General features: G+C 43.3%; 5 protein-coding genes across 6 annotated transcripts; all 5 read right to left on the reverse strand.

Annotated features, from left to right (window-relative positions):
* Positions 1-19,989: 19,989 nt before the first annotated feature.
* On the reverse strand, positions 19,990-30,547 carry LOC121559408 (B-cell receptor CD22-like). Of its 2 annotated transcripts, XM_041872634.1 has the most exons (10): positions 30,500-30,547; positions 26,615-26,756; positions 24,188-24,517; positions 23,540-23,857; positions 23,189-23,452; positions 22,765-23,049; positions 22,450-22,531; positions 20,983-21,001; positions 20,690-20,755; positions 19,990-20,515 (listed from the first exon to the last, which is right to left on the reverse strand). In XM_041872634.1, exons 2-10 carry the CDS (start codon positions 26,664-26,666, stop codon positions 20,459-20,461), a joined length of 1,473 nt encoding a protein of 490 aa, XP_041728568.1. In that variant the 5' UTR covers positions 26,667-26,756; positions 30,500-30,547; the 3' UTR covers positions 19,990-20,458. The 2 variants fall into 2 exon arrangements, with proteins under 2 accessions (XP_041728568.1, XP_041728567.1); XM_041872633.1 differs by having other exon boundaries at positions 19,990-20,755.
* Positions 30,548-33,925: 3,378 nt separating this feature from the next.
* LOC121559415 (pleckstrin homology-like domain family B member 3) lies at positions 33,926-58,797 on the reverse strand. Its single transcript, XM_045215689.1, has 15 exons — positions 58,309-58,797; positions 49,509-49,657; positions 49,143-49,253; positions 48,778-48,909; positions 48,310-48,438; positions 46,339-46,521; positions 44,905-45,015; positions 43,272-43,373; positions 43,050-43,137; positions 42,109-42,274; positions 41,682-41,769; positions 40,255-40,404; positions 39,506-39,713; positions 35,219-35,304; positions 33,926-35,029 (listed from the first exon to the last, which is right to left on the reverse strand). The coding sequence occupies exons 2-15, from the start codon at positions 49,653-49,655 to the stop codon at positions 34,895-34,897; spliced, it is 1,836 nt and encodes a 611-aa protein (XP_045071624.1). The 5' UTR covers positions 49,656-49,657; positions 58,309-58,797; the 3' UTR covers positions 33,926-34,894.
* A 5,288-nt stretch (positions 58,798-64,085) lies between these two features.
* LOC121566207 (persulfide dioxygenase ETHE1, mitochondrial) lies at positions 64,086-68,941 on the reverse strand. Its single transcript, XM_041876366.2, has 7 exons — positions 68,358-68,941; positions 66,995-67,139; positions 66,599-66,747; positions 65,989-66,118; positions 65,316-65,405; positions 64,833-64,949; positions 64,086-64,492 (listed from the first exon to the last, which is right to left on the reverse strand). Exons 1-7 carry the CDS (start codon positions 68,547-68,549, stop codon positions 64,446-64,448), a joined length of 870 nt encoding a protein of 289 aa, XP_041732300.1. The 5' UTR covers positions 68,550-68,941; the 3' UTR covers positions 64,086-64,445.
* Positions 68,942-79,495: 10,554 nt separating this feature from the next.
* LOC121561621 (D(2) dopamine receptor A-like) lies at positions 79,496-87,237 on the reverse strand (the record flags this gene model as incomplete). Its single annotated transcript, XM_041874169.2, has 7 exons — positions 79,496-79,808; positions 80,059-80,422; positions 80,806-80,889; positions 81,102-81,316; positions 85,305-85,441; positions 86,313-86,422; positions 86,944-87,237. Coding segments are annotated over 7 exons (1,401 nt in total), but the record flags the coding sequence as incomplete, so codon positions are not given.
* Positions 87,238-105,428: 18,191 nt separating this feature from the next.
* On the reverse strand, positions 105,429-113,880 carry LOC123484912 (DNA repair protein XRCC1-like; the record flags this gene model as incomplete). The annotated part of the gene is given in 7 exon segments (XM_045215688.1): positions 105,429-106,294; positions 107,305-107,380; positions 107,645-107,735; positions 108,023-108,159; positions 108,467-108,506; positions 113,530-113,638; positions 113,796-113,880. Coding segments are annotated over 7 exon segments (646 nt in total), but the record flags the coding sequence as incomplete, so codon positions are not given.
* Positions 113,881-121,114: the final 7,234 nt, after the last annotated feature.

Consider the following 121,114-nt stretch of genomic DNA (forward strand, 5'->3'; position numbering starts at 1 on the left):
TTTTACCAAAAAGTTATATTTTGGTTTCATCTGACCATATGACATTCTCCCAATCCTCTTCTGGATCATCCAAATGCACTCTAGCAAACTTCAGACTGGCCTGGACATGTACTGGCTTAAGCAGGGGGACACGTCTGGTACTGCAGGATTTGAGTCTCTGGCGGCGTAGTGTGTTACTGATGGTAGGCTTTGTTACTTTGGTACTTTGGTCCCAGCTCTCTGCAGGTCATTCACTAGGTGTGGTTCTGTGATTTTTGCTCACCGTTCTTGTGATCATTTTGACCCCACGGGGTGAGATCTTGCGTGGAGCCCCAGATCGAGAGAGATTATCAGTGGTCTTGTATGTCTTCCATTTCCTAATAATTGCTCCCACAGTTGATTTCTTCAAACCAAGCTGCTTACCTATTGCAGATTCAGTCTTCCCAGCCTGGTGCAGGTCTACAATTTTGTTTCTGGTGTCCTTTGACAGCTCTTTGGTCTTGACCATAGTGGAGTTTGGAGTGTGACTGTTTGAGGTTGTGGACAGGTGTATTTTATACTGATAACAAGTTCAAACAGGTGCCATTAATACAGGTAACGAGTGGAGGACAGAGGAGCCTCTTAAAGAAGAAGTTACAGGTCTGTGAGAGCCAGAAATCTTGCTTGTTTGTAGGTGACCAAATACTTATTTTCCACCATAATTTGCAAATAAATTCATTAAAAATCCTACAATGTGATTTTCTGGATTTTTTTCTTCTCAATTTGTCTGTCATAGTTGACGTGTACCTATGATGAAAATTACAGGCCTCTCTCATCTTTTTAAGTGGGAGAACTTGCACAATTGGTGGCTGACTAAATACTTTTTTCCCCCACTGTACATCAATGTAATGTGTGCTTATTTGGCTGTCAAAACAGAAATGCTTCACTGTTAAGTAATTGCCCATATTACAGGATGTGCTATTGTGTAGATGCTATGCAACTGACACCATGTCTTAATATTTGTTCAACATTGCAATGTGCATCATTACTGACTTCTGACTTTACATAATTACTGAATAATGCTGAAATTACTGACTGCTTTTAACCTGTATTCAGCTTTAAACATTGTAAATACATTTTCAATTACAAATACAATAAAAACAATAATACAACATGTTGAAGTGATTCATAATCATCACACACATTTTATAAGTTCATAAATACACATTTTCTGTAACAAGTTACAAATTCATAGAGGAACAACTCTGGGAAAAACAACAACAAATATTACACTCTTAAACTGCTGAGAGGTGAAATTGAATTCATTGAAAATGTATGTAAGGAATGACACTAATCTATAATAACACAGTTAAAAAGTCAGAATAAAAGAACATATACAGTGGGGAAAAAAAGTATTTAGTCAGCCACCAATTGTGCAAGTTCTCCCACTTAAAAAGATGAGAGAGGCCTGTCATTTTCATCATAGGTACACGTCAACTATGACAGACAAATTGAGATTTTTTTTCTCCAGAAAATCACATTGTAGGATTTTTTATGAATTTATTTGCAAATTATGGTGGAAAATAAGTATTTGGTCACCTACAAACAAGCAAGATTTCTGGCTCTCACAGACCTGTAACTTCTTCTTTAAGAGGCTCCTCTGTCCTCCACTCGTTACCTGTATTAATGGCACCTGTTTGAACTTGTTATCAGTATAAAAGACACCTGTCCACAACCTCAAACAGTCACACTCCAAACTCCACTATGGTCAAGACCAAAGAGCTGTCAAAGGACACCAGAAACAAAATTGTAGACCTGCACCAGGCTGGGAAGACTGAATCTGCAATAGGTAAGCAGCTTGATTTGAAGAAATCAACTGTGGGAGCAATTATTAGGAAATGGAAGACATACAAGACCACTGATAATCTCCCTCGATCTGGGGCTCCACGCAAGATCTCACCCCGTGGGGTCAAAATGATCACAAGAACGGTGAGCAAAAATCCCAGAACCACACGGGGGGACCTAGTGAATGACCTGCAGAGAGCTGGGACCAAAGTAACAAAGCCTACCATCAGTAACACACTACTCCGCCAGGGACTCAAATCCTGCATTGCCAGACGTGTCCCCTGCTTAAGCCAGTACATGTCCAGGCCCGTGTGAAGTTTGCTAGAGTGCATTTGGATGATCCAGAAGAGGATTGGGAGAATGTCATATGGTCAGATGAAACCAAAATATAACTTTTTGGTAAAAACTCAACTCATCGTGTTTGGAGGACAAAGAATGCTGAGTTGCATCCAAAGAACACCATACCTATTGTGAAGCATGGGGGTGGAAACTTCATGCTTTGGGGCTGTTTTTCTGCAAAGGGACCAGGACGACTGATCCGTGTAAAGGAAAGAATGAATGGGGCCATGTATCGTGAGATTTTGAGTGAAAACCTCCTTCCATCAGCAAGGGCATTGAAGATGAAACGTGGCTGGGTCTTTCAGCATGACAATGATCCCAAACACACCTCCCGGGCAACGAAGGAGTGGCTTCGTAAGAAGCATTTCAAGGTCCTGGAGTGGCCTAGCCAGTCTCCAGATCTCAACCCCATAGAAAATCTTTGGAGGGAGTTGAAAGTCTGTGTTGCCCAGCGACAGCCCCAAAACATCACTGCTCTAGAGGAGATCTGCATGGAGGAATGGGCCAAAATACCAGCAACAGTGTGTGAAAACCTTGTGAAGACTTACAGAAAACGTTTGACCTGTGTCATTGCCAACAAAGGGTATATAACAAAGTATTGAGAAACTTTTTGTTATTGACCAAATACTTATTTTCCACCATAATTTGCAAATAAATTCATAAAAAATCCTACAATGTGATTTTCTGGAGAAAAAAAAAATCATTTTGTCTGTCATAGTTGACGTGTACCTATGATGGAAATTACAGGCCTCTCTCATCTTTTTAAGTGGGAGAACTTGCACAATTGGTGGCTGACTAAATACTTTTTTTCCCCACTGTACACTGCCTAGTGAAAGTCTACGCACCCCTTGCAGTCTTCACATTTTGCTGCCTTAAAATTAAATTTTTAAATGTATTACATTTGATTGTTTTCCTACCAATGTACACAACTTACTCCACATTTTAAAAGTGAAAGAAGAATTTTAGAACATTTTCCAAATTAATGAATAAAAATAAATAAAACAGAGCTGTCTTAATTACTTATGTCTTCACACCCCAGAGAAAATACTTGGTGGAAGCACCTTTAGCAGTCATTAGAGCTGTGAATCATTTTGAATTAGATTCTACCAACTTTGCACACCTCATAGGGCAACATACACACATTGTTTTTGTCAAAATTGCCCAAGCCCAGTAAATTTGGTTGGGAGTCATTGATGGACAGCAATATTCAAACCATGGGCTGGATTCAATGCATATCGCTGAAGTACCACGGAAGATCCGCTTTAAATTTTCATTTCTGATTGAGACGACATTTGCAGCATTTAACGTGAATGCAGTCTCCGCGAACGCGGGAACATAGCCTTTAAATTTCAATCGAGCTATAACACGGATCTTCTGGCGACAGTACAGGTGCATCAAAGCTGGGACCGAGAGACTGAAATCAGCTTCTTGATTTGATTTCAATTTGATATGACTTCGGCGATAAGGATTAAATCCAGCCCCTTGTCTCAGATTTTCAAGCAGATTTAAGTCAGGACTGAGACTGGACCATTCAGAAACACTCAACAGCTATTGGAAAGCCATTCTTGTGTGTCTTTGGCATTAAAATATGTGTAATTGACACACTGAAAAAGAAAACTCTATCCCAGTGTTTGGTATTCAGAAGACTGAGGCAGGGTTTCCTCTAACTTTTTATCTGGGCTTTGCTCCTTTCATATTTATTTTGATCCTGACAAACTCCCCAAACCCTGCCGGGGACAGGCATACCAATAATACGATGTTGCCATCACAAACAGGAGGATCAACAACATTGCATTCACTCCACATTACTGGCCTGTATGACAAAGTGAAAAGAAGAAAGCCTGTGTTAAAAAATCCACTCCAAATCATCCATTCTGTTTGCAACAAGGCTGTTAATTAATACTGCAAGACAACACAGCAAAGAAATACATTTTTTGACCTAAATTAAAAACCACAGGCTAAATCCAGTACTAAACAAAACAGTGAAACCCTCTGTATTTTCAAGTATTGTGGCTTGTACTGACTTAAATCTGCTTGAAAATCAGAGACATGGTTTGAATTTTGCTGTTCATCAATGACTCCCCAACCAAATTTCCTGAGCTTGAGCTATTTTGACAAAAATGGGTATGTGTTAATCTAAGAGTTGTGCAAAGTTAGTAGAATCTTATTCAAAATGATTCACAGCTGTAATGGCGGCCAAAGGTCCTTCCACCAAATATTACCTCTGGGGTATGAAGACATAAGCAATCAAGACATCTTTGATTTTATGTTTTATTAATTTGGAAAAAATATATATATAATTGTTATTTCACTTTGAAAATGTGCAGTTGGTTGTGTAGCTCAGCAGGACAAAATCTAATGTATTCCGTTATTGGATTAATTTTAAGCAAGCAAAATGGGAGACTATTACATTTACATTTTAGTCATTTAGCAGACGCTCTTATCCAGAGCGACTTACAGTTAGTGAGTGCATACATTGACTATGCAAGGGATGTGCAGACTTTCACTAGCAACTGTAAATAACACAAGTTCTTTAAAAACATTTAGTGAAGTTAAAAACTTGTTTCAATTATACAAGTATGCAGATACTAAAACTCAGTCTCTGGAAAATACACTACATGACCAAAAGTATGTGGACACCTGCTCATTGAACATCTCATTCCAAAATCATGGGCATTAATATGGAGTTGGTCAAACCCTTTGCTGCTATAACAGACTCCACTCTATAACAGACTTTCCACTAGATGTTGGAACATTGCTGCGGAGACTTGTTTCCATTCAGCCACAAGAGCATTAGTGAGGTTGGGCACTGATGTTGGGCGATTAGGCCTGTCTCACAGTCAGCGTTCCAATTCATCCCAAAGGTGTTAGATGGGGTTGAGGTCATGGCTCTGTACAGGCCAGTCAAGTTCTTCCACACCGATCTCGACAAAGCATTTCTGTATGGACCTCACTTTGTGCACGGGGGCATTGTCATGCTGAAACAGGAAAAGGCCTTCCCCAAACTGTTGCCACAAAGATGGAAGCACAGAATCATCTAGAATGTCATTGTATGCTGTAGCATAAAGATTTCCCATCACTGGAACTAACGGGCCTAGCCCGAACCATGAAAAACAGCCCCAGACCATTATTCCTCCTCCACCAAACTTTACAGTTGGCATTATGCATTCGGGCAGGTAGCGTTCTTCTGGCATCCGCCAAAACCAGATTTGTCCGTCGGACTGCCAGATGGTGAAGCGTGATTCATCACTCCAGAGAACGCGTTTCCACTGCTCCAGAGTCCAATGGCGGCGAGCTTTACACCACTCCAGGCGACGCTTGGCATTGTGCATGGTGATCTTAGGCTTGTGTGCTGATGCTCGGCTATGGAAACCCATTTCATGAAGCTACTGACGAACAGTTCTTGTGCTGACATTGCTTCCAGAGGCAGTTTGGAACTCAGTAGTGAGTGTTGCAACCGAGGACAGGCGATTTTTACACGCTACGCTCTTCTGCGGCCTACCACTTTGCGGCTGAGCCGTTGTTGCTCCTAGACTTTTCCACTTCACAATAACAGCACTTACAGTTGACTGGGGCAGCTCTAGCAGGCCATTCTACTGCCAATGATTTTATACACCTGTCAGCAACGGGTGTAGCTGAAATAGCCAAATCCACTAATTTGAAGGGGTGTCCACATACCTTTGTATATATTGTGTATATAGAAATGAAAATCCAACTGATGAACAGACACTGTAGAATAACTGGTGTTTAAAAAAAGGTGGACATAGTGGTTCTTCAGTATGGAAGATGACGATGATGTCTCTGCAGTGCATTATGGGGGATTTTTCACAACCTTGTACTAGCTTATCTGCATATAAGCTTTACTCCCTCTATACAGCAGCTTACTATGCCTTCACACTCTCCTCCTCCTCCTCTTCCTCGTCCTTCCTATCTGACTCAGGTTGTCCCTAATTTGCCTCAGATACAACCTGACCACGACATATGTTCCCATACGTTACCTCCTCTTCACCATTAGAGGAATCTTTCTGCTCAGAAAGCAGTGTCACCTCGTCCACTGGAGTTTCTACTGTGTTGTGCTGCTCAGATTGTCCCAGTTGGGACTCCTGGACACTGAAGGCAGAACTGGCCTCCTTCTTCCCAGCCCCTCCCTCGATACTACCTGTGGAGTGCAGGCGGATCACGGTATACTCTGCCGTCTTGGAGGCGACTCCCCTGATCTCTCCCTCCCCCTGCTCGGCCACCTTGGCCTGGAGTTTGGACAAGTTCAAGTTGCCGTAGTGGAGGAGGTCTGTGTCGTCAATTTCCCTGTCCACTGTCCTGTTGGGCCCCAGGGCCTCCTCCAGCATGGCTTTATTGGCATAGACATTGTCCTCCTCCTGAGAGAGGGTCTGAGGGGAAAGCATCATGTTAAAGGGGTTTATATGTTTACTGGCAGAATTGTTTTTATGTGTCTCCTATTAGCTGTAACTTCCTGGTATCCACACAAAACACAATGCAAAATAATCATATGAGCAAATCAACCACTGGATAGGAAAGGGCTAGTTGTAAGTTGGTTGTTTAACATGAGATCCAGACAATATGGTTGCAAAAGACTCGATTACAGTAATGTACCACTCTAGCCTAAACTGACTTGAGTTCCTCTTCATGCACACTGCAGATTTTTGCATATTCAAAACAATTTTTCAACCAGCCAAGCTACCTCCAATCTTTCACTGCAACAAAAATACCAGTGCTGAAATGTGTGCGGCATCTAGGATACAGTGCATTCGGAAAGCATTCAGATCCCTTCACTTTTTCCAAATGTTGTTACATTACAGCCTTATTCTAAAATTTATTTATTTTTTATATCCTCATCAATCTACACACAATACCCCTTAATGACAAAGCAAAAACAGGTTTTTGACACAGTTTTGCAAATTTATGAAAAAAAGAAAACTGAAATATCACATTTATATAGGTATTCAGACCCTTTACTCAAACTCCAAGCCTTTTACTGAGGAGTGGCTTCCGTCTGGCCACTCTACCATAAAGGCCTGATTGGTGTCCTTCTGTGCTGCAGAGATGGTTGTCCTTCTGGAAGGTTCTCTCATCTCCACAGAGGAACTCTATAGCTCTGTCAGAGTGACCATCGGGTTCTTGGTCACCTCCCTGACCAAGGCCCTTCTCCCCCGATTGCTCAGTTTGGCCGGGCAGCCAGCTCTAGGAAGAGTCTTGGTGGTTCCAAACTTCTTCCATTTAAGAATGATGGGCAGCCAGCTCTAGGAAGAGTATTGGTGGTTCCAAACTTCTTCCATTTAAGAATGATGGAAGCCATTGTGTTCTTGGGGACCTTCAATGCTGCAGACATTTTTTGGTACCCTTCCCCAGATCTGTTCCTCGACACAATCCTGTCTCGGAGCTCTACAGACAGTTGCTTCGACCTCATGGCTTGGTTTTTGCGTTGACATGCACTATCAACTGTGGGACCTTATATAGACAGGTGTGTGCCTTTCCAAATCATGTCCAATCAATATAATTTACCACAGGTGGACTCCAATGAAGTTGTAGAAACATCTCAAGGATGATCAATGGAAACAGGATGCACCTGAGCTCAATTTCGAGTCTCATAGCAAAGGGTCTGAATACTTATGGAAATAAGGTATTTCTGTTTCTACTTTGTCATTATGGGGTACTGTGTGTAGATTGCAGATTAATATTATTGTTTAATCAATTTTAGAATAAGGCTGTAACGTGACAAAATGTGGAAAAAGTAAAGGGGTCTGAATACTTTCCGAAGGCACTGTATGTAATAGGGTGTTCATGCACACACTTCTGTGAAATATGAATATCAACGCCTTTCCACATTGTTAGACTGTAAGCACATACACATGGGCAATGTCGAAATGTTAGTGTAGTTCCTTACCTCATCAGTCACTATGAATTCTGATGTGTCCTTCTGTGTTTTGTTTGGTGACTGTCTGGTTCTCCTATGCCTTAGAGCAAAACAACAGAGATGATAAGATAATGACGTCAAATACCAGTCCAGACAAAAGTCGGACCAATCCAGACAAAAATCTATCCAAAGGTCTTTTACATTATCATGCCTGCCCTGGCCCCTGTGTCAGTCACTTACTTGCAGATGAGAAGCAGTGGGATACATAGGAGCATCATCACTCCTGCCCCCACAGCAGCCCCAATCAACAGAGAGAGAGGGTGGAAACCTGCACAATCACAACATAGAGCAAACAGATGAGGTGCAAAACAAGCGCCACCATTCATTCTTTGTCTTAAAAATCCTTCTTATTTGGCAATGTGAGAGCTTAGGACTGTAAGGGTATATCTGCAAAAAGATGATTCTGAGATAATTGGCTTTAAAGTTCCGAACCCTCATTGGTTTGAATGGTGTCAGCAATTTCTATCTTATATTATTTTGAACTTAACAACATGAATATGGGTATTTTTACTATATACATAGAGAACATTGAACAGAACAAGGCTATGTCAATAACTCAATTTTGACAAAAATACAGATAGAACCTTATAGTCCTAAGCTCCTGAATGGTTAGTGGGACCGGGGAACTGTTAGGAACTAATTCTGGCGTAGAGCAGGACAAATGTCTCCTAACTGTACCTTCATATGTTTTCATTGATGTTAAGTTAAATGAGAAGCTGTCAAAACCATCAGAGTTGGTGCTGAGGCAGACCAGACTCGGTATTTCCTCCTCCTGTGATTGGCGGATGGTGAGGGAGGTCCTCAGGCCTGCTCTACCCATTGGCTCCTCCCTGATGATGGTGTTAGTGGAGTGATTGACAGACTCTCCAGCCAATTGCCACACCAGTGTGGGAGCAGGGTTTCCATGGCTATCACAGGAACATCTGATCTGAGATGTAGCTGAAATCCTGATGCAGCGAGAGGTGTTCAGGATCTCTGAAGCAACTAAATCGAACAGACAGGGAGGACACGATTGTTCTTAATAGTTCATTCACATTAATGAGTGATTGCGATTCATAACCAGTAGAATAAATACTATACAGTACATACATGTTACATCGATACTGATGGCTTCAGAGTTCTGCAGTCCATGGACATTCTGAGCCTCACAGTAGTACTGTTCATTTGAAAGCCTGGTCACATTGAAGATGTTGAGGTCCTCTTCAGACCCTACAATGTCCTTCTCCCATCCCTCAACTCTGTACCAGGTGTAGTTATTCACTGCTGGGTTGGCATTGCTGCTGCAAGTCAGAGTCACAGAGCTGCCCTCTGCTACTGAGCTAGAGGGACTGACTGATACTGAGGTGTTCTTGGGGGGATCTGGAAGAAAACAGTGCTGTGTTATCATAAAACATTATTGAGCATTATGCACTTCTCAACAGTGGTGTTAGTCTATCCATACTTCCCATACGACATATCTGTAATTCTATACAATAAAGCCAGCTGTTGGCCAGATTCATTTGCCATACATAAGCCAGATCCTCTCCACAATAAGGGCCAGACCTGGGTCGGCATGTGGATGTGGCCCAGTTACCACTTTGAATTACACCAGAATTGGGCCGCATCTACCTTGATAGGCTAGGTCTGGCTTTTTAATGGCAATGATCTGGCTTAGTTATGGCAATCAAACCTGGCCCACTTTTGGACCATAATTCCAAGTGTTAACTAGGCCACATACACACACTGGCGGATTGTAAATGTGGGCCTGATATGGGCCATAATCATTTCGCTTTCTGGGTTTGTCTTTGGTAACCCTTCAGTTGAGATAAAACATAATCTGTACCTGGAGCGGTGGGCGGGTAGGGGGGTTGATTTGTAGAAATCTTGACTAGGAAATGCCAATGGCAATACAGAACAAACAGCCATGCATAAACATATTCACACTGCCATACAAACTGCACAACAGACTTCAGTGATGGAGGGCCATTGACACACACACACACACACAGTAAAGATTCATGGTTGTCACGCAACAGGACAATGGTTCACTGTCATTGGACCAGACAGTCTGGGCACTGGCGTGAACCCATGACTCAGACGTTGGCCACACACCAGGTGTGGCTGGTCACAGCAGCTGGATGTGTGTGCCTCAACACAGAGTTATATTCAACCAGTCATAAATAGACTGTTTATGGCATCTTGGTAACACAGCATCTTGGTAACACTTTACAATAAGGTTATGGATTAGCATCAACTATATTAGTGAAAGGTTCTACATGTACCATTTCAAAATGATGGCTAAGATATGACATGTTCCTTTACCATTAGTAAATGTTTAACAAATGCATTGACACAATTTAGCAATACATTATTTGATGCCAATTAATGTAGCCTTATGGTAAAGTGTTGGCAGCATCTTGATGTTTCTGTTTCTGTTCCTACACTAGGAGCTATACTGTATTATACCCAGGGATGGAAATTAAACTAGCCTGCTAACCCGTCGCTAGTACTTTTCAGACTGGGCTAGTGGAAAATGTGCCCGACTAGCCTGCCAGCTAGTGACATTTTGTATTTTCAAATATTGCATGGCACATATTTTGGACCCAGGCTAGTAAAAATTGCAGTCTACTATCCTGGCTGGCCAGTACCCAAAATCCTTAAGTTCCATCCCTGATCATACCATTGCAAAAGTATCATGTATATAACTTACACTGAATATCCAGCTGAACAACTGTGGCTTTTTCCGTACCAAGTGCATGCAGTGCTTCACAGCAGTACTCCCCACTATCACTTGCTTTACTGTCTAAGGTAAAGCTCTCTCCAGATCCTAAAATGATAGCCTCAGTCCCATTGATTTTGTACCAGGTATAGTTATTCACTGCTGGATTGGCATTGCTGTTGCAGGTCAGAGTCACAGAGCTGCCCTCTACCACTGAACCAGAGGGACTGACTGACACTGAGGTGTTCTTGGGAGGGTCTGGGGGAAAGAAACAATAGATATTGTATGTCAAGAGTCAATTTAGTGTGTGTTATGATACTAGCTATAGTTGAAAATATTGTTCATATTTGGTTTCATTTTGTACATACACATCCCATCTAGTTGAATGACAGATGAGTTCTCGGTTCCATGGTCATTGCTGGCTTCACAGTAGAAATAACTGTCATCTGCTGGTACCTGGACAGATAGCATTCTTCTAGCCCCCACTGTTGTGACCTGTTCTCCAACAACTCTGTACCAGTTGTAGCGCCCCACTGCTGGGTTGGCATTGCTGCTGCAGGTCAGACTCACAGAGCTGCCCTCTACCACTGAACTAGAGGGACTGACTGACACTGAGGTGTTCTTGGGAGAGTCTGGGGGAGAGTGCACACAAAGTTGACCAATTCTATAGAAATAATTAACTTACAATGGATGAATCAAACTTACCATGCATGAATCAACTTACAAAGAACAGTGACTGTCAGATACGTTTTGGATGATTTATCACTCTTGCCAGCTTGTCGTTTGTACAGCGCAGTGCAGAAGATCTTCTCTCCATGGTGGACATGTGAAGCGGTGAAGTTCAGGAGAGAAGTTATGACTTGATTCGGAGTCTCCTGCAAATCCTCCACACTGTCACTCAGTGTGGGGGTCCAGGTCAGAGTTGGGGGGAGTGAGGGACATGGGGCTGCAGCAGAGCAGATCAAACTCACTGAGGTCCCCTCCATCACATACACTGTTGCTGGGCTTAGAGTGGGTTTGGATGGATATTCTGAGGGAGTAAAAAAATTACGTTTATTACATGATCAGTGCATTAAATACAGCCAGTTCAAACCTGCAACTTAAATGAACACAACACAGCACACACAACACAGAGGTAGCATATTCTAATGATACTCTACCTTTTACATCAACCGTGACACGTCCTGGAAAATTAAATTTCAGAGCGTCACATTCAAGTCTGAAGTAAAAGTAGTCATTGAAATAAGATGTGAAGTCATTCAGGATTGTGGTGCATTCCTTCTGCTGCAAGTTCCCAGTTAGATTCCCTTGAATGGTATTTAAGCCTGACCCTGTGAGACTAGAATCAAACACGTGTACTCCTCTCCATCCTTTCCTCCATATTCCTTTACATGAAGCTGTGAGGGACGACTCATATCCAGATCCCAGTGTAAATGAGCAGGGAATGGCCACACAAGATCCACTCAGAGACTCTATATGCGGAGGCATCAGAGCTGCAAAGTCTAGGCACAGAACACCTGAAACACATACAACAAAATATTAGACTGGGGTGTTAGCTGGTAATGAAGGATTGCAGGAATCACATACATCTTTAAATCAATGACTAACTTTAAAGGATGGTTTAACTTTTTGAAATGTTGGTTATTTTCAGCTTCACTAGGGTGTTGTTGTTTCCTCCAAACCATTAAAACATTTGTTGGCTAGTTATTTACAGATGTGCAGAATAATCTGGCTAGCATTTTGGGGGGATGTAGCAATGCTAGTAGAAATTGATTGTTTGAACTATCCCTTTAAAGGCCCAGTGCAGCCGTTTTATCTCAATATCAAATTATTTCTGGGTAACAATAAAGTAACTTACTGTAATAGGTTTCCATTAAAATGGTAAAAAAACAAACAAATTGGGTTTTGTTTTGCAAAAAAAAAAATATCAGGCAAGAATTTAGTTAGGGAAGGGCACAAAAACGGTGCATTAACCACAATGTGGATCAATCCACCTGAGCAGACGAGGGATATGTCACCTTAAACCTAGCTGTTATTGGCAGAGAGGTTTGGAATGGTCATTTTTACAGTTAGTTTCATCAGCTGTTGTATAAATATGATACAAAACACAGGAAAACTAAATTTTGACTGCACTGGGCTTTTAAGAAGGATCAGAACACTAACCACGTTTCCATCCACAGTTTTTATGCTAGTAAAGTCATACCGTATAAAATAAAATCATGACAGCAGTAGCTAGGTTTCCATCCAATTGGCGACAGCTTTTCATGCGAATATTCAAAAATCCGATAAAGAAAATATGCACATTTTCCCACCAGTGGTGTGTTTCCACCAAACGGGTAAAAATCTGTGCATGATGACATAGTGCACACAAAATGTACTTTTCCACTTAAGTATTATGTCCCAAATAAAAATCAATAGTTCATAGTGTTTCCATCACATTTCAATAGATATTTTCTTTATGCGGATTTTAGAAAATTCACATGAAAATCTGTTGCCAATTGGATGGAAACCTAGCTACAGCTAAATAAAATATAAATGGTAAAGTGCAATGGGAGATGCAAGAAAGCAGTGCATCAGACCCAGCCTTTCCCACAGCAACCCACCTTGTAGCAGAAAACCAATGAGGATGAATCTTTCAGCTCCTGTCATATACATGATTCTCTGTATCAGAAAGGGCCAGCTGAGCTCACCTGATATGAAACACTGTCTGGACAGACAGACAGACATACACATTCAATACAGAGGAAGCACACACACTTCATTACTTTGTCTTAATTTTTTGTTGTTGATAAAACCAACAGTGAAAATACCTTTTAATTAAAGTTAAACATATAAAAAATGTTAGTTTTGATATGTCATTAATAGAATGATTCCACACAGACTTTGATTGTAGGGAACCGAAACCACATTGACCCTATTCACCACAAGACTGGGAGTTTTCTTGCTTTTTTCTTTGACCTGTTGGCTACACTACAATAATTTGTATCAGAATTAGATTTGAATCATAGTAATATGAACATATTTCTCACGTAATAAATATAGAATACAAAATTATTCAATTATACCCTAAAGCCAATGAAGCTGTGTTGATTCTGAGTAGGTCTAAATACCTAAATTAAGCATAATAAAGTCAAACAGGTGTAGATCCATTTCCATTGAAAATACAGACCCATAAAAATTAATTAAGTGTAAAGAGCTATGACCTGATTAGGCTGATATTTGTGCAAATGTAGATGCAGCCTACACCTGACACACTAAAGGAAATGTAGCCTAGTTGCCCTTGACAATATCTAGAATTCGATTTTAATTAGATGCAATCAATATAAGAAATGTGTTCCAAATCCAACACAATCCGAAAATATCAACACGTGGGGACACATGAACATAAACTTTAAAATGTTGCACTCCACATTGCAAAACCGTGACAGTCGAATTAATTAAACATAACATAAATAGTACAAACAGAAATAGTGCCAGCGACCTCTTACCAGTATTCACGCGTTGGTCATCTGTTGAAATCCAATGCACACTTCAGACTTTATAAATGACACCTGAAGTGGTGTTCTGTTGTCTAGCTGCTTGTTACTGTAGACAGTCAGAAGTGGCGCTGCTGTTTGCAAGACACGGAATAATCCTTCACTGAATAAGCGTCAACTCCCAAGCGCTAGCCTTCCTCTGTAATAGCAAATGATCATCAGATTTTTTTAAAACTCACATTTACCGGTGAGATATATCAAGCTTCACAAGGAGGGCAACATCCTCTGATTCCTTTAAATGCATGCAGATATATAATCCAGCGACTAGCCCCTTGCAATATTTGTCTTTATTTCTCTTTTTTATTTATTTTTTATTTAAAAGGAATATAAAAGAGTAGTATTTACAAGCCAACAGTAATTCGACCAGAGATTTAAATCCACAAATGTAATGAAATAGTCAAGTTTCAAGTTTATTTTTACAAGGAGTTCCAGGTTAATGGGGCAATAACTGTGCAAGAAATCTGTGGCTGATGGAAATTACACATTTGACATGTTGCATAACTTGTTTCATTCCATAGTTACTACTCAATGGGCTACCATTCAAAGAAGGTGTAAAAGACAGACTTTAATGTGGATATCATAAATGTACAATTCAACAGTCTTAGAAACAGAGAAATTACATGAATTCGATGACGAATTGATATTAATTTTACTCTACACAATATATAAACTCTTCAGTGTTGAGTATATAATATATATATACACTGCTCAAAAAAATAAAGGGAACACTAAAATAACACATCCTAGATCTGACTGAATGAAATAATCTTATTAAATACTTTTTTCTTTACATAGTTGAATGTGCTGACAACAAAATCACACAAAAATTATCAATGGAAATCAAATTTATCAACCATGGAGGTCTGGATTTGGAGTCACCCTCAAAATTAAAGTGGAAAACCACACTACAGGCTGATCCAACTTTGATGTAATGTCCTTAAAACAAGTCAAAATGAGGCTCAGTAGTGTGTGTGGCCTCCACGTGCCTGTATGACCTCCCTACAACGCCTGGGCATGCTCCTGATGAGGTGGCGGATGGTCTCCTGAGGGATCTCCTCCCAGACCTGGACTAAAGCATCCGCCAACTCCTGGACAGTCTGTGGTGCAACGTGGCGTTGGTGGATGGAGCGAGACATGATGTCCCAGATGTGCTCAATTGGATTCAGGTCTGGGGAACGAGCGGGCCAGTCCATAGCATCAATGCCTTCCTCTTGCAGGAACTGCTGACACACTCCAGCCACATGAGGTCTAGCATTGTCTTGCATTAGGAGGAACCCAGGGCCAACAGCACCAGCATATGGTCTCACAAGGGGTCTGAGGATCTCATCTCAGTACCTAATGGCAGTCAGGCTACCTCTGGCGAGCACATGGAGGGCTGTGCGGCCCCCCAAAGAAATGCCACCCCACACCATGACTGACCCACCGCCAAACCAGTCATGCTGGAGGATGTTGCAGGCAGCAGAATGTTCTCCACGGCGTCTCCAGACTCTGTCACGTCTGTCACATGTGTTCAGTGTGAACCTGCTTTCATCTGTGAAGAGCACAGGGCACCAGTGGCGAATTTGCCAATCTTGGTGTTCTCTGGCAAATGCCAAACGTCCTGCACGGTGTGGGCTGTAAGCACAACCCCCACCTGTGGACGTCGGGCCCTCATACCACCCTCATGGAGTCTGTTTCTGACCGTTTGAGCAGACACATGCACATTTGTGGCCTGCTGGAGGTCATTTTGCAGGGCTCTGGCAGTGCTCCTCCTGCTCCTCCTTGCACAAAGGCGGAGGTAGCAGTCCTGCTGCTGGGTTGTTGCCCTCCTACGGCCTCCTCCACGTCTCCTGATGTACTGGCCTGTCTCCTGGTAGCGCCTCCATGCTCTGGACACTACGCTGACAGACACAGCAAACCTTCTCGCCACAGCTCGCATTGATGTGCCATCCTGGATGAGCTGCACTACCTGAGCCACTTGTGTGGGTTGTAGACTCCGTCTCATGCTACCACTAGAGTGAAAGCACCGCCAACATTCAAAAGTGACCAAAACATCAGCCAGGAAGCATAGGAACTGAGAAGTGGTCTGTGGTCACCACCTGCAAAACCCGTCCTTTATTGGGGGTGTCTTGCTAATTGCCTATAATTTCCACCTGTTGTCTATTCCATTTGCACAACAGCATGTGAAATGTATTGTCAATCAGTATTGCTTCCTAAGTGGACAGTTTGATTTCACAGAAGTGTGATTGACTTGGAGTTACATTGTGTTGTTTAAGTGTTCCCTTTATTTTTTTGAGCAGTGTATAATAGAAATGCCAATTAGCAAACACTTTTATCCAAAGCGACTTAAGGACCATTCGAAAAATTCTGGGGGGAAGGGGAGGTCCAATATAGGAGAAGAGGGTGCAACTTATTTTTTTGCTTTGGGGAGGGTTGTGTGGTTCTTTTATTGGGCACAGGGAGGGTTGTGCGTTTTTTCCAGGCTTGCTGCCGGGCCGTAGCATTTAAATTTGAATATTTCCCCCCTTAACACATGGGATGGTAATCAATAAATTCAGCACACGCCAGTCTGCGCATTTCTGACTCCCTGATAAAAAGAAATCACACCCACAACGCTGATTGAATGGACTGGACTCGACATTTCTGACAGTAGCCTCCTAAACTCTTCAGTGCGAGTGCCAGAGCGTTGTAGTTACATTGGCAGGCTAGCCTACGTGGACATGATATGCATTGAATAATAACCATTTGGCTGGCAAGTGTCTTCACTGACATTTTCAAACTCTCCCTGTCTGTAATCCCTACAACAGGGTTCTTCAATTCCGGTCCTGGAGGGCCAAAACACCTCTGTTTTTCATCCTCTCCTTCTAATCAGGGGCTAATTCAGACCTGGGACACCAGGTGAGTGCAATTAACTACCAGGTAGAAATAAAAAACTGAAGTGTTTCGGCCCTCCAGGACCGGAATTGAAGAACCCTGCCCTACAAGAACGCCAAGGTAACCTGTCTAAATGACTATCGCCCTGACGCACTCACATCTGTAGCCATGAAATGCTTTGAATGGCTGGTCATGCCTCACATCAACACCATCACCCCAGACACCATGGACCCACTCCAATTCGCATACCGCATCAACAGATCCACAGATGACGCAATCTCTATTGCACTCCACGCTGCCCTCTCCCACCTGGATAAGAGGAACACCTACAGTATGTGAGAATGCTGTTTATTGACTACAGCTCAGCGTTCAACACTATAGTGCCCTCCAAGCTCATCACTAAGCTCAGGACCCTGGAACTGAACACCTCCCTCTGCAACTGGATCCTGGACACCATCCCAACCGTGAAGCATGGAGGTGGAAACATCATTCTTTGGGGATGCTTTTCTGCAAAGGGGACAGGACGACTGCACCGTATTGAGGGGAGGATGGATGGGGCCATGTATCGCAAGAGCTTGGCCAACAACCTCCTTCCATCAGTAAGAGCATTGAAGATGGGTCGTGGCTGGGTCTTCCAGCATGACAACGACCCAAAACACACAGCCAGGGCAACTAAGGAGTGGCTCCGTAAGAAGCATCTCAAGGTCCTGGAGTGGCCTAGCCAGTCTCCAGACCTGAACCCAATAGAAAATCTTTGGAGGGAGCTGAAAGTCCGTATTGCCCAGCGACAGCCCCGAAACCTGAAGGATCTGGAGAAGGTCTGTATGGAGGAGTGGGCCAAAATCCCTGCTGCAGTGTGTGCAAACCTGGTCAAGGCCTACAGGAAACGTATGATCTCTGTAATTGCAAACAAAGGTTTCTGTACCAAATAATAAGTTCTGCTTTTCTGATGTATCAAATACTTATGTCATGCAATAAAATGCAAATTAATTACTTAAAAATCATACAATGTGATTTTCTGGATTTTTGTTTTAGATTCCGTCTCTCACAGTTGAAGTGTACCTATGATAAAAAATTACAGACCTCTACATGCTTTGTAAGTAGGAAAACCTGCTAAATCGGCAGTGTATCAAATACTTGTTCTCCCCAGTATGTACATACAGTATAGGTATGTGGACACCTGTGATCGAACATCTCATTACAAAATCATGGACATTAATATGGAGTTGGTCCCCCCTTTGCTGCTATAACAGACTCTACTCTTCTGGGACTTCCTTCCATTCAGCCACAAGAGCATTAGTGAGGTCAGGCACTGATGTTGGGCGATTAGGCCTGGCTCGCAGTCGGTGTTCCAATTTATCCAAAGGTGTTTGATGGGGTTGAGGTCAGGGCTCTGTGCAGGCCAGTCAAGTACTTCCACACCGATCTCTACAAACCATTTCTGTATGGACCTCGCTTTGTGCACGGGGGCATTTTCATGCTGAAACAGGAAAGGGCCTTCCCCAAACTGTTGCCACACATTTGGGAGCACAGAATCGTCTAGAATGTAATTGTATGCTGTAGCGTTAAGATTTTCCTTTACTGGAACTTAGGGGCCTAGCCCGAACCATGAAAAACAGTCCCAGACCATTATTCCTCCCCCACCAAACTTTACAGTTGGCACTATGCATTCGGGCAGGTAGCGTTCTCCTGTCATCTGCCAAACTCAGATTCATCCGTCGGACTGCCAGATGGTGAAGCGTCATTCATCACTCCAGGCAACGCGTTTCCACTGCTCCAGAGTCCAATGGCGGCGAGCTTTACACCACTCCAGCCGATGCTTGGCATTGTGCATGGTGATCTTAGGCTTGTGTGCGGCTGCTCGGCCATGGAAACCCATTTCATGAAGCTCCCGACGAACAGTTATTGTGCTGACATTGCTTCCAGAGGCAGTTTGGAGCTCAACAGTGAGTGTTGCAACCGAAGACAGATGATTTTAACGCGTTACGTGCTTCAGCACTCTGGGGTCCCATTCTGTGAGCTTGAGTGGTACCGCGGCTGAGCCGTTGTTGCTCCTAGACTTTTCCACTTCACAATAACAGCACTTACAGTTGACTGGGGCAGCTCTAGCAGGGCAGAAATTTGATGAACTGACTTGCTGGAAAGGTGGCATCCTGTGATGGTGCCACATTGAAAGTCACTGAGCTCTTCAGTACGGGCCATCCTACTGCCAATGTTTGTCTATGGATATTGCATGGCTGTGTGCTCGATTTTATACACCTGTCAACAACGGGTGAGGTTGAAATAGCCGAATCCACTAATTTGAAGGGGTGTCCACATACTACATCAATTAATTGGTTCCCCTGCACATCGACTCGGTACTGGTACCCCGTGTATATAGCCAAGTGATTAATACTCATTGTGTATTTATTCCTCATGTTATTATTTTTCTCTATTGTTGGGAAGAGCCAGTAAGTAAGCATTTCACTATTAGTCTACACCTGTTGTTTACGAAGCATGTGACAAATTAATTTGATTTGATTCGATTTTAGCACATAACCAACCACGATTTACATGATAAATTTGAACAAAAGTGAGGCGAGTTAGAACAGAAGTCACGCACCTGCCACTTGGGTGTCGCTCCGAGCTCAAAAACGCAACAAGCTCAATTCCCCTCCCCCACTAAACCATTCACATCATCAGACAGTATCCATGTGTTTTGCCCCCTGATCATAGTTATGAGGTCGACATACTTTGAAACTGTTACTGAGTTAATTCAATGACGGGGAGGGTAAAGCAAAGGGGAGGGTCACGTGAAAATATTTTTAATGTTTTTATTGACACCCCCTCTCCCCCAGCAATTTCTGAACAGTTCGTTACAGTCATGTGTGCATACATTTTACATATGGTTGGACCCGGGAACCGAATCCACTATCCTGGTGCCATGCTCTACCAACTGAGCTACAGAGGACCACAAGTGAAGAACCATCTAGTACATTTAACCAATTAATCATCATCAAGAAATTAATACATGTGATATAATTATAGAATGAATATAAAAATGTGCAATAAAACCTGAAATACAGATGAACTGAAATAAACATAAAGGGTGGAAATGGATGGTTAAACTAAAATATTTGGAGATGACAAAGTGAAAAGCTTGATTTATGTTTGTTATTTACATTTGTCTGATAGATGAAAAAGGTTCTGATGAGGTATATTACCACAGTCCCTATATTCACTTCTCTCAGGTAGAGCCGAAACCGTGAATCCAGAGCTACGATCATGGTGTTACTGTCGCTCTCCCCTCTGCAGCATTCACATATCACTGCCACTGGTCTCCCTCTGTGCTCCTCTGCTACCATGCTCTTTCCTCTGACACACACACAAACACACAAACACGTGCATGCTCGCACACATGGACACACACACACACGTTATGTGTGGTCAAATAAATGCTACTTATATACACATTTCCAAAAGTGTTAGAACTACAGTGATTTTTTTTAGTGTGCAAATGACTAATACTAGCCTAAAGAGTGCTCTCACCTGTAAGACTTCATAAGTAGAGGTCACGTTGGAGATCTCTAGTGTGGTGTATGTGTCATCTACTGACTGTTGGCAGACACGGGGACATGTCACACAATAAGTACCTCATACATAATACAGTATTTAATAGCGAAAGCACAATACATAGAAAACATAAACACTATTAACATGTTATTTCTAGGTAATTACAATACTTTACCTATTACTATCTTCAAAACAAAATAAATGACCAAGTATTACCATGTAATTCCAAAATAATTTCTGTACTGCAAGATAAAGTGCTACCGACATACCTTCAGTCCTCTGGATAATCTGATAGTGAATAGAGATGATGACAAAGATTAGAACGGAAATATTGAAACTGATATATTACCATATACAGTGCCTTCAGAAAGTATTCAGACCCCTTGACTTTTTCCACAGTTTGTTACGTTACAGCCTTATTCTAAAATTGATTAAGTAAAACAATTTCCTCAGCAATCTACACACAATACCCCATAATGACAAAGCGAAAAGAGGTTTGTGGAATTCTTTGCACATTTATTAAAAACAAAAAACAGAAATACCTTATTTACATAAGTATTCAGACCCTTTGCTATATGACTCGAAATTGAGCTCAGGTCCATATCCTGTTTCCACTGATCATCCTTGAGATGTTTCTGCATTGAAGGTCCCCAAGAACACGGTGGCCTCCATCATTTTTAAATGGAAGAAGTTTGGAACTACCAAGACTCTTCCTAGAGCTGGCCGCTGGCCAAACTGAGCAATCGGGAGAGAAGGGCCTTGGTCAGGGAGGTGACCAAGAACCTGATGGTCACTCTGACAGAGCTACAGAGTTCCTCTGTGGAGATGGTAGAACCTTCCAGAAGGACAACCATCTCTGCAGCACTCCATCAATCAGGCTTTTATGGTAGAGTGGCCAGACGGAAGCCACTACTCAGTAAATGGCACATGACAGCCCGCTAGGAGTTTGCCAAAAGACACCTAAAGACTCTCAGACCATGAGAAACAAGATTCTCTGGTCTGATGAAACCAAGATTGAACTCTTTTGCCTGAATGCCAAGCGTCACATCTGGAGAAAACCTGGCACCATCCCTACGGTGAAGCATGGTGGTGGCAGCATCATGCTGAGGGGATGTTTTTCAGCGGCAGGGACTGGGAGACTAGTCAGGATCGAGGTAAAGATTAACGGAGCAAAGTACAGAGAGATTGTTGATGAAAACCTGCTCCAGAGCGCTCAGGATCTCAGACTGGGGTGAAGGTTCACCTTCCAACAGGACAACGACCCTAAGCACACAGTCAAGATGTCATACCCAAGAAGACTCGAGGTTGTAATCGCTGCCAAAGGTGCTTCAACAAAGTACTGAGTAAAGGGTCTGAATACTTATGTAAATGTGATATTTCAGTTTTTCTATTTTTATACATTTCCTAAAATCTATAAAAAACTGTTTTTGCTTTGTCATTATAGGGTATTGTGTGTAGATTGATGAGGGGTAAAAACAATTTAATCAATTTTAGAATAAGGCTGTAATGTAACAAAATGTGGAAAAAGTCAAGGGGTCTGAATGCTTTCCGAATGCACTGTATATTACCATATGGATATATTAATCTCTCGATGACAGACTACCAATAACCAAATTATGCTAGATTTTAGTTCTGGGTTAACCAAGATTATATATATTACTATTTCTGAAAAATGTCCATGAAATAATGAAATACAAGATTTTACTTGCTTAGCAATTACAGTAGGTCCATTTTACCTGATATATCTATAGACTCCGAAGATGACTGTTAGAATCCACAGGACAATGACCACTCCACAGATTATGGATGGAACTGATACTTGAGTTACAAGACATGTTTGAGTTACTTTGTTAGTTTCCAAATCCACAGTCTCTATACTTTCTGTATGTGTACCAAATGTCTTTATAACGGACTTATACAGGTAAAATAATCGTTAAATTGTAAAATTGCTTAAAATGTAAATAATTTCATTTAAATTAATTAAACAATTTAATTATACACAACAATCTGTTTAATCTAGTATATTCTCATTGTTACAGCACTAGGCCTACCTGTAGGTGTGGAGGGGCAGTGGTGCAGATACACAAAGATGCTGGCCATTTCTTTGCCATAGCTATTCTGTGCTTCACAACAGAACAGTCCACTCTCACTGATATCCTGCAGAACCAGAGACCGAGATCTAGACTCCATCGGGACCATCTTGCTCTCATTGACTCTGTACCAGGTGTAGGTCTTCACTGCTGGGTTGGCATTGCTGCTGCAGGTCAGAGTCACAGAGCTTCCCTCTACGACTAGACTAGAGGGACTGACTGATACTGAGGTGTTCCTGGGTTTATCTATAAAAAGTAAAAGACAATGTTTAAAAAATGTGAACTTAGTGGGTGCCACCATTTCACCCTGACCCATTGCTAGCAGTGGATGCATCTGGTTCATGCTAGAATACATGTAGTTGTTTTTATTTTATTTTATACTTACATGGCACACCTAGTTGAACAACAGCAGACTTCTGCAATCCAAGCTCATTTCTGGCCTCACAGTAGAACTGGGTGTTGTCTTGCGACACTTGGACATTTAGCACTCTTGTAGCCTTCACTGGTGCCACCTGATCTTCATTAACTCTGTACCAGGTGTAGCTCTTCACTGCTGGGTAGGCATTGCTGCTGCAGGTCAGAGTCACAGAGCTTCCCTCTACCACTGAACCAGAGGGACGGACCAACACTGAGGTGTTCCTGGGAGGGTCTGGGGGAAAGAAAAACATAACGATTTACTATCAACACAAACTGGCCTAACTTATTCCATTATAACCAGAAGAACAATTGAACATACATTGAACAGTGATTGGGAGGCTTTTCTCAGATGATACATCACTGTTGCCATCAAGTCGTTTGTAGAGAGCAGTGCAGGACATTGTCTGTCCATGATGAAGGTATGATGCAGTGAATGTCAGAGTAGAAGTCATGACTTCAGTTTGGTCCCAGTTTGGTCCCTTCTCTTGTTTCTCCACACTGTCACCCAGTCTGGGGGTCCATGTCAGAGTTGGAGGGAGAAAGGGACAGGGGCTTGCAGCAGAGCAGATCAAACTCACTGATTCCCCCTCATTCACAATCACTGTAACTGGGGTTAGAGTGGGTTGGGGAGGAGAGTCTTCAGGAGATAAAAATGTAATATAGTTTATAACGCAAGCAGACATAGGCTACATCAATTTAATACTGTAACTGACATGGCACAAAGAAATGGCATATTCTAATGCATGAACATTAATTAAGTATATTAAATGGCATATTAAGTAGGATTTGTGTCATTTTTACTAAAGTAGTATTCCTGAATTTAGTGACAAGAAATTAGACACTCTTTCTCCACCTAATTGATCATTTCTCCACTCAATGAACCACCTGCATAAACATGTGATCACAGTAACTAACCTCAACCACCAGAAATAAAAACACAGAACTGTTGTAAATAGTAATAATGTACCTTTAACATCAATATTGATGCTTTGAGGAAACTCAAATGGTAGACTTTTGTCACATTCAAGGTTTAAGAAATATTGGGATAGGTAGGAACGGGGATAAGGGTAAGGAAGGTTCAAGATAGTGGTGCAGTCCTTCTGCAGCAAGTCATCTCTTGTGGGTGCCATTAACCCTGGTTTCACGAATACTCTGTTCCATGTTCCTTTACATGGACGAGTGAGGGATGACTCATATTTAGACTTCAATGTAAATCTACATGGAATTAGCACACAAGATCCACTCAGAGCCTGAATACCGCTGGGAATCAAGACTTTCCCATTTTGGCACAGAGCACCTGAAATACACAACAGAATGTTTAGACTGAGAATTAATAGCAAAAACACAATGGTTATGGCTTGTATCTAGGATACAGTAACACATTAAGCCATATAGAAAATAACATATCTAAACCCTTTAACCCTATTCTCAACCGGCTGGTAGAGCATGTTTTGGCAATGGATTTTAGAAGTGGATATGAAAAAAATCTTAATTTGAACTTGATTGGTCAACTAAATTAACACTTTATTATGCATCAATAAACATAATTGATATCCTTCTGGGTTAATGCAGTTCAGTATTGTGGCACTCTAACTTTGCCCATTCAGAAAACCGTAAGAAACTCAAAATCAGTCACCAAAGATATGGCATAAAAGGTACAAATTCAGTTAGTTGAGGGATTCATATTTCACAATTCCTGTTAGTAGAGACCTTGAAGAGTAGCAATATGAAAATAAATAGTTAAAATGTCAAAAGGCTTAAAAGCAAGAATTTTGAAAACATGTACTCAACCAGGCTTGATGTCAGTAAAAAGTATGGTGGACTAAGAATAGGATACACACATTTGTATTAAAAATACTTATTTTGGTGAAAGAATATGATTGAATTGTTGACAACACACTATATTAGCCAACATAAATTGCTTAAACCACATTTCATGATCCATGGGGTCAATTAACAGTGCTGAGAGATTAACCCACATTTCGTTTTTATTCCGGTTATTAAACAACTAATTGACCGACGTTGGTTCAATTACTTGAATTCCTTTAGTTCGTTTTTTTTTTAGGCCAACGCACCGTTTCTCTGGAGAGAAATCAAATCATTCACAAGATAAATCAATTGTAGAACTATGTGGGACGCTGGGCTGAAGGTAGTAGTAGTTTTCATTAAACAAATATTCAACATAGTTTAGCTCAGAAACGTGGTAATTAACTACAATGACCATAATTCATGGTGCCAGTTCTTTTCCGTCTTGACAGAGAGGAAGAAGTGAAGCGAGAAGTTTCATTCTTGACAAAATCTGTCCAAAATAATCCCAATGCTTTTCTATTGTTTTATTTGGACCTAAATTTGATGCCTGCTTTCTCGCCTTCAGAACAACGACTCCCATTTTTAGAGCGGAGACATGATCATCTCGTCATTATTTGCAGATCTCTGGACAGATACACTTTACGCATGCAAGGTTAGGTAGATACACAAAGACCCCCAAAAACACAATGACGAGGGACAGAGAGTTCTTACTTAGGCAGGCTAGCTAAATAGGATGACTAAAGACAGTACAATATGGGGAGCACAGATAACTGGCTGACTGACTGTTACTGCCAGAGCAGAGATGAGATGATGACTTTTGAGAATAAAAAAATTATATAGTCATCAAATAAAAACTATGTAATATACACAACTTAAATATTATATTTTTTCAGGGTAATTTCCTATTTTTCTATTGATGTCTACCCAATGTGGACCTGACAGAGACAATGGAATATTTTCTATGTTTTGGCAATTGAATGTTCACTATTTTGGGCTTTGGAATTACCATCAAAGATCTTTGTAATGTCATTATTTCAAAATGCATTTAATGTAAAAAAAAAAAAAAAAAGAATGGAAACCGTAATCGAACAGAAACCGAACTGACCTCAAAAAGCACTAATCATTCACACTATCAATGTATCAATATTCAGACTTAAGCTCGCCTATAAAATAATGCCTATAATAGTAATACAAAACTGCACTTTGTCTATTATCTCAAAATGTAGTCTGAACATGTGGGAAACATGGTGGAAGAACCTGGATCATTTGAAATTTAAGAAAACCATTTTGAGGGAAATTGCACTATACACCACCTGAAAATACATTCATTTCAATGTAATTGGACATACAACATTACCATATTGATGTCAGTCCTCATTTGACAATGCTTACCTACCTATAAAAGCCATTGAAGCAGACTTAAAGTAATTTTTGTAACATTGGTAAGATTAGTAAAAATGCTATGCAAATTGCCATTCTAATATGGCATTGAAGAGACAGTTAAGGGTTACAAAATAGCACATTTTATCTAAGGTTACAAATAAGTCAAACCTGAAACTCAAAATCAACCCAAAACCTCACAAACCTCTCAGCAGACAGCCAATGAGAACCAACGACCCTGCACCTGCACCACTCATGACTCTCTGAAAGTGACTGACAGCTCTGGTGGAAATCCCCGGATGAAGTGAAACAGGAAAGATGGCAGAACTGCACAATGTTCAGCAAACCTGAGGAAATTTAAGAAATTACATTTCTACACTTATTATAGTATAACATCTATAACACAGAGATCCTTTAAATTGTATATGATCTAATAATCATATTATTCATTATTAAAAGTGGAACATGAAATCGTATGACCTTTTAAATTTATTAGTATTTTCTTCTGACATGCGAGAACATTTTCATAAATTGATAGAATGTTTGGGAATGACGTATAGTAAGGAATTATTGAAAATTCTATAGCAATATAGAGTGGGAAAGCATCAGTGCGTTTGGACAATTAATAGACATTGCAGTAAATAAAACCTAATAAAAACATCTGTCTTCTCTAGGACCAGAGTCTACACAGACCGGTGTGCCATAGCCAATCAGAGCTACAGTAAGCCTATATACAAATAAGCCATTTGCCACACAGGCCTGCCATCATTCACTTTGAACTGGACTGCGTGTTTACAGACAGTAGCAACAGCACAACTTTAGATCATCGCCAAAAGCCACAAAATACACCTGTAAATATGTAAATACCACAGGAGTCCTCTTACATTTGGGAACTTCACAGTCCAATTGATCAAACAACCATGAAAAGGGAGGCTCTCTCTCCCTCAGTTGCTTATGCACATTAACAACAACAAGATCAACAACTAATGCTAACCAGAGCAAGATTAGCTAAAATCTAACAAGGGAACATTAGATAAACCCTCTCAATCTTTTTCAGCTACTTGGACTTCAACATTGCACTGTAAACGATGGGGAGTATTAGCCTGCTCGTCCTTCTGCAGCTTGCCTGCCAATGCATGCTTGTCCCAACCCACACGAAAGGCTGTAATTTCATAAAGTAGATGACTAAACTGTTGACTCGTTTATACTCGCTTGTGTGTCCTATTCAGCACGCAGGCCTTATGTTTGGCACATGCGCTAACATATTAGCCACATTATGACTGACTTGTGATCATTGCCCTTGCTAGTTTGATTATAATGACATTCCCAGCCTTGGTTACCGTCATCCGTTTTAGTTCAAAATATTGAGTCATTGAAACAGAAACGGTGCATTCCAGATGGGTGGAAATAATAGCCTAAAGAGTGCCCTCACCTGTAGTGTGGCGTATGTGTCATATGCTGCCTGGCCCTTTGTTGGCAATAAGTGCCTCACATAATACAATATTTAACAGCAACAGCACAATGAAATCAAGAACAAGAAGATTATTTAACAATATTAACATGGTTATTTCTAAGTAATTACAATAAGTTACCTATTACTGTCATTAAAACATGTACAATGCTGACCTTCTAGGCAGAGTTGCAAAGAAAAGCCATATCTCAGACTGGCCAATAAAAAGAAAAGATTAAGATGGGCAGTCTGAGATATGGCTTTTTCTTTGCAACTCTGCCTAGAAGGTCAGCATCCCGGAGTCGCCTCTTCACTGTTGACGTTGAGACTGGTGTTTTGCGGGTACAATTTAATGAAGCTGCCAGTTGAGGACCTGTGAGGCGTCTGTTTCTCAAACTAGACACTCTAATGTATTTGTCCTCTTGCTCAGTTGTGCACCGGGGCCTCCCACTCCTCTTTCTATTCTGGTTAGAGACATTTTGCGTTGTTCTGTGAAGGGAGTAGTACACAGCGTTGTACGGGATCTTCAGTTTCTTGGCAATTTCTCGCAAGGAATAGCCTTCATTTCTCAGAACAAGAATAGATTGACGAGTTTCAGAAGAAAGTTATTTGTTTCTGGCCATTTTGATCCTGTAATCAAACCCACAATTGCTGATGCTCCAGATACTCAACTAGTCTCAAGAAGGCCAGTTTTATTGCTTCTTTAATCAGCACAACAGTTTTCAGCTATGCTAACATAATTGCAAAAGGGTTTTCTAATGATAAATTAGCCTTTTAAAATGATAAACTTGGATTTGCAAACACAATGTGCCATTGGAACACAGTACTGACGGTTGCTGATAATGGGCCTCTGTACGCCTATGTAGATATTCCTTTAAAATTCAGCCGTTTCCAGCTACAATAACCATTTACAACATTAACAATGTCTACACTGTATTTCTGATCAATTTGATGTTCTTTTAATGGACCAAAAAAATGCTTTTCTTTGGAAAACAAGGACATTTCTAAGTGACCCCAAACTTTTGAACGGTAGTATATATATATATAACAATTTGAAAAAACAAATTTTTACATGAAATACAACGTCTTAGGTAAGAACGTAAGTTAACCTCTACGGGATCGGTGTCCCGTATACGGGACGGTTCAGCTAACGTGCTGCTAATGTGACTAGCATGACTGTTGTAAGTAACAGCAAACTTTCCAGGACATAGACATGCCTTATATGGGCAGAGAGCTTAAATTATTGTTAATATAACTGCACTGTCCAATTTACAGCCAACAATGTACCAGGCCAGCTGTGATTTACAACCTTACAGCAATATGTTTTGGAGTACCAAAAAATGTATTGGTGAATTATATTAATCATGCATTGAACAGCATCCATCTATTCTGCCAACAATGCCTTATTGTATGTCATGGAATTTGGAGTCAAATAGAACCTCTTATAAAGTTGGTTTTGAAGCATGAAATGGGAATTGTATATTTTGGACTACTATTACCATTGCCTGTTTGTTTCATATCTGCAAAGTTGTTTAAACGCTGTCAGTTCCACTTTAATAATAATTACATGATGATTTATTCATTACTAATGATAATTTTAAAACAAATAGTTATAATATGTAATTATATGATCTATTTGGCACTGCATCGCAGTGCTAGCTGTGCCACTAGAGATCCTGGTTCGAATCCAGGCTCTGTCGTAGCCGGCCGTGACCGGGAGACCCATGGGGCGCCGCACAATTGGCCCAGCGTCGTCCAGGGTAGGGGAGGGAATGGCCGGCAGGGTTGTGGGTTTGTTTCCCACGGGGGGCCAGTATGAATTTTTTTTTTTAAATAACGTATGCACTCACTAACTGTATGTCGCTCTGGATAAGAGCGTCTGCTAAATGACTAAAATGTAATGTAAAATATAAACAGTATAACCACATCCATCATTGTTATCACATCCTTTGTTTGAGCGCAATAACAACACAGACAGGCAAAGGTAATGAATGATCCAGTAAGGATCGTCAGATATAGTGAGGGGTATGTCAAAGGTTTTGATAGTATCTTGTTCTAAAGCATCCGTTTAAAGGGTTTATGAAGAAATCATCAAGTATTAATGCATCTACTGCTTAGGCAGTAAGTTAGTACCTGTTTACAGAGGAGAGTGTAGGTTTCCCATTGCTAATAATAACCATGTAATAGTAATACTCATGCTCTAATAAGGAATGCACATAGTTTAAATTAAAACAATACTGATGATTTATCAAATGTATAAATTGTATGTGTATATATTTAAGCAATAAGGCCCAAGGAGGTGTGGTATATGGCCAATATACCACGGCTAAGGGCTGTTCTTATGCATGACGCAACGCGGAGTGCCTGGATACAGCCCTTAGCCATGGTATATTGGCCATACACCACAAACCCACAAGGTGCCTTACTGCCATTATAAACTGGTGACCAACATAATTAGACCAGTAAATAGTACTTTTTTGTCATACCCATGGTATACAATCTGATATACCACGTCTTTCAGCCAATAAACATTCAGGACTCGAACCACCCAGTTTATAAAATATAACATCACATAACGTCACATTATTAACAGAGGCTAGTGAAATACTACAATAGTTAAAGATAAGTTAAAATAAGTACCAGATGAGCAGCAGTGCTTTCTGGCCTCTTGCTGCCACTCCAGTGGCTGTTGTAACTGCAGTGCACCACTTCCTTTGATACACACACCCTTCCCGAAACAGATGAGGAACTAAATGCAACAATATCTTCTTCTTAATTTGGAAACTGAGATACATTTTGATATAGTTATATTTCAACAAATAATAATTTGGAGGGTCCTTATATTTGTCCTGTTACACACAAGTGTGTAATGGAAATGCGTTTTCTTGCATATCCCAACTCCCCCTGAGACACATGCAGAGGAGGGGTCACCATTGCAATTAGGGCTAAGTGCCTTGCACAAAGGCACAGCGACATATTTCTTACCTTGACGGCGCTGGTACTCGCCCAATGCTCTAACCTCGAGGCTACCTGCCGCCCAAATATACCAGCTGCCCTCTTCATGTTACAACAGTTGGGGGCAAAGGAAACATTGTTCCCATTCAATTCCCATAAATTTGAAACGGTCAATACCAGAATTATTAGATCTGAAATATTTATCTACAATTATGGGTGCCAGTTTGCATTGCTCAATAGCTGTCTTGCAAGAAAGAAAAGTTAAAAGAATAAAAAATAAAAGCATAATTAAAAAGTGCCCGTTTTCAAGTAGACATTGAAGCAATGTAAATCAGTAGGGAAGGTTGTTTTCACAAAAAGAGTAAACAAAAGTGTATGAATAACCTTTAATAGTGATAATAATAACAATAATTCATATTTATATGTAGAAGCATATAGTATTCCTGTGTTGATATTGTCAAACAAACAATACATTTTGTAAACTGAATGCTCAGTCAGTGTTTTTAGTGATTTGAAAAGAAGAAGAAGAAAAAATGTTTGTCTATCAGTATACTGTGTCAATGTTGGCAGTGACTCTAAGCTGTCCAATGGTTGCTCCATCTTACATGTCCACATTGTCATATTCCCAAGGCTGTCCCTCCTTCGTCCTCTAAAATGATCTTGTTCCACGCAGAACCTGTAACAGTCCACAGATAGGTCAGACAGACACAGGACGGGGGGCCGGGGTCAGGGATTTAAATCCACAATTGTAATGAAATGGTCAAGTCTTTTTACAACACGTTCCAAGATAATGGGGCAATAACTTTGCAAGAAATCGGTGGCTGATGGAGATTACACGTTTGAAAAATTCATGTTGCATAAATTGTCTACCACAGATCCTGTATGCCAGGGGTAGGTAACTACATTCAGCCACAGGGCAATTTTTGTCAGAGCGGATGGTCAGGGGTGCCGGGACACAATTATAATAATTTGTACACTTAAAATTGACCACAAGTAAGCCCCAAAATAGATTTAATTTGAAAATATCATGATAATTTCCTACCTTGATAACATTGATCACATCTTTATTTTTATTTGTAGGAATACTTGGGAACAGATTTCCTAAATTAAAATCAATTCGAGCGGAATTCCTGGTGCTTTTACAGTATTTTTTAAAAACCAAAAAAGTATACCGGAAAGCCAAAAGAAATCACTGATCCCTGCTGTATGCACTTTCTCAGGTACAGCAAAAGCCCTGAATCCAGAGCTACGATCATGGTGTTACTGTCGCTCTCCCCTCTGCAGCGTTCACATATCACTGCCACTGGGCTCTCTCTGTGCTCCTCTGCTGCCACGTTTCCTCTGACACACACACGAACGCACGAGCGCACACACTTACACACACAAACACACACGTTATATGTGGTCAAATAAATGCTTCTTATATACACATTTCCAAAAGTGTGAAAACTATCATGATTTTATGTATGCCAATCATCATAAATAATAGCCTGAAGAGTGCTCTCACCTGTTTGACCTCATAAGTATAGGTCACATTGGAGATCTGTAGTGTGGCGTATGTGTCATATGCTGCCTGGCACTTTGTTGGCAATAAGTGCCTCACATAATACAATATTTAACAGCAACAGCACAATGAAATCAAGAACAAGAAGATAATTTAACAATATTAAAAGGGTTATTTCTAGGTAATTACAATAAGTTACCTATTACTGTCATTAAAACATGTACAAACAATTATTACCATGTCATTTCTAGGTAATTGCAAAGTAATTTCTGTACAGTAAGATAAAGTGCTACTGACATACCTTCAGTCCTCTGGATAGTCTGCTAGTATATGAAATATTGAAACTCATATATGACCACACAGAGCTGCCCTCGACCACTAGACCAGAGGGACTGACTGACACTGAGGAGTTCTTGGGGTGGTCTGTAAAAATGTAGACAATGTTTGAAAATAGTAAATTCATTGGGTGCCACCATTGCACCCTGACACCATGGCTACACCGGCCCTGTGGGTGAGTCCGCGTGCACCATCCTGTGCATGTTGATTTTGTCTATCCCCACCAGAGATCATGACACACAGCTTAAAATGCCAAAACTAACTGTGAACCAGCTGTATTCATTTGGGGACAGGTCGAAACACACATGAAACATTCATGGACACTTTGCTCTATTCCTAGAAAAAAGGGTTCCAAAAGGGTTCTTCGGCTGTCCCCATAGGAGAACCATTTTTGGTTCCAGGTAGAACCCTTTTAGGTTCCATGTTGAACCCTCTGTAGAAAGGGTTCTACATGGAACCCAAAATGGTTCTAGCTGGAACCAAATAGGTTCTACCTGCAACCCAAAAAGGGTTCTTCAAATGGTTCTCCTATGGGGACAGCCAAAGAACCCTTTAAGGTTCTAGATAGCACCTTTTTTCTAAGAGTGTAGATAGCCGTTGCTAGCAGTTTGCACTGGGAGATGAACATTTGGTTATTATTTTACCTGATCATGCAGCTGAAAAAGCTGGTTCGTTGTTGAATTTTGACCCGGATCATACAAAAATAACACTAACCTTAACCTAATTTTCTTAACCTGCCACATACATTTTCCTAACCTGTTGCGCAAGTTCTCCTAACCTGCTGCGAAAAAGAAAAGCGACTTTTGCTAGTCAAAATCGGCAGACCTGCCCTGAGAACAGCATGGGTTCTGACTAACGCTATACTCCCAACTTCTATTTCAGCATTTGGCATCGCAGACACTCGTTGATGCGCGCGAGCAGTGTGGATGATTGAATAACGTGTGTACATTTATTTTGCAACGCTCACGCACGCAACGTGACCAGTGTATTAAAAAATTAAACATCCATTTTGAGAACTGAATGCTCGGTCAGTGTTTTTATTGACTCTGAACAGCCCTTTTGATGGATGAAAAATATACATATATTGAATATAGACATACATGTACAGGTTACTGCCAAAATAATGAGTTAATGAGGGATACAAAGTAAATTGAAAGCAGGTGCTTCCACACAGGTGTGGTTCCTGAGTTAATTAACAATTAACATCCCATCATGCTTAGGGTCATGTATAAAAATGCTGGGCAGGCCATTATTCTGGGCATTATTTTGGCTACCATGGCTATGCCCCCATAGGATGACAATGCCCCCATCCACAGGGCATGAGTGGTCACTGAATGGTTTGATGAGTATTAACACGATGTAAAGCCATATGCCATGGCTGACTCAGTCACCAGATCTCAAGCCAATTGAACACTTATGAGAGATTCTGGAGCGCCGCCTGAGACAGCGTTTTCCACCATCAACAAAACACAAAATTATGGAATTTCTTATGGAAGAATGGTGTCGCATCCCCCCAATAGAATTCCAGACACTTGCAGAATCCATGCCAAGGTGCATTGAAGCTGTTCTTGCTCGTGGTGGCCCAACGCCTTATTAAGATACACTATGCTGGTGTTTCCTTTATTTAGGCAGTTACCTGTATATTTCAATGAAGTTGTAGTACTTCAATACTTCATTCTGGCCACAAGAGGGAGCTCAAACACAGCTGCTAGAGAGACACCAACCAGTAAATCCTGATTTGAGTCTAATAAAAATACATGAAAGGTTTGTCTGTCAGTAAATCATGGTTGGCACTGACTCTAAGATGTCCAATGGTTGCTCCAGCTTTCACGTCCACGTCTTTATATTCCCATGGCCTTGTCCCTCCGCCATCCTCTAAACGTCTCTTGTTCCACACAGAACCTGTAACAGTCTGCCACTCAGTCCCATCAAAGCTCCTAAGAAACTATCCTGAATCAATTGTCAGTTCTTTCAGGGAGAGCTTTCCTGAACATTATGTTCTGCTCATCACTCCTCACCTCCACCTCAACCACTCATATAAGGTAAAGTTCAGGCATCAAAATGCCTGCCTAGCTGGGTTTTACACACATTGGAGGGTGGAGGTTGAAGATTGCAGTTTTCCAAAAACATAATGTAAACTGCTGAAACTGTAGCCAGGTTTGCCAGGTCAGCCAGGTGAATGGAGGTTCAGCCCCAGGGGTAGGTCAGACACAGGAAGGGGGGCAGGTGTAAAGTCAACGTCAGTAGCGGCTGTGCTCGTCTGTTGCCGTGACGATGACGTCCATCCAGATCCTCATGGCCTCAGCGCTGGGTGCCACCAGGAAGAAGAGACGCTCGTACGTCTTCACACAGAACGTAAGGCTGGGCCGCGGAGACTGAGAGAGAGAGAGAGAGAGAGAGAGAGAGAGAGAGAGAGAGAGAGAGGGGAATGGTGAAAGAGCGATAATTCTTGGGATACTCAAGCATTGAATGCATGAATGGATCATCTCTTTAACAGTTGTGGTGATATCATGGGCACATTGTTCCCTCTCTATGGTGATAAGATACTGTATATGAGGACTCACTGAAGTGGCTGTGCGCAGGTGGTCATAGTAGACTTCCTCTATAGCCTGGAAGTAGATCACCCCCTTTAGCTTCCTCTCATCACAGTCTGAAAGTAAACAACAGTCAATTAGAGAGAGAAAGAGAGAGAGAGAGAGAGAGAGAGAGAGAGAGAGAGAGAGAGAGAGAGAGAGAGAGAGAGAGAGAGAGAGAGAGAGAGAGAGAGAGAGAGAGAGAGACACAAATCGCAAAGGCATTTAGTAGGGCTGTGGCGGTCATGAAATTTTGTCAGCCGGTTATTATCATGCAAAGACTACCAGTCTCACAGTAATTGACCAGCAATTAACATAAACATGTTTAGTATCTCCAGGCCTCCACGCATACAAGCTGCATACAAGCCGCTGATGTGCGCCTTTGCAACATCTACATTTTTAAAAAGTATAATAAATCAATTTAATATATACCATCACAATAAATCCATTATTTATTTTAGGCAGGTCTAAAGATACATTATGATATGAAGAAAATATATTTCAGAAGAACAGAATATGAGATGGCCTACTGTAAGGTGCCTTGCAAAAGTATTCATCCCCCTGGGCGTTTTTCCTATTTTGTTGCATTACAACCTGTAATTTAAATTGATTTTTATTTGGATTTTATGTAATGGACATACACAAAATAGTCAAAATTGGTGAAGTGAAATGAAAAAAATACATTGTTCCAAAAAATTCTAAAATATAAATTACGGAAAAGTGGTGCGTGCATATGTATTCACACCCTTTGCTATGAAGCCCCTAAATAAGATCTGGTGCAACCACACCCGTCGCTATGGGCGGGCCATAGGGGGCCGGGCCCGCCCCCAAAAATACTTGTGCCCCCCCCCCACTTGAGGGAATTTATTATTAAATATACGTACTGTAGGCTAATAATAATTGTGCCCTGCCCTCCCATGCATTTCATATGCCCCCCTTAAGACTGAGGTCTGGCGACGGGTCTGGGTGCAACCACTTACCTTCAGAAGTCACATAATTAGTTAAATGAAGTCCACCTGTGTGCAATCTAAGTGTCACATGACCTCAGTATATATACACCTGTTCAGAAAGGCCCCAGAGTCTGCAACACCGCTAAGCAAGGGGCACCACCAAGCAAGCGGCACCATGAAGACCAAGGAGCTCTCCAAACAGGTCAGGGACAAAGTTGTGGATAAGTACAGATCATGGTTGGGTTATAAAAAAGTATCTGAAACTTTGAACATCACACGGAGCACCATTAAATCCATTATTAAAAAATTGAAAGAATATGGCACCACAACAAACCTGCCAAGAGAGGGCCGCCCACCAAAATTCACGGACCAGGCAAGGAGGGCATTAATCAGAGAGGCAACAAAGAGACCAAAGATAACCCTGAAGGAGCTGCAAAGCTCCACAGCGGAGATTGGAGTATCTGTATGTAGGACCACTTTAAGCCGTACACTCCACAGAGCTGGGCTTTACGGAAGAGTGGCCAGAAAAAAGCCATTGCTTAAAGAAAAAAATAAGCAAACACGTTTGTTGTTTGCCAAAAGCCATGTGGGAGACTCCCCAAACATATGGAAGAAGGTACTCTGGTCAGATGAGACTAAAATTGAGCTTTATGGCCATCAAGGAAAACGCTATATCTGGTGCAAACCCATCACCACGAGAACACCAAGCATGGTGGTGGCAGCATCATACTGTGGGGATGTTTTTCGTCGGCATGGACTGGGAAACTGGTCAGAATTGAAGGAATGATGGATGGCGCTAAATACGGGGAAATTCTTGAGGGAAACCTGTTTCATTCTTCCAGAGATTTGAGACTGGGATGGAGGTTCACCTTCCAGCAGGACAATGACCCAAAGCATAATGCTAAAGCAACACTCAAGTGGTGGAAAACATTTAAATGTCTTGGAATGGCCTAGTCAAAGCCCAGACCTCAATCCAATTGAGAATCTGTGGTATGACTTAAAGATTGCTGTTCACCAGCGGAACCCATCCAACTTGAAGGAGCTGGAGCAGTTTTGCCTTGAAGAATGGGCAAAAATCCCAGTGGCTAGATGTGCCAAGCTTATAGAGACATACCCCAAGAGACTTGCAGCTGTAATTGCTGCAAAAGGTGGCTCTACAAAGTATTGACTTTGACGGGGTGAATAGTTGTGCATGCTCAAGTTTTCAGTTTTTTTTGTCTTATTTCTTGTTTGTTTCACAATCGAAAATATTTTGCATCTTCAAAATCAAATTATACAAACCCCCCAATTTATGCAATTATACAAACCCCCGCATTTAATTCCAGGTTGTAAGGCAACAAAATAGGAAAAATGCCAAGGGGGGTGAATACTTTCGCAAGCCACTGTATGTTATCTGGCTATGCTCAATGCCATAGACGAGGGGTACTCAACTGTTACCCTACGACATGCCCCCCCACATTCTGAAATTGCATTTTTGTCCCCCACAGTTGTATCATTGGAATGTGATACAAAACGAGGCAACTGTGTGCTTTAGCACCATGCGGACGCCTCCGAGCGGTCGTGTAGACTGTTTGGAGTGTTTATCTGACTGAAAAAAGTATTATCATTAAAATAAATTATGTCCCCCCCACTTCTAAAACCAAAGTTGTGCCCCTGCATGATGCGACTATAGGCTTTTGATGATTTGAGAAAGTATTTAAAAAAGCTTGCGTTTCTGTTCCTTGCCTCAGGCTGTACAGCTGTTCTCTCATCAAGTGATTATATTTTCACCCATCAGACTATTCTCAATTTAATCTTGTCTTTACTAATATGTTAAATTAGCTTTGAATTAGAATGGCCCATTATCAAATGCGAATGGAGGCCGCATGCTTTCCCACCGGTCCGTTTTTCAATGATGACATGTAAGCTACTTCGGTTATATAGTGGAGCATGTGCTTAATATGAGCAGCTGAGAAATAAATATAAGAACACTTATTTCACTCCAAGCATCAAGAACTGTTCAGGAGCATGCTCTCGCTGTGCAACAGGTGATATCATTTACATTTACATTTTAGTCATTTAGCAGACGCTCTTATCCAGAGCGACTTACAGTTAGTGAGTGCATACTTGTTTTTTTTCATACTGGCCCCCCGTGGGAATCGAACCCACAACCCTGGCATTGCAAGCGCCATGCTCTACCAACTGAGCTACACGGGGCCACCAAAACTCTGTATGCCATGAGCTCTCCAACCCTGTTACTGCAGCTACCCATTGCTTAATTTGGAAAACAAAGTGAAATATTTTCCGGAACATGGATAGTAACGTGTTCGCAATAACGTGTTCACATTAAACTGTTGACAGCCCGTCTGCCTGCTCGAGAAAGGAATAAAGGAGCGAGAGGAGGAGATGGAAATGCATGGTGGTGAGATTTTCTGTATAGCTAAATGTAATGTGTCACCCAATTAATTATGTCACCCAAAACAATTCCCTATTACTAGGCTATTCAAAATCGTCCTGCACAATCAATGAACCAACTGCATCGCTTAGGGCTATCCATTCTCTTCCAGACTCATGGATAGACATTTTGGAGCATAGCATAAGGTAACCAGTCCATCCAGTATGCATACTAATACAATACACACTCAAAGGCAATTACGCAAATTTGTTTAATTTTGGAGTATACGCTCAACCAATTATGCACCAAAGACATCTTAAATCAGTTTTGTTTTATGTTTTTCTGCCATGCATAATATGCGGTAAGTATTGTATAACTGCACAATCATAATTTTTATTATGTTTTTTTTTCTGGCTTGGGCTAATAAGCCTGTGTATGCATAAGCTATAATATGCTTGTGGGTGTTTTTAATTAATCATCACCTTAGAAGACTGTCCATTTCGTTGTGTTTAGGCTTTGAAACAACTTCTACAATGACCATGTTTTCCACTCAGTTTCAACCTGCTGTTGAACTTCTTTCTTCAAAATTGATCATCACAGTGAGGTGAGTTTTAAAACATGATACTGTTTTGATGATAAGTGTTTGATGTGATTTTTGATTGCATTTGCATTGATGTCCGAGTGGTTAGAGGGACAATAGAGCCCTGAGTACCAGGCCATTCGGACCTGATGGTCGTTAGCAAGTTGGGTACTACCAAAGCATGTCCAGAGTGCATAACAGGAGATTACCGTGACTCAACGGTCAATTGGAATTTTACTGTGGTCATGATTTATGACTGCCGGTGTGGCGGTAATAATGTAACCGCAACAGCCCTACCATTAAGGCTTATACACGCATACTCCCCCTCCAACACCCAACACAGCACACACAGTCTCTCTCTCAGCCCCTCTCACCTGTGTAGTAGGCTAGCCGCCTGTGGTCCATATCGAAGAGGAACCACCTCCTCCTCCAGGTCTTGACCCGCCCCCCTCGCTTGGTCAAGAAGCCGGCACAGCGGCGTGGGGACATACGCAGGCCCATGCACCTCGCCACCCCATGACCCAGCGACTCCACGTGGGCCCGCAGGTCAAAGTTTGCAGAGAGGAAGAGAGGTAGAGAGCGCTGAGAAGAAGAATGAGTATAATGTATTTAATTTCACTATAAATATGCAAAATAAAACAGATCAACGTTATAAGGTAGGTGAGGAGACAGACAGACAGAAAGAAAGACAGATTGAGAGAGCAATAAGCAGGGAGAAAGGAGAGGTTGGATAAAGGATGTAATATAATATATAATATGCCATTTAGCAGACGCTTTTATCCAAAGCGACTTACAGTCATGTGTGCATACATTTTTACGTATGAGTGGTCCCGGGGATCGAACCCACTACCCTGGCGTTACAAGCGCCATGCTCTACCAATTGAGCTACAGAGGATGTATAGTGCTATAGAGAACACAGACAGACAGGCAGACAATACAGACAGACAGAGCAGGCAGCCAGCCAGATAGACAGCCAGATAGACAGACAGAGTTGACAGACAGACAGACAGAGTTGACAGACAGACAGACAGACAGACAGACAGACAGACAGACAGACAGACAGACAGTCTGTCTGTCTGACAGAGTTGACAACCAGCCAGCCAGAGCAAACAGACAGACGTACCTCAGGGGAGCTGGGGACTGGACTGGTGGTTTTGGCCTGCTCCTCTGGGTCAGGGTCTGGCCTGGTCTGGGACTCTACTGGTTCTGCTGCTCCTCTGCCCTCCAGCCCTCTCTGCCTCCTCTCCTCCACCACCACCTGCCTCCTTTCCTCCTGGATCAACACACAGGCTCTATCTCAATGATCCTTTCCACGCTTTCTTGCATCCTATCTCCTCGCGTCCTTATCAATCATATTGGAGGAGAAGGTGCCTCCCTTCGAAGACCTTCTTCAATTAGTTTTTCTTTTTTAGAAAGAGGCATACAGGGGGATTAAGATTAAGTACAATATCTAGGCTGGGGCATATACACTCCCCTATGTATTTATTTGGACAGTGAAGCTAAAACTTAATTTGGCTCATTACTCCAGCATTTTGGATTTGAGATGACATTTTTTATATGAGGCGACAGTACAGAATGTCACCTTTTATTTGAGGGTATTTTCATACATATCTGACTTACCGTTTAGAAATTAAGCACTTTATGCATCTCTCCCCCCATTTGAAGGTGTCATAAGTATTTGGACAAATTCACTTATAAGGTTAGCATGTTTTGGGGGCATGATCTTTGTGCATCTGTAGCTTTCTCATTCATCATTATTCCCGATTCATTCATGATTATCCGTAATCATGGTAGCATCCACATTAATGTAGAAGTGTTCAGAAACATATTCTATTCTTATTTACAATAAAAGTGACTCCAAAATGACAGAATACATTATTTACCATTCATTTCTATTGGGCACAACATAATCTGAAACACAACCAAAGCAACCTGCAAATGCATCCAAATGAGTCACAAGCTTGATGTAGTCATTGCGTGCTAGGAATATGGGACCAAATACTAAACTTTTGACTACATTTAATACACTATATGTGAATTTGTCCAAATAGTTATGACACTTTCAAAATGGGGGCACTAGACACAAAGTGCATTCATTTCTAAACGGTAAAACAGATATGTATGAAAATACACTAAAATAAAAAGGTGAAATTCTGTACTGACACATCATATAAAACAAGTTTTAGCTTCACTGTCCAAATAAATACACAGGGGAGTGTATTTCCTTGGTGTTGGAGACACACAGTAGTGATGACATAGTTCAGTTTTGTTTGTTTTCTATTAAGGGTTCTTCCATCACAGTCTGTTTTCTTCTGGTGGTCATGTTAATTCTCTATGGTAATCAGTCAGTGGTCACACAACAGAGTTGTGTTCATTAAGCAACAAACAGAAGAAAACTGACTGAAACAGGGAGGGACTACCTGAATTAACCGTCCAATAATAAACAAACATCTTTAAACACTTTGTTACGGTGTTCCCTAATGAATATGACCCGGCATGTCTAATGCTGTGTGTCTGAAGTGATTAGGGATGTTAGTGGTGGTGACTCACCCTCTCTTTGAGAAGCCGCTCTCTCTCTGCCTTGGCCTCCCTCAGTCTCCTCTCAATCTCCACCAGGTTTACCAGTCCCAGACTCGGGCTGGAGAGAGAAGAAAAAATACATGTCAGCAGAGTCCACCTCTCACATTATTGTCGTCAGAGACGCAGACACAGACGTACAAACATACAGACACATGCACACACAGACTGAGAGCAGCATGTAACTTTCACTCACACACACCTAGCAAACTCACCTAACCAGTTTATCACACGCCACCTCACTTCAACTATATCGCCACTCTGACCCAATCACACAATCCCTTCCCTCTCCTCCTGACAGCCAATCAGATACCTCCTCTTATTCACTTACAATACAGTCGCACTAACATGTTCCTTTAACAAACTTTGTGACTTTAGACGTTTTTTCCCCTCCACTGACCTGGCAGCACGGGAGCTACTAGCACTGTTACAGGGCGTGAGGAGACTACTGCCATTGCTGGGCCCAGGTCTGTGCCCGTTGCTGTGCCCGTTGCTGTGCCGGTGGGAGGGGAGGGGGGAAGTGAAGCGCTCTGGGCTCGGACTGTCAGGTACCATTCTCACCAGCCCTGTGAAAGAGAGAGAGAGAGAGAGAGAGAGAGAGAGAGAGAGAGAGAGAGAGAGAGAGAGAGAGAGAGAGAGAGAGAGAGAGAGAGGGCGAGACAGAGAGAGAGAGAGAGAGAGAGAGAGAGAGGGACACAAAAACAGCACACACTTATTATATTATATAAGAGACAGGGCAAGGAGAGAATGAGAAAGGAGGAGAGAATGGAGAGAGCAGAGGAGAGAAAATAGAGGGAGAGAATGGATGACAGCTCGCACACACACACACACACACACACACACACACACACACACACACACACACACACACACACAGTGGGTTAGACAGAGATCCTGGAAATGGGATTTAGGCAGCAGCGGAGCAAACAAACTGAACAGAATTTCTAAAGAACAGCCATAGACTAGTAGCCCCACTGGCTCATCCAGTTCATACAGCTATATCCTGCTCACGACATGGTAATAACACACAGCTACATCTGCTACTGACATGCCTTAGAACTAACTGAAAAGGCAGGAGAGAGAGAGAGAGACAGAGAAAGAGACACAGAGAGAGAGAGAGAGAGAGAGAGAGAGAGAGAGAGAGAGAGAGAGAGAGAGAGAGAGAGAGAGAGAGAGAGATAAAGAGAGAGATGGGGTGGAACTAAACAAATATACAGACAAAGACAGAGGAGCAGATCAAAGAGAAAGAGAAAGCAAATATTCTTCCATGTAAAAATGATTTGAGGTAAAGCAAATGAAAAACACAAAGGAATTCATAATTAAACACCAATCATAGCTCACCTTGTGCCGAGACCGGCCTATCGGCGAGCTTGTTGTTGCGGTGCGAGCTCCGTCTCCGGGGCAAACTGACGGATTCTTTGGCTTGTTCCTGAAGTTAGGGAATAACACTGTGAGTTTGTATTTCTGTACATTACTGGGAGAAAAACAACAAGTGAATCAAATCAGTGTCTATGTATGTGTCACATACAACTGGCAAACATGATCATTGACACGGCAACATACCTGAGGTGACTTGTGAATGGTCAGCGGCGAGAGTGACATCATGCAAGGGACCGAGCTGGGGATGTTGGACCAATCAGTGAGCAGCTTCTTCTCTTTCAAGACCTGATAAGAGATGGGAGTATGAACATTATATGACCGGTTATGACATAAACTCAGCCGTGAAGAGGAGAGTGAAAAAGAGACAAGTGAATGTTGTTATACTGACCTCGATATGTCAGTTAGGTAGGACAGACCGTAAGTCATAAGACTTGGATGACCACACGACACACTAAGACGTTTGTGTCAACATTTAGCCATAACACATAATGAAATTACATAGTGGGAGTGTAACAAGTTGTAAAAGACATTCTGCACCTCACTGAGAATGGAAAACACAAGCTAGCTCTCAGGAACCACCCTAATGAGTTAAACATTATCTCCCTCTCACTATATCTCTCTTTCCCTCCCTCCCTCCCTCCCTCCCCTTCTCCCTGACTCAGACACATGAGCAATTCAGAAGTGGCATGCATTCTCTGTTAACCCGTCTCAGTCTCTCTCTCTCTTAGTCTCTCTCTCTTTTAGTCCCTCTCTCTCTCGTGGCTGGATGAGCAATGAAATCAATGTATGTCTGCCAAAAACACTTCCATCTCTTCTTATTTGTGACTACTACCCATATGAGTACACTAGCATGTCATACAAAGTCATATTGCATTCACACACAGTCATACAGAAACACACAGTCTGTCCTTCCTTTCTCCCCCTATCTGCCACTCCCTCGCTCCCTCTCTCGTCCTAGTATTAACTGACACACTTTGCCTGTATTAAATGCCGTCTCTGATTAACCCAATCTAAACAGACTTGATGCATGCAGATTTGATTTGTGGTGTCTCTCAGCTTACCGGTGTTGTTGCGACGCTTTTAAGTTATCTCAGCTTATTTCTCTCTCTCCCTCATAGTCACCCTCCCCTGTTCTGCTTTTCCCTTCCCTCTGTTTCTTCCCTCCCTCCCTATCTTTCTTCAGTCATGCCTCTCTCTCTCTCTGTGTCTCGCTCACCCTCTATGTTCAGTTGTGCTCTTTCCCTGTCTCTAACTAGTCTCCTCCCCCTTTTCAACTTGCCCTGTCATAATTCTAATCAAAGGCATGTCATTGGTCCAATAACAAACCATATCACTGTCCAAGCAGGGAGTTGACAAATCACACACTTTGGCGCTTCAGACAACCATTATGATTATTGAATAAAAACACTGGCAACAATGGACATTCTTATCTAGCTTCCAAGGACTTCATTTACATTTTATATTTTAGTCATTTAGCAGACGCAGTTTGTGCATTCATCTTAAGATAGCTAGGTGGGACAACCACATATCCCAGGCATAGAAAGTACATTTTTCCTCAATAACGTAGCTGTCAGTAGATCAGTAGGGTGACATGAGAGAACTGGGGAAGGTTCAAAACTAGGCGGGCTGCAGTGTTCTGGATAAGATGCAGGGGTTTGATGGCACAAGCGGGGACTTCAGACACTTAATTTAATGTATCATATTTATCATAATTGAGCCACTGGGGGAATATAAGACATAATAATAATTTCCCTGACAAATAATCAATAAATAAAGTTAAAGTTCTGACATTTTGCTGTCTCTGTTCCCTTAATACCCTTTGAGTGGTGTGAAGCAATTCTCTCCTCTCCTTCCTGAAGGCGTTCATCTCTCTATCCTTCTCCGTCTCCATCTCCTTCAACTGCTTCTCAAGCTGCTCGACTCGCTCCTGAAGAAATCAATGAATAAAGAAAAAAATAAACGAATGAAATGTCAGGCACTTAATATTAAACATCGCATCATTCTGTCTCCTGTAATTCATGTACTGTATGTTCAGTGGCATGTTAGACAGATATTGTTGCTGTTATTATCATAGAGTTGTTGTTTTAAATATACACAGTATCTTATGTCTCATGTCTTATGTCAATAGTCAGTTACTCTAGGTATGTTCAATGGCACACCTTCCAACATCCATTTGAGTTATGAGAGGAGATGAGGGATGAATATGACAGAGGAGAGGAGTGAGAGATGACAGGGAAGAAAGAATTAGTGATGTCAGCTCAGCACAGTAAATATGTCAGAGAGGAGGGGATAGAGAAAGAGAGAGAGACAGAGAGAGCGAGAGAGAGATGGTATAGTGATATGCTGTCAACCCAAGCAAGGCCACAGTGCAGCTGAATCAACTCTCTCTCTCTCACTCACGCTCTCCTCCCCTCTTTCCGTCACTATCACTTGTTTCATCTCTCTCGCTCTATTCTCCCACCTCTTCACATGATATCCTACATTTATCCTCTTTCTTTCTTCTCTCTCCCTCACGCTACAATCCTTCCTTTGATCCTTTAACCCCTCCCCCCACTCTCACCATACCTCTTACCTTCTCTCTCCATTCTCTACTTTTAGTCCCTCTCCTTCCTCCTCCATTTCCTCAATTGACCAGCTCTCCCTTCATCTATACATCTTTCTCCACTTTCTCTCTCTCTTTTCTCCCTCCCTCCCTCCGACAGCGGCCTCTGATGCAATTACCTAACTTGTTTGGGCAGTCACGTGACAGTGGAGGGTGATGCCGTAGAGTGTGAGGAGAAGGGAGAGTTCACGCTCATGTCACCGTTTGAGAGGAGGAGGATGGGGGGAGGGGGGTTACTTGTGAGGAGCCGTTACCAAACAGAGAGTGACTATACCGTTGGGGGAACAGAGTGGGGGGAGAGGAGGGGTGCATTTAGAGCGAATCTGTGGTGTATTAATTTGGCACCAAACAGTTTTAAGCAATGAGGGACTACCTGAACTTCTCCAATAAGAAAAGCTTGTTTTAATTTTCTGTTGCAAAACATTTTGCTACATTGTGCCTTAATGAATCCTACCCTGAATGAGGTCTAAGGAGAGAATACTCAAGGGAAACCTGAATGGTGGTTAGTCCAGCATCACTCAGGAAGTGTAAACAGTGACTTATATCACATGACAGGGGATAAGCTTCTAACCAAACTAGCAGAACCAGCTTGGAGCTGTGAGATTCTCGGAAATGTTGTTGTCTTCTTATCTGTCGACCCTGGCTTACCTGCGCTGAGTTGACAGCATGCTTTTGGCATGAGATCTCCTTCTCCTTATCTTCCTCGTTCCCTCTCTCCTTCTCTTCTATCTTTCCTTCGCTCTCCTCCTCCTCTACTCCGGCCTCACTCTCCATGACACGGAATTCCCAGTCCTCGAACACCCGGCAGGCTGTATCCACCATCTCTTTCTCCTGGAGGAGAGAGAGAGGGATGAAGGGAAAGAGAGATGAACAGAGAGAGAGAAAGAGAGCGGGATGGAGGGAGAGAGAGAGATGAACAGAGAGAGAGAAAGAGAGAGGGATGGAGGGAGAGAGAGAGATTAACAGAGAGAGAGAGAAAGAGAGCGGGACGGAGGGAGAGAGATGAACAGAGAGAGAGAAAGAGAGAGGGATGGAGGGAGAGAGAGAGAGATGGAGGGAAAGAGAGATGGAACAGAGTGAGATGAAGGGAAAAAGAGAGCGTGATGAAGGATGCAGAGAGAGAAAGTGATGAAAGAAAGATGCAGAAGGAGAGGAACAAACAGAAAATGGAAGAAAGCTGTCGATTAGTACAGAAAGAGCCTGTGGCTCAGAACGCTAAAACAAAAACAACTGGTCCGACCACTCCATTCAAGACCATTCATTAAACACAGACCATAAACCAAGTCCTAGGTCTCTAACTTGTGTCCCAAAGGCCATCCTATTCTCTATATAGTACACTACTTTTGACCAGGGCCCATAGGGATCTTGTTAAAAGTAGTGCACTATATAGGGAATAGGGTGCCATGTGGGACACACCCTCTGTCATCAGAATGACACACCATGACAGTGTCACTGACAAAATGCACAATGAACCCTCTGTCTGCCTGCCTGTCTGTCTCAGATACCTCTCGGACACTTTGACATATCAGGTAGAAGCGGTACTACAAAGATAACTAGTACCGCCGACAAGAAAGAACACACAGTAACTTAACACAAATAGCACGGAACTATGTCTTTGTGCCCCTGAGGCAAGCTTAGCTAGCTGTCATGTCCCAAGGCAGTGCGTTGTGAATGTGGCTAGGGTTATGTTCTATGGCGATGTTGTTTGTTATACTGTATCTTCTTCTTCATGTCCTCGTGCACTCTTTCCTCTTCTTTCCCCTTGAGTTCTCATGCACTCCTTCATAACCATGACCAGAGAGATTAGAATTAGAACACATGATGTTAAATGGGTTCCAACCAGAGGCAGTTTGAGACCATGCTGTCACCAGCACCTGAATTGAACTGTATATGAGGCTACCTCCTGAGTGGCGCAGTGGTCTAAGGCACTGCATCGCAGTGCTAACTGTGCCACTAGAGATCCTGGTTCGAATCCAGGCTCTGTCGCAGCCGGCCGCGACCGGGAGACTCATGGGCGGCGCACAATTGGCCCAGCGTCGTCCAGGGTAGGGGAGGGAATGGCCGGCAGGGATGTAGCTCAGTTGATAGAGCATGGCGTTTGCAACGCCAGGGTTGTGGGTTCGATTCCCACGGGGGGCCAGTATAAAAAAAAAAAAAAAAGACAAAAAATGAAAAATTTCAAAAAGAAAAGAAAATAAATATGTATTCACTAACTGTAAGTCGCTCTGGATAAGAGCGTCTGCTAAATGACTAAAATGTCAATGTAAAATGTAGACCAAAAGCTAGCTCTCCACTGCACAAAGTTGACTTCACTTCAGGTCTCAGGGCAGGTGATGCCACTCTGCCAGGCTGCTAACTGTGAACGACCCCCACTACATCTAGACAGACAAACAGGCAGTGCATTCTCTTTTACACGCAGTCTAGTGGCAAGGCATAATATCAGTTAGCTGGGTACTATTCATAAGGTACCAAACGGAAGAAAACGGATTGAAACAGGTAGGGACAACCTGGACTTAAGAAGCGCTCATTTTCTTTTTGTTTTGCAAAATGTTTTAAAACATTGCGTGCCTTAATGAATACCACCCCAGTCAGTGCACTGTTCCTGGATCAGTAAATAACCTGTTGTAGTTGGATCAGTAGCTGCTCTCTCTGGCCCTCTGGCTGACTGGGGATCAGTGTCTCCTTCTTCTCCAACCTCCTCCTGAGCTCCTCAACCCGGGCCCTCTCCACCTCCAGACTGGCTCGCTCCTACAGAGAGAGAGAGAAAAGAGGAGGATGAGGGATGAGAGAGGAAACAGTCATTTCTTTATATAAAGATCCATCTGTTTGTAAGATCATTGCAATATTACATAGCTTAGGCCTATAGTGTAAAGTGTCACATGGAGCAACTCAGTATCTACCTCACTACCATAGCTACTCTTATTCAGGCCATATCACTCTCGAGTCCCAAACCATGAGATTCAAACATACAGCCTGAAGACAGTATGCTTTGGATGGTAGAGAATGGAGCTCTGTCTGTGTACCGCTAACCGCCTGTCTGTCTGTCTGTCTGTCTGTCTGGCTCCTTATGTGTACAGTGCTACTGACCTTCTGTCTGTGTGTCTCCTTGTGCCTGCCCTCCTCCTCCTCCTGCAGTGTCTGTAGATACAGCGTGTGTCTGTGCAGCTCCTTCCGCTCCTCCTGCAGCTCCCCCTCCAATAGGGCTATCTCCAGCTGCAGCTGGAGTGGCAGACAGGAGAGAGAGAGCGAGAGAGAGAGAGAGAGAGAGAGAGAGAGAGAGAGAAAAATAGATGTTAGTCCCACAATGAAGGATGCAGAATGTGCCTAATCAGACTTCATCAGATACATTTACTGAACAAGCCACCACTCTTCATAAAAATGGTTTGATATAAGACACAATCAGGCCCTTGAGGGTTTAACTTGGTTCATTCATGACTCCATCAGTGTCTCGCCTCTATCTTTAGCTCCTCCCTCTGCTGGTCGATCTCTGTGATTCGCTGTTGCAGCATGGAGGGCAACGGTAGGATCCTCGCTGACCCAGCCTCTAAACGTTTGGCTGGAGACTGAGGGGTGGAGAAGAAACACACGCAGACGATTTAAAAGAGACTCAACCTGGATCTAAAAGTCCTTCCGTTGGCTCAGTTGGTTAGAGTGCGATGACTGCGGCACCAAAGTTATCGGTTCAATTCCAGCGTTGGACACATACACTGATGTATATGTTGAGTCGCTTTGGATAGCAGCATCTGACTCTGACCACATTACCAGTATAAACAACCAACCACCTGACGCAAGTTAAAGTGAGACCCACTCCTCCTTACCCTCTCACTCTCTGTGCTGCTGCTCTCTGTGTCCGACTCCGTCCCCGAAGAGGCGGGGCTTTGCCCTCCAGCCAATCGGGTGACCCACGGCGGCCGCAAGCCATGCTCCCATCGGCTTCTCGGGGTGTCCATATTGTGAAGGGGCATTTCTGTAGGATAGAAGGGGAGGAGGGATGTTGAGAGGTACCGTATAGGGGGCCTTCATTAACATGACTAGACTGAATAGGGTTAGTGTTATCCGGGATCCTTGGGACGTCCCTACCGTAAACCCTAACCAGTACCCTTACCCTAACCTTAACAATAACCCTTACCTAAACCTAACCTTAACCCTTACCAATTTTAAATGTCAACTTCAATGGGGTAACGTCAGAGTTGGGACGTCCCAAGGATTCCGGATAGCAAGGACTCTGAATATAGTGGTAATTCAAAACACCGCATGGTTAAGAGCTAAAGGAACCAGGTGACAGTTCACAGAAGGGATACCACACTATGAGCAGTACACCAGTGTGTCAGCAGCACTAAGCACTTGAAAGCAAAATATCCCCCTGACTTCCAGAAAGGTTGTTACAGTTGGAGAAAACACCCAGGAAAAAGTGAAAGAGAGGAGAGAACGCAGGATGTGGGATGGTGGTTTGGGCTTGTATTTCAGGACAGGGACTGTTAGAACAAGGCTTTTTGTTAGAACAAAGTATTTGATCCCCTGCTGATTTTGTACGTTTGCCCACTGACAAAGAAATGATCAGTCTGTAATTTTAATGATAGGTTTATTTGAACAGTGAGAGACAGAATAACAACAAAACAATCCAGAAAAAAACGCATGTCAAAAATGTTATAAATTGATTTGCATTTTAATGAGGGAAATAAGTATTTGACCCCCTCTCAATCAGAACGATTTCTGGCTCCCAGGTGTCTTTTATACAGGTAACGAGCTGAGATCTCAGCTTGTTACCTGTATAAAAGACACCTGTCCACAGAAGCAATCAATCAATCAGATTCCAAACTCTCCACCAAGGCCAAGACCAACGAGCTCTCCAAGGATGTCAGGGACAAGATTGTAGATCTACACAAGGCTGGAATTGGCTAAAAGACCATCGCCAAGCAGCTTGGTGAGAAGGTGACAACAGTTGGTGCGATTATTCGCAAATGGAAGAAACACAAAAGACCTGTCAATCTCCCTCGGCCTGGGGCTCCATGCAAGATCTCACCTCGTGGAGTTGCAATGATCATGAGAACGGTGAGGAATCAGCCCAGAACTACACGGGAGGATCTTGTCAATGATCTCAAGGCAGCTGGGACCATAGTCACCAAGAAAACAATTGGTAACACACTACGCTGTGAAGGACTGAAATCCTGCAGCGCCCGCAAGGTCCCCCCTGCTCAAGAAAGCACATATACAGGGCCGTCTGAAGTTTGCCAATGAACATCTGAATGATTCAGAGGAGAACTGGGTGAAAGTGTTGTGGTCAGATGAGACCAAAATCGAGCTCTTTGGCATCAACTCAACTCGCTGTGTTTGGAGGAGGAGGAATGCTGCCTATGACCCCAAGAACACCATCCCCACCGTCAAACATGGAGGTGGAAACATTATGCTTTGGGGGTGTTTTTCTGTTAAGGGGACAGGACAACTTCACCGCATCAAAGGACGGGGCCATGTACCGTAAAATCTTGGGTGAGAACCTCCTTCCCTCAGCCAGGGCATTGACAATGGGTCATGGATGGGTATTCCAGCATGACAATGACCAAAACACACGGCCAAGGCAACAAAGGAGTGGCTCACGAAGGAGCACATTAAGGTCCCGGAGTGGCCTAGCCACTCTCCAGACCTTAATCCCATAGAAAATCTGTGGAGGGAGCTGAAGGTTCGAGTTGCCAAACGTCAGCCTCGAAACCTTAATGACTTGGAGAAGATCTGCAAAGAGGAGTGGAACAAAATCCCTCCTGAGATGTGTGCATACCTGGTGGCCAACTACAAGAAATGTCTGACCTCTGTGATTGCCAACAAGGGTTTTGCCACCAAGTACTAAGTCATGTTTTGCAGAGGGGTCAAATACTTATTTCCCTCATTAAAATGCAAATCAATTTATAACATTTTTTACACGCGTTTTTCTGGATTTTTTTGTAGTTATTCTGTATCTCACTGTTCAAATAAACCTACCATTAAAATTATAGACTGATCATGTCTTTGTCAGTGGGCAAACGTACAAAATCAGCAGGGGATCAAATACGTTTTTCCCTCACTGTATGTACAGAGGGTCCTGTACAGTAAACAATGCCTATTCACCTCCCAGCTTTTGAAGTGCATTGTGGTGAAGCATGGCACACAAATTTGAGTCAGTGCAATGATGTGGTCTTACAATAACCATACACAGATATACATAGAAACAAGGGGATTCACCTTTGAAGTACTATACTCACTGTACATAGTACTATACACTGCTCCCACACAACACAAAACCACATTATGAACGAAATGCATCACTGGTGAGGTCTGGGATGGAGAATTCTCAGCAATAACTAGGTTATTTAATGTCTTTATGTTACTTGCTCATGCAAGTGTAATCAGTAGTAAAATAGCAGCAAATATAATGTACCGACCGAGCAAACCGAGTTTACACACTCACGGGAAAATAGTCTGGAATCGCATTGTTCACACCCCGCCGCCAGCCTGTTTAGTATGGTAATGTATTGAAATGTGGTCTCTCTCTCTCTCTCTCTCTCTCTCTCTCTCTCTCTCTCTCTCTCTCTCTCTCTCTCTCTCTCTCTCTCTCTCTCTCTCTCTCTCTCTCTCTCTCTCTCTCTCTCTCTCTCTCTCTCTCTCTCTCTCTCTCTCTCTCTCTCTCTCTCTCTCTCTCTCTCTCTCTCTCTCTCTCTCTCTCTCTCTCTCTCTCTCTCTCTCTCTCTCTCTCTCTCTCTCTCTCTCTCTCTCTCTCTCTCTCTCTCTCTCTCTCTCTCTCTCTCTCTCTCTCTCTCTCTCTCTCTCTCTCTCTCTCTCTCTCTCTCTCTCTCTCTCTCTCTCTCTCTCTCTGTCTCTGTCTCTGTCTCTGTCTCTGTCTCTGTCTCTGTCTCTGTCTCTCTCTCTCTCTCTCTCTCTCTCTCTCAACAGGCCTTATTAGGCGATGGGGCCTGGAGGCATGGAGATAAATATACAAATCTGATATGAGCGAGGGCTTCCAAACACAGACTGGCACACTGACACAGAGACAGACAGCGGAGGGGAGAGAGAGAGGGACAGAGAGTGGAGGAGGAGAGGAGACAAGTAGGGGGAGGAAGTGGGTTCTAAAATGTCAGAGGCCAGTGTCATATTTCCAGTGAGGAGATGGTAAACATTCTGGGTATGTAGTATACAACTTCACAGAGCTGTACACAGACATACAATACTATGTTGTTTATTGAAGAATAGTGCATGGCTGCATGCATTAACTATGTATATACTGTGTTTTTAATTATGTGTGTTTTTAATTGTGTGTGCGTGCGCGTGCGTGTATTACTTACATACCATAAATGTAGATATTAAATGTAAATGGCACCATATGGAGGTCATGCTTTGGCAAGAGGGCAAAATTTGAGTGAATGCTGGTGAGAGAGCTTTGTTTAAACTAAGACTGACTCAGATCCATATGACCCAAATGGACGTTTGCATTATCCAGTTGAGATACACTATCAACAGTAAGAGACTGTAGCGTTGGAGAAAGAGCCATACAGGAGTAAAGTCCATTCTTTCATGTCAACACAGATGTTATTCAAAAGCAACAAACATAGGCTAAACAAACACATTAGGGTTGAGTCTGTAATTGCACCCTATTGCCTACTTTTGACCAGGGCCCATGGACAAGAATACAGAGGAGAGGGAGGGAGGGAGGGAGGGAGGGAGGGAGGGAGGGAGGGAGGGAGGGAGGGAGGGAGGGAGGGAGGGAACACAAAGAGACTAACTTAAAAGGATAGAAAAGAAAGTGAGTAGAAAGGGACAGAATTAAGGGGAAAGGGATAAGATATGATAGAGAGGAAGATTAAGCTGATGTTTTTTTATTTCTAATGTGCTGCTAATAGGTCTTGATTGCAGAGGAGTGGCAGGAGAGATAATCGAGAGGAATAAACAGAGGCAGTCCCAAGGAGTGTGTGGGTGTGTTAGTTAGAGCTGGGCGATCCAGCTGCGCTAAATTACTTGAATTGATGCGATAATGATAAATAGAATGATACGTTTCTAACATTAATGTGCACCACATTTTGTTTTATTACCCTTTAAACTACTACTACTAGTTTGATTGTTGTAGCCATCACCTATCCCATTAACAATCACCCATATTAACAAAGCGTATTTATTTTCAAAACTTCACATTTCTCTAGTATAGGCTAATTAACGTAATGAAGAATATCAGCATGGTCGGTATGGTCGTGTCGATCATTTTCAGTTTATCGCCCCAGCTCTAGTGTGTGTTATACAACTGCTGTCCTATCCGGAGGTGACACAATGCATAACTCTCAAGTCCGAGGCCAGAAGACACACTCACTCTCTCACACTGCAGTGCTAATCTTTCCCCTCGACTCAGCAATAATCAGCAACAGTTGAAGTGTCATACCCCTAGTACACACACATGCATTACACACACACAAGAACAAACACGCTCTCTCAACAGTTATCGATCGTACATGAACAGAAGCAAGGATTCCACAATATTTAGATTCCACAATCCTTACTACCAACACACAGAAAAAGTGAGAGAAAGAGAAAGTACAGAATTGGAGTTCATTCATTGCAGTTAGTAATATGCATCCATATCTAAATAAGTGGAAGTCTGTTCACTCTTTACCCACCTGTGTTGACAGGATTACAGGACTGTGATTAAATTAAATTCAATCTACTTTATTCATCCCTGAGGGGCAATTATTGCTAGCAGCCATAGGATACTGATTGGTGTGTGTGTGTGTGTGTGTGTGTGTGTGTGTGTGTGTGTGTGTGTACGAGCCAATGTTCTCTTCCTCTATCTCCTTTGACCACTTGAGGTCAGGTTTGGATCCAGTTAAACTTCAGCTGATGGAATCATCATCAACCCCCTTACTGGGTGACAACGCTCATGTGTTGGCCTATCAGCAGTATCTATCTGAAGAGGACAGGCTGCAGCCACAGTCATAGATATACAGTTCAACAAACTCTGTTTGATCATTTGATGGTGGCCATTTTGGTACCATAATATCCAAGATAATTGTCTTGTGTTGGAATGTTGTTGGAATGTTCATGGAACATTGTGGATCATTTGTCAAACTCAGTGACAGCAGAATACAGCAGTACTGCTACAATAACATCATCTCTCACCAGGGCCGTGTGCAAACCTTTTGGGGGGCTGGTGCACAAACAAAAAAAAGGGCAATTATGACTTGGATTATTTAGTTACATAAAAGCAATAGATGGCAACATCTTAGTGGCTAATTAAATGACACATATTTAACGCGAATTTAACGACGACTTGCAGGCAGTGGGTTCAGAACAACAGCGACAAAAAATGTTTTACCCAAAACAACCGGCCACTTTCAAGACTGGAAGGGCAAAGGGGCATGTGCCTGTCTCTCACAGAGTCACACTGACTGTGACCAGAGTTCCCCAATTGAATTGTATGGAGAAATTACAAATAAATAGCAGGATAAGCACTTGTAGCCTATTCAAAACCATATGTACATTTACAATCAAAACAACTGACAAGAGCTAGGCTATATTGCGCATCAAACGTATGTAACAAAATACTTAACTTTGGCATGCCGTATGCGTGCCTGAATGCAGAGGGTTTGTTTTCACTATGTGCTCAATGCAAGGACACCAGGGAAACATGTTATACACACAACACAACTGCCCATCTAGGGGTTGACCTGGTCCTGCCATTCAATCAAAGGGACAGTCCACACTCACTCTGTCCCTGGTGGCCAGACCAAGTATAAACACAAACATTTACACCAAGAAGTATATTCTTTGTACGTTTGGTCATATTTGTCTTATTCTTTGTTTTTTAAGAAGGGTACACTAGCAAACACATCCCCCCTCAGTCCTCCAGAGCATTTTGGGATGAAAATCCAATGTATGGACTGTACCTTTAACCTTTGTCTGGCTGATATTGAGCAAGAGCTGCTCTCACCTGAGAAACATAAAAACACCTGTCTTTTCTGCATTGGTGAGCCCTTTGCTGCACTATCCTCGGAAAAGGCATCAGGTGTTACAATGTCACATACATAACCCACTAGCAGTTCAAGTAGCTAAAGTGTCTCTCTTCGTTGAGTCCTGAAGACTTAAAAAAGGAAACTTACTGTCATCCATGTATGCCATTCTGCATATTGAGGGATAACTATGTAATCAACATCCTGCTTAGGATGAGTTTGTGCTCCATTCAAACCCACTAGTCTGTCCAGTCTGCCAGCCTCACAATGGGCTTGCACACAATGTCAATAGCGGTCAACTGTAACAATAAAGGACATTTCCATAAAATACAGTTACTGTATCGCTCAGCTCTCTAGTACTCTCCTGAGGATTACAACTGAACTATCCAACTCCCACCTGACCTGTTAGCCACAAGCACATTGTGACATCTAACAGATCAGGTGCCCCGGAATACCCAGGCTGTGTCCAAAATGGCACCCTATTTCCTATATAGTGTACTACTTTCGACCATGGCCCAGGTCAAAAGTAGTGCACTATATAATAGGCATGTCAGAAATGACATCCTATTCCCTATGGTCACCTTTGACCTGGTCAAAAGTAGAGTATCATATAGGGAATATGGTGCCCTTTTGGACCCTACCCACTGGGCACAGACATCAATTCAACATCTATTCCACGTTGGTTCAACGTAATTTCAATTAAATGTGGAAACAACGTTGATTCAACCAGTGTATGCCCAGTGGGTAGTGACCATACCAGTCTCAGCTGTGTGACCTCAGAGCCCACTTAGCAAGGCTATGGTGGTATATGGAGGGCTACGGTGGTCTATGGAGGGCTATCAGGAAGCTGTCATCACCACACTGTGTCCTGACACATCAGGTTCCCAGGAATGCCTGGTGACCAGCCTCAGCTGTATGACCTCAGAGCTATGACAGAGCCCACTGAGATATACAGGGGGACTATCACCATAGCCTATGGAAGGCTATGGGCTGAGAGAGGAAACTGTCATCACCACACTGGGGCCTGAGCAGGAAGAGCGTGTGAGAGGAACCAGGGTCGTATTCATTAAGGCACCCAAACACGTTTTAAAAACAAACATGAGCGTTTCTTATTGGATAAGTCCTCCCCATTTCAGTCAGTTCTTTTCAGTTTGGTAACTAATGAATACAACCAAGGCTGGACAGCTCTGTATGACGTCTGTCTGTCAGATGAGAGGTGAGATATCATGACTGACTGTCATCTAGGTGTGAGGGAGGATAGGCCTATTGTTAGACTCCTAGAATGATACTGTAGCTGAGCCAACTGGCTACTGTTGGGGAATACATTTGTTGTTGTTTTTAGGGGACCAAAAGGTTGAAGATTAAAATACAAGCTAGGATCATTGATTGTTAGGGAGGATGATTAGTTATATTTCCTGTAAGTTAATTACCAAGTAAGTTACCCTATAGGCCTAATTGTTTCTCCAATAAAGTAGATTATCACACTATGATACCACTGCATTAATAGAATAATTCACGCAAACGTGACTTGTGCATATTACAACACTGCAAAACTGACTGGAATGGTCCGAAGACACCACTAATAACACAGACTTTGAATATTTGCTAGTTGAACAACATTAGCAGAGATTCCAGTGGGCTGAGCAAATCTCTCCGTTCTGAGGTCAGCGAAATCACGACTCATTAATGACAGGCTAGGTCTCAGATATAGAGCTGTACAAGTGCAGCCAAAAAAGGGGCGTGAGAGAAAAATAAAGAAGGAGAGATTGAACACAGAAGAGAGATATGTGCTCTGGACTCCCCTGATGGCTACCCTCCCAGGCAATCTTTTCTCTCCCCCTCTCCTTTGTATACACTATGTGCTGATGGAAGTGATAAACCATCATAAACAACAGATATCAGAAGAGTCTGGTAAACAAATGTGAGTTTACATAAACTGAGGAGAACACTGCCCTGGGACAGGAGGTTTGGGACATTAAGAAATAACATATTTGGATTAGAACCAGATATGGTCCTCATTGTTTCAATGTGAAAATTACACATTGAAAAGCTACAGGCCTGAGGACAATTTTAGCCCATCTAGCTACTTATGCTCAAGCAAAAAGTCCCAAATATTGGGTAATCAAATAGAATGTTGAGCATGTAGTCATAGAATCTTGAGTATCTGGATGTTCATCATCATACAACAAAGCATTCCGACATTTAAAAACGACTAAACCCCCAAAAAAGTTGTACACTTTTTGCATGAATCGTTTTTTTAAGTAGGCTCTTTGGCTTAGTGTGAATGAATAGCCTAATGATAGATGTATTATTTAATATAGTCCATTTTTTATGAATGGCATAGACCTATAGTTTATTTATATAAATAGTTTAGAAAGTAGGCTACAGTAGTCTACTGGCATTCTGTAAACATAATAATAGAGATTGTGTTCCATTTATTTACATGCTCGGTCAAGTTCAATTTGACATCATCCCTTCCCATGACACCAATGAAGTCCATTAATAAACAGACGACCACTTTAAGTAGGTCATTAACACTGTAGGTAGCTACTGTGTAATAAAAAGAATCCTAGTCTTATTATCAAATCGCGATCATTCACCAGATACAATGTATCAAACTACAGCGACACAGAACAGAAACAAAGAACTCATGCCTTACCTGAGAATATGCCGTCCTCTCTTCAAAGGCGTTCTTGTTGGGGGGAAATGTGTAGTGTTGTTCCTGAATTTGAAGAAAATAGACGCTCATAAAAACAGAGTGACTAAATAAAGAAGTGATAGGTTTGGACCGGCGCACGCTTTCGCTTTCAATCATACGAACTATATCCAGAGAACTTTCAGAGTTTCTGTTTGCTGTCGTATCCCGTCTGAAGAGCTTTGATGTCTATATTCTCCTCTCTCTCTCTTGTCTCTGGTTTGATTCAATCTTTTCAAATACCTTTCAAATAACTCCCAGTGTAAATGACAGATCGCAGTGAGCTCTCGGCGTCAACAGGTGAAATGGAATGCATGTTAGAGGCGGGCACACTGACCGACACAAAGTTGGTGTGAAAGCGCAACTGTGTGAACTCGAGAGCGCGTCACTAACTGACTATACAGTTTCTGTGGTCTATTTCTGAGGGGGCTCCGCACCGAAATGAGAACTCTATTCTGGGATTTCCCGCGACGACATGGCTTTGTCATTGTAATGCCCTCGTTATTGGCTCGCTATAGGCTAACGCAAAAGCAGTTTGGCTTGGCACCCTGCCAACACACCTCGTGGGTCTTGTGTCGCTGTCAATGCCAAGGGCCCCTGGAAAGCGTCATTAGCTGCCACGTAAATCTCTCCACTCTCTTTACTATATCCAATGGCCTTTATCGGCCCCTGCCCCCTTAACAGTTCTGTCTCAATGAGCTGATATCGTAATCATAGATTATTCCCTCAGTCTCCCCTAAACAAGGGCATGTGGACAGGGTGAGCGAGAATGCATGGAGTCAGGGTGGGTAGCAGAGCGTGAGTTGGCAAAGAAAGAGTGAAAGGGGTAAAAGAGAGAGCAGATGGAAGGGGCTGGGTACCGACTGGGTGAAAGAACAGCTGGTGACTTGTAAAAAAGCACAACAAAGTCAAAGAATAGGGCCTTTTTTCACAGGCGAAACACTTTGCCACAACAACATGTTAAGTTGCCTATTGTTTTTGTCTATGTATGTTTTTGCTTTAAAAAATACAAATATGTTTTAAATAAAACAATTAAAACATACCTTAGGTGTGATGGCAACACTGGTTACACCCTGTCCATTTCAAAACAATGAATGCAGGTGTGTCTGTCAGTAAGTAGGTGAGAGAAGAGTTGCCTAATGTGGATGTTCTGTTTGTCTCTACTGGTGACAGGGACAGCTGGCAGATGAAGTGGTGTGAACTCGTATGTGACAACAACACAACGCAATCTTTTCTTCAGACTTCTATTTCTTTCTTCTTTCACTTTGAATACATCTTCTCGATTTCCATCCAAAGGTTACAGTAGAAACCTAAAAGTTCAGTCATTTCACACAGTGTGTCGGGTGTCTTTCAATGCAGTCAAAACCAAGCTGTCACTTTTGTCACAGCATCAAAGGCATGACCTGCTCAGGTACAGTGGGGAGAACAAGTATTTGATACACTGCCGATTTTGCAGGTTTTCCTACTTACAAAGCATGTAGAGGTCTGTAATTTTTATCATAGGTACACTTCAACTGTGAGAGACGGAATCTAAAACAAAAATCCAGAAAATCACATTGTATGATTTTTAAGTAATTAATTTGCATTTTATTGCACAACATACAGTGGGGAAAAAAAGTATTTAGTCAGCCACCAATTGTGCATGTTCTCCCACTTAAAAAGATGAGAGAGGCCTGTAATTTTCATCATAGGTACACGTCAACTATGACAGACAAATTGAGAAAAAAAAATCCAGAAAATCACATTGTAGGATTTTTAATGAATTTATTTGCAAATTATGGTGGAAAATAAGTATTTGGTCAATAACAAAAGTTTCTCAATACTTTGTTATATACCCTTTGTTGGCAATGACACATGTCAAACGTTTTCTGTAAGTCTTCACAAGGTTTTCACACACTGTTGCTGGTATTTTGGCCCATTCCTCCATGCAGATCTCCTCTAGAGCAGTGATGTTTTGGGGCTGTCACTGGGCAACACAGACTTTCAACTCCCTCCAAAGATTTTCTATGGGGTTGAGATCTGGAGACTGGCTAGGCCACTCCAGGACCTTGAAATGCTTCTTACGAAGCCACTCCTTCGTTGCCCGGGCGGTGTGTTTGGGATCATTGTCATGCTGAAAGACCCAGCCACGTTTCATCTTCAATGCCCTTGCTGATGGAAGGAGGTTTTCACTCAAAATCTCACGATACATGGCCCCATTCATTCTTTCCTTTACACGGATCAGTCGTCCTGGTCCCTTTGCAGAAAAACAGCCCCAAAGCATGATGTTTCCACCCCCATGCTTCACAGTAGGTATGGTGTTCTTTGGATGCAACTCAGCATTCTTTGTCCTCCAAACACGACGAGTTGAGTTTTTACCAAAAAGTTCTATTTTGGTTTCATCTGACCATATGACATTCTCCCAATCCTCTTCTGGATGCACTCTAGCAAACTTCAGACGGGCCTGGACATGTACTGGCTTAAGCAGGGGGACACATCTGGCACTGCAGGATTTGAGTCCCTGGCGGCGTAGTGTGTTACTGATGGTAGGCTTTGTTACTTTGGTCCCCGCTCTCTGCAGGTCATTCACTAGGTCCCCGCGTGTGGTTCTGGGATTTTTGCTCACCGTTCTTGTGATCATTTTGACCCCACGGGGTGAGATCTTGCGTGGAGCCCCAGATCGAGGGAAATTATCAGTGGTCTTGTATGTCTTTCATTTCCTAATAATTGCTCCCACAGTTGATATCTTCAAACCAAGCTGCTTACCTATTTCAGATTCAGTCTTCCCAGCCTGGTGCAGGTCTACAATTAAAAATCCTACAATGTGATTTTCTGGATTTTTTTTCCTCAATTTGTCTGTCATAGTTGACGTGTACCTATGATGAAAATTACAGGCCTCTCTCATCTTTTTAAGTGGGAGAACTTGCACAATTGGTGGCTGACTAAATACTTTTTGTCCCCACTGTAAGTATTTGATCACCTACCAACCAGTAAGAATTCCGGCTCTCACAGACCTGTTAGTTTTTCTTTAAGAAGCCCTCCTGTTCTCCACTCATTACCTGTATTAACTGCACCTGTTTGAACTCATTACCTGTATAAAAGACACCTATCCACACACTCAATCAAACAGACTCCAACCTCTCCACAATGGCCAAGACCAGAGAGCTGTGTAAGGACATCAGGGATAAAATTGTAGACCTGCACAAGGCTGGGATGGGCTACAGGACAATAGGCAAGCAGCTTGGTGAGAAGGCAACAACTGTTGGCGCAATTATTAGAAAATGGAAGAAGTTCAAGATGACGGTCAATCACCCTCGGTCTGGGGCTCCATGCAAGATCTCACCTCGTGGGGCATCAGTGATCATGAGGAAGGTGAGGGATCAGCCCAGAACTACACGGCAGGACCTGGTCAATGACCTGAAGAGAGCTGGGACCACTGTCTCAAAGAAAACCATTAGTAACACACTACGCCGTCATGGATTAAAATCCTGCAGCGCACGCAAAGTCCCCCTGCTCAAGCCAGCGCATGTCCAGGCCCGTCTGAAGTTTGCCAATGACCATCTGGATGATCCAGAGGAGGAATGGTAGAAGGTCATGTGGTCTGATGAGACAAAAATAGAGCTTTTTGGTCTAAACTCCACTCGCTGTGTTTGGAGGAAGAAGAAGGATGAGTACAACCCCAAGAACACCATCCCAACAGTGAAGCATGGAGGTGGAAACATCATTCTTTGGGGATGCTTTTCTACAAAGGGGACAGGACGACTGCACCGTATTGAGGGGAGGATGGATGGGGCCATGTATCGCGAGATCTTGGCCAACAACCTCCTTCCCTCAGTAAGAGCATTGAAGATGGGTCGTGGCTGGGTCTTCCAACATGACAACGACCCGAAACACACAGCCAGGGCAACTAAGGAGTGGCTCCGTAAGAAGCATCTCAAGGTCCTGGAGTGGCCTAGCCAGTCTCAGACCTGAACCCAATAGAAAATCTTTGGAGGGAGCTGAAAGTCCGTATTGCCCAGCGACAGCCCCCGAAACCTGAAGGATCTGGAGAAGGTCTGTATGGAGGAGTGGGCCAAAATCCCTGCTGCAGTGTGTGCAAACCTGGTCAAGACCTACAGGAAACGTATGATCTCTGTAATTGCAAACAAAGGTTTCTGTACCAAATATTAAGTTCTGCTTTTCTGATGTATCAAATACTTATGTCATGCAATAAAATGCAAATTAATTACTTAAAAATCATACAATGTGATTTTCTGGATTTTTGTTTTAGATTCCGTCTCTCACAGTTGAAGTGGTCTAAGGCACTGCATCGCAGTGCTAGCTGTGCCACTAGAGATCCTGGTTCGAATCCAGGCTCTGTCGTAGCCGGCCGCGACCGGGAGACCCATGGGGCGGCGCACAATTGGCCCAGCGTCGTCCAGGGTATGGGAGGGAATGGCCGGCAGGGATGTAGCTCAGTTGGTAGAGCATGGCATTTGCAACGCCAGGGTTGTGGGTTCGATTCCCACGGGGGGCCAGTATGAAAAATTGTATGCACTAACTGTAAGTCGCTCTGGATAAGAGCGTCTGCTAAATGACTAAAATGTAAATGTAAATGTACCTATGATAAAAAATTACAGACCTCTACATGCTTTGTAAGTAGGAAAACCTGCAAAATCGGCAGTGTATCAAATACTTGTTCTCCCCACTGTAACTATACTCAAATATTTAGATACAGAAGGAAGGGTACAGTACCTTTGAGATGTATCTGAGAAGTAGGAGCTCACAGTACACCATTATTATGAAATGATCTCTCACGCCCTGACTCAGGGGACTCTTATATGTTGAGTCAGGGTGTGTATATTCTTTGTTGTGTATGTGCTATGATCTAGTATGTATGGTTCTATGTTGGCCAGTGTGGTTCCCAATCAGAGGCAGCTGTCGTTCGTTGTCTCTGATTGGGGACCATACTTAGGCCGCCTATTGGCACTAGTGGGTTGTGGGATCTTGTTCCGTGTAAGGTATGTTGTTTGTGTCTACCTTGGACTTCACGGTTCGTTTAGTTTGTTGTTTTGTCGTTGTGTTTATTCGTTATAATCAACATGTATGCATAACACGCTGCGCCTTGGTCCGACCCGTCATTTAACGAACGTGACATGATCAGGCAGTTTCAGAGAGAAAGAGACATGGTTGAGTCAGAGCCAGACACTCCCATCTCCCCAAACCTGTCTACCAGGTAGAGACTAGAGTCAACGGGCTGTGGGACAAAAACAAATGTAGTAGGCTACTATGCTAGCTACACATCTAAGAGGAATCCTAAAGCTAAGCCGATTATGTTGATGTTTTCAGGACATTACAATATGGTACTAAATAAAGAGGGTGAGAGAATAACAGGATGATACCGGATAAATAAAGCCGTAGATAGAAGACAGAGAAACAAGCACACAAAGGCACAGCCATGATGAGTTTTGGACTCTCGCAATGGAAACTTGGCCCACAGTGATTTCAAATACAAATAGAGAAGTTAGGTTTTCCTGGTATGCAAAAAGGCCCTGGCTGACAAAAGTCAGAGTACTGTGTATGTGTACAGTATGTGTGTGTGTGTGTGTGTTGCCTTGGCTAGGGGATGCTGGAAAGGCCATGTGGAAGAGCTCAATTGTGTCAGTCCAGCATTCATGAATACTAAACCATGAATGGAACCTTCTATCACAGCACTTTCCATAAGTTACACTGCAACTCTGCAATTTATACAGGTGTAGTCAAAGAAAGAGTTAATTCAGACATTTACACTTGAACAATCTTGATTTAATATAAAACTAGGTCATCTTATTAATGTTCACATTTTTCCAGGAGATTGTATTATAAATGTTACAATGTACATGGCAATGTTTTATGATCATGTATCTTAATGCATATTTTACTATACAATTTCAGTATCTGTACACCCACCAAATCATGACCACTGCTTTTTACATAGGCAAACATGGAGGAATGTATGTTCTTAATTTTTGACAAGCTTTAGTTTTGGTTACTTATTAGATACAAAATATTGCATTTAAAACATTAAGTTGTGGCTGGGTGAAAATAATTTCCCTCTTCCTCCCAATAGTGCTTAAAGTGAAACCCTAAAATCGATTTGACATTCAAACCTCATGGAGTCCACACACCAGGTTTGCAGGCACGGCAATATCTGGCAGAGAAAGAAATAACAAATCAACATCTTGATTCTATCAGTGAGTTAAGAACAGCTTACACTAACAAGTAATCTAATCGATGCGCAAAGGACAGTTAGAAAGAGTACAGTGTGTGTAACATATTGCAATCTCGTCACGGATAGCTTTGTCATGCTCATTCCCGTGATAAGGTTTAAGTGAGGTGAAAGACCACTGATAATAACTCTATTGTAATAGAATAGTTACTTATCATCTAGATAATAATAGGCCCTATTTTAATAGAATAGTATTATATCATACACAACAACAGTTTCTATTGTAATAGAATCGCTGCAGAGGGTGGACTGTCTGAGATACCTATCTTAGCAGGCTTGGGGAGGTTCAGGTTGGTCATGATGTCCACAAACTCCTCCAAGCTCTTGGTCAGGCGGGGGTTAAACCTCCTCTCCTCACCCACTGTGGAGGCTGTCTGACCTGCAGCACAGGGTTAACAGACCTGTTAGCAATACAACACAATGATGATTCAACGACTACACTCAACTGTAGAACACACAGTCTGATCTGGCTTAGGAATGACTCAGAAGAGAACCCCGAGTTGAAAATGAAAGTAGACAAATGGTGAAGAGTGGTGGTACAGTACACTGGACAAGTTAACTTCGTAAAGTCTATAGAAAGGATAGTCATAGCATTGTGAGAGTATACAAGCCTTCTGGGTATGCTTGTACGAAATAGTTGGTGAGGCTATCCCGAAGAGCATACGTCTAAAAAAGGAAAGCTTGCAAGGAAAGGGGTCAGGGGATATACAAAGATATTATTGCATAAAGAGGATATCTTGGCAACCTTTGTAGTCATGTGCAGGGAAGACGAGGCACTGAGGAGGTAATGTGAAGATCTTCTGGTGGACTGATTCATAGAGCCTCCTAGAGCAGCCTGGTTAGTGTAGAAACAAACAGATCAGGGTTGTTTCCATTGGACCACAAACAAACGGACTGAAACAAGGAGGGACTACCTGGACTTGTCCGATAAGAAACACTCATTAACGTTTTTCCGTTCCAAAACGTTTATGTCGCATGGCCTATTGAACATAACCCAGGCTACGATACAGTGACTGTTTGTGATCAGGCTACAATACTGCCACCTTTTGTCCACTAAGCATAACTACAAAAACAATGCAACAAGTGTAGGTGAGGCAATGATCCACAAACTTTTCATGCATTGTTTAAAATCAGTCCTGACCAAAGAATTGTGAAACAATAGTGTATAGGGATGAAAGTGTGTGATATACCCTGATAATATCTCCATGGCTAGATATATCACCACAGAGGCCAAAAATCAGAGAGAATATGCCTGAGTCACACTATAGTACTGTGTTGGCTTAGATACTTTATTTTCACATTGTCCTGTCCAGCATGGATTCAGCCTGGTGGATGCCCAACCAGGCCAGTGCATTAGAGTACAATTTGGCTTGGCTCTGCTCGGTTTAGCTTAGTAGTGTGGAAAAGGTTAACGTTACCCTGCTGGAAGTCTGTCCTTCCACAGCCCCTGATTAGCAGTGTGTCCCCAGTGAAAGCCATGCTCTGGTCCCCGGTCACCAACGTCACACAGCCGTCTGTGTGTCCTGGAGTCTCCCTCACCATCAGATACTGAGGGACGAGAGGGGCAGGAAGAGGGATTACAGAAAACAAGTGAGGGGAAGTAAAGAGAGAAAGGGAGTGTAAAGGAGAGATGAAGAGGGTGAATACAGCAGCAGCATTTAGAGCAGTGGTCAACAACCTGGTCCTGGAGAGCAACAGTACATGATGTGTAGGCTTTTGTTTCAGCCCAGCACTCGTACTCAGTTGAAACAAAACCCTGTAAACCTATGACTCTCCCGGACCAGGGATGTTGGGTGACCACGAATTGGGGTCGGCCCAAACTGTATTCTCTATAGCTATATGGCTGTAGGTAGGTCTGTCTTGACATTTACATTTTTACATTTGTCATTTAGCAGACGCTCTTATCCAGAGCGAATTACAGTAGTGAGTGCATACATTTTTGTACTGGTCACCCGTGGGAATCCAACCCACAACCCTGGTGTTGCAAGCGCCATGCTCTACCAACCGAGCCACACGGGCATTCCTCACATGTTTGCCAAAGCTGATCTTGTCTCCCTCTGATAGCAGGATGTCTGCACTGGCCCCACTGTGCTTGGAGATGGCACTCTTCATCCCAAACTGCCTGTTCTTCAGCAGTCCCGTGCCTGTGATGTGGTCTGCATGGCAGTGAGTGTTCACTAATGGGGAAATAAATAGGGCACAGTGTGAGTCGTATGTCATCTTACAATAAACAAGGACACAATAAACAAGTACACCAAAATGGATGTAGGATTAGTGTGTGTGTGTGTGAGTGTGAGTGATGAGTGAGTTAGTGTGTGAGTGGGTGGGTGAGTGAGTCAGTGCATGTCTATGTGTGGTGGACATGCTCGTGCTAGCGAGCGCATGCTTGTGTGTGTGTCCATGTTTTAGAGACATCCAAGTTACCTGCCACTTTCAGTTTGAAACCCAGTTCCTCTATGAGTTTCAGATCCCTGTCCACTGTCTCCAGTACTGGATCAATGAGGACCGCCTCCATGCTCTCTGTATCAGCCAGTAGATAGGTGTAGGTGCTGCTCACTGACTCAAACAGCTGTATAGGTTGGAACAAGCAAGGACAGGTGAGTTAGTAACCATAGGTTATAAAAGGTGAGGGGGAAGTACAGTATGCTATTACATAACACACATCCTGCCTGTATATTAGTTATGGATGATAATATATGGGTGTGTAGTCTTTTATTGTGATAAAGTGTCACTGTCAAGGTGGATTTTCATACTTTGAGAAGGGTGCAATTGCGGCCCGCATTTCGAGACAATCCTGCATCTGCAGTTACCTCTCTTTATACTTCTATTGGTCAATTTTTAAGCTAGGACTCCCGTACACAGGCGAGAGGCAGAGGTGCTCCAGTACAGTAGGTGGCAGTAATGCACCATAACGTTGGATGCCAATCGTCTATAAACCCCACAGAAGAAGAGGCGGGGGCAACAATGGAACGGTAGCTAGCTACAGGCAGGATGTGCTAGCTAGCTAGGACAACGGTAGACCGTGTACTTCGCCCCCGCCTGTCGGGCACTGTTTTCCCGCAGTTCTGCTAACGACGGCGAGGGCAGGTGTTCGGCAAGCAGGAGTTAAAGACACTGTGCACTAGCTACTGTAGTTAGCTAGGACTCTGGTACACTGCAGGCGGGGGAGACACCGGTAGCTAGCTAAGTTAGCCAAGACAGCGGTAGACAGTGTCATTCGCCCCCGAAAAACTCAGATAATACTTTTATTTCCCTTTTGACACACATTTTAATCGCATAGACAATCTGGGGAAATCCAGAATATCAAGTGTCACCCAAGCATGAAGATGGCGTGATTGTGTTATTAAAATGTAACTAGTTACACGATGTTTTTCTTGGTTTCACCTAGTTATCTAGTTTAGTTTATTATAGTTTGTTGAGATTTGAGTTATCACAAATCTAGGTGATTTTTTGCCAGAAAATGTGTAAACATTGCCCTCTGGGCGAGTGGCGGTTATAACACGCCCCCTCTTCTGCTACAGCTCCGCTAGCTTGCTACATTGTTGCGCAAACTATTTGGTTTGAAAACAATGAAACAACTAAGGACGCCTGGAAAATACGTTCCCCCTAATTTTGTGGACAAAGACTCATTTTAATGAATTCTCATGTTGACCAATTGCAAAATACTTGTTTACATGCACTGAAAAAAAGATTATTCCTATTTTCACTGTGCTTCCAATAAGTCCGGAGCCCACCTTGGCCCAAAGCAACAACAAAAAAGTATCAATTATTGCAGTGGCTAACTCACCTGCCTGAAGAAAGGTCCTTTTCCCAACTCCATCCTGGAGCAGTAGGGTCGTATGATGACCGATTCCAAAGGCTGCTTGCTGGTGCGTACACCCCGGCCGATGTGGGCTGGAACTTTACGCGAGTGCCGGGTTGTTTGGAGGCACAGCGTGTAGGCCAGAGCAGGTTTCAGTCGGTTTACAACTGAACACATTTTTTTCTCCAGTTATTTAACTGACACTATCACTTCCTACTGGGTGACGGGCAGGGGTAGAAATCCCAAAACTGAGCAGACGAGTTTGACGAGTTTGTTGTCTCAATCCGTTGTAGCAGTCCGTTGCAGTATATTTAGCTATAGCCTACACCTCGTTAGCATGGTAGCCACAAATGTTGTAGCTATATTTAATATTGTGCATGTAGTCTAGTGTATCCAGGAAGTTCCAAAAATCTGATAAGGGAGACTAATCCTGGCGAACCTCCAAGCACTAAACACAAGAGCAGTGGACATGTGCAAACTGTCAACACTTCAACGCACGCACGGATACATGGACACAGTTTTGCGCAGCTAACCTTGTGGGGACATTAAATTCAGTCCCATTCAAAATCCTATTTTCCCTAACCTTAACCCTAAACCTAAACCTAGCTCCTAACCCTAAAACAAACCCTAGCTCCTAACCCTAAACCTAATTCTAACACTAATTCTAACCTTAAACCTAAATCCCCTAGAAATAGCATAAACCCCTTGTGGGGACCAACAAAATGTCCCCAGTTGGTCAAATTGTTGTTCATTTACTATTCTTGTGGGGACTTCTGGTCCCCACAAGTATAGTTAAATACATCCACGCACACATACACAGACATAGACATAGACGGTCAGAGTTAGGTGTGTCACCATGACCATGCACATAGGTGTGCTTATATAACAAGTTACTTGGCACTGCTTTTTGCCCTACGTGACTATTGTCAGCAACTCCAGATAGGAAACAAATCCAGTCCCAGTTGAATCCAACAATCCATGCATTAGTATGGGTAATTAACCATTTATAATTGTTTGAATGAGAATGTGCTTTCAATAAAATTATTGTCAGATTAAAGGAAAATTGCATACAAAAATTGAATGCCAAGCAAAAATGCATAATACTTTAATATTTTGCAGAAATGTAAGTGGTCATATTGCTGCTAATAAAATCTAGCTGTCAGAGGTATAATTCATTGTTGTTGGGGTTCCAGATTCTTCAAATGTGTCCATCTGTAAAAGAGTCAAAATCATGACATGGAGTGGTGCATTTGCACATTCAGAGAAACACTGACCCAGTTCTGTAGCTATGTACCTCTACGTATTTGTAGATCCAGGGGAGCAGCTGGGTGACCCTGGTGTAGACTCCTGGTTTGTTGGGCCGACCACAGCCATCTCCCCAGCTCACTATCCCAGCCAGCCTCCAGTCCCCCTCCCCTGTCTCACACACCAGGGGGCCTCCACTGTCTCCCTTAAAACCAGAGAAGACCACATATGAATTAATGCATGCATGCATTCACCCCCTGCTTTTGCCCTCAGAACAGCCTCAATTCGTCGGGGCATGGACTCTACAAGGTGTCGAAATCGTTCCACAGGGATGCTGGCCCATGTTGACTCCAATGCTTCCCACAGTTGTGTCAAGTTGGCTGGATGTCCTTTGGGTGGTGGACCATTCTTGATACACAGGGGAAACTGTTGAGTGTGGAAAAACCCAGCAGCGGTGCAGTTCTTCACACTCAAACCGGTGTGCCTGGCACCTACTACCATACCCTGTTCAAAGGCACTTCAATCGTGTGTCTTGCCCATTCACCCTCTGAATGTCACACATACACAATCAACGTCTCAATTGTCTCAAGGCTTAAAAATCCTTCTTTAACCTGTCTCCTCCCCTTCATATACACTGATTGAAGTGGATTTAACAAGTGACATCAATACGTGATCATAGCTTTCATCTGGATTCACCTGGTCAGTCTATGTCATGGAAAGAGCAGGTGTTCCTAATGTGTTGTACACTCAGTGTACATGCATGAATCAATCAATCAATATGATATTTTGTCTATGCATATTGGTGCACTGCATGCACTGTTGATGTTAGTTTTGTCAGTGTAATTCCATATACAGTATAGGCCTATTTGGTGCAAGCTAAGTAGACCTACTTACTCGACAGGGAACCATTTTGATATGTGGAGAGCATAGGCCAGGTAAATATAGCCGTTAACATCTGGAGTAACAGAGAGTCCTTTCTTTCCCGTTGGAATAAACAGATTCCTCAGTATTTTGAGTATTTTGTTTTTCAGTTCTTGGTGTGCGTGTGTGTGTGTACCTGGCATGAGTCCACCCCTCCCTCCATGGTGCCAGCGCAAAGCATCCTGGGAGTGAGGTAGGAGCCGTAGACATTTGGGCGGGAACACGTGGACTGGGCTATCACCTGGACTTGAGCCTGTCGCAGCTCAGACGATACAGAGCCTGAGAGAGAGAAAGACGGCGAAAGAGAGAGACAGACCGACAGACAGAGGCAGAGTAGAGAAAGGAGGGGTAAATAGGAGATGAAGATAGGAGTGGTATAGAGAGAGATGAAGGAAATATTATACAAATAGAAGGAGTGTTATAATGTGAAGAGAATGAAGAGACAATTGTCAGGTTATTGAATGAGATTATGGGATGGAAGGGAACTTTGTCTTCATTCTGCGACCAATGTCAGGCAGTTTGATGTGATTATGGGAAAAGTGGGAAAAATTGAGAGGATAAAGACAAGTAAGGCGGAATAAATTAGAGTGATCATCCAATCAGTTGAAGAGAAAATCATAAGAAAGTGGTGTGGGAATATTTGTGAACGTGACTCACCACCCCCCTCTTTAGTGTCGCCCCAGCCAGTGACCCAACAGGGGGCACCAGGAAGGAAGGACTCTCTAGGACTCGGCATACACACTGGTCGAACCCTACCTAAAACAACACATAACACAACACCGGGGTCATGCTTATTAGGACATCACCTGCAATGAAAAATAAAAACAAGAGTTTCTTATTAGACAAGTTCAAATAGTACCTTCCCATTCCACTCAGCTTCTGACCGTTTTCTTCTGTTTCGTGCAGCGCATTGACTATACTGACTGACGATAAGCTCAGATGTACCCAATGAATCAATGGTTAAATCAAAAGCGGTCCTGTGAGGTAGTATTTTCACATTCTACTTTTAATATAAAAAATCGAACCTGCCATCCTGGTGTTGCAAACACCATGCTCTACCAAATGAGATACTTTTTGTGTTGATATAGTGTTAAGTTGTCAGTTAGATTTCATGCCTGAGAGAAACCATGAACATGACAAATGCGAAACAGGAACAGATGAAATCAGAATAGGAGCAACCATACATATAGCCATATAACCTCCCCTGAACATCATTCCTTCCTCTCACCTCCCATGTCTATTTCAGCCACAGTGCGCAATAGCCCCAGGTCATAGTCATTGTTGTTTATGGAGAAGCTGGGGTGATAGAGGATCTGTAGTGCTCTGTAGCGTTGGCCCGCTGATGTGTCCGTCAAACTGAGCGTGCCCACAACCACCTGCCACTCTGACTCCTGCAACATGTTGTACCTGGGGTATGGAGAATGAAGGGAAATGGAAGGCACATATTATCTAATGTAATAACTACAGTTTCCATATTAGGACAGTCTCAGAGTCACAAGGAGTTGTTGAGGCTGTCCGAATATGGATACCGTAATAAAAAATAAAGCATTTATTCTCTCGCTCTCCCTGCCCCTCCTCCCCCCTCTCTCCCTCCGCCCCTTACTGGATGAAGCAGTGGGCTGCAGTAATGATCCATCGTGGGGTGATGATGGCTCCCCCGCACACATGTTTCCCTCTCCAGTGTAAACTGCTCTGCCAGCCCCACTTGTCCTCTGCCAACATCCCCCCGACAATCCTCCAAGCGTTCCGACCAGTACCAACTGGACCTGGGCAACCTGAGGGAGAGTGGGATGGGGGAGGGGTGCTTCAACAAATGCACTGTCAACACAGTCATAACCTGAACACGTTATTCGGTTATGCAAGACATTGTTCAGTTTGTACAATATTGACTTGTGGGATCAGTTACTTGTCATTGTGTGGTAGCCAGTCATTTGGCCAGTTGTCTAAAGATTGCTTGTGCATTTGAATGTACCAAGAAGACCTATACAATTCTGATCTATCAGTGGATCGGATGGCATTACCTACACTGACGTTTCCTGTCTGGTTGATGGGTTGCTTGGGCAGCAGAACTAGCATTGGGACACTGCAGTTTCCTTTAATGCCACATGGCTGCACAATATCTGCCAGGTTGGACGGGAAACACAGGAACTTGACTGAGGAGGAGACAAACAAGAATCAAAGGAGAGTGAGCGAGGAGGTAAAATGGGTGTTTGTTGAACTCTTGCATTCTTTTTTTACTGTCAAATGCATCTTGTCTTTTCTTTTCTTGGGCAGCAGGTAGTCTAGCGTTTTAGAGCGCTGGACCAGTAACTGAAAGGTTACTGGTTTGAATCTCTGAGCTGACTAGGTGAAAAATATGTTGATGTGCCCTCATTGTGCCTGTAAAATCTGTCAATGTAACCTTAATTGCACCTGTAAGTCACTCTGGATAAGAGTGTCTGCCAAATGACTGTAAATGTAATAAGATATGACGTAACCAGGGCTGTGTCTGAAAATGTTACTAGCCATAAAGTCCTTGCTTCCTCTGTCTTTGCTTCCTCAAAGCGTATTGGAGGAGAGGATGCAAGGGACCCCCTCCCCCAATGAGCTTTGAAAGGAGTTGAGTGAAAAAGGAACATTTTCAGACACAGCCCGGGTCTACAATGCTAAGCACGCTACTGTCAGTGAGGTTACCTAAAATGGCGAAGCAGATGAAAAGAATGATGAAGACGGCGATGAAGGTCGTCAGCAGTGTGAGACGTGAGGGGCACGTGCACCGCGGGGGCTCAAGATCTACAGTAAGAGGGGAACAGAATAAAATATCCATTGTTTTGAATAAACTGCTGCGTTCTACAGATACCTTGAACATTCAAGTGCTTTTAACAAGTACGTGTATAACCTTCATAGAAAAGTACATTATCAAGTTTCGAGACGTATAATATCTGTCCCTGTGTGGTTGACATGTCTGCCCAGGAATAGGTTTGAACATTTATGCAATCAAGAATGTGTATTATACAACCACGGAAAGGTTAATGGTACAGCCAGGAGGACTGTGGTGCTCAAGTACAGACACTTGAGCATTTTGCTACGGCTGGCCAAGCTTTCCACCTGGCTACCACTACCCCGGCCACCAGCTCTGCACCCTCCGCTGCACCCCCCCGCTTCTCCTTCACACAAATTCAGACAGCTGATGTTCTGAAAGAGTTGCAAAATATGGACCCTACAAATCAGCTGGGTTTAGTTTTACTAGTGTTTAAGAGCAGTTGGAGGCTACTGAAGGAGTGTTGTATGGCATTGAAGCTCGTTTGGAGGTTTGTTAACACAGTGTCCAATGAAGGGCCAGATGTATACAAAATGGTGTCGTCTGCATAGAGGTGGATCTGAGAGTCACCAGCAGCAAGAGCGACATCATTGATATACACGGAGAAAAGAGTCGGCCCAAGAATTGAACCCTGTGGTACCCTCATAGAGACTGCCATAGGTCCAGACAACAGGCCCTCCGATTTGACACATTGAACTCTATCTGAGTAGTTGGTGAACCAGGCGAAGCAGTCATTTGAGAAACCAAGGCTATTTAGTCTGCCAATAAGAATGCGGTGGTTGACAGAGTCGAAAGCCTTGGCCAGGTCGATGAAGACGGCTGCACAGTACTGTCTATTATCGATCGCGGTTATAATATCGTTTAGGACCTTGAGCGTGGCTGAAGTGCACCCATGACCAGCTCGGAAGCCGGATTGCATAGCGGAGAAGGTACGGTGGGATTCGAAATGGTCGGTGATCTGTTTGTTAACTTGGCTTTCAAAAACTTTCAAAAGGCAGGGCAGGATGGATATAGGTCTGTAACAGTTTGGATCTAGAGTGTCACACCCTTTGAAGAGGGGGATGACCGCGGCAGCTTTCCAATCTCTGGGGATCTCAGACGTTACGAAAGAGAGGTTGAACAGGCTAGTAATAGGGGTTGCGACAATTTCGGCGGCTAGTTTTAGAAAGAAAGGGTCCAGATTGTCTAGCCCAGCTGATTTGTAGGGGTCCAGATTTTGCAGCTCTTTCAGAACATCAGCTGTCTGAATTTGTGTGAAGGAGAAGCGGGGGGGCATGGGCAAGTAGCAGCGGAGGGTGCAGAGCTGGTGGCCGGGGTAGTGGTAGCCAGGTGGAACGCATGGCCAGCCGTAGCAAAATGCTTGTTGAAATTCTCGATTATTGTAGATTTATCGGTGGTGACAGTGTTTCCTAGCCTGTGCAGTGGGCAGTTGGGAGGAGGTGCTCTTATTTTCCATGGACTTTACAGTGTCCTAAAACTTTTTGGAGTTAGTGCTACAGGATGCACATTTCTGTTTGTAAAAGTTAGCCATTGCTTTCCTGACTGCTTGTGTATATTGGTTCCTAACTTCCCTGATAAGTTTCATATCGCGGGGGCTATTTGATGCTAATGCAGTACGCCACAGGATGTTTTTGTGCTGGTCAAGGGCAGTCAAGTCTGAGGAGAACCAGGGGCTATATCTGTTCTGTTCTAAACTGGATGTAGTCTATCACAGTGCCATCCGTTTTGTCTCCAAAGCCCCTTATACTACCCACCACTGTGACCTGTACGCTCTTGTTGGCTGGTCCTCACTACATATTCGTCGCCAATCCCACTGGCTCCAGGCCATCTATAAATCACTGCTAGGCAAATCCCTGCCTTATCTTAGCTCATTGGTCACCATAGCAACACCCACCCGTAGTATGCGCTCCAGCAGGTATATCTCACTGGTCATCCCCAAAGCCAACACCTCCTTTGGCCGCCATTCCTTCCAGTTCTCTGCTGCCAATGACTGGAACAAATTGCAAAAATCTCTGAAGCTGGAGACACTTATCTCCCTCACTAACTTTAAGCATCAGTTGTCAGAGCACCTTACCGATCACTGCACCTGTACACAGCCCATCTGAAATTAGCCCACCCAACTACCTCATCCCCATATTGTTATTTATTTTGCACCCCAGTATGTCTATTTGCACATCATCTCTTGCACATCGATCATTCCAGTGTTAATACTAATTGTAATTATTTTGCACTATAGCCTATTTATTGCCTTACCTCCATAACTTGCTACATTTGCACACACTGTATATATATTTTTCTGTTGTATTTTCTGACTTTATGTTTTGTTTTACCCCATATGTAACTCTGTGTTGTTGTTTTTATCGCACTGCTTTGCTTTATCTTGGCCAGGTCGCAGTTGTAAATGAGAACTTGTTCTCAACTGGCCTACCTGGTTAAATAAAGGTTAAATAAAACTAAAAAAAACACTTAAAGGGTACGTTCACCTACATAAAAAATATATTATTCTAGTTACAGTGAAAGTTGTTTAAGTGCCAGCACAGTCAGCAGCCCTCCATTTGGGTTGTTTTCTTAACTAGAGCCGCTGCTACAGCTAGCATTAGTGTCACTGAGTGCAAAACTACAGGAATGGTAGTGCCTATGGAAGCAAAGCATAGATAAATCACAACTTGACATGAACACAATCTAATCAACCAAAAGCCCAGTAAGACTTGGGGCATATTCATTACTCCAATTCTGTTGCAAAACTTTGCAAAATGTTGATTAAATGGAAGCAAACGGAACAAAACGGGGAGGGACCTGCCTGAATTTGTCCAATAGAAACTCTTGTTTTGCTCTGTTTGCTTCCATTTGGATCTTAAACAGTAAACAGTTTCCGTAATGAATACACCCCTGTATTCAAGTCTCTCTCTCCAATATTGCACAGTAGCCTACCTGGCTCTTCATCAGGGCAGTCTTTGGGGAGTGTTAACCCAACAGATCCTTCATCCACTTCAGATGTCTTCCTCTGTGGAACCTCCAAAGGGCCATCACAGGGAGGGAGGGGCGAGGAGGTCTCTGAATTTGAGCCCTCTGAGCAGGCCATGTCAGGGGGTTGGGGGGGTGAGGGGACTGCCTTTGGGGGTTGGGCCTCCATGGGTACCTCAGAGGAGGACGTAAGGGGATCAAATCGTGCTTCTGTTCGGGGCTGTTGGGCCTTTAGATTCACCTCAGAGGGTAGAGGTGTTGGGGTTGAGTCTGTTTGATGGGCAATGGGTGGTGGTGGTGGTATGCCCATTCCCAAGTGGTAAGTAGGAATTCCCATGAGTGCAAAGAGTGTAGAGGATGATAACTGGAATACCCCCACTGGTACACCCCCAGTGGCAACTTGGAGGGAAACCGAGGGGCAGGTTCTGAGGGATGGGGTGAGGGGTTCATTGCGTGGACGTTGTGTACGTGGAAGGAAAATGGAGGCATTCATATCTATACTTGTGAGGTCTGGGTATAGGAGGTTCTGAGGGGGTGGTGTGAGGAGTGTTTGGGCGAGGGGAGTGATAGTAGACCGATGCTGTAGGGGTTGGAGGCGTGTGACAGGTGGTGGAGGATGGATCTGACCAGGGGGAGTCTGCCCTGGGTGGGATCCAGCAGAGAGGGTCTGAGGCTGGGCAGGAGAGCAGACCAGAGAGCGGAGCTCTGGGCCTATCCCAGATGAACTGGTACCCGAGGGACCAACGGTGCCCTTTAGCAGAGATATAGAAAAGCTTTTAAGAACCTGTACAATGTGTTTTAAGTGTGAATGTTTACATCTTCATACAATCTCTGTTCTAACAAACAAGCACACACAGGATTTATTAACATATCTGTATACACATTAAGTCCTCCACAAGTTTTGTGCTGTCGATTCTGAATCGACAGAATTGTGTGCATGAATGAGAGTTAGAGAAAAAATAATAAAAGTCATAATTGCTAAAATAGAGCTATAAGGAATTTGAATAAAAATGAGAAGCTTGCTGGGAAATCAATCGAATACCACCCATTGTAGATTAGGCAAGGACATTTTGTTAAGAAAACAAGTGTAGATAGATACTAAATTGATCTTACCTGAATGTAAGCCATAGAGAGCTGTGTGTGTACTTCATCAGGGATTATTCAACTGAATCTATTATTCCTTCACTCAAAGTTGGAATTCCAAAGTCACAATAAAAACATCCTTGCGAAAGTGGCAACAATTCTGTCGAATGCATCTTCAATCCAAGCCTTGGTCTTTTTCAGTTTATTTTCACCAGACGACTCCTCTTTTAACTCTTCTTCTACCTGCACTCCTCCTTCCGTACCCAACCTAGTTCCTTTCCTAATCTTTTCATTATCCCCCCCTCCCTCCCCCATCAACCCTCTCTTTCTCCTCTCATGAGTTCAACTATTTTACCTCTCCTTATTCTTTCTCTCCTCCTCTGAAGAGGGGTAGGTAGGTGTGAGCAGGACAGGACAAAGTTGGGCTGTAACAGATATGTGTGCTCTTGTCATCGGAGATCATGAAATATGCATGTGGAATATTGTGAGCCAGGGTCAGAGTTTAACAACAGAGGGTAATGAATACTGTACCTCCAAGTCATTCACACTCACAGGTACTCAGTTACACAGGTGCACAGACACATACACAGTATACTGAATGAAAACAAACATACTTATGTTGTAAATATAAAATAAATCCATTCGTATTTGAAGGGCTTCTCATTTTAAATATACTACTAGGTTGGTTTGCATACAGTATGACAAAAACACAGAATGGTGTGTGTGAGACAGTTTGTGTATGTTTATCGAAGGAACAGTTATCAATGGGGGGCATGCACAAGCGCACAGTCATTGTGACCTAACCATGACTTACCCTGTATGTGTGTGTGTGTTCGGTTTCACATCAGCAGCATTTGTTTGGCCTCTCACATTACTGCAGTTAGGTGTTAGGTGTTGGCAGACAAGTGTGGGGAGCAGCCACACTGCTTCACCACCAGAGGGGTTAAAGAAGCGGAGAGAGAAGAGCCAAAGATCAATGTAGAGAGCAAATGTATTTAAACAGTTTTGAAAACAAATTAGTCAGTTAATCAATTTCTGTCTATTGTTTGACCAGTACAGTACATCAGGATTGGGGTCAATTTGAATTGAAGTCAGTCAATTCAGGAAGTGATTTGAATTTCAAATCCCAAAACGAGAAGCCTTTTGAAATAGCTTCTCCTTCTCAGCTGATTAAGCAGTCATTGAAAATAGCACTTTTTTCTACAGTATTATTCAATTGGAAAAGATATTTACTTCCAGAATTGACTGACTTTAATTAGAATTGACCCCAACCCTGCAGTACAGCAAACTTGAAATAGACCAGCAACAACATGAGTAGAATATAATTTATTACATTTATCTGTACAATAATAGTAATACAGATATTTACAGCAGAGCTCACATTAACAAACTCTAAGCAACAATACATACATATACTCTCTGAACAAACCTTGATTAGTCGCTCATCATATTGCATCATATCATCGATGTTATTATGGCATATCTTCACCAACATCATCATGTTCATAATATAATACATCTCTTATTGGCTTGTTTACACTGGGACGACACAACAAGACTGCTATTGGAGAAAAATCATGCTTGATGGTGCAGATTGATTGTGTATCTCCTTAAAAGATTACCTCTGTAATTTAATTAACGTAATTTACAAACTGTAAATAACTGTATCTGAGTAAAAACAGGACAATGTCTGCAGACCCTTTGACAGTATATTTCAGAGCGGTATCAGAGAGCAATACACTTAATTAGTCATCCTCACACGGAGTGGGACAGTCTTCTGCCACTGTAGTCTGTCTTTTGCCACTGTTTGTGCCCTACCCCATGAGACCCATCTCTTCCCATAGAACCTTTAGAATCTCTCTCTCTCTCCCTGCTATGTTTTATATTTACAGAAGTGTACATAATCTCTTTAGAATTCTCAAGGCTATTTTTGATTTGGTATTTCTGTCTTGCTCCACTTTCTCTTCTGTTTGACCTCTTAGATTCTCTTTATTATCTTCTCTGTCCCCCTCTTCCCCTCTCTCTCTGTCCCCCTCTTCCCCTCTCCCTCTGTCCCCCTCTCCCCCTCTCTCTCCCTCCCTCCTTCCCTCCCTCCCCTTCTTGTCTTTGTTTTCACCCCTCTCTTTCCCTTCTTTACTTTTATTTCTAGTCTCTGACCTTTTTTTGCCTCTCTCAACTAAAACACTTTTCAAACTTGTCATTCCTCCCCCCTCCCCTTCCCTGTACTCAGCAGTTTAGGATCTTGATGAAGGCCTTGCGGAACTCGATGTTGAAGGTGGTGTAGATGACAGGGTTGACGGCACTGTTGAGGTAGCCCAGCCAGGTGACAGCACTGTAGAGGGTGGGCGAGATACAGCAGCTGCCACAGTGGGCCTTCAGCACGTGGGTTAGGAAGAAGGGCAGCCAGCAGATAATGAACACACCTGATGGAGGAGGGAGGAGAATGAAAGGGTGTGAGCCAGTCTCAATTCACTCTCTGCCCCTTCCCTAAAGATAGTGACAGATCTATATTGTGGAAGCAATGTGGTGCAAACTCCACCACTACACTACTTATCCAGACCCTTCAGATCTTCAAACATTGAGGGGCCAAGGGGAAGGGGTAGGGAGTGAATTGGGACTGGCTGAAACACTCTCTGTTCAGCCACCCTCATTGTCTCCTCCTGTTTCTCTCACCTAGCACGATAGCCAGCATCTGCGTTGCCTTCCTCTCCTTCTGCTGCGACAGAGTCCCTTTCACCCTCTCCTTCGCCATCGCTCCCTTCTCCCTGTCTGCATTGCGCTCCCTCCATCGCTCGCGGCCACTCATGCCATCCTCGAAGGTGGCACGGCGGGGTACGAGGGCAGAGCGTGGTGCCACCGACGGGGACAGGACCAGGATGGGCGCAGGCGCCACCGAGATAGAAAGGGAGCTCTTGGTGGCTCGTCCGGAGTGGGGAGGGGGGTGAGGCGCGGGGAGGCTCTGGTCTAACTGGGACAGGAAACCACGCCCCACAGGCTCCTCCTCCAGGGGGTGCACCACCGCCTCCTTCACTAACATCTAATAGGGCAGGGGGAGAGAGATAGAAAAAGGAGAGAGAGAGAGAGAGAGAGAGAGAGAGAGAGAGAGAGAGAGAGAGAGAGAGAGAGAGAGAGAGAGAGAGAGAGAGAGAGAGAGAGAGAGAGAGAGAGAGAGAGAGAGAGAGAGAGAGAGAGAGAGCGAGAGAGCCAGACAGACAGACAGAGAGAGAGAGATACATACAGAGATAGAGACAGGAAGAAAATATGGGAAGGGAGAGACAAATAAGAGACAGAGAAACAGTGAGAGATGGAAAGATATGTACTGTAGTTCAAATCTAAGGTTCATATTATAGGAGATTTCGTAATCCTTTATGGTCACAGTGGTTCCCCTGTACAGTGACTCACAGTGTTCCAGCGACTTACCACTTTCTTGCGTTGGGGGGCATTGGTGGGGGGCCTCATGATCAGAGTGCACAGCTTCACATCCTCGGGGTGGGTACACTTATTCTGAGAGGTGATACAAGTGGAGGATGAAGGGAGAGAAAAGAATGAGGGATAGAAAGTCAAAGATGCTTGCTTTTGGACCTACTGTCTTCTAAAATCAAGCTTTTTTGACTTCCTCATCCTGCCTCTGATTTATTGGTTGGCTGTTTTATGGGGTTGATTGATTGATGACTGGCTGATTAGTTGATTGATAGATTGATTGACTAATCATGAACCTTCCTGTGCCTGTGGCCCTCCCCAGTCTTGCCTCCTCCCTGTGGGTGCAGGCCATGTCTGCGGGGCACGGTGCGTCTGCCCCGCCTCCGCAGCACCACACAGATCTGGGCGTACACCAGCAGGGTCACGATGAAAGGAACGTAGAAGGAGGCCACGGATGAGTAGACCACGAAGGACGGATCAGCGAAGGCACACTTGGTCTCCTCCCGACTGGCTGATGGAGTGAAGGGGATGAGAAGAGGTGGATAGAAATACAGACATGTTGTTTGGGAGTGGGGACAGGTGGGAGGAGGTGAATGTTAAAGCAAAAGAAACGTTTTTCTCTACAGTTCTTGTCAGATAGCCAAAGATGTCAATGCTGTTAAAGATGTCAAAGCTGTTAAATATGTCAAAGTCCACTCTGTAATGGTGTGGCAACCAAGTAAAAGCCTGGTTTAGCTCCAGAGAAGACAGGTACATGAGCATCAGGCATTGGCTTTTTCTCTCCATATTCAGGCTGGATGCAACATCTGAAAGGCATATCAAATCTGAAAGGCATGTCAAATCTGCTTCTTATAAGGCCAGGCCACGGCATATCGCATAACAAACTACAATCTAGATTAATCCTTTCAACAGTATACAGCTGCTAGCAAATTACTATATGCTGTACACTGTAAGATGGTGCTTTAAATACTGCCTTTCTGTTGAATTGGATGTTTAGGTGGGAGGTCCAATCCAATAAACTCAAGCCTCCCCATATACAAAATAAACATAGCCTTTCTATAGGGCACATGGTGACCCTGAACGCCAATCATCTTGTTTTCCCAGCAGTGCGTTCAAAGGCTAGAGGCACTCTCGAAGGTTACTGAATGTTAACTGGCAGATTAAAGGCTCTGCATGGTCAGAGCATTTACTGCGATATGGCCTACGCACAAGTCAGGGCATTTATACTTCTTGTGCTTTGTCAAGCAGCACAGAGCTGTTGTGAAGGAAGTGAGTTTGTGTTTATACAGGACCTCCCGCCCTCACCTACCGTCAACCAATCATGTCAATGCGGAGCTATACAAAGCCCTCCGCATTGTTCCAACATGTGAGAGGCACACAGCCATGCGGTACAGAGCTTGATTTGGCCTCTGCATGCCTCACACCCTCCATACGAAGCCTCCGACCACATTTTCGGATCAAACATAAATTGGTTTTTAGTGTTGGCCACTCCAGCTCGAGTGGTTGTTGCCATTCAGTTGCATCAAGCTGTGCAGCCTTTGCATACGAAAGCAGTACTCTCTTCAGCCCCTTCCTCAAAGTAGGAGCTTATGTTCCAAACCTCAGTTTGCTTCTTTTCGCACAAGCTACCGCTCCAACAAGATTTTTTAAAATCAAAATACCATCTTAAGCGAAACGTGCTGATGCGCACGTCCTCCGACTTAAAATGACACCCGCATCATTGGTAAACATTCTGTATTGTGGATGTGGACCGACAGGCAAATCAATGAGCCCCTCTTTCATTGAAACTTGTTGACTGATTAAAGCATACATACCTGAAAGCTGTTAGTAAGCGGTAGTGCGTGCGTTCTTAGTGATTGCAGTTACTGCATAGCTGGGCGTCATGATTAAACAGATGTAGGCCTATCTAACTGATTATTCATTCTGTCTCTCACCAACTGGTGATACTAAGATATCCAGTAGGGCTGCAATCTTCTTCCAGGCATAAAACAGATGGACTGGAAGACTGCAAGGGTTATTTTACATAGCTAATAACAAAAGGAGTGTGTGTTTCTGCACGTGTGGCTTCCCGTGTCATGTTTATGTCTATCCTAGATTGAATGAGTAAATGACACTAGCGCACTTGTGATTTAATAGATTAATCGGAGTGGCCGCGGTTCCGGATTTTCTGGAACCCGACTTGCTGTTGCTAAAAATACGGAGATTTATGTGCATGCGGGATCCACTAGTCTACCTCCTTTCAGCTGCTGCTCAGTCACTCCGTCACTCCGCTGCCGCTTGTACACAAAACAGTTCAAACAAACGTAGTTCTTTGTCTGTTGTAACCGTAGGCTATTGCAAACGTAAGCACGACACAAGGAGGTTGTCTAGCAATTTCATGTTATTTTTTTCAGGAGGGGAGTTACATGCAGCTATTTAGGCAAGCTATACAATGGGTAAAAAAAGTATTTAGTCAGCCACCAATTGTGCAAGTTCTCCCACTTAAAAAGATGAGAGAGGCCTGTAATTTTCATCATAGGTACACGTCAACTATGACAGACAAAATGAGGAAAAAAAATCCAGAAAATTCACATTTACATTTACATTATTTTCAGAAAATCACATTGTATGATTTTTTATGAATTTATTTGCAAATCATGGTGGAGAATAAGTATTTGGTCAATAACAAAAGTTTCTCAATACTTTGTTATATACCCTTTGTTGGCAATGACACAGGTCAAACGTTTTCTGTAAGTCTTCACAAGGTTTTCACACACTGTTGCTGGTATTTTGGCCCATTCCTCCATGCAGATCTCCTCTAGAGCAGTGATGTTTTGGGGCTGTCGCTGGGCAACACAGACTTTCAACTCCCTCCAAAGATTTTCTATGGGGTTGAGATCTGGAGACTGGCTAGGCCACTCTAGGACCTTGAAATGCTTCTTACGAAGCCACTCCTTCGTTGCCCTTGCTGATGGAGGGAGGTTCACTCAAAATCTCACGATACATGGCCCCATTCATTCTTTCCTTTACACGGATCAGTTGTCCTGGTCCCTTTGCAGAAAAACAACCCCAAAGAATGATGTTTCCACCCCCATGCTTCACAGTAGGTATGGTGTTCTTTGGATGCAACTCAGCATTCTTTGTCCTCCAAACACGACGAGTTGAGTTTTTACCAAAAAGTTCTATTTTGGTTTCATCTGACCATATGACATTCTCCCAATCCTCTTCTGGATCATCCAAATGCACTCTAGCAAACTTCAGACGGGCCTGGACATGTACTGGCTTAAGCAGGGGGACACGTCTGGCACTGCAGGATTTGAGTCCCTGGCGCGTAGTGTGTTACTGATGGTAGGCTTTGTTACTTTGGTCCCAGCTCTCTGCAGGTCATTCACTAGGTCCCCCCCGTGTGGTTCTGGGATTTTTGCTCACCGTTCTTGTGATCATTTTGACCCCACGGGGTGAGATCTTGCGTGGAGCCCCAGATTGAGGGAGATTATCAGTGGTCTTGTATGTCTTCCATTTCCTAATAATTGCTCCCACAGTTGATTTCTTCAAACCAAGCTGCTTACCTATTGCAGATTCAGTCTTCCCAGCCTGGTGCAGGTCTACAATTTTGTTTCTGGTGTCCTTTGACAGCTCTTTGGTCTTGGCCATAGTGGAGTTTGGAGTGTGACTGTTTGAGGTTGTGGACAGGTGTCTTTTATACTGATAACAAGTTCAAACAGGTGCCATTAATACCAGGTAACGAGTGGAGGACAGAGGAGCCTCTTAAAGAAGAAGTTACAGGTCTGTGAGAGCCAGAAATCTTGCTTGTTTGTAGGTGACCAAATACTTATTTTCCACCATAATTTGCAAATAAATTCATTAAAAATCCTACAATGTGATTTTCTGGATTATCTTTTCTCAATTTGTCTGTCATAGTTGACGTGTACCTATGATGAAAATTACAGGCCTCTCTCATCTTTTTAAGTGGGAGAACTTGCACAATTGGTGGCTGACTAAATACTTTTTTCCCCCACTGTATGTAGCCTACACAGTATATCAAACAAACAAGACAGACAGGCAGTCAATAGCGATTTTATGTTCTTTTTTCAACATAATTGGAAACATTGCTGGCAGACTGCTGGCTATATGGCAGCATAACTATAAAGATTACACCATCACACAAAACGCTAATTGTTTTGCCCCAATGCAATGTGTAGACTGCGTCTTGCTTGCGCTACGTCAATATCCGTTACAACAGACAGAGAAGGTTGCTGCCTTTATATATTTTTTGGGAACGTTCGTTCAAATTGAAGCTGTTCAGAAATATGAGGCAGAGACATAGGCTACATCATCATATCGATCAAATTGGTTGAGGGTGAGTAAAGAGAGAAATGTGACTGTGTGTGTAAAATAACAAGCACAGAACGTGATTCGGATAAAGAGACAGCGAGAGACAGAAACAGACAGAAATCGAAACTGAGAGACAGATACATACACAGAGACAGAGGCAGAGACTGAGAGACAGACAGACATACCTGTGTTGTTGAGTCCAAACAGCAGAGGGCAGGAGATGGCGAAGGAGAGGAACCACACGACAGCAATCATCAGAGCCACCCTCCTCCTGGAGCTGTATCTGGTGTTATACAGCATGGGCATTGCCACCGCCGTGTACCTGCACACAAACAAATGCTGTATTTAAAGCTAACACCTACACACACGCACATGCGTACAAACAATCACGCACGCACATGAACACCTTGCCCACCACCGCCCCCACACAGTTTAATTGCATTGTCAGTTCCTCTCATTCACCAGGCAAACAAACAAAAGCTCTCCAAGTCAGTTTCACAGTGTAGCAGCGTGACAAACCAATCTAAGAGTCCTCCATAGAAAGCCTGGTGTGAGGAGAGGAGACTGTCATCCCTCCACAGGGCTGGTGGTCAGGGACAGACACGAACAAAGAACAGTAACCACACTAAGCCCTGAGACATGGCTTCACATTTAGTGGGATTCAGTCTACAAAAGGACAAACAAGGCTACAAGTATTGAGGCTGCTGAAATTGTCAATGTCTTTCACTGATTTTAAAAGGGGATGGATTTGGTTGGACAAAATAAGCTTATGTTAAGAGGAAGATAATGATACTTGCGAAGTGAGGAGGGTACCCGAAAAGATAGGAAATGGTTTCCTGATGGGAAATTGTTTTCTTTATGGGAAAACAACAATAACAAACCATAAAAAATACTTTTTGCTGCAAGGGCACTATGAAATCAATCCAGATTTTGGAGAGAGTGTGAGAAGAGAGTGATGGGAGTAGAGTGAGAAAGAGCGAGACAGACAGTTAGACAAAGAGAGAGATAGATACTGTAGATAGATACTGTAGTTAGATAGATACTCTAGAGAGAGAGAGAGAGAGAGAGAGAGAGAGAGAGAGAGAGAGAGAGAGAGAGAGAGAGAGAGAGAGAGAGAGAGAGAGAGAGAGAGAGATAGATAGATAGATAGATAGATAGAGAGATAGAGAGATAGAGAGATAGAATGTGAGTACCTGTCGATGCTGATGGCACAGAGGTTGAGGATGCTGGCAGTACACATCATGACGTCCAGGGTCAGGAGAATGTCACAGTGGATGAGACTGAAGCGCCACTCCCCTACCACCTAGGAAAGGGACACATACAGTATGAACAATAACACACGCGTGAGTGGTTATTACATGTGCTCCAGAACAGCAGTGGTTTGAAATACATGGCCCTGGTCAAAAGTAGTGCACTACATAGGGAATAGGGTGCCATTTGGGATGCAGCCATGCTTATGCATTATAGACTGGAAGAAAGGAGAACAAAGTCAGCGCTACAGAACAAAGACAGATTCAGAGATTCAGATCAACAAGAAACTGTTGATTGGAACCAACTGTAGCGTCTGTTATTTATCATGCTACCTTGACATTATCTGAGAGGGTTTTTGAAACACCTTCGAATGACCAAGTGTAGAGAGACTAGGAGGTAAAGATAGGGAATGAGACAGACAAATTAAAGAGAGACAGAAAAACACTGGCTGCCAGATGGATAGAAACCCACACAAACCCACCGCCATCTCCACACACAACTCACCCTCACCACTGTCCACCTCTCCACACACCACTCACCCTCACCACCGTCCACCTCTCCACACACACACACCTCCAGGTAGACGCCCCAGGGCATGACCAGGGTGGCCAGCAGCAGATCGGACACGGCCAGGGAGACGATGAGGTAGTTGGTGGTGGTCTGGAGGGCGCGCTCACGCGACACCGCCACGCAAACTAGCACGTTGCCGAACACCACGCAGAAGATCAGCAACACCAGCAGCACGGCGTAGAAGTTATAGGGAGGGGAGGAGGGCGATGGAGAGCTGGAGCAGTTGGACGGAGAGAAGGAGGAGGTGGTGAGGGAGAAGGCAAAGGAGGAGGAAGGGTTGGAGGTGAGGGAGATGGAGAGGGACGGTGTGGGAGAGAAGGAGAGGGAGGAAGAGGGGGAGGGTGGGTTTGATAGAGAGAGGGAGGAGAAGGAGAAGCCCATCTCATCGGTCTCGTTGGGGAAAGTCATCATCATGCTCCTCTGGACCGAGAGAGTCTGGAAGAGTCTGAAAAAGTAACAAGAGACAAATAACATCAAGAGTTATAACTCGTGATTTGACACACAAAGCTCTACAACTCTGTACCTTGTACATACAACACATAACAGAGCTCCGGGCAGCGGAGCGGAAATGGAAGAAAACTAAACTCCCTGCCGACCTGTCATCTTTTCACTCCCTCCTCTCTACATTTTCTTCATCTGTTTCTGCTGCTAAGGCCACTTTCTACCACTCTAAATTCCAAGCATCTGCATCTAACCCTAGGAAGCTCTTTGCCACATTCTCCTCCCTGCTGAATCCCCCCCCCCCCTCCTCCCTCTCTGTGGATGACTTCGTCAACCACTTTGAAAAGAAGGTTGACGACATCCGATCCTCGTTTGTTAAGTCTAATGACACTGCTGGTCCTGCTCACACTGCCCTACCCTATGCTTTGACTTCTTTCTCCCCTCTCTCTCCAGATAAAATCTTGCGACTTGTGACTGCAGGCCGCCCAACAACCTGCCCGCTTGACCCCATCCCCTCCTCTCTTCTCCAGACCATCTCCGGTGACCTTCTCCCCTACCTCACCTCGCTGATCAACTCATCCTTGACCGCTGGCCATGTCCCTTCCGTCTTCAAGAGAGCGAGAGTTGCACCCCTTCTCAAAAAACCAACACTCGATCCCACTAATGTCAACAACTACAGACCAGTATCCCTTCTTTCTTTTCTTTCCAAAACTATTGAGCGTGCCGTCTTTAGCCAACTCTCTTGCTATCTCTCTCAGAATGACCTTCTTGATCCAAACCAGTCAGGTTTCAGGACTGGTCATTCAACTGAGACTGCTCTTCTCTGTGTCACGGAGGCTCTCCGCACTGCTAAAGCTAACTCTCTCTCCTCTGCTCTTGTCCTTCTAGACCTGTCTGCTGCCTTTGATACTGTGAACCATCAGATCCTCCTCTCCACCCTCTCCGAGCTGGGCATCTCCGGCGCGGCTCACTCCTGGATTGCGTCCTACCTGACCGGTCGCTCCTACCAAGTGGCGTGGCGAGAAGCTGTCTCCGCACCACGTGCTCTCACCACTGGTGTCCCTCAGGGCTCAGTTCTAGGCCCTCTCCTATTCTCCCTATACACCAAGTCACTTGGCTCTGTCATATCCTCACATGGCCTCTCCTATCATTGCTACGCTGACGATACACAACTAATCTTCTCCTTTCGCCCTTCTGATAACCAGGTGGCGAATCGCATCTCTGCATGTCTGGCAGACATATCAGTATGGATGACGGATCACCACCTCAAGCTGAACTTTGGCAAGACGGAGCTGCTCTTCCTCCCGGGGAAGGACTGCCCGTTCCATGATCTCGCCATCACGGTTGACAACTCCGTTGTGTCCTCCTCCCAGAGTGCAAAGAGCCTTGGCGTGACCCTGGACAACACCCTGTCGTTCTCCGCTAACATCAAGGCGGTGACCCGATCCTGCAGGTTCATGCTCTACAACATTCGGAGAGTACGACCCTGCCTTACACAGGAAGCGGCACAGGTCCTAATCCAGGCACTTGTCATCTCCCGTCTGGATTACTGCAACTCGCTGTTGGCTGGGCTCCCTGCCTGTGCCATTAAACCCCTACAACTCATCCAGAATGCCGCAGCCCATCTGGTGTTCAACCTTCCCAAGTTCTCTCCACGTCACCCCGCTCCTCCGCACACTCCACTGGCTTCCAGTTGAAGCTCGCATCTGTTACAAGACCATGGTGCTTGCCTATGGAGCTGTGAGGGGAACGGCACCTCCGTACCTTCAGGCTCTGATCAGTCCCTACACCCAAACGAGGGCATTGCGTTCATCCACCTCTGGCCTGCTGGCTCCCCTTCCTCTGCGGAAGCATAGTTCCCGCTCAGTCCAGTCAAAACTGTTCGCTGCTCTGGCACCCCAATGGTGGAACAAGCTCCCTCACGACGCCAGGACAGCGGAGTCACTCACCACCTTCCGGAGACATTTGAAACCCCACCTCTTTAAGGAATACCTGGGATAGGATAAAGTAATCCTTCTAACCCCCCCCCCTAAAAAAAAAAAATAAAAAAAAAATTGTGAAGTTGTTATCCCACTGGCTATAGGGTGAATGCACCAATTTGTAAGTCGCTCTGGATAAGAGCGTCTGCTAAATGACGTAAATGTAAACGTAAATGTAAATGTAATAAAGTAGATCTATGTACAATTCTCAACTATCTCACCTCAATGCAGATTGGAGTTTTACATCTTGTTCTGCCTCAAGGGCAGAAAGGAATGTGATTGGTTGATGGCTCAATAGATTGGAGCTTTGCACTTGCAATATCAGTTGAGGGTTTGATTCCCACGTGGGACACACATACCGAATGTCTTTGTTGTTACTACGCGTCAGTCGCTTTGGATAAAAGCATCTACCACATGCCCATATTTTTCTACTTTACGATTGGCAGTTTTATTCCAACTTAAGCCCATTTCTCTAACTAACCACTGCACAGAACCTCTATCCTCCAATGTTTCAGACAGATTGGCTTTGAGAAACATAATTAAAGAGAGAGATTTAAAGCTCCCTCCCTGACCCTATAACCTACCCTACATACCTACACCAGCCTACATAGCACATTCTCAGAATTACCTGTCCAGACATAGAGTCTCTCAGGGGGCCACAATCTATGATCGGAGTTCCTATTGGACTAAATCACACTATTGACCTCAGTGTTGATCGCTAAAGAATGTGTGTGTGTGTTCGTGTGTGTGTCAGGACTGGCGTTGTGGGCAAACCTTAGGGGACAGTGCCCGCCCTTCCGTACCTCCTTGCCCATCCCAAAAAAATACATGGTTGAATGAAATTTTGCATGACTGTGTTTTGTTTAGCTATAACACTTATGTACGATATTTAGCCTATTTAAAGTATAAAGAGTGTGAAAAGCTGTCATCAAGGCAAAGGGTGGCTATTTGAAGAATCTCAAATATAAAATATTTTGATTTGTTTAACACTTTGTTGGTTACTACATGATTCCATATGTGTTAGTTTTGATGTCTTCACTATTATTCTACAATGTAGAAAATAGTAAAAATAAAGAAAAACTCTTGAATGAGTAGGTGTTCTAAAACTTTTGACCGGTAGTGTATGTATATAACAAGCAAAAAAAAATTAAAAAAAGGCCCATGGGCTGCTGGCCATGTAACCTTTCTCATTGTTTTATTTGATTATTAAAACAATATTTCGACCAGCCCATCCAACCCCCAAAAATGGTCCAGCCCATGAATGGTCCAGCCAGATGGCCAATCCGCTCCTGGTATAGTAGGCCTAATTTACAGAAAAAGGAATGAATTAAAGCCTAAAACAGTGGTCAGCAACTTTTTTCACGTGGAGTGTCAATTTACAATTTATATTACCATTTCTACCGATCTGCATGCCAGTTAGGACCTATGATTTTCATATGCTCATTTTCGGCAAACAGAAAATATCCTGATGAAAATAAATATCCTTTATAAATCACATTGGCTACGCCGCATGGCAGTTGGTTCAGTTTCTTTCAATTGCATGTACCTCTCTCTACTCCGCCTGTCTGCCTCTATTCTAGCCTGTCTTCAGCTCTTGCTAGCAAACATGAAATTTTTTATAAACTATTCTGGGCCCTCAGAGATTCCCGAGCCGGTGAGCTCCAGACATACAGATTTATTTGCGCAAGGGATAAGAAGTGTCCGCAGGATATATCGTTTCAGAGCATTACATTTTTTACTTTCATCTTGAGGCTCGGTGGTTATCGAAGTGGAGAGTGCTGGAAAGATTTTTCAAATACAGTGAGGAACTATTCATTCGCCATTGATGTAAAAACAGACTTCGTTACTTTCTGTTTGAAGTGAAGAAGAAAATGACTGAAAAGGTACAGCTCAGTGGTGGTGAGTTAAAAAGTTAAGACATTCAGAAATACTACAGGTACTATAACTGCCAAAATATAGGAAACACCAACATAAAGTGTCTTAATAGAGCGTTGGGCCAGCATGGATTCTACAAGTGTCTGGAACTCAATTGGAGGGATGCGACAGCATCCAGAATCTCCCATAAGTGATCTGGTGATTGAGACGGCCATGGCATATGGTTTACGTCGTTTTCATGCTCATCAAACCATTCAGAGACCTATGGGGCATTGCCATGGTAGCCAAATCAATGGCCAAAATAATGCCCAGCATTTTTATACATGACCCTAAGCATGATGATGGGATGTTAATGGCTTAACTAATACAGAAACCACACCTGTGTGGAAGCATCTGCTTTCAATCCTTACGAAAAAAGATTGCAGTCAGAGTGCAGTATAACTTCAGTACACTGCAATTACTGCCTCCAAAATACCACTGTCTTTTTTTGTAAGGGAATATACTTTGTATCCCTCATTTACTATATTTTTTCTCCTACTTCCTTTAGTCCTTTGACTGACAGGAAATCAATAAATAAAATAAAATGTTATTTGTCACATACACGTGTTTAGCAGATGTGCGGGTGTAGCGAAATGCTTGTGCTTCTAGCTCTGACAGTGCAGTAATATCTAACAAGTAATATCTAACAATTTCACAACATATACCCAATACACACAAATCTAAGTAAGGAATGGAATTTGAGAATATATACATATGGACAAGCAATGACAGAGCAGCATGGACTAAGATACAGTAGAAAATTATAGAATACAGTATATACATATGAGATGAGTAGTGCAAGATATGTAAACATTATTAAAGTGACTAGTGTTCCATTTCTTAAAGTGGCCAGTGATTTCAATAGGCAGCAGCAGCCTCTAATGTGCTAGTGATGGCTATTTAACAGTCTGATGGCCTTGAGATAGAAGCTGTTGTTAATTCTCTCGGTCCCAGCTTTGATGCACCTGTACTGGATGATAGCGGGGTGAACAGACAGTGGCTCGGGTGGTTGATGTCCTTGATGATCTTTTTGGCCTTCCTGTGACATCGGGTGCTGTAGGTGTCCTGGAGGGTGGGTAGTTTGCCCCCGGTAATGCGTTCGGCAGACCGCATCACCCCCTGGAGAGCCCTGCAGTTGCGGGCGGTGCAGTTGCCGTACCAGGCGGTGATACAGCCTGACAGGATGCTCTCAATTGTGCATCTGTAAAAGTTTGTGAGGGTTTTAGGTGCCAAGCAAAATTTCTTCAGCCTCCTGAGGTTGAAGAGGCTCTGTTGCGCCTTCTTCACCACACTGTCTGCGTGGGTGGACCATTTCAGTTTGTCAGTGATGTTTACGCCAAGGAACTTGAAGCTTTCCACCTTCTCCACTGCGGTCCACGATCATCTCCTTTGTTTTGTTGATGTTGAGTGAGAGGTTATTTTCCTGGCACCACACTTCCAGAGCCCTCACCTCCTCCCTGTAGGCTGTCTTGTCATTGTTGGTAACCAAGACTACAACTGTTGTGTCGTCTGCAAACTTGATCATTGAGTTGGAGGCGTGCTTGCCATGCAGTTATGGGTGAACAGGGAGTACAGGAGGGGGCTGAGCACGCACCCTTGTGGGGCCCCAGTGTTGAGGATCAGCAAAGTGAAGATGTTGTTTCCTACCTTTACCACCTGGGGGCGGACCGTCAGGAAGTCCAGGACCCAGTTGCACAGGGCGGGGTTCAGACCCAGGGCCTCAAGCTTAATGATGAGCTTGGAGGGTACTATGGTGTTGAATGCTGAGCTATAGTCAATGAACAGCATTCTTACATAGGTATTCCTCTTGTCCAGATGGGATAGGGCAGTGTGCAGTGTGATGTCGATTGCATCGTCTGTGGATCTATTGGGGCGGTAAGCAAATTGAAGTGGGTCAAGGGTGACAGGTAAGTAGAGGTGATATGATACTTGACTAGTCTCTCAAAGCACTTCATGATGACAGATGTGAGTGCTACGGGGTGATAGTCATTTAGTTCAGTTACCTTTGCTTTCTTGGGTACAGGAACAATGGTGGCGATCTTGAAGCATGTGGGGACAGCAGACTGGGATAGGGAGAGATTGAATATGTCCGTAAACACACCAGCCAGCTGGTCTGCGCATGCTCTGAGGACGCGGCTACGGATGCCGTCTGGGCCGGCATCCTTGCGTGGGTTAACATGCTTAAATGTCTTACTCACGTCGGCCACGGAGAAGGAGAGCCCACAGTCCTTGGTAGTGGGCCGCGTCGGTGGCACTGTGTTATCCTCAAAGCAGGCGAAGAAGGTGTTTAGCTTGTCTGGAAGCGAGACGTTGGTGTCGGTGATGTGGCTGGTTTTCCTTTTGTAGTCCGTGATTATCTGTAGACCCTGCCACATACGTCTCGTGTCTGAGCCGTTGAATTGCGACTACACTTTGTCTCTATACTGATGTTTTGCCAGTTTAATTGCCTTGCGGATTGAGTAGCTACACTGTTTGTTTTCTGCCATATTCCCAGTCACCTTGCCATGGTTAAATGTGATTTACCTATGTTTAACAACAAAGGGAAACTGTCAGTACTGTTCAGCAATTGGGCTTGTTGTGAAAAAGTCCAACATGGCAGTGCTTAAGGGAAATCATGGATAGTGGACACAAAGTGTGTTCGATGATTTGTTTCATGGATTAAAAAATAACCTCATTTTAGATGGAGATGAGATATGTCAAAGAGGGGAATTTAGTAAATCTTGTTTTAAACTGTCTGTGTCAGTGCTTCTTTAAGCCATACATAATTAACGTAAGTTATGCAGATGAAGACTCAAACTATCCAGTGATGTGGATAGTCTAGACTTTTCATTAAATAAGAACAGTGTCCTCAAACCCCCTCTCACGCTCTCTTCTCAGGGAAAACATCCTATTCATCTCTCTTTCTCTGACTATTATTTTCTCCCTAAAAATGGTTGTGTTTGGAAGGAGATATTTAACAGCCACCTAATTCTTTTTAGTATATGCCCCTAACTTATGGCTGTTAAATATGTGGTCTCCAAATGACAAATGGGATTTTTGCTCACCGTTCTTGTGATCATTTTGACCCCACGGGGTGAGATCTTGCGTGAAGCCCCAGATCGAGGGAGATTATCAGTGGTCTTGTATGTCTTCCATTTCCTAATAATTGCTCCCACAGTTGATTTCTTCAAACCAAGCCGCTTACCTATTGCAAATTCAGTCTTCCCAGCCTGGTGCAGGTCTACAATTTGGTTTCTGGTGTCCTTTGGCAGCTCTTTGGTCTTGGCCATAGTGGAGTTTGGAGTGTGACTGTTTGAGGTTGTGGACAGGTGTCTTTTATACTGATAACAAGTTCAAACAGGTGCCATTAATACAGGTAATGAGTGGAGGACAGAGGAGCCTCTTAAAGAAGAAGTTACAGGTCTGTGAGAGCCAGAAATCTTGCTTGTTTGTAGGTGACCAAATGCTTATTTCCCACCATAATTTGCAAATAAATTCATAAAAAATCCTACAATGTGATTTTCTGGATTTTTTTGTTGTTGTTATCTTGTCAATTTCAGGAGTAAAAACAAACAAAATAGAATTATTGTAAAATTGACTGTGTCCATAAAATGTATATAGTATGTACAGTTGAAGTTGGAAGTTTACATACACCTTAGCCAAATACATTTAAACTCAGTTTTTCACAATTCCTGACATTTAATCCTAGTAAAAATGCCCTGTCTTAGGTCAGTTAGGATCACCACTATATTTTAAGAATGTGAAATGTCTGAAAAATAGTAGAGAGAATGATTTATTTCAGCTTTTATTTATTTCATCACATTCCCAGTGGGTCAGAAGTGTACATACACTCAATTAGTATTTGGTAGCATTGCCTTTAAATTGTTTAACTTGGGTCAAACTTTTCGGGTAGCCTTCCACAAGCTTCCCACAATAAATTGGGTGAATTTTGGCCAATTCCTCCTGACAGAGCTGGTGTAATTGAGTCAGGTTTGTAGGCCTCCTTCCTCGCACACACTTTTTCAGTTCTGCCCACAAATGTTCTATAGGATTGAGTTCAGGGCTTTGTGATGGCCACTCCAATACCTTTACTTTGTTGTCCTTAAGCCATTTTGCCACAACTTTGGAAGTATGCTTGGGGTCATTGTCCATTTGGAAGACCCATTTGCGACCAAGCTTTAACTTCCTGACTGATATCTTCAGATGTTGCTTCAATATATCCACATAATTTTCCTTCCTCATGATGCCATCTATTTTGTGAAGTGCTCCAGTCCCTCCTGCAGCAAAGCACCCCCACAGCATGATGCTGCCACCCCTGTGCTTCACGGTTGGGATGGTGTTCTTCGGCTTGCAAGCGTATCCATTTTTCCTCCAAACATAACAATGGTCATTATGGCCAAACAGTTATATTTTTGTTTCATCAGACCAGAGGACATTTCTCCAAAAAGTACAATCTTTGTCCCCATGTGCAGTTGTAAACCATAGTCTGGCTTTTTTATGGCGGTTTTGGAGCTGTGGCTTCTTCCCTGCTGAGCGGCCTTTAAGGTTATGTTGATATAGGACTCGTTTTACTGTGGATATACTTTTGTACCTGTTTCCTCCAGCATCTTCACAAGGTCCTTTGCTGTTGTTCTGGGATTGATTTGCACTTTTCGCACCAAGGTACGTTCATCTCTAGGAGACAGAATGCGTCTCCTTCCTGAGCGGTATGATGGCTGCGTGGTCCCATGGTGTTTATACTTGCGTACTATTGTTTGTACAGATGAACGTGGTACCTTCAGGCGTTTGGAAATTGCTCCCAAGGATGAACCAGGAGGTCTACACATTTTTTTCTGAGGTCTTCGCTGAGTTCTTTAGATTTTCCCATGATGTCAAGCAAAGAGGCACTGAGTTTGAAGGTAGGCCTTGAAATACATCCACAGGTACACCTCCAATTGACTCAACTGATGTCAATTAACCTATCAGAAGCTTCTAAAGCCATGACATCATTTTCTTGAATGTTCCAATCTGTTTAAAGGCACAGTCAACTTAGTGTATGTAAACTTTTGACCCACTGGAATTGTGATACAGTGAAATAATCTGTCTGTAAACAATTGTTGGAAAAATGACTTGTGTCATGCACAAACTAGATGTCCTAACCGACTTGCCAAAACTATAGTTTGTTAACAAGAAATTTGTGGAGTGGTTGAAAAACGAGTTTTAATGACTTCAACTGTATAAGCTGGAAGTAGAGGCCTAAGCATTGTTGTTCACTAGTTTACTCCAATTAGGGAAGGGGTGATGGGGTTGGAAAGTAATGAATGGAAATATATTTAAAAAAAGGAAATGGATATGTATGTGTATATATGTATGTACACTGCTCAAACAAATAAAGGGAACACTTAAACAACACAATGTAACTCCAAGTCAATCACACTTCTGTGAAATCAAACTGTCCACTTAGGAAGCAACACTGATTGACAATAAATTTCACATGCTGTTGTGCAAATGGAATAGACAACAGGTGGAAATTATAGGCAATTAGCAAGACACCCCCAATAAAGGACTGGTTTTGCAGGTGGTGACCACAGACCACTTCTCAGTTCCTATGCTTCCTGGCTGATGTTTTGGTCACTTTTGAATGCTGGCGGTGCTTTCACTCTAGTGGTAGCATGAGATGGAGTCTACAACCCACACAAGTGGCTCAGGTAGTGCAGCTCATCCAGGATGGCACATCAATGCGAGCTGTGGCAAGAAGGTTTGCTGTGTCTGTCAGCGTAGTGTCCAGAGCATGGAGGCGCTACCAGGAGACAGGCCAGTACATCAGGAGACGTGGAGGAGGCCGTAGGAGGGCAACAACCCAGCAGCAGGACTGCTACCTCCGCCTTTGTGCAAGGAGGAGCAGGAGGAGCACTGCCAGAGCCCTGCAAAATGACCTCCAGCAGGCCACAAATGTGCATGTGTCTGCTCAAACGGTCAGAAACAGACTCCATGAGGGTGGTATGAGGGCCCGGCGTCCACAGGTGGGGGTTGTGCTTACAGCCCAACACTGTGCAGGACGTTTGGCATTTGCCAGAGAACACCAAGATTGGCAAATTCGCCACTGGTGCCCTGTGCTCTTCACAGATGAAAGCAGGTTCACACTGAGCACGTGACAGACGTGACAGAGTCTGGAGACGCCGTGGAGAACGTTCTGCTGCCTGCAACATCCTCCAGCATGACCGGTTTGGCGGTGGGTCAGTCATGGTGTGGGGTGGCATTTCTTTGGGGGGCCGCACAGCCCTCCATGTGCTCGCCAGAGGTAGCCTGACTGCCATTAGGTACCGAGATGAGATCCTCAGACCCCTTGTGAGACCATATGCTGGTGCGGTTGGCCCTGGGTTCCTCCTAATGCAAGACAATGCTAGACCTCATGTGGCTGGAGTGTGTCAGCAGTTCCTGCAAGAGGAAGGCATTGATGCTATGGACTGGCCCGCCCGTTCCCCAGACCTGAATCCAATTGAGCACATCTGGGACATCATGTCTCGCTCCATCCACCAACGCCACGTTGCACCACAGACTGTCCAGGAGTTGGCGGATGCTTTAGTCCAGGTCTGGGAGGAGATCCCTCAGGAGACCATCCGCCACCTCATCAGGAGCATGCCCAGGCGTTGTAGGGAGGTCATACAGGCATGTGGAGGCCACACACACTACTGAGCCTCATTTTGACTTGTTTTAAGGACATTACATCAAAGTTGGATCAGCCTGTAGTGTGGTTTTTCACTTTAATTTTGAGGGTGACTCCAAATCCAGACCTCCATGGGTTGATAAATTTGATTTCCATTGATAATTTTTGTGTGATTTTGTTGTCAGCACATTCAACTATGTAAAGAAAAAAGTATTTAATAAGATTATTTCATTCATTCAGATCTAGGATGTGTTATTTTAGTGTTCCCTTTTTTTTTTGAGCAGTGTATATATGTGTATATATATATATATATATATATATTTGCGAGAGAAAAAAAACATGGGGGATTGGAAGTGATGCAAACAATTACATTGCTGGAAGTTACAATCTATCTGCAATATTAAAGCTGATCTACCCCCTAAAAAATTATAAATAAATAAATGGAGGGAAAGGGAGGTAATTGAGCAGCATGAATAAATCGTCAGTGTTGAGAGGGGCTGGAGGATGGACTTAGCGTAGTGGCTGGGCTGGCTGCCGCATTATCATCCCACCACTGAGAGTTGGTGGGAAATTAATGAATGAATGAATAAATACTCACTAACTGAATAGTATATTTTAAATCCCTCACTTCTTTCAGACTCACAACACTCCATGATCTACTATTCCTCTCACTGCTTATTAAGACCATGATCAGCTCTGGAAAAACAATTAATTTTACCAGGCATGTCAATTAAGATTTTATTTTGTATTTAAAATGACGGCCTGGCAAGAGGCCTCATGTGGGTTAGGGGTAGGGATTAAAAGTGTATCAATGCTTCATGCTACCCAAAACGAAACATAGTTCTACAGTATACAAATTTAAAGACTGTTTCCAGAATATTACATTCACCATCACCCTTATCTGCCAACCTGATCTGGCAGACGGAAAACTGCTCCTTTCAGATCCCAGGTACCACCTCCTATCATTGTGCCCTTGAGCAAGGCACTTAACCCGTACATGGCTCCAGGGGAGTTGCACTGAGGCTGACCCTGTGCTGCCCCCAATGTGTGGTGTGTGTTTGTGTCTGGGCGGTTGGGAGCAGAGCAAAGACAATTTATTGATGGACTAATAAAGTACTTGTCTTGTCTATGTTTAGAAGCAGAAACTCTGGTGCATCAAGCATCTAGGACCAGTTCTGCCCTATCCATGCAATCTTATTATGTTCTAAAAGGCTGATCTAAACTGATCCTACATAAGCACGCCGACTCAGACGTTTGATACATACAGACCCTGGACACATTACAAGTCTTAACAATGTATTCAGTCATTATACCAAACAGTGGTGTAATTAATCCCATTCGTCTTCTAGGTGAGTTGACCACTCTCAAAGGGTTTTCTAGGCTCCTGCTGGGATGCAGTCCTGCTACCTGACATTCTAAAGTGCTAGTTCCTGAACTACCCATCTCCTGCTGCAGCTAATTCTCAAGCTGTCATTGTAAATCCACCATATGTGCATGAATGAATGAACAGCTTGTTCAGTAGAGCCCTAGCCCTCTAATGTAATGCGAGTGCTTTGGTGACGATGAGCCCATTTGATCAGCCACACTCAGGGGCGTGTGTCTGAGTGTGTGTTTGTGGTAGTACGATCACTTATAGCTAAAGATCATGAGAGAGAGGGACAGGTGATCAAGAGTGCTCATGGAAATGACTTACTCTATATTGAGATAAACTGTGGGAAAGATAAGGATACCGAAACAGACAGAATCATTGTCAGTAAGCTCAAACCACAAGGAAGAAGAGGGGAACGAGAAGTTGAGATCAAATGGAAAGTTGAGGACTTCCAGATATGTGAAGGGAAACGTCAAAAAACGTAATACCATGGATTTACAGTGCATTCGGAAAGTATTCAGACTCCTTCATATTTTGTTAAGTTACAGCCTTATTCTAAAATGGATTAAATTGTTTCCCCCCCCCTCATCAATTTACACACAATACACCATAATGACAAAGGAAAAACAGGTTATAATTTTGTTCAAATGTAAAACCATTTTTAAAAATGGAAATATCACATTTACATAAGTATTCAGACCCTTTACTCAGTACTTTGTTGAAGCGCCTTTGGCAGCGATTACAGCCTCGAGTCCTCTTGGGTATGACACTACAAGCTTGGCACACCTGTATTTGGGGAGTTTCTCCCATTCTACTCTGCAGATCATTTTAAGCTCTGTCAGGTTGGATGGGGAGCGTCGCTGCACAGCTATTTTCAGGTCTCTCCAGAGATGTTCAATCGGTTTCAAGTCCGGGCTCTGGCTGGGCCACTCAAGGACATTCAGAGACTTGTTATGAAGCCACTCCTGCGTTGTCTTGGCTGTGTCCTTTGCCCCAGTTTCAGGTCCTGAGCACAGAATCGCTCTTTACTTTGCTCCGTTTTCATCTTTCCCTCTATCCTGACTAGTCTTCCAGTCCCTGCCACTGAAAAACATCACCACAGCATGATGCTGCCACCACCATGCTTCACTGTAGGGATGGTGCCAGGTTTCCTCCAGACGCTTGGCATTCAGGCCAAATAGTTAAATCTTGGTTTCATCAGACCAGAGAACGGCAAGCGGGCTGTCATGTGCCTTTTACTGAGGAGTGGCTTCCGTCAGGCCACTCTACCATAATGGCCTGATTGGTGGAGTGCTGCAGAGATGGTTGTCCTTCTGGAAGGTTCTCCCAACTCCACAGAGGAACTCTGGAGCTCTGTCAGAGTAACCATCGGGTTCTTGGTCACCTCCCTGACCAAGGCCCTTCTCCCCCGATTGCTCAGTTTGGCCCGGCGGTCAGCTATAGGAAGAGTCTTGGTGGTTCCAAGCTTCTTTCATTTAAGAATGATGGAGGCAACTGTGTTCTTGGGGACCTTCAATGCTGGGTATCCTTCCCCAGATCTGTGCCTCGACACAATCCTGTCTCTGAGCTCCACAGACAATGCCTTCAACCCATGGCTTGTTTTATGCTCTGACATGCACTGTCAATTGTGTGACCTTATATAGACAGGTGTGTGCCTTTCCAAATCATGTCCAATCAATTGAATTGACCACAGGTGGACTCCAATCAAGTTGTAGAAACATCTCAAGAATGATCAATGGAAACAGGATGCACCTGAGCTCAATTTCAAGTCTCATAGCAAAGGGTTTGAATACTTATTTACATAAGGTATTTCATTAAAAAAAAAAAAAAAATTGTTACATTTGCAAACATTTCTAAAAACCTGTTTTAGCTTTGTCATTATGGGGTATTGTGTGCAGATTGATGAGGAATATTTTTTATTTAATCCATTTCAGATTAAGGCTGTAACGGGAAGGGATCTGAATACTTTCCAAATGCATTGTAAGTCACATAGAAGAGAGATCAAACTACTACTCTGTGTAAGTACAACATCCTCAGCATCTTTTATTCATTGAGTGATTCTTTTTGGACTGACTATTCATGTGGGCACAAGTACACACACACACACACACACACACACACAAATAGACCCAGAGAGACAGGCAGGCAGACACACACCAGGTAACATATAAATACAGAAAGACAGGTAACCCAAATAGCGATTAAATTATTAATAAACCAAGTAGGTTAAACTGCAACTTACCCTCACTCGGCTGTAGTGGTAGTCAGTCTCATTCCCTCCAAACATAAAATTGCAATAGACAGCAAACAGTTTGAAAATGTATGCACTAACTACTTACTGTAAGTCGCTCTGAATAAGAGCATTTGCTATATGACTAAAATGGAAATAAAATCGAAAATGACAGCCGAGTGAATAAGTCAATGTCACCACTCCGTCTGCTCTGAGCCTGCTAACTCTCTCCTGTCAGAGCTCACACCTCAACCTCTATAACATGCAACACACTCACTCCCTCTACTCCTCAATGAGTGTTCCAGCAGTAAATCCCTTCCTCTCTCCACCCCTCTCTGGTTCACGCTCTGTCTGTTCCTCCAAGTGATTTAGCGGTACCCTCCCTCTCTCTCTTCCCCCCTCCCCCCTCGTTAGAGGTTCCTAGGGTCAGATCCAGTGAGCAGTGTGTGTGTGTGGTCTTTAGGAGACGAGACGCTCACTTGTCTTGATGAAGCCTATTCAGAAAAAAAACAGAGATGAAAACAAATGAACAGTGAGGGTAAAAAGCTTTCTAAAGCTCTCTAATTGTGCAACAAATTAAAATCATCCATTTACGTTTGGCAGCGCTCGCAATGAGCAGAAGCAATAGAGGAGATCAGAGAGAAATGAGACGGGGAAGACAATTCGAAGGGAAAATGTATACGCTTCAGCAAAGCATAAACGGGTAATCCTCCTAAAATCAGCAGGATTCCGCAAAAAATGTTTATTTAGGAAATCTGTTCCCACAAATAAAAATATAGACATACAGTATGTGATCGTGTCTCAATGGAATCAAGGTATGAAATTATTACTTTATTTAAAATACAGTGAGGGAAAAAAGTATTTGATCCCCTGCTGATTTTGTACGTTTGGCCCACTGACAAAGACATGATCAGTCTATAATTTCAATGGTAGGTTTATTTGAACAGTGAGAGACAGAATAACAATAAAAAAATCCAGAAAAACGCATGTCAAAAATGTTAGAAATTGATTTGCATTTTAATGAGGGAAATAAGTATTTGACCCCTCTGCAAAACATGACTTAGTACTTGGTGGCAAAACCCTTGTTGGCAATCACAGAGGTCAGACGTTTCTTGTAGTTGGCCACCAGGTTTGCACACATCTCAGGAGGGATTTTGTTCCACTCCTCTTTGCAGATCTTCTCCAAGTCATTATGGTTTCGAGGCTGACGTTTGGCAACTTCAACCTTCAGCTCCCTCCACAGATTTTCTATGGGATTAAGGTCTGGAGACTGGCTAGGCCACTCCAGGACCTTAATGTGCTTCTTCTTGAGCCACTCCTTTGTTGCCTTGGCCGTGTGTTTGGGTCATTGTCATGCTGGAATACCCATCCACGACCCATTTTCAATGCCCTGGCTGAGGGAAGGAGGTTCTCACCCAAGACTTGACGGTACATGGCCCCGTCCATCGTCCCTTTGATGCGGTGAAGTTGTCCTGTCCCCTTAGCAGAACACCCCCCCCCCAAAGCATAATGTTTCCACCTCCATGTCTGACGGTGGGGATGGTGTTCTTGGGGTCATAGGCAGCATTCCTCCTCCTCCAAACACAGCGAGTTGAGTTGATGCCAAAGAGCTCCATTTTGGTCTCATCTGACCACAACACTTTCACCCAGTTCTCCTCTGAATCATTCAGATGTTCATTGGCAAACTTCAGACGGGCATGTATATGTGCTTTCTTGAGCAGGGGGACCTTGCGGGCGCTGCAGGATTTCAGTCCTTTACGGCGTAGTGTGTTACCAATTGTTTTCTTGGTGACTATGGTCCCAGCTGCCTTGAGATCATTGACAAGATCCTCCCGTGTAGTTCTGGGCAAATCATTGCAACTCCACGAGGTGAGATCTTGCATGGAGCCCCAGGCCGAGGGAGATTGACAGTTCTTTTGTGTTTCTTCCATATGCGAATAACCGCACCAACTGTTGTCACCTTCTCACCAAGCTTCTTGGCGATGGTCTTGTAGCCCATTACAGCCTTGTGTAGGTCTACAATCTTGTCCCTGACATCCTTGGAGAGCTCTTTGGTCTTGGCCATGGTGGGAGTTTGGAATCTGATTGATTGATTGCTTCTGTGGACAGGTGTCTTTTATACAGGTAACAAACTAAGATTAGGAGCACTCCCTTTAAGAGTGTGCTTCTAATCTCAGCTCGTTACCTGTATAAAAGACACCTGGGAGCCAGAAATCTTTCTGATTGAGAGGGGGTCAAATACTTATTTCCCTCATTAAAATGCAAATCAATTTATAACATTTTTGACATGCGTTTTTCTGGATATTGTTGTTGTTATTCTGTCTCTCACTGTTCAAATAAACCTACCATTAAAATTATAGACTGATCATGTCTTTGTCAGTGGGCAAACGTACAAAATCAGCAGGGGATCAAATACTTTTTTCCCTCACTGTATATATTTTTGGGCTTACTTTGTCAATTTGCAGTGTACAAATTATTATAATTATGTTGCGGCCCCAGACCATCAGCTCTGACAAAAATCGGTCCGCGGCTGAATCTAGTTGCCTACCGCTGCCTTAGAAGTTAAGATGATAAAACAGCACACTATCTGGAAAGGTTATTAAACCATCTCCATTGAAGCAGACCATTAAGCCTCTCTGTGTCTATCATGTTTCTCTGCTACTTGAACTTTGAACAAATCAAAACCCCTTCATCCAATTACAGTACCTCAGTAAATGACTCATTCAAAATGATCATGACTTTTGGTATGTTCCATGCACAAAGCCCTCACCAATGTCCCTCACTGGGAGCATAATATGATCTACACAGAATGGCTGAGTCCCAATTCTTTACCCTTCTTCCAAAGTGTGCACTCACATACTTTCTCGCATGGATTTTACAATGGTGTAAACTCCTTCCAGCCAATGTTTACACCAATCCTATGCTTTAAAATCCGTGACAGGGAGTGTGCAAGTGCACACTTCAGGAAAAGGGTGGAGAATAGGAACATAGTCCATGAGAGAGCAAGTTTACAGACTGTGAGTAAGGTGCCCTGGGTAGTCCAGGCAATGGTATAGCCTACACATTGACAACTGGAGTAAGTAGAGCTTGATAAAAAGATAGTGTGAGAACTTTAATACACAACTCACTAACAGGAATACTTGACTAAGGTATGGTGCACATAAAGTACATCAGAATGTAGCTATGAATGTCAATATTGGACTAAGAAATTACCTATCAGAAATAGCATATCAGACTAAATAAAAACAGTATAGTGAACACGATGATTTGAAATGGGCCTTACTTTGCACAATGCCAAACTACCGGTCTCTCTATTTCAAGGACATGTAAAATATGTCAAAGGAATATGAGACCATACAATGAATAAAAGCATTTGAAACATCTATGAATCAATCTGGGGCTCCAAATGGAATGAAGTATTTAAACTTCATTTCTCTCCTCTCCTCTCCTCTCTCGCTCTTCTTCCATTACTCTAATCCCCTTGACTGGAGAGCAGCGGACCCAGACACTCAGGGGAGGAAAACATGGGGAGAACTGATTAAAGGAAGAGAGGGGAGGGTGGCAGAGATGATAGAGAATGGAGGGATGGAAAAAGCGAAGGGTTACAGATATTATGAATAGAGGAAAGGAGGATGGTGTCCAATCAAATTAGCTTAAATCTGTCTAGTTCATCAATAAAAACACAGTGTGCAATTAATTTAAAATCCATTATTTTAATTAATCAAATATTTGTTTGTTGTTGGGAAGAATCTGAAAGCAAAGCTAAGATACTGTAATAAACATCTCAAATCTAGACGTGAAAAATAAGGATGCTGAACACGCATCATATAGTTCCAAAAATAGCCAAGCAAAAACAGGACTTATTGGATCCTCACACTTTCACACACAATAGTCTGTGTACATTTCAAACAGCATACAACATGAATAAAACAAAAGTACACGTAATTCTACAGCATAACATGCTACAAATTACACTACAATCCCATGTATTTGGTCAAAGTGGACTTGTTGAAAAATAAGAGTTAGATGAGGAATACCAACCAATCCTTGAAGTCCATTTCATATTTCTACCTAGCAACAAGGACAAAGGGCTTATTTTCGATTCATATTTTGTTGCCCTTGGCCTTGAGTGTCAGTGACCTTAAATAACTAACAAACACCTTTACATCTGTCAACGGCACCCTATTCCCTATGTAGTGCACTACCTTTGACCAGGGCCCATGGGGCACTTTATAGGGAATAGGGTGCCATTCCGGCTACACGTAGGTCTCTTTATGTTGCTCCTAACACTAATACACTCCCCTCTATCAAAGCCAGTGGCTTTTCAGGACATGAGTGATAACTGGAGTTTCCACATAGACCCTGAGGTAGTGGAGGTGAGCAATATGACAGACAGTGTGAAGTGAGTTTTAAAAAGCCCTGAAAGAGAGACAGATAGGCAAGTTATTTTTGTGCACCGGTAATGATAAGTCTATCTCTGGTAGGTTAACCATTTCATCCAGCTCTCTGGATGGCCTCAGGTAAGGTTAAGGCATTTGTCGCAAAATGTCATGGGCTTGGTTTCATTTACTTAGGGATCTGAAAAGAGCTAGTGTCTATGGCGTCAACGTACACCTCTCCTACCCTTTGGACAGGTACAATACCGTTGTGTGTGTGTGTGTGTGTGTGCACGTTGGCAAATGCAAGTCTCAAGGGACAACAGTGTAGGGCTGATATGGCAGCATCTTCTGCCGATCGTTGATGGCAAAAATCCATGTGGGTTTGACAAAGCTTAAATTACCATTCTCCATCAGCGCCTGTGGCAGAGAGGGAGAGAGAAAGAGAGAGAGTGTGAGAGGGAGAGAGAATGAGAGAGAGTGTGAGAGAGAATGAGAGAGAGTGAGCAAATGAGAGAGAGTGTGAGAGGGAGAGCGAATGAGAGAGAGTGTGAGAGGGAGAGCGAATGAGAGAGAGTGTGAGAGAGAGGAAATTATGTCAGGAGGTGGGAATCGGTTTAATAATAAAGGGGTACAGAGACTGAACCCTTTGAGCGCATGAGGGTTTGCCAGCCAATATTTAAAATGGTACAAGAAATAGGTCAACAACATATATATTTCAATAGCTCGTGACTTGGCAGAAGCACTTTCCATTGCAAATGAGCTGGTGTGGAATACAGATGTCCCTGTAACAGACCTACATCAAAAGGCAACTAACCACGCACGTCCAATATCAGATCAAACATCAGTGATGCACAAAAAAGGCCCTGAGATAGGTAAACAGCTCATCAAAAGACTTTCCTAAAACAATCCATGTCCTAGAATCCGTTCTTTTTGGGATATTGTATGCATGAAAAATGTATGCACTCACTAACTGTAAGTCGCTCTGGATAAGAGCGTCTGCTAAATGACTAAAATGTAATATTTAAAATGAAAAATAAAAATATTTATCCAGGAAAAATGTACTACTTATTTCACTTACATGTGGTAGCTAGAGTGGCAATGTTATTTAATTCTAAGCCTTTCAATGGGAAAATGTCATTATGCATTTCTCTGTCTCTTTTTGTGAGCAGACTATGAATGGAGCACTTTACATAGATGACTAGCAGCAGACTTCATTCTACCTCCCTGGAGTCATTACCTTGTTGTCTTTACAAAGAGATGAGAGACCTTTATAAGTGTGTGTGTGTGTGTGTGTGTTACACAATCATGTTTGTGCTGTGTGTGAGCTTGCCTGCTTGTGTATCACACTCTCATATTTGTGTGTGTGGGTGTGTGTGTGTTTAACATCAAGAGGTCTTTCGAGGAAACAAAAGGGAGGTCACACTCACGTCTTCAAAGGAGTCGTGCCATCCTTCGCTAGTGACGACAAACTGGACCTTCTCACTCATGTAGTCCTCCACCGCCCTGAAGAGAGAGAGAGAGAGAGGAACAAAGAAAGAGGGAGAGAGATATGGGAGGGGAAGAGAAGGGGAGAGAAAGAGTGAAAGAGAGAAAGCTACCCGTCTTGTCTTTGAGATCCAAACACTGTTTTATAAAGGTACGACGACACACAAGCCCTCATCCGCTGATCACTTGTATTAACTCAAAAAGTACTAGTAAAGTACTACTGTAATAGGAAAAATCTGCCCTACTCTCATTCTGTAGTCAGTCTCTCTTTCGTCTCCTTACCCATTGAAGGCCATGATGTACCGCAGGAGTAGGCGTCTGTCATTGTTGGGGAACTTGCCGTAGAGGAAGAATCGCTTTCCAGTTAGGAAATCTAAAGGGTAGTAAAAAAAAATGATAGATCAGCATGAGAACAAGACTCCCTGCATAGCATTACAGTAATCATTGTTCATCACTGATGGGAAAAAGAGAGGAAATTGTGTGCAATTTGACAACTTAACGTTTGTGAGCGTCGTGAAAAACCAGTGTGGATGACAGAAAAGTACTTTAGTAATTTAGAATAACATGAACAATGAGCAAGAACAAACAAACTGACAGACACAGCTAGCCAGCACAGACTATACAGACTGTAGAGAGAGAGGCAGACAAGGTCAGACAGACCTGGTAGCTCAGGGATGGGCTTGTCCTCCTCGGCCTCAGCATCTGTGTTCTCGTCCGTCGATCCCCCGAAAGGGTCCTCCTCCTTCACTTCCCTTCTCTCCTTCTCTCCTTTCTTCTGCCGACTCGCGCTCTCCACCCTGCCGACGAGAGAGAGAAAAGTTGTTTATGAAAGGGGGGTTATGAAACTATTGTCTGATGCTCTGCTGGTGTCCTTGAATGAAGAGACACCACACCTGTTCATTCTGTTGTGCTGCCGCACAACAAATACAACTGACAGAACCAGACATTTCTGCCCACATACAAAACAATCTTCAGATTACTGAAAGAGCTCGAGGGAAATGTTTGACGCAAGACCATTTCAGTATGGTGGAGTTTTAGACTTGTATAGATGCTCCAGTCAAATATGAATAATATCCATTCATGTTCATTGATGTTGTTAGTTACCTTTTCAGCTCATCCTCTGTGTCCATGCCAGACTCATCTTCTGTGGGAGATAGGAGCGGAGAAGAATAACACATTATTACATCAGAAGAACATAACCTTCATCAGAAGCATACCATCTTATTAACCTACATCAGGTCATAACTTAGTCTATACTATGCTGTAGAAACTTAAGTGCTTCACCCATTCCTCTCTAAGCTTTGCTCTTCCAAAATAAATAGGCCATGTACTTAGGCCCTTGTTAAAGGCTAGGTTTCCTTAAAATTGTTAATATGTATGTTCTAACCAGTGCAGATGAAGACAAGGAAAATAAGCTACTTCTAGACTATTGAGATGCACCCAGTCGCGATTCATTCTTCTTCCCCCTTTCCTGTTTTTTGGTATGTGATGCGTTAGTAAAGACGTGCACGTCTCACTAATGCGCCCGGACCACTTACTCCTGGCCTCGCATTACCATCGAAATTAGAATCATGCACAAGTCTCTCGGCAGCGATTGCTCTACGCAAGTGTTTCTTTCCGTCCTTTCACTCCCCTTGTCCTCTCAACATGCATCCCTCTCTTCCTGTCCTTTTAATGGCGGCGTTGTCAATCCGTCCATCCCACCACGCAATTCAATAAAGCAGTCTTTTCCCAACTTCTCTCCTCCTTCCTTCGCTCCCTCTGTCCATTTCACCCTCTTTCATTTCCATCCTCTTCAGTCTTAGTGGTGTTAGTCCCGCTCTCTTCCTCGGCTAGCTACTTGAGCAAATGTATTAAGCCCATCGAGCGATTTAATTCACTACATGGTCGTAGAAAAACATTTATGGCAATAATGTAAATGGAAATAATTGCTCTGGCAGGAAATGATGACGAAACAAGTCTCTGGAAAGGAGTATGGCCAGAGAGTATGTTCCTTTCTCCTCCCTTTCCAACACTGTGTCAGGGTCCTTTCATTCTGACACGTGTGATTCAGCTGCTATCAAAAGTATGTAGTTGTCTGTTGCGAGCTGAAAACACCATTAGCTCACGAGAAAACTGGCAACAATGATTTATGCAGATGTATAAATAAGTGGTCAGAATAATGTCCGCTACGCAAATGAGTATCTGTTCTGTTGTTCGTTTAAAAAGGAGTGCTGCACTGAATATCTGAAGTGATCCTTACTGTTTTGACTACAGCCTCAATGTTTTGGATGATAAACATGTCACCCTCTGAATCCTCTATCCCCCCCCCATCAGTCAAAAGAACACTCTCTTAGCTCATCTCTCCAGTTCCTCTATCCCCTGTCCACTTACATTTACATTTGAGTCATTTAGCAGACGCTCTTATCCAGAGTGACTTAGAGTAATGAGTGCATACATTTTCATACTTCACCTCCTTCCCAATCTGTTCATCCCTCCTCTCACCTCTGTCTCAGGTGTAGCAGGACTATCTCTTAATCAAGTAAGACATCTTGAGACTACTCTGCTAGCGCCTCTAACTGCACTACAGACATATTGCCCTAGCTAGCAGTTGCTCCTCAACGCTAGGCCTATCTCCTGTGGCAGTACGTTTATTTACTATTATTTACCTTTATTTCAACAGGGAAGTCGTAGGGAGTGACCTCCAATTAAAGGCTGTCAACAACATTTGAATGAAAGAACAATCGAACAAATGAATTAACTAATTCATGAAATAATATTTTAATGTCCCATATGTTGCCAAGCAGATTTCCCTATGGGATATTAAAGTATTCATTCATTCATTCATGCATGAATTAATTCATACATTCAACCCAAGGAAAAACCAAGAGACAGTGGTTGGGGGTGATGCGTTGAAATACATTTTGATCAGTGATTCTATCTGTCTGTCTGAACCTAGGCAGTGTGTATGTTAGAGCTGGGCGATATGGACAAAAAGTAATATTGCGATAAATGTAACTATTTTGCTCAATATCTAATACAACATTATTTGTATTATTTTATGGACAGTTACTTTACATTTGCGGCCAGGCTCTATGATTTTCCCAGCGCCAAGTAAGACAACTGAGATGGTAGCATATGATAAAAATGCATGATTGATATTTTGATGTGCAACCTATCAAAATAGGATCCAGAATTATGAGATTTATTTTAGGCTCTTCAGAGAATTTGACGACATCTTTGTGCATATTAGCCTATATTATTCACCACCTGAGAAAGTGGGAACTCAACACTTATCTAGATTGCTAACTCTAAATATGATATTGTTGCTAGATAGTCATGTAGGCTAATTTATTAATTAGGTTAATGTCCTCGAAAAACTTTTCAGGCCTAGGTCCAGGCTACATGATGTAGGCCTATTCACTGCAAATGGCGCGCTCGCTCTGCAGGCGCATCAAAACCATACTAACTACAGCCTACTCCGGCTGTAAAGTGGTGCCATGAATTCAATATTAAGAGGTGAGGAATACATTATATACTCACAGAAAGCTGTGAGTCTCCTCTAACGACACTGAACAAAAATATAAACGCAACATGTAAGGTGTTGGTCCAATCTTTCATGAGCTAAAAAATACACTGCTCAAAAAAATAAAGTGAACACTTAAACAACACAATGTAACTCCAAGTCAATCACACTTCTGTGAAATCAAACTGTCCACTTAGGAAGCAACACTGAATGACAATACATTTCACATGCTGTTGTGCAAATGGAATAGACAGCAGGTGGACATTTTAGGCAATTAGCAAGACACCCCCAATAAAGAAGTGGTTCTGCAGGTGGTGACCACAGACCACTTCTCAGTTCCTATGCTTCCTGGCTGATGTTTTGGTCACTTTTGAATGCTGGCGGTGGTTTCACTCTAGTGGTAGCATGAGACGGAGTCTACAACCCACACAAGTGGCTCAGGTAGTGCAGCTCATCCAGGATGGCACATCAATGCGAGCTGTGGCAAGAAGGTTTGCTGTGTCTGTCAGCGTAGTGTCCAGAGCATGGAGGCGCTACCAGGAGACAGGCCAGTACATCAGGAGACGTGGAGGAGGCAGTAGGAGGGCAACAACCCAGCAGCAGGACTGCTACCTCCGCCTTTGTGCAAGGAGGAGCAGGAGGAGCACTGCCAGAGCCCTGCAAAATGACCTCCAGCAGGCCACAAATGTGCATGTGTCTGCTCAAACGGTCAGAAACAGACTCCATGAGGGTGGTATGAGGGCCCGACGTCCACAGGTGGGGGTTGTGCTTACAGCCCAACACCGTGCAGGACGTTTGGCATTTGCCAGAGAACACCAAGATTGGCAAATTCGCCACTGGCGCCCTGTGCTCTTCACAGATGAAAGCAGGTTCACACTGAGCACATGTGACAGACGTGACAGAGTCTGGAGACGCCGTGGAGAACGTTCTGCTGCCTGCAACATCCTCCAGCATGACCGGTTTGGCGGTGGGTCAGTCATGGTGTGGGGTGGCATTTCTTTGGGGGGGCCGCACAGCCCTCCATGTGCTCGCCAGAGGTAGCCTGACTGCCATTAGGTACCGAGATGAGATCCTCAGACCCCTTGTGAGACCATATGCTGGTGCGGTTGGCCCTGGGTTCCTCCTAATGCAAGACAATGCTAGACCTCATGTGGCTGGAGTGTGTCAGCAGTTCCTGCAAGAGGAAGGCATTGATGCTATGGACTGGCCCGCCCGTTCCCCAGACCTGAATCCAATTGAGCACATCTGGGACATCATGTCTCGCTCCATCCACCAACGCCACGTTGCACCACAGACTATCCAGGAGTTGGCGGATGCTTTAGTCCAGGTCTGGGAGGAGATCCCTCAGGAGACCATCCGCCACCTCATCAGGAGCATACCCAGGCGTTGTAGGGAGGTCATACAGGCACGTGGAGGCCACACACACTACTGAGCCTCATTTTGACTTGTTTTAAGGACATTACATCAAAGTTGGATCAGCCTGTAGTGTGGTTTTCCACTTTAATTTTGAGGGTGACTCCAAATCCAGACCTCCATGGGTTGATAAATTTTTGTGTGATTTTGTTGTCAGCACATTCAACTATGTAAAGAAAAAAGTATTTAATAAGATTATTTCATTCATTCAGATCTAGGATGTGTTGTTTAAGTGTTCCCTTTATTTTTTTGAGCAGTGTATATATATATATCCATTCGCACAAAAAGCGTATTTCTCTCAAATTTTGTGCACAAAGTAGTTTACATCCCTGTTAGTGATCATTTCTCCTTTGCCAAGATTTTCCATCCACCTGACAGGTGTGGCATATCAAGAAGCTGATTAAACAGCATGATCATTACACAGGTGCACCTTGTGCTGGGGACAATAAAAGGCCACTCTAAAATGTGCAGTGTTGTCACACAACACAATGCCACAGATGTCTCAAGTTTTGAGGGAGTTGTCCACCAGAGCTGTTGCCAGATAATTTAATGTTCCTTTCTCATGTCGTTTTAGAGAATTTGGCAGTACGTCCAACCGGCATCACAACCACAGACCACGTGTATGGCGTTGTGTGGGCTAGTGGTTTGCTGATGTCAAAGTTGTGAACAGAGTGCCCCATGGTGGCAGTGGAGTTATGGTATGGGCAGGCATAAGCTACGGACAATGAGCACAATTCAATTTTATCGGTGGCGGTTTGAATGCTAAAAAATACTGTGACAAGATCCTTTGGCCTATTTTTTATTAGGTATCTGTGACCAACAGATGCATTTCTGTATTCCCAGTCATGTGAAATCCATAGATTAGGGCCTAATTTATTTATTTCAATTGATTGAGTTCCTCACATGAACTGTGTAACTCAGTAAAATCAATGAAATTGTTGCATGTTGTGTTTATATTTCTGTTCAGTATAGAACTGTAGTTGCTTTGAAAACTACATTTTTCCTGCATTAGCATTTTGAGCAACGGTCATATGCTTGTGCTTCTCCGTGCGCACAGCGGGGAGTGAGAGACAGCAGTCGACAGTGAAACATGGACAGGCAGATACTTTTATAACAGGAATCAACATAATGCATAGGCTATTACCGTTCCCCAAATAATAGTTTTAGAACAATCTACAGGAACGTTGTGTAGCAAAATCTAATTTCGGTTTATCGTCCCAGCTCTAGTGGAAGCGTGTATAATGCAAACCTGGTTCATCTGCGTCTGTGGAGCCACCATACAGATCATCCTCCTCTTCCTTGATGGGGGCCTTTCTGGGAGTGGGTTGCCGTTCTTCTTCCCTACTCTTTTGTGGAGTCTGCCAACGAGGGAGAGGGCAGTACGGGGGAGGGAATAGAACAAATACAATCATGTAAATCAGAATAATTATTTGAAACAGATTAATTTTTTTCTTAGGCAATAATGTCATGTCATGTCCTACTGCTAGGTCATGGAACGGTTTAAGAGGACCTCACCCTCCTCTCTTTTTCCTCCTCCCTCTCCTCATCCTCCTCTTCGTCGCTCCCCTCCGAGCTGGACTCCGCTCCGTCCATCAGGTACCTGGCAGAAAGAGAGGGACGCGGCAAAGAAGAGTGGGGGGAAAAGATGCAAAAACATAAGTGGTGAAAACATCTGAATGGGTGAACAAGAAGATTCCCACTAGATGGGCAGCAAAGGGATGATCACACTGGCTGGAATTCTGCGCAAAGGTTAAAATGTTGGAAGAACACAACATCTGAAGGGTGCAAAAAAGTACTTAATGTTCCAGACGGAATAATAAAGGCTAGCCAGACACAGAACAGTAACAGACTGCACACACAGAACAGTAACAGACTGCACACACAGAACAGTCACACACACACACACACAACCAGAATGCAGCACCATGGACAGCACAGTCAATGCATACACATACTTCCCTCTTTCCGTTAAGTGGATTTGTTTGACACTGAGGTGGTTCTGTCCCCTACAATTATGTATTTGCAGTATGTAAATTTGACTGGGTGATCTGGACAAAAAGAAATGAACTGATGCAATACCGACAAATAGATCGATAAGTTTATAACATTAATGTGCACCACATTTTGTTTTATTACCCTTTAAACCACTACTACTAGTTTGATTGTTGTAGCCATCACTTGTCCCATTAACAATCACCCATATTAACACAATTATTTCATTTCAAACTTCACATTTCTCTGGTATAGGCTAGTTATCGTAATGAACAATATCAGCAAAATGCCTGCGATAAGTGATCGCTATGGTCGGTGTCGATCATTTTCGGTTTATCGTCCCAGCTCTAATGGAAATATATATTTTATACACTACTGTGAATAGAATTGTACATGTTGTTTTGTAAATGTTAAAGTGCTACTACATAAACAGGGTGGAAACAAACATTTATGCACTACCTTGAATTTGATGGGCTGTGTTCCGTGAGGAATTCAAAGGCGGTCTAACTAAGTAAGTATATGGATTTGACATTGCATTATTTACTGGGCCTATATCTATTCTCAAACTCTACCTCTGTACCATGAATATAACATGACATATTGTCTACTGCAGTATCAAAGTCATGTACTGACAAGACAAATGCCCTTTTTGGAGTGGAACCAGACCATTCACACCAGTAAATAGGTTTTGCGACACCTATCAAAGGGGTGCCAGTGTGTCACTGCCCTCCGAGCCACCCCACAAAGAAGGACTGAGAGGGTTCCATGACGGGCGAGGGTGGCAGTGCCCTTAAGGGAAAGTCCTTAACCTGGTCCGCTCAGGCAGGACTAAACCGCTAAGGTGTACTATGAAAAATTGAAGTGGCTTAAATCTCATTAGATTAGGCCGCCTGTGAAGCGAATACATGACAGAATAAAACAATAAATCTGGATGAGGGGAGCGAGGGGCGGCCGGGGCGGCGGTGGAACAGCATGTGGCTGTGGCACCCAGATGAGATGGAGCCTTGACAGCGGCGGTGCTAACCCTCACACACGCACCACTTACCTTTTCCACACACACCCTCCAGCCCCTCAAGTTACCAAGACAACCGCTAAGATGAAATACGGCTATCAAGGGACATACCTACTCATAATGTTACTGCTCTATTCTGTGATTCGATTCCTCATATCCTACAGCACTGTTTAGATTGGAAAATGAAAAAGTAGAGGGTTTCCTAATGTAGCGTAGTGGGTGCGCACACACACACACTTAAATTACAGAGACGGGGTCTCAATCCTCTTATGACATTTCACTTCATATGCAGTATGGCGAATTACCTAAATAAATATCTTGAATTGAGTTAAGGAATGGAATCCGCAAAGCTTTACCAGAGGGTAGGCCCTAAAGGAAAACGTATCCTTCCTCTATGGAGAGCAGTGCGCAAGAGTGATTTGTTTCCCTGTGCACTTAGAGATCCCCGGAAGGCTAAGTATTTCATCTGAATTGCGTGGGGAAATAATATTAGTCTCGACTTCAAGGCCAAAAAAGAATGAAAGCAGATAAAAATGTACTGTATGATCATGAGCCCTATTAAAATGTTAATGTGCCTTTTAGATTAATTACTTCTACAATAAATCAGGTTGATCAATATGTCTGATTGTTGATTCAGATAATTTACGAGCCGAGGGCAGACTAAATGTAAAATAATAAAAGTAGCAAATATATAGTGGATCATCCCCACACTGGACTAACATTGTGATGTTGAATAGCTAGCCACTGTATTCACTAGGCTATACTGTATTCAAATTCACCTTTATCGGTGACATAACCACGACGACAGCACTGTGACTTGTTCATGGTCAATACGATTATAATTGCTCCAATCATTTGCAATTATGCACAATCTGAGGGGAGGAATAAAGTCGTATTGTAACAGTTAAATTTGTCCTCTCATAAGAAAATTCCAATTATGAAAAGGTCAAGGGCTTTGCTGGAGAAAAATGGTCGTGTGAACAACACTCGTCATCACGAGAAGATAATGGTAAAAAAAAAAAAAATTATGTGCAATTTGGGGTCTGTGATTGCTAAAAGGGAATCTAAAACATTTCCTCGAGGCACTTCAGATGTTACCGACGGACGGACCCTTCAATAATCTACACTAATCAAAGTTTGCTTACTCATTTATTCCCCATTCATTCCATTGTGTTGCCGGTTTATCTTGATGCCACTTGAGGGAAGTGTGCTAGCGTGTGCCCCTCCCCTCCTCTTCTCTGCCCCTCCTTTCATTTTGAAGTGTTCTTGTAAGGACAAAAGGCCCAAAACATTTAGATGCATAGCAGTGTTCTTCTGGTTTGAGTTGGGCTGTGTGTTTGTGTACGAACGTGTGACGACTGTGTCTCTGTGTTTATGTGTGCCTGTCTCTATGTCTCTGTACGCGCACGTGTGTGAGTGTGTAGGTGTGCGTGCGTGATTGTGTGTGTATCAGCAGTAGTCTTCTTCAAAGGAAGTGGACCCTTCAATTACCCATAGCAGATGCAGCTTTTAAATAAGGAATAAATCATTAGAGCTCCGCACTCGAAACAAGAGCTGCACAATAGAGACGGGCTGGCTTGGATGGATGCATGAGGAACGAGGGATGAGAGAGGGAGGATAGACAAATGGAAGGAGAGGGGGATTCTCTATACAAAAAGGAGAGTGGTTGAGGGAGATGGAGAGCATTCTACAGCAGAGGGGGTCAGTAAACACAGTCAAATGATGGTGGTAGTGTGTGTGTGTGTGCATCCCAATGTAGAATTATGATGCTAACGCAGAGAAAACTATACACAATTAGCGTGTTAATAGCTCAACAGTGTTAATTTGAATTATTTCCAAACACCCTCTTACAATACTACTTGATCACTTCGCACTCCACTTTCAAATTAGATGAGTGGATATTCCTTTGTTTCTGAGGGCCAATTACAGAGATATGATGTCAATACTGTAAGAGTAAAGAAAGTGAGCATAGCCCCTTTTATTCTCTGTACCCAACGCACTAGAAGACCAGTTCTTAAAGCCTTTAGCCGTATCCTTATTCTACTCCTCCTCTGGTGATGTTGAGGTTAACCCAGGCCCTGTAGCCCCCAGTATCACTCCTACTCCCCAGGCGCTATCATTTGTTGACTTCTGTAACCATAAAAGCCTTGGTTTCTTGCATGTTAACATCAGAAGCCTCCTCCCTAAGTTTGAGTTATTCACTGCGTTAGCACACTCCACCAACCCTACTGTTCTAGCAGTGTCTGAATCCTGGCTTAGGAAGGCCACCAAAAACTCTGAAATGTCCATCCCCAACTACAACATTTTCAGTCTAGATAGAACTGCCAAAGGGGGCGGAGTTGCAATCTACTGTAGAGATAGCCTGCAGAGCTCTATCATACTATCCAGGTCTGTGCCCAAACAGTTTGAGCTTCTACTTCTAAAAATCCACCTTTCCAGAAAGAAGTCTCTCACTGTTACAGCTTGCTACAGACCCCCCTCAGCCCCCAGCTGTGTCCTGGACACCATATGTGAATTGATTGCCCCCCCATCTATCCTCATGAGATCGTACTGCTTGGTGACCTAAACTGGGATATGCTTAACACCCCGGCCGTTCTACAATCTAAACTAGATGCCCTCAATCTCACACAAATGATCAAGGAACATACCAGGTACAACCGTAAATCCGTAAACATGGGCACCCTCATAGATATCATCCTGACTAATTTACCCTCTAAATACAACTCCGCTGTCTTCAACCAGGATCTCAGCGATCACTGCCTCATTGCCTGCGTCCGTAATGGGTCCGCAGTCAAACGACCACCCCTCATCACTGTCAAACGCTCCCTAAAACACTTCAGCGAGCAGGCCTTTCTAATTGACCTGGCCCGGGTATCCTGGATGGATATTGACCTCATTCCGTCAGTAGAGGATGCCTGGTTGTTCTTTAAAAGTGCTTTCCTCTCCATCTTAAATAAGCATGTACATTTAAAAAAATTCAGAACTAAGAAAAGATATAGCCCCTGGTTCACCCCAGACTTGACTGCCCTTGACCAGCACAAAAACATCCTATGGTGTACTGTATTAGCATCAAACAGCCCCTGCGATATGCAACTTGCCCATGCCCCCCCACTAACTGTAAGGCACTACAAATCAGCTGGGCTAGACAATCTGGACCCTTTCTTTCTAAAATTGGAAATCTGCCGCAGTCATCCCCCTCTTCAAAGGGGGTGACACTCTAGATCCAAACTGTTACAGACCTATATCCATCCTGCCCTGCCTTTCGAAAGTATTTGAAAGCCAAGTTAACAAACAGATCACCGACCATTTCGAATCCCACCATACCTTCTCCGCTACGCAATCTGGTTTCCGAGCTGGTCACGGGTGCACCTCAGCCACGCTCAAGGTCCTAAACAATATTATAACCGCGATCGATAAAAGACAGTACTGTGCAGCCACCTTCCATCGAACTGGCCAAGGCTTTCGACTCTGTCAATCACCGCATTCTTATTGGCAGACTAAATTGCCTTGGTTTCTCAAATGACTGCCTCGCCTGGTTCACCAACTACTTCTCAGATAGAGTTCAATGTGTCAAATCAGAGGGCCTGTTGTCTGGACCTCTGGCAGTCTCTATGGGGGTGCCACAGGGTTCAATTCTCTGTTTATATCAATGATGTTGCTCTTGCTGCCGGTGACTCTCAGATCCACCTCTATGCAGACGACACCATTTTGTATACATCTGGCCCTTCATTGGACACTGTGTTAACAAACCTCCAAACGAGCTTCAATGCCATACAACACTCATTCCGTAGCCTCCAACTGCTCTTAAACGCTAGTAAAACTAAATGCATGCTCTTCAATCGAACGCTGCTTGCACCCGCCCGCCCGACTAGAATCACTACTCTCGGCAGGTCTGACTTAGAATATTTGGACAACTACAAATGCCTAGGTGTCTGGTTAGACCGTAAACTCTCCTTCCAGACTCACATTAAGCATCTCCAATCCAAAGTTAAATCTAGAATCGGCTTCCTATTTCGCAACAAAGCCTCCTTCACTCATGCTGCCAAACATGCACTCGTAAAACTGATTATCCTACCAATCCTTGACTTCAGCGATGTCATTTACAAAATCGCCTCCAACACTCTACTCAGCAAATTGGATGTAGTCTAGCACAGTGCCATCCGTTTTGTCACCAAAGCCCCATATACTACCCACCATTGTGACCTGTACGCTCTCGTTGGCTGGCCCTCACTACATATTCGTCGCCAATCCCACTGGCTCCAGGTCATCTATACATCTCTGCTAGGCAAATCCCCACCTTATCTTAGCTCATTGGTCACCATAGCAACACCCACCCGTAGTATGCGCTCCAGCAGGTATATCTCACTGGTCATCCCCAAAGCCAACACCTCCTTTGGCCGCCATTCCTTCCAGTTCTCTGCTGCTAATGACTGGAACGAACTGCAAAAATCTCTGAAGCTGGAGACTCTCATCTCCCTCACTAACTTTAAGCATCATTTCTCAGAGCAGCTTACCGATCACTGCACCTGTACACAGCCCATCTGTAATTAGCCCACCCAACTACCTCATCCCCATATTGTTATTTATTTTGGTAATTTGCACCCCAGTATCTCTATTTGCAAATCATCTTCTCACATCTATCACTCCAGTGTTAACACTACATTTTAATTATTTTGCACTATGGCCTATTTATTGCCTTAACTCCATAACTTACATTTGCACACACTGTATATAGATGTTCTATTGTGTTATTGACTGTATGTTTTGTTTATCCCATGTGTAACTCTGTGTTGTTGTTTTTATCGCACTGCTTTGCTTTATCTTGGCCAGGTTGCAGTTGTAAATGAGAACCTGTTCTCAACTGGCCTACCTGGTTAAATAAAGGTTAAATAAAATAAAAAAAAGTACAGGAGTAGGGAACAGTGTAGAAAGACAGTGGTGGGGGTGACTGATGCTGGCAGCATTCACTGTGACCTGACTTAGCCTAGTACAGTGGCTTGCGAAAGTATTCACCCCCTTGGCATTTTTCCTATTTTCCAATTACAGCTGCAAGTCTCTTGGGGTATGTCTCTATAAGCTTGGCACATCTAGCCACTGGGATTTTTGCCCATTCTTCAAGGCAAAACTGTTCCAGCTCCTTCAAGTTGGATGGGTTCCGCTGGTGTACAGCAATCTTTAAGTCATACCACAGATTCTCAATTGGATTGAGGTCTGGGCTTTGACTAGGCCATTCCAAGACATTTAAATGTTTCCCCTTAAACCACTTGAGTGTTGCTTTAGCAGTATGCTTAGGGTCATTGTCCTGCTGGAAGGTGAACCTCCGTCCCAGTCTCAAATCTCTGGAAGACTGAAACAGGTATCCCTCAAGAATTTCCCTGTATTTAGCGCCATCCATCATTCCTTAAATTCTGACCAGTTTTCCAGTCCCTGCCGATGAAAAACATCCCCACAGCATAATGCTGCCCCCACCATGCTTCACTGTGGGGATGGTGTTGGGATGTGGGGATGGTGCAGTGGTCTAAGGCACTGCATTGCAGTGCTAGCTGTGCCACTAGAGATCCTGGTTCGAATCCAGGCTCTGTCGTAGCCGGCCGCGACCGGGAGACCCATGGGGCGGCGCACAATTGGCCCAGCGTCGTCCAGGGTAGGGGAGGGAATGGCCGGCAGGGATGTAGCTCAGTTGATAGAGCATGGCGTTTGCAACGCCAGGGTTGTGGGTTCGATTCCCACAGGGGGTATGATTTTTTTTTTATGTATGCACTAACTGTAAGTCGCTCTGGATAAGCTCCCAAGTGGGTCGGTCTATGCCCTCCCAGGCACACCCATGGCT

Source organism: Coregonus clupeaformis, unplaced genomic scaffold (genome assembly GCF_020615455.1).
Source record: "Coregonus clupeaformis isolate EN_2021a unplaced genomic scaffold, ASM2061545v1 scaf0493, whole genome shotgun sequence".
NCBI lineage: Eukaryota > Metazoa > Chordata > Actinopteri > Salmoniformes > Salmonidae > Coregonus > Coregonus clupeaformis.

Coding starts and splice junctions, on each gene's coding strand:
- LOC121559408 (XM_041872633.1), bottom strand. CDS start 26,666: ATGAGTGGTGCAGGTGCAGGGTCGTTGGTTCTCATTGGCTGTCTGCTG. Junction 23,858..24,187: donor CATCAATATTGATGTTAAAG/GTACATTATTAC, acceptor TATCTCCTGAAG/ACTCTCCTCCCCAACCCACT. Junction 23,453..23,539: donor CCTCCCAATCACTGTTCAAT/GTATGTTCAATT, acceptor TCTTTCCCCCAG/ACCCTCCCAGGAACACCTCA.
- LOC121559415 (XM_045215689.1), bottom strand. CDS start 49,655: ATGCCCCTTCACAATATGGACACCCCGAGAAGCCGATGGGAGCATGGC. Junction 48,439..48,777: donor AGGAGACACACAGACAGAAG/GTCAGTAGCACT, acceptor CTCTCTCTGTAG/GAGCGAGCCAGTCTGGAGGT. Junction 45,016..46,338: donor ATGCTGTCAACTCAGCGCAG/GTAAGCCAGGGT, acceptor TGATTTCTTCAG/GAGCGAGTCGAGCAGCTTGA.
- LOC121566207 (XM_041876366.2), bottom strand. CDS start 68,549: ATGTGTTCAGTTGTAAACCGACTGAAACCTGCTCTGGCCTACACGCTG. Junction 66,748..66,994: donor TTTCAAACTGAAAGTGGCAG/GTAACTTGGATG, acceptor TTTCCCCATTAG/TGAACACTCACTGCCATGCA. Junction 64,950..65,315: donor CCCTGCACATGACTACAAAG/GTTGCCAAGATA, acceptor CCTGTGCTGCAG/GTCAGACAGCCTCCACAGTG.